Below are 144,179 nucleotides of genomic sequence, written 5' to 3' on the forward strand. Positions count from 1 at the left end.
TTAAGAGTGTGGCCGTGTGGGGAATACACGCACAAACACAAACACACACACACACACACACACACATACATGTTCTACTCTGTGATGCATGGAGGATGATCTGAGTTGTCCTTGTGGTTTGCGTGCACTTTTAGACGTTCGCTCGCTCGTGTTCATTCTGCTTGTCCGTCCGTGTGTATGTGTGTGTGTGTGTTTGTGTATTTCGTTGTGTGTGTGTGTGAGGGCGAGTGTGCATGTGCCTGTCCCTGGCATGTGTGTGTGTGTGTGTGGATCTGCACATACAGTAGTGTGCAGCAGCTGCTCTGTGGTTATCTGTGGAGAAACACAGTTTAAATGTCGCTCGGGGCACTTGGCCGAAATGGTTCAAAATGGCGCAACAATGGGAGGTACTGTGGCCGTAAACTGTGCTGCTCCCAGCCGTGATATTTTTACATGTGCGAATGTCCCGGAGTAGTTCGGGGTACATGTGTGACTGACTACTTTTTCTTTTCCTACTGTGGATATTCGTGCTTGTGAGAGAGAACGAGCGTGTTAGTGTGCGCATGCAAGTTCGCCTGCTTATTCGTGTTTGTGAATGTGTGTGTGTGTGTGTGTGTGTGCCTGTGTGAGCCGTGGACAAAAGGGTTGAACCGACAGCGCTGGGGCCGGCCGACCTTCCTAGACATCTCCCTTCTCTTTCTAAGCGCTTAGCATTGCGTCTCGTGCTGGAGTGGCAAAGCGATGTGAATAGGACTTCTCAGGGCCGATGGACTTGACAAAGGACTTGGTTGTGGAGGTAAAAGTAGCCTCCGATCCGCGCTGTTCTCCCTTTCTCTCTGCGGATTCGAATTTGCCGAAAGTGGCGCACGATGCGTCATGCCACGTAACTCTTACTACAGGTCCTCCACACGGTCCTGTGCGCCGTATTCCTGGCGTTATTGACATGTACGTTGTTTTTTTTTGCCCTTTTTGTGTGCGTTTCCAGATAGTGAAGGTGTGGAGCGAGGATGGGGCCGGTAAAGTGGTGGAGATCCCCGCTGACATGACGGCCAGAGACGTCTGCCAGCTCCTGGTCTACAAGAGCCACTGTCTGGACGACAACTGCTGGACGCTGGTGGAGCACCACCCCATCCTCGGCCTCGGTATGGACGCCTGTCTCTAATGTATATGTGTGTGTGTGTGTGTGTGTTTTGCAGAGGTGCACCTATACTATCTATATGTCCATATGTGTTTAAGCAGAGGTGTAGCGGTAAATAAAAAGATGGGTCAACTGCGGTGTGACCTCCAGTCGGTGATCATCATAAGGGAAACGCGCCAATATAATTTAAAAAAATCAATTATATTTTCAGAAAAGAGCATACATTTATGCTTTTCCCCCCTTAAAAGACCCTATTTTCATGTAGCATACATCCGTTTTATGCGACTTACTGTGACATATGCTATGAAATGACATCATGAAGATTTATATCAGCCCTAAAAAGGTGTGAAAACTCAATTCCGCAAATCAGACGGGAGGTAGAATGAGTTAAAGCGGGTTTACCCTCCACTACAGCCCTGTACATCATTTTTGCAGGAGTGTATGGGTCTTACGCTTTGTGTGTGTGTGTCTATGCCCTTTTGTGTCTCCCTGCATGGGTGGGGGCACTTTCCTGTGTGTCCCCGCAGTGTGTATGTTCACTTGAGCATGGCCCGAGCGCTTGTATGCCTTCTGTATGACTTGGGGAGGGGGGTGTGGTCGGTCGTCGGCTTAAGCATTTTCCATGTTCCACTCACATGCCTCTCCCTCCTCATAACGCGCTCGGAGGGAAAGAAGAAAAAAAAAAAGAAAAAAAAAAAAAAAGGGGAGACTCGTGCTTTCGCCGCTTCACTTCTGCTCCGTCCCCTTTGAAGCGTTCTTTTTTTGGTATTTCTTTATTTATTTTTGTGCGTCAGTCTTTGTCCTCGGCGAGGCTTTCCTACTCGGGGAGTCGTATTTTTAGAGTCAAAGGATCGCTTTGTGCTTTGCTGCTTGATCGGCGTTTCTGGAAAAAAGTGCACTGGAGAGATGGAATGTGAGGTGAGGAGAGGGAGGGAGGGGAGGGGAGGGGGAGGGGGAGGGGGGAGAGAGAGAGAGAGAGAAAGGAGATGAAGGGAGAGAGGGAGAGATGAAGAGAGAGAGAGAGAGAGAGAGAGGGGGGAAGGGCGGAGAGGCCTGGACTTAGCGTCATACCAGAACGGCAAGGAACCAATCAGCGGTCTCCGTCGGACGAGCCCCTAGCCTTCCAGCCAATCGATCTTTCCTTAACCCTCCACAGGAAATTCCCCTGCTAGCAGCCAGGGAACACGCACACACACACACACACGCACACACACACACACACACACACACAGCTCAACCATGTCCACCCCTTAAACTGCAGCCAGTATGCTTTTTTAGCATGAACTGTGACTACAGTTTCAGTGAAATGTATGTATGAGAGCGAGTGTGTATGTGTGTATGTGTGTGTGTGTGTCCTTAATAAAACCGTGACTGTGCAAGTTAATCTGGAAGGGGGAATTACTGCTAAATCCTAGTTGCTATCATTTCACATGTGTGTGTGTTCACGCAGAACTAGAACATCCTGTCACTATCAATTTCTAATCGGCAGCACTCTGAGATCGTGTGCCCTCAACTTCAAGAAAGGAGAGAGCGCACAGACACACACACACACACACACACACACACACACTCACACTCTCACACTTAGACACACACACACACACACAGAAAGTAATTGGGCCTGTGCGGCGCATACTGAGAAGGTTAGGTCTGAGTGAGCTCTTAATGTGTGGTTGTGTGTCTCTGTGGATTGTACTTTGCTTATGGCTTCGCTGCTCTCAGCAATCAGCCTAAATACATGACATCATCTTCCTGCAAGCACCCCCCCCCCCCCTTTTCCATCTCATCCCACTTTTCTTCTCCTCTCCACCTTCACCTCCCTCCCTCCCTCCCTCCCTCTCTCCCTCATTTCACAGCCCCTCCTCTTTTAACCTCTTTCTCCCTTGCCTGTCTCTTAGTCACAAAGTGCTTTTTTTTTTTTTTTTTTTTGCTGCGTCACTGTTTACCTACAGCGCTGCCGTCGGTGACGTAATGGTAAATTAAAAAGGTGGGCAAACTGTGACCTCCAGTCTGTGATCGTCATAAGGATATAGAAGGATACAGTTATATCTTATGAATTCACATCATTAAGATTCATGTCCCACTAAAAAACAAGGTGGAAAACTCACTATTCACTAGTAAAAAGGTGTGTAAACTGACTTGTATTAATCTGTGTTTACCCTGTGCTCCATCCTGACTACAGTCCGCTGGTAATAGAGCTGTGAAGGCTGATGATGTGTCTGTCCTGTGTGTGTGTGTGTGTGTGTGTGTGTGTTCAGAGAGGTGTCTGGAGGACCACGAGCTGGTGGTTCAGGTTCAAGCCTCCATGAGCGGCGACAGTAAATTCCTCTTCAGGAAGAACTATGCCAAATATGAATTCTTCAGGAACCCCCTGGTGAGTCTCCCGCACTCCCGAAATGACCTCCTCTGACTGGCTCAGCTTAGTACGCAGCCTCACACGCACACACACACACACACACACACACACAAACACACACAACTAGGGTCGAACCGATACGAGTGTTTGAAGGCTGATATTTTTGGATTGAAGCTACCGGTAGCTGAAATTTTGTGCTGATAAAGTATATGTATTCAGTGTTTTATACAGAATTTAATTCTTGTCAAGGTGGAAAAGCCTCTGAAACAGCTTTCAGACCATCATGGGACACTAAAACTCTCCATTGATAGCCAGGATAATTATAGATAATATTCTTGTGCATTCTTGTGTGTGATCTGATCAAAATGTCACATTAGAATCAATTCAGGTTAAGGTCTACCCATAGACAGTCAGTGTAGTATTAATTAGTATTATCAATTCTACAATGAATATGTAATCAGACAAACTGCATCAGGTGGTAACACTGACAGGGCCATATCTGATTTAAAAAATAAATAAATAAATTTAAAAAAAAATAAAAAATGCGCTTTTGTTGCTGTTTTTTGGTGATGCAGGAATCAAAGCTCATTCTAAGTCACTATGAACAAGAGCATCGGCTAAAATGTAAAATGCAAAGCTTTTCATTTGAAGGATTGCGTAATTCTGGACCCACAGTCCAGCACGTGACGGCGTCGGACTCGGTTTGCGTGGCGCCTTCTGCCGTCGCGAGCGCGCCCGCTACGCTCCGGCCGTGCCATGACGTGATTTGCCGAGGTGATTTAGGTGTGCGGCGGAGCCAGCGGGTGACCTCAGCTCTGTGGTAATGAGCACAGTAAAACACCGGAGCGCTGGCCACGGCCTGTCAATCACACTAAGAGTAGCGCTGCCGGCTAAAGGGGATTACATCAGCGGGTGAGATCATACTGCATCTACTCCCAGGCTGGAGTGCCCTCGCTCGCTCGCTCGCTCTCTCTCTCTCTCTCTCTCTACCTCTCTCTCTCTCTCTCTCTCTCTCTCGCTCCCACCACTCCCACAGCTTTGTCTCTTGAGTCCTTAGCTCATCTGACACACACACACATACACACACACACACACACACAGAGAGAGGCATATTCGGCATACAGAAACACGACCCCACTCTGAGCTGGTATATACAGTAAGTGGTTTCTAGTCTCTCTCTCTCTCTCTCTCTCTCTCTCTCTCTCTCTCTCTCTCTCTCTCCTCTCTCTCTCTCTCTCTCTCTCTCTCTCTCTCTCTCTCTCTCTCTCTCTCTCTCTCTCTCTCTCTCTCTCTCTCTCTCTCTCTCTCTCTCTCTCTCTCTCTTCGTCCATTGGTCTCTGTGTGTTTTCCACCCAGAACTTCTTTCCAGAGCAGATGGTGGCTGGTGTCAGGAGTCTGATGGCTCAATCCCTCAGTCACAGCTCTTGCAGGTGAGGCGATGACTCAGTGAACGCACACACACGTCTGTATTACTATACGTGTGAGGACTTTTCCATTGACTGTATTCATCCCCTAACCTTAAACCCTTACCAGTAGATGCCTAAACTTAACCCTAACCCTAAACTAGCCCCTTGTAGAAGAGTGGAACCAGCAAAATGTCCTCACTTTGGGGGATTTTCCTCTTTGTTTCTATCCTTGTGAGGACATTTCGTAGTCTAAGAACATGCATGCACACACACATACACACACACAGTCCCTGCGACCCATTAACTGCATTCACCCATTGTAGTTACTACCAGATTTTCAGGAATTCCACTTATTATTCCACTGATAACAATGGATATATTTGGGTTTTGAATGGATTTCACGAGGCTTAGGAGCATGTTGTTTTCAGGATGCGAGGAAAAGAAAACCCCACCAAGGTTTGAGTTGCATTTCATGTGTCTTTTTGCAGAACTTCCTGAACTCCAGCAGCTGTCCAGAGATCCAGGGCTTCCTGTACGTGAAGGAGCCTGGACGCAAGTCCTGGAAGAAGCTCTACATGTTCCTGAGGCGCTCCGGCCTTTACTACTCCACTAAAGGAACGTCCAAGGTACTGAAAGTGTGTTCTATAGATTCAGGGTCTGAACATGACACTAGGATATAGAGTGGTCTGACTGGCAGGGAGGTGTCCGAGCTGATATTAAATTGTCTGTTGCATATAATTATATAACCCTTATCTGCTATATGCTTGTTTCTATCAAGCAAGTGAGGACGTCTGGTCACATAAACCACTGTGTAGTCCTTCCTTTTCTTCATATTGCCGCTGACATCTCCCCCACCCCCACCCCACCCCACCCGCGTCTCCCCCTGACTGGCCAGGAGCCCAGACATCTGCAGCTGCTGGCCGATCTGGAGGACAGTAACGTCTTCACCATCATCACCGGCAAGAAACTCCACAACGCCCCGACAGACTACCAGTTCTGCATCAAGGTAGCACACACACTCAGGAATACACTGCAGCAAAATGTCCAGCGGGGCAAGTCATTTAATCTGGAATTGAGTTGTAAAAATCTTGTTTTTCTTAGAAAGATGAAAAAATCTGCCAATATGGGTGGGATATGTTTGTTGTTTCCATTGCAGATCAAAGGTCATTTTGTTGATGCTACAGGAGTGTTCTGCCTTATTCTGCCTTGTTTCAAGATACTGACACTTGTCAGATTGTGTTTTATTTTAAGGAAAACAACATTTTAAGACCGAACTGAACTGTACTAGTTAAGTATATGATGCATTATATATGCATCTTATATTTTGGTCGTAATCATGCACAGGGTCTTATTCTTTCATAAAGAAAATCATGTAACGATCTTTGTAACAGGGTTCAATCGATGGGGTTTTCAAGACCGATACCAATGTTTTTGGATTGAAGCTGCTGCTAGCCGATTTAATATATTTTAAGTTTGGACACTAAAACTCAAATCAGACTGTGTCATATCCAGCATGAAGGAGGTGGATGACACTGATTGGCCGATGTCTGATCTTTAAGAAACCCTAACCCTACTTTGTCATAGATGTACCTGTTTCTCTTGTATGTACACACACCCAGTCTGTATGTGTGTGTGTGTGTGTGTGTGTGTGTGTGTGTGTCAGAGGGCACAGGGGTTAAAACCACCCAGTGGGGGTCTGAACAGACACTCGGCACTGTGTGTCCCGCTCCAGGAGTTATCCGTGGAGGGTCACCTGCTGATCTGGGATAAGCCCAGCAGGATAAGCTGGGATGGGACAGGGAATCTGGCCCGCTAAAACAACCCCCCCCCCCTACACACACACATTAGACGACTAGCATGTCAGATGCTGTCAGCAGGGGTGACGGTGCAGGATTGGGTGAGGGATTTCATGAGATGGGCGGGTGCCTGAATTGTCGCCATGGTGACATGAATTAATTTATCCATAGGGGTTCAATTCAAGGAGCAGTGTGCCTAATGTCCTTGTTACTGGTGGAAGGAAAGGGGGAAAGTCCATGCTGTGAAGCTGGAATAGTCCTCACTAGGGTTAGACTGATATATATTGGGCCGATATTGGTCTTTTAGTAAAAATCAGATATCAGACAGTCAGTTTTTGTCAACCTCCATATGATGTATATGATGCAGTTTGATTGATTATACATTTACTGTAGAATTGATCAATACTACACTGGTTGTCAATGGGAAGCCCTTCACCTAAAGTAGTATTAACATCCTGGGTTTCAGTGGAGAGTTTTAGTGTCCCATAATGTTCTCAATGGTTTCAGAGGCTTTTCCACGCTGAGAGAAATATAATTCTAGGGGAAAAACTGAATACTTGGATTTACAAATATTGAATATCGGCACAAAATATCAATCCAAAAATATCAGTACTGGCCTTCAAAATCCCTTATTGGTTGAACCCTAGTCAAATTTACAGGGTGATAGTAATAATGTGCGTAATAATCTCATCGATTTAATATCCCATCAGTATAATTAAGTCTGTTGTTTGATTGGCAGCCCAGTAAAGTGAGGAGTGACTGTAAGGAGCTGAAGATGCTGTGTGCCGAGGATGAGCAGAGTCGGACCTGCTGGATGACCGCCTTCAGACTGCTAAAGGTACTGCCCTCTCCTTTTCTATGGCCTTACTATAGCTGCAGCCAAAGCCACGAGTTGTATAACAGCATAGTAACAATTAGAAAGCACATGAAAAGATGTGTTGACGCCGTTTCTTCTCTCTTGTCTTCGCAGTACGGGATATTACTGTATCAGAACTACAACGTTCCCCAGCAGAGGAAGTCCAACCTCTCGCATTTCTCGGCGCCTGTGGTGAGGATCTTTCTGTTGACCTGCTCTCTGAGATCACCCACTTACAACCCCGCTTAAATGCCTCCGTTCAGGCGGGGCCAATCCAGCTTGATCCATTAATTAGCTGATGGCGAACTGGAAACCAGTTCACCTCGCGGCCCCTTGTCCCCCGCTCCGGCTGAGCGGCGATACTTGAGAGGGATCACGCAGGCGGCAGGGGCGCTTAGATGGCTTTTGCATTTTGCATAAGAAGGATTTGTTAAATGTCGCTGAAATTAATTTCCGTTCAAACGATCGTTGCTGGGTTTGACCTGCGTTAATGGGGTCAAAACAATGCTGCTGTAGTGATGATAGGCTTATGGTCCAGATTCAGGTCAGGGAGCATAGCCTGCTCAATAAAACAATCAACACTCTATAACCAAAAGTACATCCTACACATAACATCTTATCCCAGGACAAAAAGAACATTTACATAATGTTCACATGCACACACATGCTGTATAAAAGGCTGGATCCATCTGCATACAGTAGACAGAAATATGTGCATATACAGTGCAGCATGCCGTGTTACACTGAGACTGATTACTTCACATCATAAGGCGGTGGTAAGAGTGTTATAAGCTGCTTTGGAAAGATTTTAAATTAAAATGAATTGCTTATGGATCTGTAGAATCTGTACAATGTTTGTATTGGGTCTTAACAAAGTAACAAAGTAAATTAGGTTTAAGGGCTCATGTGGTCATGCAAGGGTATCTATTAGATTTAGCTGTGAAGGGGCCGTACTGTAAAAACACTGTGGGATACACACGCAAATGTTTGAGCTGAGCATGTCGAAAGTAATTAATCTATTATATTGCTATGAATGAAAGGTATACAGATTATGACAGCGATTCCTCAAAACCTCACACGATTGTTTACAGGTTTGCCACAGGCGGCCTTGAAAATCCTTGAATGGATGGCTTTGAAAGTACTTGATTTTTTTATTAAAATATAGCATCCAAATTCATCAATATGCCTCAGCTGTCTGGGCCCCAAAATATGCCAATTTTGAGTCCTTGAATTTCACTAAAGGAGACCCTGAAAGTCATTGAAAAGTCATTGAATTTGCTGTCCAAGTGAGTGTGGGAACCTAGTGTTTAGTATAGTCTAATTTGTTTTTGCACTGAAATATGTACTGTAACAACAATTCTAAAAAGCTATGACAAATTGAGTGAAATGAGCCAAGGAACCCAGAGAGGCTTGTGCTTTTCTCCCAAAGGGTATTTGTGGTTTGACTGAAGTCATTTAACTACAGTAATGCCTGGTACTATATAATAGTAATGAATGAATAGCTTACAAATTATGACTGTGATTCCTCAAAACCTTGCACAATTGTTTAGTTTAATTTCACACATAAATACATCATCACAATTCAAGAAAAGGGCATAACCAATTGGTTGAAATGAACATTTGAGCCCCAGTATGCCTGAAGTATTTAAAGTGCTATATTTTCCAGGACTAGTAATTAATTAATAGCATACAAATAATGATAGTGACTCCTCAAAAGCAAGCACAGGTGTTTAGTTTAATTTATTTTCAGCTAGAAATAGGCCTATGTAATTATATATATATAAAAAACGGGCATAGCCAAGCGGTTGAAAAGGACAGAAGAGCCCAGAAAGCCAGAAGGGGCTTGTGCTTTTCTTCAGAGGGGCATTTGTGGATTGACTGAAGTGGGTCTCTCTGCAGACAGGATTTGTCACGCCCCAGTGAGTGTGTCTGGCTTGTTTGACCTCTGACCTTGTCTACCCCCTCCCCCCCACTCCCACTCCCACCCCCCCCTCCACCTACCCTTTCCCACCACCCCACCCTCCCCTGTTCCCTCCACAGCGGAGTGTATCTGAGAACTCCCTGGTGGCCATGGACTTCTCCGGACGGACCGGCCGCGTCATCGACAACCCCGTCGAGGCCCAGAGCGCCGCCCTGGAGGAGGGGCAGACCTGGAGGGTGAGGAGGAGGAGGAGGAGGAGGAGGGGGACGGGGAGGGGGGTGAAGGCATGAGGACGGGGGAGGATGAGGGAAGTATCTACTGCTGTGATCACAGCTCTTAAAAGGCAATGGCAGGACACAGCTGCTTAGGGAATGATATGGTCATTTCAAATAAAAACAAATAAAATGAAGGATTTTCATCGCAGAAGTCATTTTGTCGAAGGTCTTTTACTGAAAACTTTGACCGAAAGTGATCACAGCTCTTAAAAGGCAGGACACAGCTGCTTACTAAATTTGTTTTGTGTGGTTGACATTTGCAATGTTTGGTTTTGCTGTACATTAACTCATATGTATCACTTCCAAATTGTCGCTTTTAACCCTCAGGGTGTTTTCGACGGGTATTACCGCATGACGTGAATGCGGTACTTTGTCAAAGGGAAGGATAAGGCTCGAGGTTGGGAAGTTGAGTCGAGGGATTTGGTTTGGTATCTTATTATCTCATGTCTAATGTTGCTCCTGTGCCTTTTTGTCCCATGCAGAAACGGAGCCAGCGTATGAATGTCCTGGGCAGTCCCAGCCCCCTGCACCCTCCCTCTCTGAGCACAGGTAACCTCCCCTAGACCAGTGAGAAATGCAACACTGATCACCTTGTACAGGCTTTGGCTGTGGCCCAGCAACAGCATAAAGACTGCGTAAATCGTGTGTGTATGTGTTAGATTAGAGCTTTTTGAACTTACTGTAGATCTCCTTGTCCGAGGCTGTGATTTTTAAACACCGATTTAAAGCGGTTTTGAACATTTGAACACTGAGAAAATGTTCAGAGAATGGGGCCTTGTCTCATAGTTGTCTGTCTTTCAGTGATCCACAGGACTCAGCTGTGGTTTCACGGCCGCATCATGAGAGAGGAAGCCCACAAAATGATCATACAACAAGGCCAAGTAGACGGGTAAGAGCTCATTAAACAGTACTATGGGAGAGACTGTTTATCTTGTGTCTTTTAGATTTGATTAGATGAAACTTTAATGATCCTTGTAGGGAGACTGGTTCATTCCAGCAGCAAATAATGGGATACAGCAAAGGGGAAAAAAGGGTTTAAATAAGAATAGAGGAAATTACAAGACATATTAATGGGAACTATAAGAACTATGAGAAAAACAGTAGAACATACTGAGGCACAAAAATTGAAAAAATAGGGATATTTCCTACTTTTCATGAAAAGGTTGAATGATTTCTGTCTCATGTTGTGTGCGGCAGGTTGTTCTTGTTGCGGGACAGTCAGAGTAACCCCAAGGCATTCGTCCTCACCATGTGCCACCACCAGAAGATCAAGCACTTCCAGATCCTACCGGTCAGTCAGTTTACACTGCAGAAAATGTCCATCTGAACAAGTGATTTAGTGGATTGGTCATAGTCTTATTTTTATTAAAACTAGCTAAATCCCTTCAATAGGGTGTGAGAGAGTTCCACTTGTTTCCAGTGCAGTTTCAAAAAGTGTCATGGGCTCATACATGCATGTACACGCTCACTGTCATGTGATGGTTAACTGTCCTCTCTCGTCCCTCTGGCCCCGCTGTGAAGTGTGAGGAAGAGGGCCAGGTGTTCTTCAGCCTCGACGACGGCGCCACCAAGTTCACCGACCTGATCCACCTGGTGGAGTTCTACCAGCTCAACAGAGGAGTGCTGCCCTGCAAGCTCAAACACCCCTGCACCGCCGTGGCCTTGTGACCCCCCCCAACCACCAGAGATATCACCCCCCCCCCCCATACCCCCATCACCGCCTCGCCCCCACATCTATCTGCCCCTTCCCTCAGCACCGCGACGGGGTTGAGGAGAGGCAGAGGTTAAGTCAAGTTTTGTGGATGTGAAGAACTCAGCGGGTAGTGGAGGTTGCGCTTTCTCTCTCCGCCCTCCCTGCCGCTTTTCGGATGTTCCAATGGGCCCCCCGCTCAGATGGTCCCCAAAGCGCCACGACTTCCGGACCCAGCAGCAGTCGCCCCCGACGCCCCGCGTTGTTTTCGCGGGACCTCGGCCGTTTCGTCGTTTGAGTGCTGCGGGTCTCTCGGACGGATCCCTCCCTCCATAGTCCTTCCCCACCCGCTATCCTCCCGGCCTGATAAGCTGTGGCGCCCTCCCCCGACCCCCCCCCCTCCCCCACCCCGGGAGGTGGGCGGGAGGCGCGCCACCCCTCTTGACTTCCTCATCGATCATCAGGGATGGACGGGAACCTCTCCGGGTCTCATCTGGTTCTAACGGATCCGGGAGAGTTTTTCCTCAACCTGTGCAGTCCAGTCTGGATAAGCTGACCACCTGTTCTCCCCCGAGCGGACTTGACGGACTTGACGTGGCCTCCGGTGATCTCCGCCGCGTCCCCCCCCCCCCCCCCCCCCACCTCCCAAATCCCCCTCCTCCTCCACTCAAGCTCAGAGACATTTCGTAGAGAAAAGAGAAGAAAAAAGCTAAAGGCAAAATGAAGCAGAACAATCGTGAGGGGTTTTGCTGAAAGGGCAGAGGAATGTTTATCAGGAGGGCCGTAACAGGCCTCTCCTGTAGAGTTGATTACTTGATGTCATTTTAATGCTGTTTTTATTACTGTCGATTCAATGCAGAACTAGTTTTGCACTCCCGGGGGCGGACGGACGACAGCTGTCCCCTCTAGTCGAATGAAGCTTTTCCCGCTCGTCGTCCTCCTCCTCCTCCTCCTTCCTCTCCCTCCTCCATTCCTTCCTCCCTCATCTCCTTCGGAAAAGCGCGGCGTGCAAATTTTTTCCAGCCCTCGATTGGACGACGGCGGCGGCGGCGCGGGAGCGAGGGAGTCACGGGGACGATCCGCGCAGTGCCTTTTTTTCGGGGAAAGGTTTCCGGGGGGAACATCTCGGACCTCCGCGCGGGCCCGTTAGCGGCACGACCCGTGCTTCGGAAGCCGGCCGCAGCGTCCCAAGAGGAAGAGGAAGGGGAGGAAGACTGTTATATAGACTCCTGAAAAGTGTAACCTCCCCACCCCCTACACCCCCACCTCACGCTTCCACCGTTTCAGTCACTTTTGGAATCTTGAGTCTAAAGGGTTAAATCGATTGGTTTCGCAGTCAGTTTGTCGATGAATGTCATTTTTCTATTCCTAAAGTCTCTTCTGAGCTCACTGCTTGCACATTGTCATTGACCCTGACTGATGATCTGAGATTCAGGAGCGTGTGCTGTTGTCATGTTAGGATTCATTCCCACGGTGGAGACACTGACCACTGTCCCCTCTCTCCAGAAAAGACAAATCAACAAAAGCACTCCCAGTACTTGTTGTTTCTTTAATTTATGTTGAATCGAACAAATGACTTGAAATGTGGACTTAGTTGTCTGTGCGTCCGCACACAGTCAAATGAGCTTCACTCGCCTTAAGTGAAAATTGTGAGCCTTGTGTATGAAATTGAAGCTATATTGCAATGCACATACAGTAAGACATTTCAGATTTTACGAGGGTGGAGTAAATATCAAGAGTCCCTTTATATTTTGTCTTGATGCCTCTGAAAGGAAAAATCCATCCTAAAACACTTGGACACTGTTAAAAAAAACAGGTGTTGGTGATGTACCTTGCATTTCTGGGCCCATTTTGTTGTTTTGTGGTGTATTTTTCTTTTTTGCATGGACAATTTCCAGCTGTTTAAAACATTAACAGTAATCGTCCGGTTTTGGTGTCAGTCCCTCAGAATCAAAGAGCGAGGGCTTCTTTCTAGACTCAAACACTAAACATTTTAAACATTTTGCACCGACGTTCAACAATCATACAGGCAGAAATCCATCATAGAAGAGGAAGAGATACTAATTTCTGCACCAACAGTAGCGTCAATAGACCAGAATGCAGTGCAGCTACAAGCATGTTGTGTTTTGAGTGCAGCCGATATCGTAGACACGCCCCAGTGTCCACTAACTAGTTGACGAGCTAGCTATATTTTTATGCCCATACGCCCACCTTTTGATTGAAATCAACAAGTTCACACCCCTTGTATGGGGTTGTCCAAAGGCATTCTGGGAAATGTAGGAGATCACTAACTGAAGTAGAGGCAGGTTGAGGGAAAGCGGGTTCACCAAAAAAATCAACACTTCATCACAAAATGACTCCTGGAACACGCTGAACATCACAGATTGATGGTATCTAACAGTGAAAGAGTATCCGAGGGTGGATTTTTCCTCTAAATCTGGCAGGTTAATGTCATATCGTATCATATCAGCGGCCATACTTTTGTCCCTTGCGGCCCCGTCTTCATCCAAAACAAAGTAGCGACCATATCTAGAAAAGACATCACAACAGGAAAGGGGGCTGGGGACGGCCCTCTTGTCTTCTCCGGTCTTGTCTTACCCCGTCCTATTGTCGTGTGACCAGCAAATTGGGAGCTGCAGGGCCACGCAGGCATGTGACATAATACCTGCTAAGGCCTGCAATCGATTTAGCCTCCTCCCACTCCAACCCCCTCCCACCATCCGTCCCGTGCCAGATTTACAGTAAATAGGGTTAGTGCGAGGCCATCGGGCTCCCTGCCAGGCTAACTCTCTCTCTCTCTCTCTCTCTCTCTCTCTCTCTCTCTCTCTCTCTCTCTCTCTCTCTCTCGCTCTCTCTCTCTCTCTCTCTCTCTAAGTACTGTCATTGTCACACATGCCACTGCCACCACCGGTCAACCAATCACTGACTTCACTGACTCACCAGCTCTGCGCTCCACCAATCAGGCCTTAGTCAGCCAGGGCAGACTCTCCAGGGATTGGATAATGCTTGAACCCCCCGCCCCCTTTCCCACCTGTGTCCAGCCTGTAAGCTATGACCCTGGGGTGAATGTGTGTGTGTGTGTGTGTGGATTGCCAGACTGTTATATTCACTATTCAGGATCGCTAACTCTGCTGGTTATCATACTTGCCTTTTTAGATACAAGTTGAGTTTTTTTTGGTTGGGTGCGCTCACTAAAGTCAAGCGATGCCGTCGATTGGTCAGAGCAGAGAGGCGGGCAGGGTATCCCAGCATGCCCGGTGCTCTCCTCGCTCCACACACAGTAGAGGTTCTTCCTGTCCTGTCAGAGAGGGACGCGACAGAACAAACGAACAAACGAGAAAACCACGTCCACATGGGTCATTTTCTCCCTCTCCTCCTCCCTCCATCTTAATCACTGTGCTATAATGCAATCCTATACACAAGTCCAAGTATATGAATATACCAGTATACAGTATCATTTGTTTTCCAAGTATGTGAAGCTATGGAGACGTAGATCTAACACTGTACCTAGGTCACAGATCACTATGTATGGGGCGTTATGCTTTTGCTCATAACTCCGTGTAAAATGAAGAATGATTTATTTTGTCCTTTTTTTCCATTATTTGATTGTGTGTATATTGACATTATTGTATATTGTCTTTGGTTTGCCACAAAATGACCTTTTATATAAAAAAAAGAATATACCACAGTATATACAGTATTAAATTAAGCTGATTTTTTTGTTTTTTTTTGTTTTTTAAAGATCAAACTGGATATTTGGCACGCGTCAAATTTCTGAACATCAGTTGTGTGTATAAGCTGACAGGCTGACGGAGTCTTTCGATTCTGCCAGCATCCAATTCTGTCTATTTACATGATGTCATTCATTTTAATGCCGCATCTATTGAATATCCCCATCTCTCTGTCTGCCACATGGGATTCAAGTTAGTCAAGTCTCAAGAAACACACTCGAGTGATCTGCAGTTCCCAGTGTGTTGGGGTTGGATATTAACCCTACACACACACACACACACACACACACACACACACACACACACACACACACACATCCATGGTTTTCATACATCATCACTTTACCCTTGGGGATATTCTAGCAGCTTCAACACTTTGTACACCTTTCATCACAAGTAGTGCAATTATATGCTGTAGGCTCAAGAGGGTTGTGCATTTCATTATCAATCTCCATTTATTCTGATTTCAAGGTGCGTAACAAAGCGTTTTTTTTTTTAACTCTTTCTTATTTGTCTTTCTTAAGCAAGCCTATTCTTGCAGCAGGTGCCTCTTGTTTCTGAACAGTAGCAAAGCCTGTAGTCGCCATCCGTCCACTACACTAATTTACAGTTAGCTGGGACTGTGAACCATAACCCTACTGGAACTAATTCCTAATTTCAGGTATAAATTGCATAGATGTCCCATCGCCATTGGTGACTCGCAGTGTAGACGTGAAATGTTGACTCAATTTTAGTCTGTTTTTTTTTTTGGATTCAAGTCTTTATAAGCTGTATTTGGAAGTAAAATGAACATTTCAGGGAAAGAAAAAGAGCAAATGAACCGTAATCATTTTTAAGATAACCCCACTGTGCTTTGCTTCATTCTGTAAACGTCTGTACGGCTCCTGGATCCACATTGTATCCTGTTCAGGTATTTTTGTACAAATAAGGGACTGATATATTCTCTGTTTATTGGAAATTAGAATAAAAAGACAACATTGCTATAAACCAAACGGCTGTGATCCATGTTGTTCTCCGTCCAGTTCCTGAATGGTTTTGCAGCAGTGAGCTACTCATCTGTCAACTATGTGGGGTTGAGTCACCCGGCTGTAATTTTCACCCCCAAACACACACACACACACACACACACACACACACACACTATCCCATATCCATTCCTCAGGGCCAGAAATGTGCTCAGAAAGTGTAAATCACCTTCCACTGGCACATCCATGTCTGAATTTCAAATTGGTAGCTGCAGTATTATTACTGTGATTATTTATTATAAATTTCCCATTGAAGTTGGAATTTGAGAAGCTGCATTTGGAGTCTCCCACCATCTAGTGGTGATATTAAGAATGGCAGATCAAATGGAAGAAATGGCTGCAAAAAAGTCTAAATGCATTATGCACAAATATACTAACATTAACTCATATAAAAATGGCATGCAAGCAATTTCTTGAGTATTGGTTTCATAACCTATTGATATACAACACATATTTACAACACGAAGAAGCATCTTCCAGTCTTTGAGTTGAGATATAATGACATAAGACAGAAAAATTGATACTTACATGATAACTACCAGTAGCCTATGTTACCATGGCAGTTAATAGTTAGTATTTTACTTATTGTGCCTACATATTACATAATAAGCAGATTGTTCATAGCCTGATGCAGGTCGGAAAAGTCACTCTCACAAACAGATTGGCAGCTCCAAATTTCTGCCTGTAGTTTCTCCTCAGAACAATAATTTTCAAATGCATTACTTTTGCATTACATTTATTAATAACACAACAAAATGATGTCATACAGTGTGCGTCACTGTGCAGTAGGTGCCGGGACAAACAGCCAAACGGACATCAGTATGGACAATGGCAAATGAGGCAGAGAGAAACACGATGCTGAGGAGAGACGGGAACGTCTGCAGGCACCAGACCAGCACACACGTCCGCCGCCAGGTAGAAACACGGCGTGGGTCTGAAAGAGAGGAGAGACAAGCAGTCAGACACACACACTCAGAGAGACATACTGAGCCACGAACACACACACAGACAGCAGGGAGACAGGGGGCGAGAGCAGAGAGGCAGCACTACACTGGTTTCTCTGTTAACGCTGTCTAAGCCGAAAAATACAGCAAAATACAGCGTACCTTATTATAGGAGCAGCTTTCCCGGCAGATCGGTCTTCTCTGCAACTCGATGAATCACAGTGGCTGTTTCCTTTCAGAGTCCATCAGCATCAAAGCCTCCATCCCAGTGGTCCTGTGACAGCTTGCTCCTGAGTATGTTTCTCATCTCAACTTCAGCGTTGAAAATGGACGCTCACAGGCCACTTGGGTGACGGACGGCCCGAGTGAAAAAATGTGTCTGCCAGGCCAAGAACGCGGTATGCATCTGTGAGCAGGTTGAGCCTCCTGAGATGAGAACCTGGTAGCAGCACAGTGGACAATCTCTGCGGGGAGAGCAGCTTCTATTCGCTGTTTCAATCTCCTCCTCTTCAGCTCCAGGGCCTTCGTCCACTGTTCTGTTCTTTTGCTCATCCAGTCGTGGCATTTTTCACTCCGCTCCTATTTTTCAGCTCATATTGTAACGTTTTCAACTGTTGCACCGTCGTCAAACTTGAGTGCACAGTTGCTGAGCCAACTTTCTGTTGGTGCCATCCTTGCACCAGAAAGTTTTCTTCACCGCTGGCCTGGGGTTAGTTGCCTTGTGTTGAGGGTGGCCCTTGAAAAACAACTTTAAGTTGTCTGGCGTGGGACGAGTGAAGCAAGTAATATATCAACAGGGGGGCTCTCCTGTTGCTGACACACCCGGGCTCTGTCCTTGGCTGACCCTGGACAAGAGATTAAGAATTGCGAGGGTCAAACACAATAAACAAACTTAGTCTCTAAAGCTGGCATTGTTGTAAAATGAAGTATGAAACAGTTTAGATCTTTGCGAGTCTCCTTGTAATTACAGTGTCTCCAGCTAGAATGCTGAATCAAATCGATGCTGAATCGATGCTGAATGATTAGCCAGCTGCACTGTGTGGGGCACACTCACCTAGGCACTCTCTCTCTCTCTCTCTCTGTCGCTCTCACAGATAGAGCGGTCCATGGGGAATTCTCCTGGTAGTCCTGATGGCCAGTCCATCCACCAGTCCATCCACCCCTCCATGGATGTCTTCTTCCAGTATATACATCATCTGGAAGCTAAATTCTTGTTACACACACACACACACACACACACACACACACACACACACACACACAGCGTGTGCCCCTCATCCCCCTCCCTCCTCCCCAGAAGGCAACACCCAACAACTCAACAATAACGTACCGGTGGCCACACCTGTGAGTGTGTGTTGGGAATCGACCACCGGTGACAAGCTGACAAGCACCAAAAACACTTGCCAGCCATTGCTGTTTGCTGGTTTATACTTATCTGATGGGAGAGGAGTGAAAGAAGAGCGGGAAGAGATCATCTACACTGCAAAAGAACAAAAATAATTAACTGTACATGTAAATGGATAATTATTTAGCATATTCAAATATTCTACATTTTCTACATTATCGATCGTAATTATCGAATTACGGAGGCAATATCAACTGAATGTGCACATACCTCCAATGATGTCTGTTTGGGTGGACAGGAGGAAAGTGTTTATATTTCCTTGCTGTCAGTCATTGGGTGGATGCAGCAGGCAAAGCAGCGCCTGATGGCCTTCAGTGCTCTGCGGAAAGCACCTTTTATGCCCTTCTTCTTCTTCTTCTTCTTTTCCTTTTCCTCCGCAGGCGCCGCCACCTCATTTCCTGATAAAAGAAAAAAACTACACATATGAATATGTTCTACATGTGATTTTGTAAATATGCACTTTCACAGTAAAAATCCTGTCACTTGATGTCGGTCTTAAACTGTTGGTATAAATCTATCAAACATGGAGAGTCCTCACCACTGTCGGCTGGAGGATCCGCAGGCTTCTCCACCGGCAGGTCAGTGGCGTCCAGAGCTCCGTGCCTGGCTGATGACATCACCACTGTATTGTCCTTGGCCGCGGGAGATGATGTCACGGCCGCTCCCTCTCTGTCGCTGGCCGCCGGCGGGGCCGCGCTGTCTCTGACTCTCTGCTCCTGGCACAGAAAGCCGTGCAGCTGCTCGGTCACAGCTGCGGCCATGTCCTTCCTCATGCTCAGGATTTCCTGGATGTTGCTTCTTCGAGGGTCCAGGCTCAGGACTCTTGACAGTGACAGCATGTTGGCCAATGATATGCACCTCTCCACCTCAGTGCCCGGTGCGGTAAAACCCCCGCATTGTGCTGTCTTGGCCAATTCCAAGAAGGTGCTGTCCACCATCTGTATTGCCAAAGCGGAGGGCGAGCTGGTCTTCAAATCGGCCTGGTTGGTCACACGCACCTTCAATAAAAACGACAACAAAACAAGCAAGACACAGCAAGAGGAGTGATGAGATTTTGACAGACAGACCTTCTGAATATACAGCGAAAACTGTTGACTCTAGCCCTGCTTCTTCCACCTACCACGCTCTCATCTGCGCCGAAGAAGTTGGACCTCGCTTTGTTGATGAGGCCCAACACAGGCTGGACACAGGAAGGCACCAAGGCGGTGGAGAAGTGCCGAGACGGCCTCTTCTCTTGTGGACCCTGCATCCCGACGCCGTCTTGTGCCGGCTCGGGCGTATCCGGGCCCACCGAGGGCTGCTCCTTGTCGCCGCTCGGCCCCGTCGCACTCAGGACGCCGTTCTCCAGGCAGGAGACGGACGATGAAGAGGAGACCATCCAGCCAGAGGGGCTCCTCTTTGTCATGTGGTCGAATATGACATTTATTATCTGGTAGCCGTAAGGCTCCAGTTCCGGCTGCTGCTGGGCGGAGCCGGGCTCCTCGACCGTTTCAGATACCTGCACGTCTCTATGCAGGAAGGAGTCTGGGTCGCTGACGGCATCCACCACTGAATCGGGTGAGGGACAGGAGGGAGATGGTTGTGCTTCTTCGGTCCCGTCAGGAGTCTCATGCAGAGACTTCCCGCGGGCCGCGGCATCCTTTAGGACCATCTTGTGGAGCTCTGGGATGAATCTACACAGGAGACAGCAGAACAGAAAGTGGCTCATTTGTTCCAGTTTCAGAAAGGAGACGGTCTTCGGCTCTCTCCTCCCCCTCCGCCCCCACAGAGCCCCCATGTCACAGCCTACTCACATTTCAGGGAACCCGTCTCTGGTGAAATACTCGTGGTTCATCATCCCAGAGCAGCTCGACCTGTTCGCTGGATCCATCTGGAGACTTGACTGAAAAACAACACGACTCTTTTAACTCTTCACCTTATTTAAAATAAGAAAAATACAACTCACCGAGACAGATGCATTACGCAGCACCAGAAAGTGTTAGTTAGTCTGCAACCCTACCACAAGATTCTGTAATGAAATACCTTTAACAATAACCAAGTGCTGTTCTCTGCATGGTAGAAAAGCCAATGAAAACAGCATGTAGACCATGTTCTACTGAAACTCAAATTAAATCTAATGATAAATGTAATAGTTATAGGACCGCACTGTGTGATCAGTGGCTGTCCAGGCCCAGTTGCGCAGAAGAGAGCACACTTACTTCCAGCAGGTCAGCCAACAGGGGGTCGTACAGGCCGTACTTCCTCCTGAGGTCTTTGGGGAGCTCCACCTCAGGCAGGCTGAACGACGAATACTTGGCGTTATCCAAATACAGCCGCATTTGGTGTGGGGTCAGCGGACCTGGCCATGACAAGAAAGAAAAACCCAGCGATGATCACATAAACTGAACACTTCTCTGACACATAATGTCATATCGAAAGTGAGCTACGACCCTTCGCTCCGGGATAGTGGACTGTTTATTCGAAGAACAGAAAGTCAGAGAAAACACTTTTCCTCATCATTATATGTTGTTTTATTTTTTCACAATAACAAAATCCTAGCAGGCATGTTGGCCTATTGATAGCAGTGTGACGATGCTAGTGAACAGACCTCTGTACCGGGGGGATAATAAAGTTATCTACCGCTGTTATTTTACCAAGGTGGGTGATCTTTATTATCCAAGTCCATTTCCCACCACTGACGAACACACTCACCTACCCGTGCATCTGCGCGTTTCCACGCACACACTCCTGAGGCGGAGGGCTACTTACCCACTTTGGTGACGATCTGGTGCAGCTGGGTGATCTCAGAGTCTCCACGCAGGAGCATGCTGCATCTGGTCATGATCATGATGGTGCAGCCGATGGCCCACACATCCACAGGTCTGTAGGAGAGGGGAGAGAGCAGACAGAGAAACACCATAAAAACCCTCTAACAATAAAAAAAAGGCAAATTTCTCAGCAGTTTTTGATTTGATACCCACTTGCTGTACATTCTGTCTCCCACCAGCAGCTCCGGGGCTTTGTACCACAGAGTGGCCACATGGCCGGTGAGGGGCACTCCGGCCTTCGGGAGCGTGCGGGCGAAGCCGAAGTCGCACAGCTTGACCACACCGGAGCCGGTGACCAGTATGTTGTCCGGCTTGATGTCTCTGTGAACGATCTGGAGGTGGAGAAGACGGTTTGAGAGAGAGGAGACCGACAAAAACAACGACCTTTAAGCTGTGTCCGGTTCTTTCCGGTCATATTTACATTGTTGCCGTGCAGGAAGTCGACGCCTCGCAGGATCTGGAAGACGTGCCTCCGGAGCCGCGTGGCCTCCAGGCCGTGACGCTCCCTCCGCAACTCCGCCAGAAGGGAGTGGTCGACGAATTCGAACACCGCGTGCAGGTAGCCGCCCTGCCTGAAGAAGTCCTGCAGCCGCACCACGTTCTCATGGTGGAAGTACTGTTCAGCAGGAAGACACTCGAGTTGAACCACCAACACAGGGTTTGGATACATTTGGATAAATTTAGCTGTATGGTTCAAAAGGTGATGCCACCCTGCACTCTTTCCTAATCCTCCTCAAAACTGTCAGTGACGATACAACAATACGGGACTCTATGTGTACTCTACACTTACAAACAACAACATGATACAACATGAAAGCAGATGAATCAAAACCAGGGTGACATGAGAATAAAGCAGAACAACAAATCAAATACACAAACCTATCTGTAAAAATGTGTTTTATCAGTATTAGAAACAGGCCTGTGACCTTTTTGGGGGCCCTGAGCCATAGCTTAAGAAATCCTTACCACCAGCAGTTTGAGTTCCCTGTTGACAGTCCTCCTCACTATGTAGTCCGACTTGTCTAAATAGTGCTTGATGGCCACAAGGTGTCCGGACTGCCTGTGCCGACACTTGTACACCTGGCCGTAGCTGCCTTGTCCGAGCAGAGATAGCTTCAAATAGTCATCCATTTTTTGGGTTTGGGTCTGGAAAACACACACACACACACACACACACACACACACACACACACACACACACACACACACACACACACACACACACACACACACAAAGGCATAAACAGCTTGCAAGACATAGCAAGTACTAGAGAAATCACTATATTTGAGAAAATGCAGTCAAATCATTAGCTAGGGACGTTTTATTGACTCATAGCAGGCTATTTACTGCTGAGACTCCAATACAACAAGACTACATTGAAGACTAATGTCTTCTACAGGTGAATATTATATTACTATTCATCAAATAACTTATTTCAGATTGAGTTGGGTCGAGGAGGGGATTACTGACCACACTGCATCCTTCTGTCCAGATATCCGTGCAGTAGTTTAACACGTTGGTATCACAATATAATGTACAGTAAGTAAAACGGGTCAGTTTTGACCTGCTGGCAGGTTTATTCTTGAAAGTAAATCCTATCACACTTACCTGTGAACGTGTAGAAAGTGAATTAAACGCATGAAACTTCACCTCAAGTCCAAACTCGGCGTTTGCGTCACAAATGCGCTTTGCGTCACAAGTCAGCGGCGGCTTCTGTCACCATGGCAACGGAGCCGCCATTAATCCAATGGGTTAAAATCTTGGTTAAAATCACATTATTATCACAGATTTATAAGAATGGATTATACCACTTCAATAAACAACTTCCCTACCTGAAATGTGACACATTTAATAACTTTTCTCACAGTCGTAGGCCTATATGCATTTAACCAACCAAAGATCAATGTATCGATCAATCCAACAATATTGATTAGGATTATACCTAGGCTATGTGGTTGCTGCAGAGTTAATGAATAAGTCAAATGATGACAAACAAACTGGTGGCACTATAGTTATTAATTGGAGGGTACTAACACATTAATCAGCATGTGACTTGACCAAAGCTGAAGCCATCTCAATTAGTAATGTGTTAACACAGCAGAAATGGTGTATCTGAGGTGTGGACTCATGTAATAGGCCTATGTAAGTACAGTATACATAAACCAATCCCTTCCCTCACTAGTAGTGAAGAACCACTTGAGGGCAGTACAGACCATAATACTGAATGGGCTACTAGACTACTCATATACTGTAAATGCATTTGTGTACACTCTTTTATTCATTTTCTCACTTAAACAAAATGACAGCATGCCAGTTTTAATAATAAATTGGTATTATTATAAAATCAGTCAAAAGTGACTGGAACAAAAAGACTTCATTCTTATAGGCTACTATAATTAAAAGACATCTGAGCATTTACTCTCTTTTTGTTCCTAAAATTTGCATAATTTTTTGAAAACATGCATTCATGAATGGAAAAAGAAGGAACATGACTAGTAGGAGTGCTAGTTGTCACTTTTCCTTCCCTGTACAAACCTCCTCAGCAGTATAGTCTCTGTCTCTGCTGCCTCGCCGCTGTGCTGGGCTGTCAGGGAGGAGGCAGGGATGAAGAACCATGAAGGACCAGGTCAGCTGCTCCACCACTGCAAACTAATTTCCTTGACACTAGTGAGGCAATTTGCTCTATTACTCAAGATACTGACACTTGTTTCTACAGGGTTGTAGTCAAACCCACGTTAGACGAGTCCAAGTCAATTCCAAGACCAGGTTCAAAGAGGGTCGAGACCAAGTCAAGACCGAGGCCAGGGCAAATTGAGTCCTATTCAGAACCAAAATAGGCAATAAACACTGTACATATCTTTCTAAATGTGAAATAATGCTTAAGAATTTAGAAATTAGGATTTTGACTAATCAGTGCATGAGGACAATGTCATACAGAGGTTTCTAGAGGTGAAATCTCTTAAAATGTTTGTAGTGCTGGGGAGAAAATAAATCAAACATCAATAAAATTACCCAGTATTTTTAGATAGGCAGGTAAAAGTCGACATCCAATAATGGCTGAATCCAAGACAAGTCCAAGATCTCAAGTTCTACAGCCCTGTTTCTATTTTCTAGAAATCCTGTAGCAAGTGAAACTGTGTCGCAAACAAGTGAAATGAACTCATCCCACTGGCAGAATTTTTCACTTGTTTAAAGAAAAATGAGATTTTAAGACTGAAAATGAGATTAAACGACTTGTTAAAATGGATATTTTTCTAGTGCAAAGTTAGTTATGGAGATGGAAAATGAAGAAAGTGCAACCAAACTGCAATAAAGTTACGAAATATATCAAAATGTCCTCATCATTCATAAGACTAGTTGAAGGGAGAAAAGGCTGTCGCTGTACTTCCACCAGCATATCGAAGAAATCTATGACACAAATCTAAAGTTAAATATTTTGAACAAGTTAATGCTTTCTATTTTAGCTCTCATGAAAGCCAGTGTGTCCAAATTTCCTCCTGTTCAAATGATAAAACAGAAAATGAGTGATGAGTGACATGAATACGAATAAGTCAAGCGGGGTACATGTGTTCAGTATGTTTAATTCTCAAATAATGGCAAAATGAAAATATTTACAGGAGGAAAAAAAAATGTATGGTCTGTACAAAAGAATATACATGCAAAGATAAAAAATAAAATAAAAATAAAACAAATAGTAAGCATGTAATTTATGAAACAAATTAAACTGGAAACACAAGACAAAAAAAAAGAAAAAAGGAAGAAATCAAAACTGAGGTATCCAGTCCAGGTTTCCTTGTTTTTAATGGCCTTTGCACACCTTAAAAATAAATAAAAAAGGTCATAGAAGCAGGACTGGGATCTCTCTCTCTTCCTGGTGTCATTAGTTGAGCCATGATGCATCCTAACCAGATAATGACACATTTAATCAAGTTTGGCAGCAGTCTGGCCCTGCATGTGTTTGAGTTTTCATTTCCAGCAAGCATATTCACCAAGCTAAGACACCAGAATCACTAGTTATGGTGAGTCCTCTGATTGAGTTTGTGGCATCAAGAGGACAAAATGAGAACATTATGTTTCCTCATAAGTGTCTCCTGTACGGAACAGGGTTTTATAAAACAAATGTTGGCAAAAAGTATCTGTACACAAAGTTTGAACGGCATTTATCTAATGATGTATAAAAAAAATCTGCCATTTAACTCTTCAAATTAGACTGCATTGCTCAATTCTATATGAATGAAATCAGCAACGCCCCTCAGTAATCCCCTGCACTGCAATGAAGGGCATGAAGGACAAAATAAACTTATCATGTTCTTCCAACATAGTGTTTGTAGCTAGTGTAAACAATTATTTCAGACGGTTATAGCATACCTAACTTAAGTGAAACATAATCACAATAAAACATTTTTATTAAGTACTGTAAAGCTAGAGCAACTTTGGTGTACCAATAACTATATAGGCATACAGTACAGTACAAAAAGTGTTAAATTATTTTTGATCAAACCATAACGCAGGATGTAGATTGCGACCCCTAAAATTGGCAAAAATTGGAATTCATAATACTCAAAGATCAAATAAACACAACTACCAGCAGTGCTTGCAGTACCAAGTACATGCTTTTCTCTAGATTTATTACAGATACAACAGATGTCTTCATAAATAGTTGCATAAAATGTTAAAGCCGCAACATTGCACATGATAAGAATCAGAAACATAACATACAATGAGTGCATTTACAGTAATTTGTCTTCCTCCCCCTCCGCATTCACTCCCATCTGATTGGCAATCCCCGCTGCCACTTGGGCGCCGACACCCAATGACAATCTACGGTCTGCGGGAGTCATTTGTCCCGCCTCCCGAAAGCAGGCATCCGTTGTGAATGTGAGGGAAAGAAGGCAGTTGAAGTATATATACAAAGTAAGGCTTAAACATCTTATATCTGCGCAACACAATTTTGTTCTAGGAAAAGCAAACAATGAATCGTTTTGTCTATTGTTTCTTCTCAGAGATTGGACAGTGCAGCATTGTTACTTGCGACATGGTCATCATGGTATCTTAGATTAGGTACATACTGTAAGCGCAGCAATCAAAAAGCTCTGATCGGATGTATAAATGTCTCAGTAAAGTCGAGAAGCTCCGTCACTGGAAAAGTCTCTCCAGGATTGGGTGTCTACAGAGTCCAAAGTAGCACAGCAACTTTCAACTGATGAGCATTTACTACTATATTTGTTTTTTTTTCAAACACGTTCTTGAAAATTTATAGACAGTACTTTCCTTTCTATACATTGTTTCTTTAAGAAAGGGGTGCTTCTCAAAAGTCTCTGACTTGCAGTTAGTGTAAAAGAGCAGAAACACAATGTCTCTGTCCCTCTCTAGCAACAAGAGGGAAGGGCAGCGCTGCTCTCAGCTGTCACGAGCTCGTTGGCATCACTTTCTCCTGAAAGCTCTGCGACTGTGCAGTCAAGGCTCGATCTCCTGGCTCTTTTGATCGGCTTTAACTCTCGCAAAGGAAAATAAATTACTTCATGTTTTTTTTTTTTTTTTTCATTTTTGTTTACTTAACTACAAAATCGGTTTGAGTTGAAACCAGCAAGCAGCAGTAGACAAGGACATCCATCTTTTTGATTGGCGAGAACTCTGTTCTCTAGGGTTCTGATTGGCTTGAGACCTCCATAGGCCTCAATTTAATTGGTGAAAGGACTACTGGACTTTTATAAATCAACATTCTGTGAAAGAGGATGAGATCAGCATTCGTTATTTTCCCTCCTTTCTTCATCTAGACTATCAAGATGCCCAATTCCAGGGGAACCTGCTGCCCCTACAGCCTTAGCACGTATGGATAACAAGCAATACAGTATTTCCAACTTGCAAGCCTATCGTTTTCCCGACTAATCAGTCTGGTCAGATCCACGAAAAAGCACGAGGCAGTAGGGGCCGAGGGTCGGCTTGGAGTTGTGAATCTCCCCTTGGGGCTCAAACCCGGGGCTGGAGGCGACTTTGGATGAAGCTCCTGACTCCTCCGATGGGCCGGGCGTCAGTCTGGTGTTTCCTCCTGTCTATGAAGGAGATCAGGCGGGAGGTGTCCAGGCAGCCCTCCGCTCTGGCCCGGCCGTCGGCCAGGCCGGCCCGCAGCCAGGGCTCCTGGAGGCAGATGCCGGCCGGGGGCCTCCTGCCGGGGTCGGTCCTCAGCAGCAGGCACACGAAGTCCCTGGCCGCCTGGCCGACGCCCTGGAAGTAATCCCTGGGGAAGCTGAAGTCCAGCCGGCAGATGTTCAGGCAGGTCTCCTCGGCGCTCTCGTCCAGGAAGGGGGAGGCGCCGCTCAGCAGCACGTAGGTCACCACGCCCAGGCTCCACAGGTCAGAGGTCGGAGACACCGGCTCTCCCAGGACCAGCTCGGGGGAGGCGAACTCGGGGCTGCCCAGGAGAGGGTGAACGTAGTGGGCGCTGTTCAGCTGGACGGCATCGCCGAAGTCTGTTAGTTTGACCGACGGCTGGCCGCTGGAGCTGTGAGCCACCAGCAGGTTCTCAGGCTGGAGAAGAGGGACGGAGCAGAAGACACACTATCACTATGAATTCTTGATTATTTATTGAATTCATTCCATCATTAAGGTTTCCAGTGTTGTACCATTTCATTTGTTGGTGTAGATGAAATATTACACAAAGCCAATTTGACCGTGGCCATTCAGGGGAGGGAGAAAATATAACTAGATTCAGGCCAGTTTAGGTTAGGCACACACTACATGACTTTTAGGTCAATAAAAGGCACAATTTGGCATAATTACTGATTATAAAGATCAGGCCAAGTCTGCAGTAGTTTGGGACTGCAATGGACAGTCCTTACAGATGATCTTGTAGTGTGTGAGGGTTATGAACTTTAGCTTCAGATGAGTCACGAGTCGCAATTACTTCGAACATGATTTTTACATCTCAAATCTGGACAAGTCTTGATGTCTTCCTGTAATGCGAGCTGCTCACTGACTCAAATTAGCAATGATCCTGACTGGCAATAGCCACTGAAAGATGAGTGTGAGAGAAGGAAAAACATACAGAAAGTGTGGATTGGGAGCGTGAACTGAGAACTCTGGTAGTGTGATCCCTCTGTTTAACTTGTCAAGTGTGTGCACCTCTACAAAATTCAGCGAATGCCATTGGTTAAGTGTGTGATATGTAATGTTTTCATAGTTTATTCGCTCGTGTAGTGTGTCCCCAGCCTTATACGGAATATCATGCGCCGAGTCATTTAGTATTGGGTGAAAGTACATACTTTTACGTCCAAATGTACTATCCTGCAGTTGTGTAGGTAGTGTAAAGCTTCTAGGATATCCCGTAGGTAGCAGGCCACTTTCTCCTCCGTCAGATTCCCCCAGCTCACGATGTAGTCCAGCAGACGGCCTTGATCGACCCTGAAACACACGCAGTGAAACATCAGATGGAAAAATTGAGCTGAAGGTTTATCGAGCTCATGAGCTGTGTGCAGAGTTTCACTCCAAAATATGTCCACCCTTTGAAAAAAGGCCTTAATACTGACTGCGGTCTGAGAGTTAGTCATTACTGATTCTTTTTTAAGTTAATAGCTTCTTTTTATATACTGAAGTAGGGCTGGGAGATTTAACAAACACACATTAACAGTTCAAATTTTAACACAGTTTACCTTCACAAGGATCGTGGACTTTGTGATATATACTTATATATTTGTGAAGTTCTTTTATTTATGTTTAATAAACTCAAATTTTAAAACATTTTCTTGTTAGCATATACTAAAGGCTGCAGATGGAGTACTGTGCCAGCTGGGTTGTATTTTTCAGTAACTTGAATCTTAACCTTAGAAGAACAAAATGAAAAATACTGTGATGCATTGTAAAAATAACATATTTTGTCAATATCGGCCATCCCTATAATAAAAAATGTTTTAGAATGAAACCCTTCATGTGAGCGTGTGTGTTTTTCGGTGTGTACTCACATCTCCAGGACCAGGGCGTAGCTGCTGGGGGTTTCATAGGTGTCTATCAGACCGACTAGGTGGGGGTGCTGGAGCCTCTGGAGCAGATTCAGTTCCTCAGTCACCTGGTCTCTCTTCATCAGCTTCTTGTTGACCAGTTTGACTGCCACCGTGCGCTTGGTGCCCCGGTGGTCGCAACGCTTGACCACAGAGAAACGACCCCTGGAGAGAAGGGCGAGGGAGCGGCCATTTGTTTTTTCCTTGGTACCATTGTTGTGGTTGTCATTATCATTATCATCGTCATCATACCCTTAGTTGTCATTAATATCATTGTAATAACCGTTACAATCACCCCCCAATTTTGGGAATTCATGGAATCTTGGCAGAGTGGAAAAGCGTCTCAAACAACATTTAGACCCCCAGACACTAAAACCCACCATTGAAACCCAATAATAATAATAATTGTGCAATGTGATCGAAATGTCACATTACAATCAATTCAGGTTAAGGGCTTCCCATAGACAACCAGTATAGTATTGATCAATTATACAATAAATACGTAATCATACAAACTGCATCATATCAGAGAACGACGACACTGACTGTCCGATATCCGATTTTTAACGAAAGGTCAATATCTGTCCAATATATTGCAAACCTATATATTAATCTAACCGCCCTTTAGTGTACAGTATGGAGATACAGTATTGTCAGTGTATTGTAAGAGTGCTTTACCTGCCCAGTTCCACCACCTCAGCGTAGTGAGACTCAAAGTTGTCCTTCCAGCTCACTCTGACCCCGTCACTGGACACAGCTGAGATGAGACAAACAACACAGGAGATGGATTTAACATCACGTTTAGCGCTGTATAAGTTAAAATGTGTATTGTATGGTACAATCTATATCGTACATTGTGTTCTGGGCGTATCTGAATGTGAAGGCTGGATGTGTGTGTCAGACGACTAAGTGCATCATCTGTCTTTCATCGGTAAGGGAAGTGTGTGTGCGTCCTCACCCAGCACTCTGAGGCTAGCCGATGATGTCACGCTGCCCAGGTCGTTGGTGGCGACGCAAGTGTAAACGCCGTCGTCCTCAGAGTCTACGCCGATTATCCGCAGGGTCGCTTCACCCGTATCACTGCAACAAATACATACATGTACATTCACATCTGCGTTTAACATTCAAAAGGCCAGCTTCATCAAAGTCTAAGAGTTTTATATCCTATACAGGACAGAGGATATAGAATGCAGGATTGTAGGATGCAAAATGCAGAATGTTAGATGAAGGATTGAGGACATAGGATATAGGACCTAGGATGTAGGACGCAGGACACAATATATGAGACAAGAATTTAGGACATAGCAGGCAGGAGGTAGGAGATAGGATATAGCATGTATGATGAAGGACGTTGGACACATTACAGGATAAGTGATGTAGGATATACCTGTAGGCGATGCTGAAGTGCCCGTTGTTAGTGAGGCTGCTCTGGTCGGGTCCCTTCCAGGTGACGGCGGCCCGGGGTCGACCGCACACCTTGCACCTAAGGGTGACGCTCTCTCCGTTGTCACACGTCACATCGCTCAGGGGCACAAGGAACTCTGGGGGGACTGGAGGGTGAGGAAGGTCAAAGGTCAAATGCTATGGGACACTACGCCAGCTGTGTTAAGGGCAGTGGAATAGTGCTTTAATCAACACATATATGACACTGCTTTTGTCAAATAGTCTCACAGCGAACTAAGCAGGGGCTGTAAAACGGATTCTAGGTCATTTAATAGGTACAATATTAAAAAAATCACTTACCATCATAGATGTAGTTCGGATTTAGAAGCTGGGAAGAAAGAGTAAAAAATGTCAGAGGGAAAAATGAACAGAAGTGCAGAATCATGTCTGCTTCCTGAGGTGTAGGCATGAACTGACCTTTACAGAAACCTTGTTGGCCAGGCCATCTCTGGACTTCCTGTAACCGTTTTCCAGCTTGGTCTCCTTCTTTGCCTCCTTCTCCTTCTTCTCAGACTTCTTCCGGATGCGCAGGGACGTATGCCAGGATGAAGACTTCCTACTGGGACAAAAGAGGGTCCAAGTCAAATGAAAATGTTTAACGGCACAAGTTGGTTGCAGGTGTTTCTTATGGGGATCATCCGGAGCTTTATTCCCTCATCTCAAGGACAGTGCACATTATTTATTGTGAGTGTCCCACAAAAATCCAGTGTTTCTCATGTATCGATTATATTGTGGCAGCCCACACAAGATTTGAAGCTGATGGACAGAGGAATAGAGAACATTTTACAAATTAGGAATAAACAGCATGGGTTTTATAGGCCTCTCGATGTATACTGAGTATGAAGTATACTGAGATGTATTACTGAGTATGCAGTAATATGTATTATTATTATCCTGAGTTTTAGTGTCCCATGATGGTCTAAATGCTGTTTCAGAGGCTTTTCTACACTGACAAGAATACAAATCTGGGGGAAACACTGAAAACTTCTCTACTTCTCCTTCATAACTCTGTATTTTCCGTAAACTATTCCCACAAACGAAACCATATGCCGTGGCAAAAACTATTTTGCCTCCTCACTATCCCCAACCCCCTGCACCTGGAAGCCAATGCAATCAATGCAAGACGATATCAGACGTCTTACAGGCAACTATGGGACAGGATAGGTTCTCCCCCAAAACATAAAAAACTCCTCTGCATGAAACACTAATGATAACTTGTATTCCCTTACTTGATGGTTCCCTCGGGGCAGTCGGGGACGATGGCCGAGGTGTGTCCCAGCACGTATCCGGGGATCCAGCCCTCGGCGGCGGGGCCCTGCTCTGTGGCCGCCCTGAACACCAGGAACATGTTTTGCTGGTTGCTGGCCAGGATCTGGACCACCTCGCCCTGAATGACGCTGATCTCATCCTCCTTCACGGCCACGTAGTCCTGGGTCACCAACATGGTGGACACGCTACTGCTGCTGCTACTTTCACTCTGCGCCGCGGGGAAGAGGGAGGGCCATGGAGAAGACTTTTATTAAACACAAAGTGACCATAACCTTTTTATTCTGGCCAGAAATTCGCTTTTAATAGAAGTTGACTAATTTCATTCAAACTGATTTTAAAGCTCTCGGTATGATCATAGATAATGATAATGTTAGACAATTTCAAATCTAAAAATGCCTAACTTATATTAACATCGAGTCAGTGTTGCGCAAAATACAACTATATGATGGCATCCCAAGAAAAATATACAACCTACTACTATTGGTGTGGGGAAGTGAGGAAAGTGAGAAGCAGGAAAGTGAGAAAGACAGAGGACAAACATTGGAAATAGATGTGATTTTTTTCTGTCCGCTGGGTACAATCTTCAGAAAGGGTTAGAGTGAAGCGCAAGAGAGACAAAACAGCGATTCATTATGTTCTTCTTAGAAAAAACACTAACAAAGAAATTGGATGGAGAGAAGCAGGAGGAAGGTGAAGATTTCCAATTCGCTCGTCTTTGTTCGGGTCGCTCCAGGAAAAGAGTTAGAAAAGGTTGAATGAGAGGAAATCTCAGTCCAGGCCGCTTGCAGGCAAGCCACAAACGTTGGGAGGTTAGTTTGCAGGACAGCGACATTTCAGCAACACGCCCATGAAGACAGCAGGACGGCCAAGAGGAAGCCAGGGGTTAGTAACAAGCTTTGTTAGAGCTGAGAAATCTAGAGACAGCCTCGATAGGGATCATTGAAGAGTTGAACAAGCTCCGCTAGAGAAGTGTAGAACCGTGTTAGAAACAGTGGAAATTGTTGCTAGAGACTAAAGTGTCTTCAGAGATTGTCTAAAGCTAGAGAGGGTGATGCTGAAGAGTGGTGAAAGTTGTGTAGTAGAGGACGGATTAGTAGCACTGGCTGCAGCAGGACAGGAGACAGCAGGCAGACAGGACAGACCGGACCTCCCAGGTTAGTTTGGGCACCATTAGGCCGTAGCCCGGGCCGGGGCAGCGGGTCGGAGTCTTACCCCGTTACTCTGGGTGGACTGGATGGACTGCTCGCTGGCCGACGAGCACGTACTCATGCGGTCGGCCTCCTTGCTGTGCGTGGAGTGTCTGTGGGTTTGGCTTTGACTCCCGGATCCAGAGCCGGTCTGGGTCTGGTTTTGGTTCTGACGGACCGGAGTCTCGCCCGCCTCCCCCGGGAAAGTAAATGAGCCAGGCCGGCTGGCCGGAGAGCCCGGCATGGAGCTCCAGAATCCGGACCCGGACTTCTGGCCGGGGCTGGGGGGGGGAGGGGGCAGGACGTCCTTGCCGAAGGCGGGAGTGGCCAGGGGTGGGGCCATGGGGGAGACGGCGCCTGGCCGAGGTTTGGATGAGGGGGTGGTGGGAAGTGGCCCCACTGTGGCGCGGGGAATGGGGGCTACGGCGCTGGCAGGGGTGGGGGTCTGCGCTTGGTCGTCTGGGGCCTGGATGGGGCGCTTTCCCTGGGGGCTACCCCCTGGAGGGAGCAGGGGAGGAGGGGCGGGACGGGGGGACGAACCTGGATCACAAGCGAGCAAAACTCACACCTCAGTCACATCTTTCTTTATGCCGTACAAAACGCACATTTCACACATTAGGAACATAACAGAGGATCCATACCTGACATCTTGTTGGGGCCGTCGGAGTCGGCCCCGGGGTGGTGGCGTAGGGGCTGGGGCAGACGGGACGGCTGGGGGATCCTGGAGGGCCGACGAGAGCCGCCCTGGGGCCCTGCGGGGATGGAGCTACCCTGGGAAACTCCACCTCCGGGGGGCGCGCTGGGCCCACTGCTGACCCCAGCTGGAGCTCCCACGCTGGGCACGCACGGCCCGCCGCTCGCCCCCACGTGGTTCCTCTGGTACTCGATCGGGGAGGTCAGAGCTGGGATGGGGAGGGAGAGGGAAGATAGTGGTTACGTAATGAACTGTTCCTTCCTAAAAAGTTGTCCTCTGTGTGTGTTTGTGTGTGTCAGCCTACCGTTGAGGAAGTTGCGCTGGCTCTCCAGGATCTGGCTGATCTGCAGGGTCCAGACCTGCCGCACCCCTGGGTGGTTGGAGTGGAGCACGAAGGACTCTATGCTGCTGTTGGTCGACCGGGACATGAGCATGAATTTACAGGGGTCGCCTTCCACGTTCTCCTCCAGACCTAAACAGCTTACCTACAGAGACCAAAAGGTAGGCAAACCAGTATTGTTAGATTTTCAAAATCATGCAAGGAAATAGCAGTTAGAATTATATTTACTTTCTGATCTTCAACTGGCCTCTTTACCCCCAAAATCCACTGGCCTTTCTAGTGTTAATGTGTCTTCAATTAGCATGTAGGAGAGTGAGCAGTCCATCCTTCCCTTAGTATTTTATTAGCTATGTGGATAGTTATAGTGAAGACAGACAAGAACAAGGGCAGAAGGAGCTGGAACTCATGTATCCGTTACCTTGATGCTGTTCTTATAGAGGAAGCCAGGCATGGAGAAGCCTCTCTTCTTGTCCAGGGGCTCGCTGAAGATGACCAGCTGCTCAAAGAGGAAGACTCTCCTCTCCTTCATGCGGCCCAGGAGGCTCCCCTCCGGGTCGGCCACCAGGAAAGTGTCCTGGAGCAAGAGGCGGCCCTGGGCCACGATCTTCCCCTGGGGAGGGAGGGGAGGACGGAGGGGGGAACGGAAGGAGACGGCATGGAATCGAGAAGACACGTTAATACGTCATCATGCTTTGTAGAATGCTATCAGTCCTGTCATTCACAATGTAATGTGATTTCTTACATCAAATCCCTGAAGCCGGCCGACATTCATCATATCGTTGCACCTTTTTGGCACGATGCACATCACCTCCACCGCTTTCTGGAACGGTCACAAACCAACAAAAAGTTGATGGGATTGCTGAACATGTTTGACTTGACGGTAAGTGTTTAAGAAGAGGCCCATCCCGTAGCTTACCTCCAACTCCACAGACTCCAGCCCGGCCTTTTTAGACAATTTCAGGAAATCCTAAAACAGTGTAAGATAGTATAAACATCATGGGTCCTGATGTAACACATTATAATGGCATCACTTTATGCAAAACTTCTAATCAGCGTCTGTGGGTTGAACAAGACACTTGACACTATTGGGAAACACTAGAATGTCTTTGGTTGGAAAGAATCAGTTCCAAGTTTGAAACTAGCAGAAGATAGAAAAAGATGTAGGTCTGTATTTGACTTTTTAAGTGAAACAAGTCTATTAGAGAGTGTAGATTGTAAGTGGAGGAGAAAAGCATGATTTTATAGACAGTAGATGGCGGTAACGCAACATAATATGGATGCCAGATGTCGTTGACTCAAAAGAGGAAGGGGAAAAACACAGCAGCTTATGCTCTGCTGCCCCCTGCTGTACTGCAGCGGACCAACCTTGAGCAGCAGCTGGTACTTCATGATCCTCTGGACCGGCTTGATGAGCAGGTCTGTGATCTGCAGCCTGTGGGCCAGACGCTGCTTCAGGTCCTGCACGGGGTCAGAGGTCAGAGGTCGGAGGTCAGTGAGGAGGTTACGAGCTAGAGGAAGACTCTCAGGAGCTGCTGTGTGTCTAATAAGGTTGGGTTTCTAAATAAGGGGCCCGTACCGCAAAGTAGGTGTCAATGTACTCCGAGACGATGTGCTCCGACTTCGGCTTGTTTTGACAGTACACTACGTACATGTTTAGCCTCCGCTCCTGAGTACAAAACACACACACACACACACAGTGTTACACCTGGTGTTAATATGTATCTACAGTGTACAAACAAACACACATGGAAGTCCACTGAGGACTAACCTGTTTGACAAAGAGCGCTGCCAGTCTGTCGGGGTCCTCCAAACACTTCTCCAACTCACCCAGGAAGAAACTGAGCGGGACGGAGACATGAGAAGAAAGGAAAAGTGAGTTGCCAGTGAATCAGTACTGAGAAAACACTGTTCTCCTCTGTATGCGTGTGTGTGTGTGTGGCCGCCTACTCTTTGTGCCAGTCGTAGATTTGGTGGATGTTGCCGAAGACGATCTTGTCCTTCCCCTTCATGTCATCAGGGACGCCCTCCTCCTTCATCCGGCTCATGTAGCCCTGAAGCGGGAGACACACAAGAACAGTGGGTCACACAATCTGCATACAAATTTCCATAGCTTAAATAACTGGGTGTCTGCAATCAGGTTAAATCTAATACTTTCTGAGATATTTTCTAATGGAAGTCAGAATTAATATATAGGACCAATTTCACCCTTGAAATGAATGTGAAACTGAAAAAGCTGTAAGTCCTATTAAAAGACTGGTCTGCTTTTGTTTTTTACTAGGAAAAGTGTAACACTAAGAAACTGCAACACTTTTGAGATCTCCAAGACTGAATTTAAGATTTAAAAGCTGTATTTAACAATGTTGAAGGAATTTTACAGTCTTGAATTAAAAAAAAAATCTAATTTAAGATGAGTTTTTTCAGGACTTTTGTGGACTTTAGTATTACACTGATGTTCAACAGACTGACTGACTGACTGGGATGCACACACACACACACACAACCGATGCAAATAACGCATCATCTCACCTCCACCACCAGGCCGAGGTCTCGGACGTAATCTCTCTCCGTCTCCACCAACTCCAGCAGGATGTAACTGCGGCAAGAGAAGAAAACAGCAAGCAGTCGGGTCAAAGCCCCCCAAAAAACATCAGAGTGTATGTGTGTGAGCGAGGAGGAGGAGGAGGAGAGGAGTGGAGAGGGGCCTACTGTCTTTTCTTGAGGATGCTGGTCTTGCGCTCGTCCATCTCGTCGATGGGGGAGGAGGAGGAGAGGAGGGAGTTGTCGGAGGGGTTGAAGGAGGGAGAGCTGCTGTCTCCCTGCTCCACCGACAGAGAGCTGGGTCTGTCCTCCAGAGCCTGCGCCGGGAGAAGGGAGACAGTATGTAAGTGCGTGCGTGTGAGTGGAGAAAGTAAAGAAGGAAAAGAGAGCAAGCAAGCAAGCAAGAAAGAAAGACAGAAAGACAGAAAGAAAGAAAGACAGAAAGAAAGAAAGAAAGAAAGAAAGAAAATCACCAGTTTTTCTTTGTTTCAGGAGAAGAGAGACGTGATCCAAACTGAATGATTTTCTTCCCCGTGGGCCATTGTGCGTCTTCAAATTTACCTTCTACATTTACATTTAAGGCATTAAATTGATGCTATTATCCACATAGTTGTGGCAAATTCAATCAAATTGAATGCAACATTCTAAGATTTTTGTTAATACCAGTGAGAGTGAAATCTAAGACCAATTTCGCCACTGAAACGTATGTGAAAATGAAGATAACTATCCTCATCAGAATATACAGTAAGAAAGCACATTTTTTTCGTTTTCCGGACCTAAAGACACGCTGTCTCTGGAGTGACGTGCAATGAGTTGACTGTCTGTCTCAGGTGGGACATCGAGATCAATCTTGAGATTAGCGTTTGCTTGCTTCCTTGTGTATGTCCCTACCATCTTGCTTTTGACCAGCTCCTCGATGGCGCTCACCAACTCGGCGGCACTGGGTGTCTCGGAGCTGGACGGACGCACCGACAGACGAGACGAGGTCTGGGCAGAGACGGAGAGACGGAAGCAGGGAGAGAGGGATGAGCATGGGAAGAGTGCACTGCACTCCGCACAGTCCAACGACTACTGCCACTAACTCTGTTCTGTAGCTGGTACGAATACAACTCTGTGTTTTCCAACAGAGATGTCAAGTTGCTCAGGAGGTGCGATTACTCCTCATTATTACTGTAAAAGTCAGAGACATAAGACTATAGCTCTTAATTCATACAGCTCTATTTCATCAATCAGTCACTTAAAGCAGGTCATTAGCTATACTGTCATTACAGTTGGACTTGGTACTTAAAACAGCCTCTTCCTCATCCCTAACATCTACAATAAATAGTCAAATTATCTCTTTTATTTGAAAACTTCAAGGCTCAATAAACCCATGAATTATGTGAATCTACGAGTTCTTCCTTAAGTCGTGTTAAGCTGTTTCTTTTGCCATACATTTATGGACTAATGGATATTATTTAAATTTTAATATGTCATTCCATGGTAGGTTTCTGTTGAGCTTCATTTCAAGTTTACGTTTCTATTTAGATGTTGCCAGTTTTTGTTATAGGTGAATGTTTTTATTTTAGTTATTTGAGTGAGCAAATGACTTTTGGTGTGAAAAATGTGTCAAAAGTGAAACGTTTTAAAAGCACAATGGTATTAATAAGGAAGATGTCAAGTCTTAAGATTGGGCACATTTCAAAACAATGATGTTTTAACCCGAAGAAAGATGTTTTAGCCAAATGAAACCCCGATGCCGGGGGGGATAAGTCTTCAAAGAGAGTGAGGAGGAATAGAAGTTTATGAAATTTAGAAAAAAACGTAGATGGAAAGGTAAAAACATGAGGCTGAAAGTGGGGTGAACGAAATGAAAGATATGAAAAAAAAGTCAAATGTTGAGTGAAAGAGGCGATGAGGTGTGTGTGTGTGTGGCGGGGGGGGGGTAAGGCCAAAAAATAAGTTGTGACATTTTTAATGAAACCTTTTTGTTTTTTTAGGTGACGATGAGTAGCCTTGGAAAGAAAGAAAAAAAGGGATGCCAACAGAGAGAATGAAAGAGGTATAGATATATAGGACTCTCACCCTTGCTGTGCTGTGCTTCAAGACTTTTCCCCAATTTGGTTTTCTGGGCGAGGCTTGTGTGCCCGTCTGGCCTCGCCAGCGTTTAAAGATGCCAATTACTCGCATGGGTAATGAGGTTAACGCACAGAGGGTAAAAGGGGAGTGAAGACGAGCGGGGGGAGGGGGGTGGTGGTGGCGGTGGTGAGGGGGGACGGAGGGATGAAGAGGAGGGTGGGGAGGGGGGGGGGGGGGGGTCAGGGTTCGCTTGCAGTGCGGATCGCCGTCCCGGTGCCAGGGAGGGGGGGGGGACATGTTCTCCTAGTGTTTATACGGATGCCCGCTGTTTCTGAGCGACCGTATTGAACGACATTGACGCCCCGTCAAGCCGCTGAGCTCCTCCCAAACCTTTAGAGGACGAGCGGGTAGAAAAAAAAAAAAGTGTTGTGCTTTTCTACCCGGCTCAAGACTCCAACAAATTCAAAATTCGCTTCAAAAAGTCTCATAAATTGGTGTGAACGAGGCAAAACAGACTCCAGATCAGTATCTAGGGACTAAGGATCCTGGAATATGAGTTAACAGTTAAGCACATGCTCTCCTTCCTTAAGTTTTCCCCATGATCCGCCATGCGACTAGCCGTTACAGCTGCGTGTCGAAGGAACTGGGCAGAAAACACCAAAGTCAAAAGTAGTGAAAAGTACGAAAAGATAGAAGGAGGAAATTCTACACAGTAAGAAAGTTTCAAAATTGAGCGAAATACGAAAATTAGGTAGAGATCATTCTAAAACATAGAGAAAGGTAAACTTCAGAAAGAGAACTAGGTTGAGTCTAAAAAAAAAAAAAGCAGAGGGAAAATTCTACCTCCATTTCCCTTCAATCAACTGTCGTGGAAACCAAAGGCAAAAAAAAAAAAGGCTTTTGAAATCAGCAACTAAAGCTGAAGAGTGCCAAGAGGGGGGAAAAAAAGAGAAGAATTGAAGTATTGGCTGAGGGGAAAAGACAGAGGGGAAGAGCGGGGAATTCAGATGGAGAGGTATGGAAACTGAGACAAAGCAAAGACAGGACATAAATCAAGGTAATGCTACAGTGTGGCGAACAGCAAACGATACAACCAGGAAACAAAACAAAAGAGAAACAGAAATTAGTGTCAGAGGAGTCTCCGCTTTAGACGAGAAGGTGACTTGGATTACCTGAAGCTTTGCATTGCCTACTGCTTTAGAAGAGAGGGAAGAATACGATGCAAAAGACCAAGGGAAGATAAAAATGTTATGCAGAACGGAAACGCAGGAGTCACTCAAAAACAGTGTCAGGCAATGTCCTTTTTTTGAGGGGGGAAAAGTGAGAGAGTAAGACTGAGATGAGCGGAAAATGTAATCTGTAGGAAGATAGGAACCAAAAATCATAACAGCAATGACAAGGAGGAGAGAAACTGCATAAGGAGTGACTCGGTTTATCCTAAAGAGGATCATAGGTCGTGTTTAAAACCTGAGAATTATGATTGGAGGGACTTACTTAGAAATGCCTACACTGGTTACTCTCAAATAGTCAAAAATATTTCATATGCATGGTATAATGTGTATTGAGCGTTTCACTTATTTCATTCTTCACAGAAATATTAAATTGTGCATCGTCAGGTCTCATTGCTGTTACAGGCTATGATCGTGTGATTTGGATTTTACCATCACTGATTTGACCAGAACATCTATTCATCATACACAAAGGATAAAAAGCAGTCACCCCTGTTTAGTTTTTGCTCATTTTCTTGTACAAATTGTGCACTATTCAGTCATTTTTTCTGCCCTAAGGACTGTAATCTAATGGCATCCATGCAAGCAGAAAACCCTGTACACCCTAAAATCCAATTAAGATGTATTTAAAAGGGAGCTGGGGTAACACTTCCTCACAAGAAAGGTAAAAATGGAGCTATTATGTAAAGAAAATGTATTCAAAATGTCTTACTTTTGTGGAGAAGAATGAAAAATACATGTTATGAAATGTTTTTGCCAGTGAAACAATATAGCCCAAAAGGGGTACTATTGCAAAGTTGATTTTCTATTATTGTTCTTGAATTCCCACTCCCCTTTGAGATAAAAAAAAAAAAAAAAAAGTGTACTTTTTGTAGCACCAGAAAATGAGTTAAAAGTCAAGGAGGGTGAATACTTTTTATAACCACTCTATTTGTACTGCATCATACTGTAGTTGTCTAACGTTCCTTACCCGGTCTCAAATCACGATTTCTCTTGTTTCCACTGTCACCTCTTGACTCTGGTCTTCCCCCGTTCATCATCCCCCACTTCTCTCTACCTCCCCCCTCCTGCCATCCACCTGCTCTCCCCCCACTCCTCCGCCCCCCCCCTCCCCCTCACCTTGTCATCCTGGGAGTCGGGCTGGAGCAGGCTGTGCTGCTGGATGGCCATGGGCGGAGGCAGGGGGACGGAGTCGGCTCCCTCCTCGCCCTCCTCCTCCCCGCAGCTCTGCATGCCGGACGAGCTGGACTTGGACAGGGTGCCGCTGGACAGGCCCTCGTTACGAACCCTCTGCAACACACACACAGGCAGAGATGCAGAGGTCAGATGTTGGTTACAAGCGGCGAGACACGTAAAGAATACAATTCAGTGTGTGTGAGTGGGTGAATGAGAGACGGCTCCTACACATTTTCCATTTTTAAATTCCTTCTCTTTTCTAGACCTTAATTTCTTGACTGCATTTGAAGATTATAGTCAGTATGCGATATGATTTCTGCTGATAGTGGCTGGGCAATCGGACTGTCAACTAGGCAACATCACTCTACAGCTGGACATTATTCTACACTACTAATATCACATATGACTGTCAACTGGGCAACATCACTCTACACTACAGCTAAAATACAAGGGTTGAAGTAACAAATTACAATTACTCTCTGTACTGTGATTGAGTAGCGCTTCTGTGCTCTTGTACTTTTTAGGTTTTTTTAAGTCAACAATTTTAGTTTTACTTAAGTACAGTATGCTTTGACTGAAGTATGGTACTTCACTACATTTTAAATCGCAACCGTTAGAGGGCACAAACTTTCTAGACTCTCTAAAAGCATTGCGCCAGAATCTGGTCAATCATTAATTAACTTTTTGCACTGCATGGGAAAGATCACATGCAACAATGCTTTCTTTTGTAAAAAAGTTACCTTTTACTTACACTCAAGTGTATTTTCACACTAGTCATTTTATGTATACTTAACATACTTGACATTTATACTAAAATGTCAGGAAACTAACAGCACCTCCACTTGGGTAGGATACTTCGGTGCTCTTTCCACCATTGCTAGAACAAATCTATAGTTGAAGATTCACTACAACAAATATTACAATATGTGAAATGACCGTGGGTCTGCAACTACAAACAAAATGTGTAGTCAGTTGAGCATTGGGGCAAAACAGCCACACTTTTACATTCTTTTCTAAACTTTTGTGTAACGTCCAAAATGTTCAAACCCGGGAAACAATCAGATTAATTCCATAGATTTCTACACTTTACAGAGCTGCATAGGAACTCCTGAATAAGAAGTGGAAGGCACTGAGTGTGTGTGAGGTGTGTCTCCGCCCACCTCCTCCACGGTCTCGTCCTGAGGCGTGGCGGCGCTGTCGTCCGAGTCTTTCTGGGAGCCCATCGTCACCTCCCCGCTCTTCCTCACCTCGCGGCTCTTCTTGTGCTTGTGGGCCAGCTTCTTCACGTGGCCGTCCGCCTTGCCGCTGCTGAGCCGGCGCACCGGGCTGGTGAGCCACTTCCGCAGGGTGTTACCTGGGAAACGCAAACCAAACGCACCTCAGTTGAGAACTGAAAATCACACAGTAGAGCACAGTCATGAGGAGGGAGGTAGTGGAGGAGAAACCCGCCTAAACCTACCTTTTATTGGCAAAATAGCGTCTACATACCTTATTAAGCTGACATGCATCTTTATGGTATGAATTTCAGGCCTTATTTTGAAGGCTGATACCGATATTTTCAGATTGAAGCTGCTGATGGCTGATATTTTGTGGCAATATTCAATATCTGTAAATTTGACTATTCTCATGCCAAAAAAAACAGTATTCAGTGGTTCCTCCACAATTTTATTCTTGACAGGGTGGAAAAGCCTCTGAAACACCACCCAGGATAGTAATAATAATATGTTAATATGTTACCTTGGAATTAATTCAGATTATACAATAAATATGTAGTCAAGATGAATTATATCCATCATATCAAAGGTAGATGCTTTTCTGAAACTTGAATTAATTTTTGTTTATATATGGTGGTTTGTTAACGATGATCAGTGACTGGAGGTTGTAGTTTACCCACTTTTTTTATTTTCCACTACATCATTTAAAGCTGAAAGCTAAAAGAGCAATAGCCCACAGCATTTCAAAGCTTAGTGAACTGAGAGGATCCGGTATAGGTCAGTATACCTGGTCGTTTTGGCCCTGGCGAGGTGTGGGAGCCCATGCCGTGACCTGGCTGCAGAGTGGCAGACGAGCCGGGCATGATGGAGTCGTTACTGCACACTGACAGCGTGTCTGAGAAGAGACAGAGCGATGCTACGGTTCAAAAGCTTGCTTGACAACGCAGACGTTCACAAAGAGAGATGTGCGCACAATAGTATAATACAATGCGGTAACATTGGTGCTCATGGTGTAGGAAAACTTACAATATTTTTATTATGACATGTTATAAACTTCAAAAAACCTTAAACACAGAACACATACACCCTCGTCCCTCACATACACAGCCCACTGTCACTGTACCTCCTCCACCTACCTTTGTGGTTGAAGATGCCCTCCATCTCCATGGAGGACCTGGAGTGGGCGATGCAGAGCATGGAGCAGGGCACCAGGCCCTCGTGTGCGGGGGAGCGGTCCGTGGTCCTGACCAGGCACCAGTCCGGCTTGTCGTGGCAGCGCTCCAGGACCTCCACCGTCTGGCCGCGCCGCACCGTCAGCTCGTTGCTGTTGCCCGCCATGAAGTCGTGGATCACCACCGTCAGCTCGCAGCCACCAGAGAGCTGGGGGAGGGAGGGGAAGGAGGCAATCAGTCAGAATGTGAGAATCACTAAGACCCGTGTTCTCCACCGGACATTAACATGAATGCTGGGTGACGACTACAGACAACGACTACAGACATGAAAATAAATTTTCCAACTTGGAAGTGTATGTAAACCAAACAGGAAGCTTGGACAGTAACATAGAAACATGTCAGGTGTCAAAACCATATCTAGACACAATCCAGATACAAGCCAGGTTGATGCCAGATGTAAAAGGGGCCTAAGCTTTTAGTCCATGGACAGAGACACGCTTACATATGACTCAGCCAATTCCACTCCAGTATGCAAATATAGAGTGTGCATAAGGTGTGACTCCAGTTCTGGTGAAGTGTGTGTGTGTGTGTGTGTGTGTGTTGTGTGTGTTCTCACCTTGTCGCTGTCCAGTGTGTTCTGCGAGGTGCGTGAGGCCAGAGAGATGGTGTCTGGCTGGCTGCTGCCTTCACCCTGGCTGTCCAGGTCCTCTCCGTCCCTACAGGACACACACACACGGTCAGTGAGTGTGAGTGTGTGTGTGTGTGTGTGCATGCCATTTTGTCAAACCCATACATGAGAGTCGTTTTCCATCACTGAGTGTGTGTGTAAGTGAGTGCGTATGTGCAAGAATGTTAGATTATATGAAACTGATCCATGTAGGGCAATTTTGTGGTTGCAGCAACAAGTAATAAGATACAGTGAAGAAAAAACAGAATATAAATATAAATAGAGCAAGTTAATTAAACATAACTCAACCAACAATTCAACCCGAGCACACCTTTAATACTAACTAAACCCCAAATCTTTGGTGCCAGGTGATGTCACAGCCTGCTGTACTCTACAGAAGCTGACAGCACCAAAGATCAGCCAATAGCAGATGGCAATTTCAGTAGCATGCTTTAACCATTAGATGTCAGGCTTTACACAGATTTGGGTTTGCGGTTCAGTTACTCTTTAAGTAAAAATGTAAGTATGAAAATATGAGAGTACAAAAAGATTTGTGAGTTTACAGCACATATAGAGGATGTGCAGTTGTGCATTTAAAAAAAAAATTGCCTCCTCAGATATATCCTAATCAAATATATTTACAGCTACACATAATATACATGTGCAGAATGTGTTTACCTTCGTCCCTTGTGGTGCTTGGCTGTGGTGGCCTTGGGGATGTGGATGGGCTCCTTCAGCGCCCCCCGCAGGTGAATGGTGCGCTCCTGGATCACCTCCCTGATGTGCTTGATCCAGTCCTGCTTGTTCTCGATGCTCGACGCCTGCCGTTGGTCAGCGATGAGTGGGGGGAGGGCCGAGAGGTCAAAGGTTAGGGTCGGCCGGAAATTAACTTCCTTTTGAACTCTTATTTTATTCTCTGAGTGTTTCTCGCAAGTCTGAAGCAACCTCTTCTCTTTGTCCCTTATCTCGACTGCGCTGTGGATGTCAAACAACCGGTGAAAGCGGATCAAACGTACCGCTTTCACCTATCCAGAGGCTTTTAAATCTATTGTTCACGAAGGATAAGAGGCGCTGAGAGAAGGGGATTGGTTCAGACTGGCGAGAAGTGGCTGAGGGCCATGTGGAGGGTTAGTTGGTACTCACCATAGCTCCATGTTTGCATCCCTGACTTAGCTTTGGTTAAAATATAGAATAGAGAATTTCACTGGTTTGGTTTTAGAAGATGTACAGGACATTTGTTTACGGTGACAAAATGGTTGGACATGGTAGAGACGTCACGTACAAAACACTGATAGTTTGCCTTAATAGTGTCGGCCAATCAAATGTGCAGTGCATTGTAATGGATGGCCTCTGTGTGTGTGTGTATAAGTGAACAAATGCAGTTAGTAATGAGACACGATCCATTTGCAATGCACACACCACATGACTGCTTCTCAGCGGTTAGTTTGGTAGTCAACATGGATTATAGAGTTGTAACGGTCGGAATTCAGTGTGTTAGGAGTTTGGCAACATGCTTTTCCAACGGCTGACACAAACTTTAATGCATCTGCTGCAGTATTCAGCTGGGAAACACAGGAAAAAGTTTGGAGATGGGAGAGGTTGACACATAATGCTTTTAAAAATGTAGTTTCCTATAGCTTTCAGATCATTAAGAAGCAGATTTTTCCATAGTTTGGCTACCCAGTCCCTTTGAAGAAGCGGTGTGCAGCAGGGAAGAGGGAGCGTGGGCGTTCAGGAGTTGAATCAGCAGCGTTGGTGGAAGCATGTTAGCCCACAGAGAGAATCAGAGATACAAACATCCACAGAAAAAAAAGACAGCCCCAGATATATAGCTTGTGTTTGGTAACACACGGGGACAAAGCTAGGCAGAAACTAACCAGAGGACAGAGGCTGGCAGAGAAAGACAAGACAGAGGACGGAGAGAGAAGAAAGAGGGGAAAGAGAGAGAGAGACAGGAGGAGCTTGTGGCTACAGAAAGCTTCTGGACCGACTGGAAGCCGCTCATGCAAATCAAACAGGGAGTGGAGAAGGCAGAGGAAAGAGGAGCGTCTGAGAAGAAGGGCTGCCGATATTGGCTTTTTATTAAAAATCAATATTGGCCAGTTAGTGTCATCTACTTCCAATGTGATCAAAATAAGTTTGTTTTATTATATTTTCATTGTATAATTGATCAATACTGGTTGTCTATGTGAAGCCCTTAACCTGAACTTTAATGTAACATGATTGATTGGATTCCACATATGTATGAATATGTTATTATTGTTATTATCCTGGGGTTCAATGGTCTAATGGTCTAAATGTAATTTCAGAGGCTTTTCCACCCTGACAACAATAAGATTGCGGGGGGAAAACTCAATACTTGTATTTTTTTGTTAGGAAAATGGTCAGATTATAATATATTAAATTGTACAAAACATCAGCTAATCAAAAAAAATTCTGTATCGGCCTTCAAAAAACCCATATCGGTCGAACCCTAAAGGAGAGCAGGAAAGAAGAAGAAGAGAGGAAGAGAGAGTTTTACCTTGAGCACGATCTTGTTGTCGGAGGTTGGGGTGCGTCCCACCCAAAGAGCAAACTTACAGGGGTCTCCCTCAACGTGCTCCGTCACCCCCAGCTCTGATGTCTGGGCAGGGAGAGGGGGGGAAGACGAGAAGGTCATGCGTGATGTCATCAAAAAGGGACAGTGTAGGAGGTGAGCCATGTACTCAGCATAAGTGTTGTCAGGTATTTTGTAAAATGTAGTAATTGTAACCACTGGAGTAAAACAGATCTATATTTGGAGTTATGTGTTGAGAAAGATCAAAAAACGCTCATTTTCTCATCTACTAGTCAAACCTTTCAAGAAATTCAATGAATATATCAAACATTCAGATTCAAATAAATTCCAGATTGGCTCAGATTGGCTGTTGGCGTTCTGTTCAGTCAAGGAAACACTCGCTGGTGGGCAGAGGAGCATCTTATCATCTACTTACAAAGAGTTTGCTCTTGTAGATGTATTTGCTCCTGCCGTTGGAGTCCTTCACCTCCTTGCTGAAGACCAGCGACATCTCGAAGAGGAACAGGTGGCGCTCTCGGCCCTTACGGATCAGAGTCTTTGGGTCCCAGACCTGGAAGGAGTCCTGGAGGATCAGCTCCCCCTGCGACTCGATGTTTTCATCAAAACCTGGAGAAAGGAGGGGAAATTCGCCATTATTCACTGAGTCGAGCTTAAATGTGTGCTGTTTTGTTGTCGAATTGGACTTTAGTACAAGATCACGACTACCTGAGGAGCTTTAATTTGACAAATAAAACACAAGCTTGCCATGACATGAAAGGATTAGTGTGTGTGTGTGTGTGTGTGTGTGTGTCTCACCTTCCAGCATAGAGAGGTGCATGGCATCGTTGGCTCTCTTGGGAACGCTGAGCATCACCTCCAGGCCGTCCTTGATCTCGCCTTTACCCTCTTCGCAGCACGTCAACAGCTCCTGCACACACACACACACACACACACACACACACACACACACACACACAGAAACCATGACAACAGGAACCATGGAGACGGCAACCATAGCAACTGGATGGTACTGCGGTATCCTGGCGCGGCGGGTTACCTTTAGCAGGAGCTGATACTTGGTGATTCTCTGCACGGGCTTGATCAGGTACGAGGAGATGGAGTTGGCCAGTCGGTGCCTCTGCTGGATCTCCTGTAACACACACACACACACACACACAGAGAGAGACACAGTGCTGTGATTGGAGGAGAGTGATTTGGACCTATTTCATTAGCGACCAATGGGAGAAGGCGATGCTCACGTCAAAGTAGGGTCCGGCATGCTCCAGGATGAGCTGGGTGGAGTCGGGTTTGTTCTTACAGTAGTTCACATACATCTGGAACTTATCGGCCTACAGGAGAGAGAAACGGGTTACAATCTCACTATCACTGCTGCTGTTGAGGGAAAATGCTTAAGATAATTTTCTTTTACTACCTGAATATGAACTGTATATAAACCTATATATCTGTTATAACCTGTATATAATCTGTAAAAGCAATTTTATGAGTTTTGTCCACAAATCACATTCAAACCCCAAAGTGTAATTTAAAAAAGTCGTGAGCTTCAATCTATTTTCTTCATTCCTAAAAAATTAAGATCGGGATTCTTGTATCTAATATCCATGTTATTTCAGCTACAGTAAAACACTTATTTTCTTAATTCCTGAAAAGTTTACCATTTTGGAGATGGGCTTTTATTGGATGGCAGCTTTATGCAAACACAGCAAACAGACAGTACATACCCATGTGACGAAGCAATGGCCAACATCCTCTGGCAGCTGCTCATATTTCTCCAGCTCTTTGAGGAAGATGCTGAGAGAAACAGAGAGAGAGAGAGAGAGAGAGAGAGAGAGAGAGAGAGAGAGAGAGAGAGAGAGAGAGAGCGAGCGAGCGAGAGAGTGAGAGATAGAGAGAGAGAGAGAGAGGTATGAGAAACAGCGAGAAGATAAGCAGATAGATATCTTGTTTTGGAAAAACAAAACATTATCATCATTCAATATCTCTAAATTACACAGGAAATGCAGAGTATGTGAAACTGCTGAACCTGCTATTCTTTAAAAGGTACCGCAATTTGCTTTAATGTTGTACTATCAATCATCTTGTAAGAGTAGCTGTCATCTGATTTTCTATCTCATTTTGGTGCACGACTCCTCACGCTTTCCCCCCCAATGCTGAACACAGTGGTTTCAGTACAACAGCGTTCTCTTGGCTTACTTATGGTGGAACTCATAGAGGTCCTGCATGTTTCCAAAGATGATGTGCTCCTTGTTGATGATCCCTGGAGGAATCTCCTCCACTCCACTGGTCATCTCCCACAGGTACGTCTGCATGGAGGAACATTAAGAGAGCTCACCCACCAAAAATCTCCAACAGGGTTCTACTGCTGCAGATTATTCTTCACAAAAACTGAAAAATGTGTAGTGATACTGCAAGGCTGAACAAGAGTTTTTTTCTGCGTATTTTTTTTGTACAATTCCGATTCTTTTTAAGATTTAGAAATTATCAAATTACTTTTCCATATTTTTCCAGACTTGTATAGTAAACCCTGTATAGATTCCTACTTTTTTTTTTATACATAGGACATTTGTGTGTGAAAAACCTGTATGACATAAAATAAAAATGATTAAAAAAAACAATTTGATGATATTCATGGCTGCTTGTATACTGGCAGCCAAGATTCTGCAAAAAAAAAAAAAATGAGAAAATGAAATGATACTAGGTTTGTTCTCTTGTCCATTCCTGGTATATTCTTATGATTTTTGGATATGAGCCTTGTTATGGTATGAACCACACTAACAGCTTTTAGCTCTGTTGTGCAGCTGAACTTACATCCATGCACTCCCGCAGGTCTCGCACGTAGGCTTTTTCTGTCTGAATCAGCTCTGCCATGATGAACCTAGGCGCACACACACACACACACACACACACGCACACAATTAGCTATTGTCATACCGTCCTCATTCATCAATCCCCTTGTTCTCCCGTTGCACGGTCCGATAAATCTCCGTGCCAATAGCTCCCTTTCAGCCTGTCTGCTCCATCCATTTACGCTAATGAATAATGAAAGAGTTACGGGCCATAAAACTCGGTCGTAAACCGGCCGTGAGTTACTGAGATCATGCTCGTGATTTGTGTCGCACATATAAAGCGATGCAGTCTCGTGTTCCTGTGTGCCACATGTAGATTCATTTGTGAATGGTGTGCGTCTGCAGCCTTTGTGCCGGCGCAGCACTAGCGGAGGCTGATGTGTGGAGGTGGGCAAATGGAAGGGGACGCTTAAATTATGCACATCCATTTTGTATCTACATTTTAGAACGACTTACAGTGAGCAAGTGTTTTGGTCAAGGACAGTTTGACAAGAGACATGGCTGCTGATAAGACACACACTGGCTGGTCCCGTGACCTTGCGGTTACGGGACAGTCTCTCTAAGCACTAATGGGCCAGATCCAGCTCCCAAGTACTCATATCGGCAAATGAAGCTGTCCTAATATCACTACTTTAATGACATGTGCTTTGGTGCAAAGCTGTCAGAGCTACAGAGTGACGTTCTCTTCTCCAGATCTGACAGGAAGACACGAGAAAACGCGGTGACGTACTCCTTCCTGCGCGCCGACTTGCGCTTCTCCTCGTTGAGCTCGTGGGCGGCGTCCCTCAGCTTGACCTCCGACCCCGGGGCCGTGGCCGGGATGATGTCCAGCTGCAGATCTTTACTCTGGGGAGAGAGAGAGAGAGAGAGAGAGAGAGAGAGAGAGAGAGAGAGAGAAAGCCAAAGTGAGAATGCGAATGAGCCAAATTTCTACAGCTGTAACCTCCGATTTGGCCCAAAGACGATGTTGAGCCTTCACAAACACGCTCCCCCAGCCACACTCACACACACACACACACACTCACACACACACACACACACTCACACACACACACACACACTCACAGCCTTGTTGGAGTCGGAGGAGATGCCCAGGGCTTTCTCCAGGCTGCAGCGGTACTTGTCCATGCGCAGGGAGAAGTCTCGGTAGCGCTTGTCCACGGCCGTCACCCACTTCTTGATCTCCACGGCGTGACTGTGGCCTTTATCACAGAAGCCATCGGCCAGCTGGATCAGCAGCTTCACGCGCTCCTTGGTTTGCTGAGGGAGGGAGAGAGAGGGAGAGAGAGAGAGCGAGAGAGAGACAGAAAGAGAGAAGGAAACAGAGGAAGATTTTAGTTTTACATGTGATGGCAATCTGAATTCAAACTGCCTGGTCAGGCTGTGTATGGACAGTGTGTGACAAATTCTGTATATCTTGCACATACACACACACATACAGTACACATACACACATATACACATGTATAGACACTCACACATACACATACACACAGAAACATGCATATACAATCACATACATATGCATGCACACACAAACATATACACGTTTTTGCGCTCGCGTGTTCGTTTGTTTGTGTTATGCATGTGAATGTGTGTGTGCGTGTGTGTGTGTGTGTGTGTGCGTGTGTGTGTGTGGCCAACCTTGGCTGTGATGTGGAAGTCCTCGTGCTCCTTCAGCAGCTCCTGGGTGTGGTGGATGCTGGAGCCGGTGGAGGTGTGCGTGGACAGGTAGAACTCCCCCGTGTCGTGGATCCACTCCAGAGCCTGAACACACACACACAGACACAATGCGGGATACACACATCGTTGCATTATATGAGAATAGAGAGTGTGCGGGTGAAAAAGAGAGAAAGGGTGATGCTATATTGTTTTGAATTGAATTGAGTGAGTAAGAGTGTGTGTGTGTGTGTGTGTGTGTGTGTGTACCTGTTTGGCGCTGCGTTCAAACACCACATACTGCTGACACTGGTCCAGGCGCCGCTTCCTCATGGTCCAGAAGTGCAGAACACGGTTCTCCCTCTGCAGCAGCTCATTGAGGATGTCTGGACACAACACAGCAAAACACTCAACACTCCTCGACCACTTCACACCAGTAATTTCACTTCTACATAAGTAACATTTCAGCTATGTAACAGTACTTCTGCTCGAGTCGGGTATTAGATAGAGGTTTCTGTATCTTTGTTCTCTCTGATACTCACTCTTGACCTGCTGCTCCGGTGCTTTGACGTGGCTCAGCATCCCGGGCATGTTGACGCTGTTCCTGTGCATGTACTTGAGGAAGACGTCTGCGTTACGTCTGGCCAGGGTACACGCCTGACGGAAACACACACACACACACACACACACACACACACACACTCATGGTTAGAACTGAGAACAGAGATGCAGCTTGAGAGTGTGTTTGGGGCGGCCCTGTTTTTTTTTTTATACGTGTGTTACCTTGAGGAAGGCCTCTTTCTGCTCCAGGTGCTTGCTGATCATGGGGGTGACGTGGTCCGACTCGCAGTTGGGTCCCAGTTTGTCGGCTCCTCCGCACCAGTCCTCCTCCCGCTTATACTCCTGCTCCAGGCTCTCCAACACACTGCAGACCTGGGAGGGAAGACACACTCTGTTATCTGGAGAAAACACTGAATCCTTGTTTTTTGTGGCATTTTTGGTGCATGGAAACTGAAAAATATTGGATACTATAACAAAATATTAGATATACACTACCAGTCAAAAGTTTTTTTTTACTATTTTTTTTTATATTTTCCACATTTTAGAATAATAGCAAATACATCAGAACTATGAAATCACAAATGGAATCATGCAGTGACCAAAAAAGTGTTAAACAAATCAAAACTATCTTATATTTCAGATTCTTTAAAGTAGCCGCCCTTTGCCTTGATGGAAAGGCAAAGGCTTTGGAAAGAAATTCATACACAGGCACCAACTTCACTATTTATATTTGTCTAAGAAACAAATTTCAAGCATTTAAGCATAAGCCTTTAGATCAAAATGGCTTTAAGAGAATGACAAAAACAGTACATTCAATCAGGTGTGTCCAAACATTTGACTGGTAGTGTATATCTGCAGCTTCAACCCCAAAATATCAGCATCTGCATCAGCCTTCAGAATATATAGGCCAAACCCAATTTTTAATCACTTCATAAGCACTATACACCCTACTTAAATACATTTATACTATACAGTACAAACCAAGATAAACTGATTGTATTAACAAAGGGATTCTCAGCAGCGCCCCCCACCTGCTCGGAGGTCTTGTAGAAGGCCACCGAGGCGTTGACCAGCTTGAGGCGGTCCTCCATCTTCAGCATGAGCTGCTGCCAGTGGGAGGCGACGCTCTCGGCGCAGTCCCTGATCAGGTCCATGTCGTAGTGGTTGGCCTGGAGCAGAGCCTCCGCCTTCTGCTGGACCTGCAGGGCGCTCTGGTGGGTTTTCTACAGAGGGGGAAGAGGGGTTAGGATGTGAACTGTCTATGAACTGGAGAATGTGCTTATGAACTGTTATGCGGACTGTCTATGAACTAGAAAGCTGTTGTTTTTTTTCAACATTGTGTGATTATTTTTTCCAGAGTTTACAAAAAGTTCAGCACTCACTTTGTTAAGAGCTGTAAAATTACAATAATATGATCAAAACTGCATTTGTGGTATTCAAGTGGATAAAGGCACTTGAACTTGGATTTTAAGTTGATGTGTTTTATGGAACTGGAAGCTCCGTTGTGTTTTCCCTGCGCCTTGTGGTGTTTGATTACATATTTATTGCATCTTGTCTTGTTTTTAATTCTACCGCAGGGAAGCCAAAGGCAAATTCCCACGTGTGCGCAATAAAGTTTCTATTCTCTTTTATTTTGCTGCTGCTGAGTGAAAACCTCAGAAATGCATCTTTTTTTCCCCTGTTTTCCTCCTCAGAGCCAAAGTTTACAGGGTCCTTCATGCACTGAGTGAGTTTTATGACCCCTGAAACCCATTGCAAACAGATTTCCAAATGTCCAAAAACACACAATTGGAAAGTAAGAGTTCCTTTCTCAACCCTCCAAAAGTTGAGGTATTTAGGGATACAAAGTTTGGTCTGCCAGCACCTCTTTGGTATGAGAAAACATGATGGAGGCAAATACAGCCGAGGGACTGAACAGACGCGGCCTCACCTCGATGGCGTGTTGGAACTGCTCATGCTCTCTCTGGAGCTGCTCGGCCTCCTGCAGGGAGCTGGCTGTGATCAGACCGGCATTCAGCATCGACTCCCCATTACGGATCCAGCCCAGGACCTGGACAGACAGAGGAACGCCATGAACCCGGGCTCAGGTTACATCAGAGCAACTTGGATCAAATAAGTTTAAAGATTAAATAAGTAATGAATCATACAAAATAATTTATTGATCCCTATTATGTAATATATCACCATATCATTACATGGTGAAAAAAATAAGATACTACTTTTTAAGGCCTTCAATTTAGTAACTCATTTGAAAAAATTTTCAGCCTTCATAAGACCCACAGATGCCTTGGCATGGCTGCTTAACTTTGGCCTAAAGATGGCGCCAACCAACACTGCTTGAGGTGTGGATGTGTGCGATTGGATGTGTGTGTGTGTGTGTGTGTGTGTGTGTGTCCTACCTGTTTGACTTCGGCCTGCAGGTGCCTCAGCTGGACGCACTGCTCCAGGTGCCTGCGGTGCTGCTCGGCCGCCAGGTCCAGCTCCTGCTGCTTCTCGTGGAGGAACTCCAGCAGGTCCTGGACCCGCGTGGCCATGTCGACGTCCCGGTCGCACAGCAGCTCCACGCCTGCGGGGGAAGGCAGGAAGGGGGGGGGGTAAGAGAGTCACGTCAGCTCTGGATGCGTGGGTCTGTGCCAGGATTACAATCAGCCGCAGCTCTACCTCACTTCCATGGAAGTCGAATCAATCAATGTGGTATTGGTGACAGCGATCATGTGTACAGACTCTGCTTTCTCTGGAACAACCTGCCTGACAAGATCAGGCTAGCCAATGCACTTCAAACACTTTTAAAACCACTGCATTTAAGACATTTTAGTACTTTTAAACACCTAATATTTAGATAGTTTATTTAAGACACTCTTTTTAAGGACCTGCAGGATAGATGCATGTTGAGGGGAAATCCACGACTGCTACCAGTGTATCCCTGCATCTGTGTGTGCATGTGTGCGTGTGTGTGTGTGCGCGCACTCACCGGAGGCCTGCACCTCGTTGACGTACTGCAGCAGCTCCTGCCCCTGGTGGATGACGTCGAAGGTGAGGTTGTTCATGGTGAGCGCCTTGTCCGCGTGGTGCTGCAGCCGCTGCTCGGCCAGCGTCAGGTCCTCCGTGTCGAACTCGTTCATCTGCCCCGTCAGCTCCTCGTTCCACGACTCCAGGTCCGAGATGATCTGAGGGGCCGACGGCAAAGTAGACAAAGTTGAGAGGGTATTTTATGTGATGCAATGCCAAGTATCGCTGACAGAAAAAGTTATTAAGGTGCTTCTCGGGTTCGAGGGGAATTTACGGTGTGATCGTCACGCACTTTGCGGATGCGGCACTTCAGCGCAATGTCGTACGAGGTTAATGCAGTTGGTGACATCTCCGGGTGGTGACATCTCCGGGTGATGGAATTTCATATCATGGCATCAGAGCTGTCAGTAGCTCTCATCCAAGTATTTGTTATATAAATTGCGATGCATCAAATCAGAAAGGCTGAATGGAAATGGCAAATTTGGTTTCCTCAATATTCCTAAAAAAAAGTTTTAACACGCGCTTGAGATGGATACATGATAAATAGTGATGGAAATACATCTGTGGAATAAATAACAATGTAGTTATCTGTCTTTATCTCTCTCTATCTCTCTATTGTCTTCAGTCAGCATGAAATATGGCCAACGTTAGCTGACGTTGGCCATATAACAACTTGCCCAAATCTAATCAGTTCTTCAAAGACATTTAATTCCATTTTCTTGTGGATGTGATTTTTCAGACATTCAGAAAGTCGTTTTATTTGCTTCCACCCAGTTGATTGAAAAGCAACTAATTCCTATTTTATTTCTTGCAACATTTCAAAACTTTGCTTAAAATCCGCTTCTTGGGTGGCTGCTCAAATGCACACACACACACACACACACACACACACACTCGTCCCTCCCCCCAGGTGAACTCACGTCGATGGCGTCCCTCTCGAAGATGCGGAGCTGCAGGAAGAGCTCCAGTTTGATCTTCCTCTCCTGGAAGAGCTCCTCCATCTGGGCCTGGGCCTCGTCCAGCTGCTGCAGGACGCTCTCGATGTGGTTGATGGAGCTGTTGTGGGGCGTCTTGTTGCTGGAGATGGCCGAGTCCCTGGCAGAGAAACACGCAATTAAGCAATAAGCCACGAGAGGCTGCGCTCCGCAGCGGTGTTAGAGCAGCTAAGAGGTGCTGTCTGGCACCGAGCCACGCAGAGATGTTCGGAAAATCAAAGCACGGCCTCCAATGGCTTACTAAACTGCAGTAACAAACCATTGTATTAAAAAAGAGCGCACTAATGTTCATTTACTTTACACTGTGGAACGACCTGCCCCAGGATTTCAGGCTGGATAAATCAGTATCACCTTCTAAATCTCTCCTTAAGACTCAATTTTATAGACCGGCTTTTATGTAGTGAATGATCTTAATTTGTTTTTTATTCTTTTTTTTTTTTAATTTCTTCTTTTTTTTGCTTTCACTTTTGGTCCCTTGTATTATCAATTATCAATTTTTATTCCATATGTTGTGCTATTTATTCTGTTATCATGTAAAGCACTTTGTAAACACTGTTTAGATAAGTTCTAGATACATACAGTTTATCATTATATTATCACATTATTATTATTATTATTATAATTAAATATTTATCTTCCATCAGGTACTCCAGTTCAACTTGACTATAGCTAAATGGTGTGGCCGCAAAATGACGCATAATTGGTGGTATGAGTGGTGATTTTCTGTTGCAGTGCGTTATTATGAACAGTCAAAGGTGTGTTTTTTTTTTTCAAAGTGACTCAGCCAATCAGAAATGAGGACTGCAACTATCCTTATGCACTTCGGTTCAACCAGTGTGGGATTTTGAAGGTCGATGCTTGGATTGAAACTGCCTGTGCTGATATTAAGTCATACAGATTCAGACTGGGTTTGCTGGATTAATCGGTGTGACAGGCGCACGCATGCAGACACACAGACACACCGCAGAGTTTATGAGGGGTGAAATGTGAGTAAGCAAAGGCGCTGGAGGCTACATGGATTCTGATTGACTCTGGTTCGATTAATCGGCTGCCTCCCGGGGAGGACTGCCGCACAATTAGACGCGATCTTATGAGAGCAGCCTTACGTAAGAATACACTGTGGAGCCAATACACCAGGGAGAGGGAGAGAGAGAGAGAGAGAGAGAGAGAGAGAGAGATGGATGGATGGAGAGGGAGAATATGAGGGCTGGAACATCCTCGGTATAAAAATAGAGCTGGTGAATGAGGGTCAGAGCGGTCAACTGCATCCACCTCTCCAACACCTCCTCCCTCCATCTCTCTTTTTTCTCTCTCTCCCTCTCCCTCTCTCTCTCACACTTCTTCCACTTAGTTTTCTCTCTTCCTCTGCAGGTCCTCCTACTCGGCCCGGCTGCCCACTCTCTCCCTGCAACCCTCTCTGGATGTGAGCCTTTTCTCTCTCTCTCTCCATTCCTAATTACTGTCCCCCTTCCGCAAAATTTTTGGGAGATCTCCTGTGGATCGGTCTCCATCTGCCGTCTCCCTCTGTTCGCCACATCTCAAACACTGCGGATTGAACTGTGGCTAAACTATGGGGGAATGATGCATCTCACCACAGCGTTCCAGCATTTTCAAACTGAACACCGATTGGCCCAAGGAAGAGGTCAAATTTTTAAATTTAAATAACTGAATTTGGTGCACACATCCAGCTATCTTTGCTCTATAAATTTGCCTCCACGACCATTTGAGTTTCTTGAAAAACAGGTTTTCCCCCTAAGGCTTTTTCATGTACTGACTTGCCAAAGGGAGATTACTTTTTTTTTTTTTTTACAACCAAACAATATAAGGATTCATTGATGTAAAATTCCATCACCTAAAAATGTTATTCCTTCTTCATTTGATAATGTTGTTTTTCAGTTCAGAAAGGTTTTAAAGGGGTAAACAGTCTGGTTTCCACTACAGTTGGGCTACTGTAGAGAAAAACAGCTGAAAACCATCTGCTAATGCAATGAATGTGTGAAACAAGTTGTAAAATACATTCTCGTATTTTCCTGTAAAGCGACCCACTTGTAAACTTCCATAATATTCCCTGACTTCCACAGAGATTTCATCAAATTCCCTGTCTGGAATACACCTATCTTCCATGATATTCCAGAAATTCCATGACCAGCGGGAACCCTGAATACGGGACGCCACAAGTGCCAAAAAGAAAAGACGAGCAGACAATGCAAGCGGACCAACAAAATGTATTTGCATTTTTACATAACATACTGGAAATTCTGAGCTTTTTCACATTTGTATAACTTGTTACTGATTAGATTTCATTTTAACATTGCAGTTGAATTTTAGGTCCGTTTCAGTGCACTTTCAGACTGGGTTTGCTAGTTTTAGTTGGGTTTCTATTTTTCCAGAAATGTTGCGTTTTAGTTTTTATTTCATTAAGTTCCAGTTTGTTTTAGTATATTGATACTGTCATGGAGAAGGAGAATGTGGCGCGAGTCGCTATTCATAAGCCCAGTGTTAAAGCAGGAAAGCACAAATACAAGGTAGTTGGAGAATTACCGTAGGGTTTCATAGTATGTATCTTAACATATTTAACAATGTAATGTAATGTATTTAATGTTAGTAGATGTGGCTTTTACTTATTTCTAGATAGCTATCTCCTGTACTCCACTCTTTATTTGGCTTTGACCAAAAAACATAGATTAGGTTTAGATAGTCATTCTAGTTTTATTTGAAGTTTAGTTTCAATTTGTTTCATACACCCATGGTATTTTATTTCAGTTTACTAAAATGATTTTTATCACGCTTAGTTCTGCTCTCAGTTTTAGTCAACTACACTAACCTTGATGTGTGTGTGTGTGTGTGTGTGTGTGTGTGTGATACCTGAGCTGCTGGATGAGGTCCTCTCCCTCCTTGATGACGTTGACGGTGACCTGCAGCGTGGTCTGCTGCTGCTGGCCGAAGCGTTTGATCAGGTCCTGCACCGCCTCCACCGACTCGGCGTACACGTCGTCCAGCAGCTCCTTCTGCAGCTCCTCCAGCCATGTCCACAGCTGGGGGTGGGGGGGGGGGAGAGGGGGGTCAGGTAAAAAACTCACACACATATTGGCACAAATATATTTTAGCAAGGATATTTTACCCAACTCAGTTTTCTGGTAATTGCCATATACTTGTGAGGACTTATAAACCCCACGAACACAGTTAAACATGGTAACACACACATACATTCCTAAATACTTGTTGCTGAATGTTTTTAATGGCACACACACACATGCATACATGCTTGCGTATAGTACTGAAATGATTAGTCGATGAATTGATCAGTCGATCACAAGAAAATTAATTGATTATAATTTTGATAATCGATTATTTGTGTCGGGCAGTAAAAATATCAAACATTTGCTGGTTACTGCTAAGGTTTGCTTGCTTTACTCCATTACATATCATTATAAAATAAATAATACTTCAGGCTTTTTTTGGCTGCTGGTCAGATTGAGTAAGCAATTTTAAGACATCACTGTGGTAGCTTGTGATGAGAATTTGTCATTATTTTGGACATTTTATAGACTACATGATTAATCGATTAATCAAAGAAATAATTGATAATAATTGTCTGACCTTAATCCTTATCCTAATTCTAAACCTAATCCTATATCTAACCTTAACTCTACACCCAAAACCTAACCCTAAACTAGAAGTGAGCATCGGAAAAATGTAATAATTTTGGAGGATTTTCCACATCTTTGTTCTGGCATTTGGACATTTTGTCCTCATAACAACGTTCCACTTCATCTGTTACTTCTGTTGCTTTTGTTCAGAGAGCTTTGTGAAGGTTTCCACACATGCACAAACACACACACACACACACACACACACACACCTCACCATGACATCCCCCACTCCCAGCCTACCTCTTTGACGTGCGTGTGGAAGGCGACAGACATGTCCAGCAGGACTTTGCGCTGCTCCACGCGGCGAACAAAGTCTTGGATCCGGTCTTCTAGCTGGTGGGCGGCCTGGTAGATCTCCTCCGGGTCGCACTCCCCGGTCTGGGCCAGCTGCTCCGCCGCCTCCAGCAGCTTGTCCGCATTGGTGTACGTGTTCTACGCCGAGGCCGGGGATGGAGAGGGAGATGGGTTAACCCCGGGAAAAACACAACAACCGCGTGACGCGAGCGAAATACATTTCGAACACGAGCGGAGAGAGAGAGAGAAGAGAGAGAAGAGGCAGAGGGAGAATAAAAACAGGATGCGCAGAGGACTGATACACTGATAGAGCCGGTGATACAGCTGCAGTGAGATAAAAAGAGAGAGGAAGTAGAGACAGACAGAGAGTGCGTGAAGGTGAGATAAAGAGGAAGAGAAAGATGCTATAGAGAGTAGCGTTAGACCAAGGTGGCTTTTTGAAGAATGTACTGATAGTTTTGGACTGAAGCTGCTGATAGCTTATTTTTGTGGTGATATCTAGTACAAATTTGACCATTTTCATGCAAAAAATACTAGGATTCAGTGTGGAACAATGTCTGAAACAGCATTTAGACCATCATGGGGCACTAAAACATATTGAAACCCAGGTTCATGAAATATTTTACATGGGTTGGCAGCTCCTTAAGGCAGGGCGACTGATCTCTCTTATATGATAAGGGAAACTTTGAGATATATTAGGCCTTTAAATGAAAAAAACACACTGAACAATTTGATGAATAAATAAAATGTGCAGTGAAAACTAAATTTCACCGCAGGTTTTTAATGTAGCTGCGGTCAGGGAGGATTCTCCATCATATTGGCTTTGGACAGCACAGCACTGATATGAGATATTCCATAAAAGGCCAATATCAGCAAATGGATATATCAGTCTAACCCTAACAGAGAGTGAGAATTAGAGAAACGGCGACAAGGTACCTGGGCCACTTCCTCAAAGTCTTCGTGGCGTTTCTGCAGAGCCCGGGCCCGGTGGAGGGACTTCCCCACGCCGGTGTGCTTGCTGAGGAACGCCTCGCCGTGGTTTTCGATCCAGTCCAGCACCTGCGAGTGCAGAACGAACCCATGAATTGAGACAGGCGCTAGGGCATTGGGCCACCACAAGGGGGCGCTCCAAGGCGGTAGATGAGCCACTACTGTTGGTGATGCTCAGAGGAGAGGAGGGAGAGATGAGATGATCAGTATTATACTGAGCATCGCAGCGAGCCTTTGTTTTCACACTCCTCTTCCCGCTGTCCGTCCTTCACAGTGTTGATGGACGAACAGCATCTGCATGGACACGCGACCCAATTCGGTTGCCACGGCGACGGTCGCCATGACGACACGCACGGGAAACCCCATGCTTCTCGGCCAGCATGTAACCTTATTATCATATTGGACCGTTTTGACTTTGGCATACTCATTATCCTTGTTTTTCAAGCAAAATCATCTATTCTGAAAATTCCATTTGCAATTTACATAACATTCTCATGCAGAGCGACTTCTGAGAAGTGAGCAGGCAGGGAGGTGTTTGAACAGACGTGTATACATATGCGTGTGTGTGTGTGTGTGTACCTGTTGGACGTCCTGCTGGAAGACGCAGAGCTGCAGGCGCTGGTGCAGCCGGACCTTGCGGTGCTGCCAGATGTTCTCCAGCTGCCTCTGGTGGTGCAGCACCTCGTGGATGATGTCCAGGACGTGGTGCACCGCCTTGGAGTAGTTCGCCGACGCCGTCAACGAGTCGGCGCTGCCCGGGGTCAGGGGTCGCTGCAGCTTGTCCAGCAGGGCTTTGCCGTCCTGGCTCACCTGAGGAGCAGTTGGAAAATGGGTTATTGTGATATTCTGCACTCACAAACATAACACGGGCGCATAGGGGTGGGCGGTTCTAACCGTATGAAAGGTACAGCGGTATAAATTTGCTCGACATTTCACTTGACCTGCGAATGTAAACGCTGTCTAAATAGTCCTAGTCGCAAGATTTGGCGTCATCAGCCTGTGTCAGCCAATCATGTGGCCAGCTGCCTGGGATGACACACGCTTTAGTTGTTTTATTTAGAAATATAGAAGAAGAAATGAACGAAAGCACCACAAATGATGACGAGGAATTAGTGAAAAACACAAGTTATCTATTGCACTATGCAGTAGAAGTTATGCTAATTCCCTCAATACTGTAAGTGAAAAGCAGTCACTTATTTTGAATTGAATACTCTGCAGTATAGTGTTGCACTGTGGAGAAGAAAAAAGTTTTTATTTTGACTTTTTGCAGCAAGATATTATTATATATAAGAAAGTATGAGAGGTGCATTTTTCAGATTGAGAACTTTAAACTTTATTTTTCACGTTAGAGAGAAAATTGAATTTGCATGATTCTATTTATTGCATTTTTGCACAGTAAATGTTATTAAAATACCTTAGTACTATGTGAAATATGTTCTAATAGTACAGTAAACCTAACAGCGGCCCTTGCAGTTGCCACAACCAGTTTTTAGACCTATTTTAAGAAAAGCAAATATATGAATACCACCCATCCCTTTGCATACACATACAGTACATATGATGCATTTACTGTTTTGCACAACATGTATGCAGATTAGCTGTGCTGTTACCTCAGAGTAGGCAGCGGTGATGTGTTCGTACAGGCCTTGGTGGTGGTGGATGGCGTCTTCCAAGTCTTGAAGCTCCGAGGGCAAATCCACCTCGCCGCACGCCTTACACCACGAGTCCACGTTACTCATGTACTGCAGGGGGAAAACACACACACAAACACACACACAAAAGACTTGTCACTCAAACGTAATGCATTTCACAAGAGACACGGGTCGACACAAGGCTGGTACACATGTCCTTATGCTCATCCCATGAGTCACACATGAGTCAGACGCACCATAAATCGCCCGGGGAGCAGTTTGGGAGTCTTTACCATTACTGGTTTCAAACATGCAGAATTCCCTCCCCTGTACGGTTATGAGCCGCCTCTCATCCCAGACATTTGAGGCAGAATTATCCCTGTGTGACTGTTCATTACCATGCCTGTGGTGACTTCCTAGAACTCTCTCTCTACCCCCCTATGGGATGGAGGAAAACAAAGAATAATCAGTGAGGCTGGCTCAAAGAACTATCAGAAATTTGCAAGACAGCACATCTCCGCCCCCCCTTTATTGCCTTCTGAACTTTCCCTCCCATGACAACTGCAGTAAGATATAGATGAATAGGACGACGAGTGGAAATGAGCTTCGGTACGCGTGTGGAGGAGGAGAGGTTGGGGTGAAATCCCTGGAAAAAAAAAAAAAAAAAAAGCCTGTTTCTATTTCAACTCTCAAACATGAAAGGCCGGTCTGATGATGGCAATATTCCGGGTCGGAAAAGTCATACCGCCCATGTTCCCTAGTTGGGATTCTGCTTGTGTGCCTTTTACAACCGTAAATCATTCCATAGTGGCCCAGCTAATGAGCACAGACAGGAATAACTGCAGATAACAAATGCTTTACTAACATTCTGCATATGCTTATGTAAATATATGGTAATGGCCATGCATAGGTTGGACTTTATAGATTTAATGGTGCCAAATGGGTATTTTCAACCCAGGAAGTGTGTGTATACATGCATCCCTGGGGAGGGCTGCAGTCAAGACCACCTCAGTTGAGTCTTGCTAAGTCCAACCAAACTCGGCTTGACATCAAAATCAATGTTAGAGCAAATCAAGCCTTCTTCAAAAGCACTTACGAAAATTGTACACAGTTTTTCAATACATAGAGGAAGAAGAATGGAGAGCATGCCTGGCGATTTTTTGCGATAATTTCTGTTGTTTTCAAGGTAAACAAGACTGATACAAGATGAATTGTCAATGTTCTGGATAAGACCAAGACTACATACAGTTCCCAAACAAGGCTCCATTACTACAGTGGGCATGGTTCCTATGCATTTTCAATTATAAAACTTTTTCAAAGACCTGATTCTTGACTGGATTTGATCTTTCGGTTGGTTTTTAATGCAAGAAATGCTGAACAATAGTACATCAAATAGGCCATATCACTCTACAGCTGATAACTATTCTACACTACAACTATCACAGCATGTGAAGGGACAGTGGGTCTGCAACTACATGTGACATCAGGTGCATCTTTATACTTTCTCCAGACATGTGTAGGTAGGAACCTTGACACACGCGTAAATCCGGAGGCTGACCCTCTGTGTACGTGTGTCCGTGGGACAGCCTACCTGGTCGCACTTCTGGTGGAAGCTGGCCGACATCTCCAGCAGCGTGCTGCGCTCGTCCAGCGCCGCCGCGAAGGCCTTCCACTCCTGCTCCAGCTGGCCCGAGATCTGCTTGATCTGCTGGGAGGCGTAGTGGCCCGACTCCAGCAGCCGGTTCCCCACCGACATGATCCGGTTGATGTTCACGTACACGTTCTGCGCCGCAGAGGAGAGAGGGAGGGATTGTTAGACGGAGGAAGGGAACAGGGGGTTAGGGTGGAGAGGAGCGAGTTTGATAAAGAAAGATGAGGCAGACAAGGCGATGAGGTTGGGGAAAGAGGAAATAGAGCGATACAAGTAAAAAGAGGAGGGGAGAGTGGAGGGACTGCGGTGCAGAGCGGACTGTCAGCATCGCTTCTCATCCGGGGAGAACAGCTCTCGCAGCAAGATTGATTCCTCGTCCCAACAGTTTCATAATGGTTACGTAAGGCTGACTACGGATAAAGAATACGATTATCTAATACCTGGCTGTGCTGCTCCAAACACACATATCGTAAGTGCAATCACACGCACACACATAGGCGCGTGAAACCTCAAACAAACACACACACACACACACACACAGATAGAGGTTGATGCTAAGTGCACCAACTACATGATTATACAGCGCGGGGCGAGGATTTGATGGCTCAAGTGGGCGGAAACACATTACCTCCTGCTGCGCATTTGTGTGTGTGTGTGTGTGTGTGTGTGTGTGTGTGTGTGTGTGTGTGTGTGTGTGTGCCTTACCATGCAGTTCATAGCGAAGTGGTTGTGCTGGGTTTGCAGCTCTATGGCGTGGGGGTGGTTGTTGCCGATCTCTGTGTAGCCTGCCAGGAACAAACCCTTGTTGTGCATGATCCAGTCAAACATCTGAGGTAAGGGGAGAGAGAGAACGCGCACGCACACACACACACACACACACACACACACAAACACACACAGATAAATGTTAAGCCGGCCGAACAAAAACATATACACACAGGCACGGGCGAAACACCATCAGTCACAGGTCAGCGCAAAAACACATACAAACAAACGACCAGCACTTAGCCGTGTGGGCAAACCTGAGTGTGTTTGTGTACTGCTGCAGTGTGTGTGTGTGTGTGTGTAGATAGTTATCATCTTTCCAGGCCAGAATAGAGATAGATGGACTGCCTCTATTAAGAGAATCCTCACAGGCTCTCCAAGAGAACAACTCGTGGCCTGTGGTGTCCTAGCAACAAGCTCCTACTACTGCAGTCTATCCAAGACTGCAGCTCTCGCTCTGTTACTGCAACCTGCTATTTTATTCTACTCGCTCCAATGTGGATGTCTGAATCTTTCCTGTTTGTCTCTCTGTCTCTTTCCATTTAGTGTTCCGGGTGACATCGCCTAGGCTATGCCGCAGCCAGTCTCTGTGGCCACGCAGCCATACGAGCCACCTTCCGAGCCGCCTAGACTCGGGTTTATTTGTGACATAAGAGTTCACCCGTCTTTTCAGGGCTGTCAGGCATCTCTAATACATGAATTCAAAGCGTACACGACAATTCACGCGCACCGCCGCCGAAACCCCCCCCGCCCACCTTCTCGGCGTCCTGCTCGAAGAGGCGGAGCTGGAAGCACTGGTCCAGCTGCAGCTTGCGGACGTGCCAGGCCTGGTGGAGGTGCTGGCGGGTGGAGTGCAGCTTGTCCAGCAGCTGGGTGACCCGCGGCACCAGGCCCTGGGTGTCGGCGTTGCACACCCCGCCGCCGCCGCCGCCTCCGCCGACCACGCCCCCGCTGCCGCCGTTACGGTTGGGGAAGGACTCGCTGCTCTGGATGCGCTGGAGCAACCTAGAGGCGGTGACGGGCAAGGTAAGGTGCCTTGTGTATGAAATATACTTTATGAATAAAGCTTGACTTGACTAGCACGGATAGATAGAACATTGAGAGGTTTGGAATAATCAGAAAACATGATAGTCAGGATAGAAAAACAGTAGAATAAGATCTAAAGAGAGGGACAGAGAGGATTTTTAGAGAGAAAATCCATCCATTCATAACATCATCCATCTAATAAATGCCCCTGCTCAGCTGGTGTGTTTGTGTACCTCTGTCCCTCGGTGTCCAGCTCCTCTATAGGGGCTTTGATGACTTTCTTCTTCATGGTGGCGTGCTCCTCTATCATCCTCCTGGCTCCCTCCAGGTCCTGGGGGAAGTCTTTCCTCGCCACCGTTTCCTGCATCTCCTCCAGGCGAGACAGCATCTGGCTGGCGTGGCCCGAGAACTCCTCGAACGCCACGCGCACCTGGACACACGTGACACGCATTCGGGTTATGGCTGCTGTAGAGCGCATGAAACCCCATGGGGGATTTGATTTACAGATCAGGCGGACAGGCTTGAGTGACGGACGGGACGGGGCTGATCTCACCTCTATCCACTCTTCGTGGTTGTAGTCCAGACTGCCCTCGAAGTCCGCCGTCAGCTGGGAGGGGTCCACCACCTTGGACAGGCCCTCTAATGACACCATGGTGGTCTACGGGAGAAAAGATGATGATGAGAGAGAGAGAGAGAGAGAGAGAGAGAGAGAGAGAGAGAGAGAGAGAGAGAGTAAGGAGGTTTTCAATCAATCTCAGTCAGTTGAGAGAGAAATGCTTCTAATGCTTCTCCCCTTCCACCTTTTTCTCTTCGCTGCCTTCAAGTGCTGTCGGAAATATTGCAATGTCGAGCGCACACGAACGACACCGAATAAGTGTTAAATACGGCTAGGAAAGTCTGAATTTTCTATACTCGAGTTGCTGAGATGTGATGTTTAGTGGGCGAGTCTTGGGGGGGGGAAATTGCCAGAGAGCATGGAGGCCGTGCGGTTAATTAATTAAAACGTCCATTACATGCCTCGTGCGCACTTTCTCCTCTTCTGCTGCTGCAGCACAAAGCCGCACCTTGTCGCTTGATTCCTACAATAAAACAACGACCACTTCAAACTATTCTCGGTCTATTTTAGGACGCATTTTGCCATCGTTTCCGATGAAAAAAGCACTTGGATCCGCGACGAGTCACCTTTCCGACTTCCAAACTCGAAAGTAGGAGCTTAAGAGGGGACCTTGAAGGCGGCGCTTCCCCTTGACCGCCTCTGTCCGTGCCACACTTGGGAGTTAAGTGGAATTCGAATCCTCTCCCGCACGACAATTACGCTGCACAATATCAATTTTAGAGACACAAGAGGGAAACGTCTCCCCGTTTCGGTTTCGGTGCCTCGGTGCCTCTGCCAAGCCACCTCCACACAACACCCCCACACACATGGCCAGAGACGGAGGGAGATGGAGAACGATGGCTAGATAGCGAGGGCTTTGTGTAGGCTAAACAATGCAGAGGGAGAACGCTGTCCTTGGGTAAGAAAGACTGCAGCCTCCGCCAGGGAAGAACAGCGATACCGCTACTCTCGCCATTGTTGTCCCAGTTAATTGATTTGTACTCAGCTGAATGGAGGGAAGAGAGAAACTGTCAGGGCTGTTAGCTAGGAGGGCTCGAAAAGAGATAATGTAAATGGAAAAAAAAGAGATGTTTTCACTCCCCAAACACTCACTAACCTCACTCACTCACACACACACGCTTCTTTAACAAACGAAGTCAAGGCTGGAGTCGGCTTCCTGCTCTTCAGTTCGCTGCATCTTTTCTTTCCGTCTCGTCTCGGAACGTTCCGGTTAAACAGGAGGGGAGGGGGGGGGGGGGGAGCGCCGTCGGTTTAAACAAAACAAGTCCCGCCGCGGCTTTTACGTTTCGCCGAGCGAGGAGAAAACCCCATGACACACACACACTGAAAAACCTACGTGCTGCGAGTTGATCGGTGGGTGTGAACGCTGGAACTAGTGGGGCGTTTTATTTAGGCATGGAAAATTTTGTCAGCGTCGGTTACACACACACACACACACACACATACACACACACACACACACACAGACAGATGTAATCCCTGCAACAGCAGTCCTGGCCACAGTCCCATATCTGATTCAGTTAAACAAGACTAGATGACAAGTCTGCCATTGGTACACTACACACACACATACAGTATAGAGACAGGCAGTCATGCAGGCACATGACACACACACACACCCAGTGGTATGGCAGGGCAGGTGGTGGTTAATTGTAGCCTGCCCTGTGGCAGCTGGCCTCTCTTCCTATCAACCAATCAATATGGTGCCATCAGACTACAGTGGGCCTGTGAGTGTGTGTGAGTGTGTGTGTGTGTGTGTGTGCCTGGGTGTGTGTGCATGCGACCAATCAAAGCCGAATCATTTCCACACCAGTGCATTCTTTTGTGTGTGTGTGTCTGTCCGAGCTACAGTAAGAGACTAAAAATAAAAACTTTTTCCACTCGCAGTATCACAGTAACACACTGTACATTGCACATGGATTCCAACACATACAGTAAAAAGACTCCACCCATATCAGTGTGAAATGGGTTTTTACCAACCCATGTTTCAACACAATGTATGAGAAGTTTAATATTGTTATAATTAAGAAAAGTTCTCTAATGATATAGCAAAAAAAAGGGCAAGAAATGACTATGTAGCTCTCATTAGAAGACATTAATAGAACAGGCTTGAAATCAAATTAGGGCATTGTTACCTGTGCAAACTTCAAAAGCATTCAAATTTAAAAAAATTAATTAACCCAGTAATCCAGTGCAATTCTCTCAATGTTGTATCAGCGTTTGTAACAGCACAGCGATGCAAATTCAGGCATCAATTTAAAAGTTTGGAATGGTCCAAGAGACAACAGCATATAAATATATTCTCATGAATATATGATGAAATTCACTGTGAAAAAGTGTCCCCCGTGCTTGACTGACACCTAGCTGTGGCGTGCTTCGTGCTTTCATGCGAATTTGTCCGAGGTGATGATTCTCCCGTCTTGAAAGATCTCATCTGGGAGACAGCGGGCTGGTAATGCATGCGTCCGAAGCGGCGGGGGGTGGGGGGGGGGAGGGAAATAACGAAATCTGCTGACGGCGAGCGGCTCGGGGGCCCCGCGGCGGTCATTATCACGACTCGGCTGACAGCGGAGCGAGAGAAAACACGGGGCTCCTTACGTCTCGCTTTGCCGACTCGTTACTTCGGAGAGCCGAATAACTAAAGTTGAGGCAAACTGGTGCCGGTCGGAGTCAAGGCGCTTCACTTCTCTGCACCTGGACGCTTTGAAAATGCATCAGTGTGGTGAAAATACATTTTCCGCATTTAAATCTGTTCCTTACTGAGCAGCACGTAATGCAAAATGAAAATGTAACTTTGCACCTTAGCTGCGACACATCTCCCATAACTCATAGCTTTGCTGACGTACTTCTAGGCTTAGTTTACACGGAGTGCTGCCATGTATGGTGATATATACAGCTAAATATTTTGATGAACACATACTCCAACACTATAAATCCCATTCTTGTATAAGCAGTGCTTCTATGCATCTATGCGATAGGTTGTAAACAATGTTTGCTAACATTTACATGTACTTTCCATAGCAGAGATGAAGGCAGCCAGAAAGCTGAAATCACATTCAAATAATCTGATGAGAAAATTCGGTTTGCAGCGCCCAAACGCTCGCTTTTTTGTCGTCCGTTTGGAAAGAGAGAGAGAGAGAGAGAGAGACAGAGAGAGAGGGGAGACTCACCTCGAACTCGAACTTGGAGCTGCCGAAGTTGGTCCTCTGCTTCTGCCAGAAGTTGTCGGGCTTGATGATGAGGGCGACGTGGATGCAGGAGGGGAACGACTCCTGCAGGATCTTCAGCAGCGGCTTGATGCTGTCCCACTTGGAGCCGCGCATGTCCACGATGACCGTGAAGCCATGTTTACACACCTCCTCGCTGGGATGGAGGGAGGGAGGGAGGGAGGGAGGGAGGGAGGGAGTGGGAGGAATAATAAGAGAGCGAGAGCGGGAGGGGCGGTGAGAGATTGGAGAGAGTATAATCCAGAGAGAGAGGAGAGAGAGAGAGAAAACGGAGAGAGGACAGAGGTGGGAAAAAAAGATGAGAGAGGGGGATGGAGAGGAGAGGAGAGGAGAGGAGAGAATCAAAACAAACCATGAGATGACGCATTTTCTATACTGTGAGGAACCTACGCAGCAAAAGCACATCCCACACACTGCCCACACACACCCCCCCCACACACACACACACACCAGGGCTGCACAACTAGGGTTAAAATGACAATCCTGATTATCCTGCTAGTCTCTGCAATCACGACTCTCGATGCTGCGATGAGGCGCAGATATATTTCCCTGCAGGTTTGCCATCTTCTATCAACTTTCATGTTGTATCACAAATCACATAACCCACCTTCACCTCCCTCCTTCCCTTCCTTCTGCAGAAAACCGCCAAAACTAGTTCTATTTTAATATCTGTTCGTTATTCCACACACTTCCATCGCTTCTTTCTCTCTAAACTACTACCATCCTTTCCCACGAATGTCTCCCTCCACCGCTCCCTACCTTCCGCGGACCGCCAAAAAATCATTTCAACATCACTCTATTCCTTATTCTCTATCCTTTCCAAAACCTCTCCCTCCATCCCTCCATCTCTGTCTCCATAGCAGTCTGTCAGTAGATAGGCAGTGTGCAGCAGTGTGCAGATGTTGCGCTTCCCGAAATAGAACAACACCTCTGGTCACCACCAACAACACAGCGAGAGAGAGAGAGAGAGAGAGAGATTGCGAAGATATGCAAAATAATACAGGAGAGAGAGAAATGAAAAAAAAATCTTAAAAAAAGAAGAAATGAAAGCGCATTTGAAGCCAGTCGGAGACGGTGCAGCGATGCGAGGGAACGACGGAGGCGACAAGTGGAAAAAGATGATAAATCGACTCTTAACGGAGATGAGAGGTAGAAGCAGGGAGAGCGGGGATGGAGGAGAGGAGCGGCGGGTTGGAGAGAGGGATGAATAAAACGCCCAGAGAGAGAGAGAGAGAGAGGGATATTTTACCTGGGAGGTGAGGAGCTACTCGTCCACAACTACTACTGCTGCTGCTGCTGCTGCTGCACTGCCTCGGCGACTGCGACACTTTGTTTTGCTTTCACACACACACACACACACACACACACACACACACTCGCTCTCTCACTCGCTCGCTCGCACACACCTCCTCACACATGCGCTCTCTCTCTCTGTCAGTTCTAATCCCCCCCCTCCTCTCTCTCTCTCTGGTTCTCTCGCTTTCTCTCCGTTGATCCCTCCCTCCCTCATTTGTTTTCTGTTACAGATCCCCCTCTCTCTGCTTAGGCTCTCTCTCTCTCTGTCTCTATCTCTCGCTTTCTCTCTCAGTGTCTCTCTCTCTCTCTGTATCTCTCCGTCTCTCCGTCTCTCTCTCTCTCTCTGTTGTGATGGAGTGTAAAGGAAGAGTTTTTTTGGCAGCAGAGAAGCTGCGGCAGGCTTACTGGCCCTGAATTATTTCTCTCTCCCTTCCTCTCCTCCACTCAATTCCTCCCTCGCTCTACCATCACATGCTCTTCTCTTTTCATCTTTCCTCTCTCTAGCCTTATCCTCTCTCTCTCTCTCTCTCTCTCCCTTTCCCTGCTTCTCATCCTCTCTCTCACATACCTCTCTCTATCTACTCAGCCGTTTCTCTCACTCAGACACTCTCTCTCCCTTTCCCTCCTTCTCTTCCTCTCTCTCTCTCTCACATGCCCCACTCTCTCTCTCTACTCAGCCGTTTCTCTCACTCAGACACTCTCTCTCTCTCTCTCTCTCTCTCACGTGTTTGCTTACAGATCCTCATCCACTTGCTTGGGGTGTTTGCTGTTATATCGAATCATTGCCAATCCTCCTTAGCAAAATAGCTACACACACACACACACACACACACGCACGCAACAGGACCAATATAGTGAATGTGTAACCTGGGGATGCCGGCGAGGTAGGCGATGAGTCTCCTCAGGTCGTCCTGTCGTATTCTGTCGTGGTTGCTGCGTGATGGAAACGTTAACACCGGACCGCCGCGCTTGTCTCTGCCGCCTGAGGGGACACACACACACACACACACACACACAGGAAGTAAGATCGGAGAAAGAACATGACAAACACTAGGGGTGCAAAAGGCATTCCCCCTTTGACACTTAAACAATTGCACAGATTTGGACAGTGGTGTTTCCCATATAATGTTAATATTTCGGCGGCCCACCAAGTATGAAGTTAATTGTTGGTTTGGATTCATTTTGGGTGCTGTGATGCACAAAGCTGCCACAGAAAGCTGTATTGTCTCATCTATGTGCTATACCATTTTACAATGCATGCAATCTTTGCCTAACAAACTGCAATTGTATTAAAGCTGGACTGAGTTAGCAGCTCCCTTAGAAATCCAATTTTGATGCACTGTTCCATATATTAGTCAATTCAATTATGTTTATTGACATAAATGTCCAGTACATACAAGCTAAATTTAGGACTAGATGTTATATTGTGTCCTCCTTAACTAGATCTCATCTGATTTCATATGAGTGTGGTATGTATATATAACTATTTCTGCCTGTAAGAGCCTTATAGCCTGGATCCAAACTCATGCAGATCGTTTTGTCGTTTTCACTTTGCTTGTAAACAATGTGAGTATTTGCAGTTTACCGATTCATGGGACTGACAGGAGTCTTAGCTGCATCTTTTCCTGTGCTCTAAATTCCTAGTACTACCATAATTATAATATTTAGCTCCTAGTTCCCGACCAGTCGCTGCGGCGATTGCGTCAGTCACGTGGGACCGTGTAAACACAGGCTGACTGCGTCCCGGCCCGCAAATGAGCGAGTTCAGCCGGGTTGCGGCGCGCCTGTAGGCTCGACCCGGCTGCTCCGAGGAGAAAATCAAACGCTCATGTGGCGACCGGGCGAACGCGGCCGATTTATTACGGGGCCGGATCCAGGCTAATAGGCTTAGCTCATTTACCCTCCTTTTCCCTCATCACCCCCTCCTCTACCTCCCTCCCTCCATCATTTCAAAGCCAATTACTTCGGCAAGCGACTACTATGGGATGTGGTTGCTGACAGTAAGTCATCTCCATGGCAACGCTGCCCTCTCTCTCTCTCTCTCTCAATTTCTCTCTGTGTGTTTGTCTGAGTCATCGTCCTCATCATTGTATTTCTGCCTGTGACCTTGGCTGTGAGCACAAGGAGAGCAAAGAGGAGCGAGAACAGGATGTGCACGCACACACACACACGCACACGCACGCAAACACATACACTCAAAACAGACACACACACATCCACAAACACACATTTCACTGTTATTCCTTTTGCTATTGCTGAGATCTGTGTGAAGGTTTTTTAATGGCACATGCATGCAAGCAGATGTAAATACACACACACACACACACACACACACACACACACACACTTCTATGCAGGAGCTGAATAATGTTATTGTGCGTTGTACAAATAATCCTGCTGGATGTTCTTGGCAGTCCCTATCTCCGACTCGGCCTCCTGTGAGTTTTCCCTGGCATAGCTCTAGTTTGTGTGTGTGTGTGTGTGTGTGTGTGTGACTGTGAGAGTGTGTGTGTGAGAAATGGTTCAGCCTCCCTACAAGGGGGCAAAGACACATGGAGCTGTAGCTGTCTTTGTGTTCTATAGTGCTGTTGACACTGGCGGAACAATGGATATCTGTGTGTGTGTGAACGGGTGTGTGTAGTGTGTAGTGTGTGTGTGTGTGAGACAAGGGGTCAAGAGTTAAGTGCCTGGGCCTCAGTCTGACCCCTTGAGTTTTTACAAGCAGAGAGCACGACTTATTACGTTCATTGTGCGTGTGTGTGTGTGTGTGTATATCTACATGTGTGGGTGTGTGTGTGAGAGAGAGGGAGAGAGAGAGAGAGAGAGAGAGAGAGCTAGTGAAAGACGCAAGCTGTGAGAGAATGTGTTTGCAGCTTAATACCTGGGAGCTGTGAGTGTGTATGAGTGTGTGTGTGTGTGTGTGTGTGTGTGAAGTGCTAAGCAGCATATACCTCATGTTTCATTAGCCTTATTTGCCAAGATCAGACAGCCGTGAGTCTGGCATCTGCTTGTGAGACTTGACACACACACACACACACACACACACACACACACACACACACACACACACACACACACACACACACACACACACACACACACACACACACACACACACACACACAGAGAGAAACTCACCTGACAAGAAGGCAACTTTTTCTTTGAGGATGGGAAGCACCTCCATTGCTCGCATCTCCTCATTTCTCCTGAAGCCTGGATAGCGGGAGGAGAGGGGGGGGGGGGGGGAAGAGAAGAAAAGAACAGAGTGAGGGCTTGACGGAGGAATAAAAACCTTTTATCTCACTAGATACACTCCCGTCTCCTTCTCTTCCCCTTCGCTTTTCTTTGAGGGCGGATTATTTGGGACGGGACAGATTTTGTCCGCATGTAATCTGGAGATCTGCCTGAGATTTAGTCCCATTTCAGACGGCTTGCATCATGAGGGGAAACAGACGCAAAGACACACACACACACACACTGAGAGGAAGCAGGGAGTCTGTGGTCAGAGAAACAGTAGTGCTCAGACAAAGCGAGGCCAAACTCAGGGGAAGTTCGGGGGGGAGACAAAGAGCTGTTGTAAGTCTTTACGGAGGTTAAACAGGGTAAAGCAACAGGAGACTCCATACGCCATAATCAGCTTCCTTTAGGGGGTTAAGGCATAATACTGCATAATACTACATTTATTAACAGGGTTCCCGCATAGTGAAAGTGGCCGGTGGATTTTGAGGCGTAGCTAGTTTCCTGACCCGGTGGTGAAACAGACAAATATAACGAAATGAGAAAAGGACTGAAATATCTCAGCTTTCCAATATGTACCTCCACTTTCTGTATAAGCGGGTTTTAAATCACACTATTAGAGAAGGCCAGCAAGCTGTCAGTGGAAGAAGGTAAACATAATTATAGCTACTTTACCCCCTGCGGCTGACAGCGTGTTCTCAGAGCGATAATCGGTGACATTTTTCATATAAATGTCCGCCTGTGTTGATACTTGCTATTGTCCGTTCATGTATCAACAGAGAAGAAAAAGAAAGAAAATATCAACAGAAAATCCAAGGGAAAAAGATGTCACGGTGTTCGATTGCGAAGCGTTCTGCAGTGCGAAAACCCCGCGGCGATGATCTGACCGATAAACCGTCACCCTATAAACGTCAAGCTGGATCCCATGGGTGTGATGGTGCCAAAGACCCCCCCCGCCCCCCTGCTGTGCTGCTAATATTCTGTCAGAGGAGCAATGAATGGCAGTCTGGAGATCTTAGACGAGTGAAACCTCCTTCAAATAACCCCCATATCTACGCACAGCTCCCTGATGTGATCACTCTTACACACACACTCGACCTCAACACACACACACACACACACACACACACACACACACACACACACACACACACACACACACACACACACACACACACACACAGACGGGCCCAGATTTTGTCCTTTAGACAGGACAGAGGCCTAGTTTGTGTGAATGATGGTTCAGACCAATCATGCCATTGCACTCTCTCTCTCTCTCTCTGTCCAATCCGACTGTCTCTCTGCCTCTTTCCAGCACTTTTACTTCTTCAATGTATCTCAAGCCCTCTCTCTCTCTCTCTCTCTCTCTAGGCCTATGTCATCTCCTCCCGAAAGTCTATTTGTCTCTCCTCCTCTCTCAGTCACGTCCTCCATCTGTCTTTCAGCCTCTCTCCCGTCATCTTTCACTTCAGTCTCTCTATCTCTATCTTTCAGGGAAGGAAATGGCCACGAGCTACCAAACAATTACTGGTCAATTTTGTCGGTCTATTCTACCAGCCATCGTTTAGAGCTCCTTTTCCATTCTAAAAAATGATGAAGACCAATTTCGCCACTGAAATGAACATGAAAAGGAAAACTTTGGATTCCATCAGCCACTGTGGCCAGTGGACATATAAAAGCAGGATTCCTAGGCTTTCTTTCTTTTTTATCTTTTCCAGATTTGCTGCAACCAAAGACGTTTTAAGACTCCTTTAATGCCAGTTAGAATGAAATATTGGGCCTATCTCGCCGCTGAAATGAACGTGAAAATTAACAAAATATATATTTATACATAAAAAATATATATATTTTTAAGTTTATTCCACAAAAAAAAGTGTAAACCCTATGGGAATATATAGCTCTGCATGACTGTGCATCAAGGAAACAACACTATTTTGGAGACTAAGGCATAAAAGGTTGTATCTCTCTCTCTCTGTCTCTCTCTCTCTCTCTCTGTTTGGACTCCTACTTCTCTCTAGAGGACCATCAGTATCTTCTCTCTATCTCTCTCTCTGTCTCTCTCACACACACACACACACACACACAATAATCAATCTGTGTGCATTGACCTATTCAGGACAACATCCCTATTAGAGAGACAGAGAGAGAGAAAGAGAGAGAGGAAAAGAGATGATGTAATCCGATTCTTTGCCTCTCTCTCTTTCCACAGGGCAAGTCTACAGCGCCTTATAGTGGGGTGTATTGGTGAAACACATGATGACACACACACACACACACACACACACGCAAACCATTACCATGTATTACATAATGAGTAAAAGGTAACAGGGAGGTGTAACAAAGCTAATCCCTCTGTAGGCCTTTTTCCTTTGTTATGATGCAAATCCAGAACTGGGACACACACACACATACACACACACACACACACACACACACACACACACACCCCTCTCGGGCACTGGTAGCGTATTGTACTCCAGTCTCTGCTCTCAGCATGCCGTCGTATTTATGGCTGTATGCTAACGAGATGCTAATTCCTTCCACACCGGAGGAGATGGATGGGAATCAGGACTCTCTATTTTACTCCTCTTTCCTTCTCTCCTTCCTCCTCTCATTCGTCTCCTGCCTTCCCTCAGGGTGCCACCCAAACAAATTAGCATGATCAACTACATTTCCCACCGCGCCCAACCTCGACAGAGTGAGCTTGTAGTTCTTTACAGCTGATGTCTGAGAGGAGGAGAGGAGACACAGCGAGCCCTCACTCTGCCTCTATTTCTGGGAACCACAAACGGAACGGAGTCTGCTTTCAATGTGTAGAGGTCTCCATCTAAAAACAGCACAGAAATGAACAAGCCCTTGTTGCCCAAGAGCAATGGACCTCCAATATGGCCGCCAGAGGGTGGATTACATCACCTGAAAGCCCATTATAGACATTAATGGAAAAGGTTGCGAGATATGACTTTCTGTTGGAGAAACATTCCGTTTCATAACAGCTACAATTCATTTGTACCAACTTACACACAACGTGAAAGTACTGTTCACATCCAAAGCTAAACTTGACATGTTTGTGACGAAGAAAACAATTTGGTTTCAGGTCTGTGCCAGATCAGTCACTATGGTAACAGAGTTATGAGAGGTGCAGGGGTGAGGGGAGATTATGGTGATGCCTTTTTAATCATTATTAATTTATAGTATCATATCTAGCGATGTTTCTTTAACTATTATTAATTTACAGTATCAAGTGTAGTGATGCTTATTTAATAAGTATGACATCTAGTGATGATTATGTCGTCTCTGTGTGAGGCTGAATTGCTGGAGACCAGCGCATGGTGAGGGTCAGAACAGCAGGAGGGTCAGCTTTTTTCTTTTTTACTATTGAGTGATTCATCGTGTAAAGCATAGACAATCTTTGATGTCGTACACACACTTGCTGTCTGATTGGCTGGCTGCCATTAAGCTGTAGGATAATCAAAGGTCAATGAAAAACGTAATGTTGACAAGCTGACAGGCAGCAAGTGCGTGTGTGTGTGTGTGTGTGTGTGTGTGTGTGCCTGTGTGTTGAGAGCACACAGTGAGAGCCTTGTAGTGCAGTGTGAATTCACTACTGTACAGTGATTTAACGGTCACTGGATTAGGATCGGCCCAAGACACACATCGTCCTCTGTGCAACCCCCCACCACCATCACACACACACACACACACACACACACACACACACTCACTCACTCACTCACTCAAATTCTGTGAGAGAGAGAGAGAGAGAGAGAGAGAGAGAGAGAGAGAGAGAGAGAGAGAGAGAGAGAGAGAGAGAGAGAGAGAGAGAGAGAGAGAGAGAGACAGAGACACAGCCAGATGGGATTGACGCTTAATAAAGTGTGAAATGGTTTTAGGTCTGTATTCTACAGTAATTAACTGCTTTCTTTCCTGCTCAGCTCCAAATGGACCCTGGGATTAACACTGATGACACCCACTGACCACACCTCTCTCTCTCTCTCTCTGTCTCTCTCTCTCTGTGTGTGTGTGTGTGTCAGTGTTGCTTTCACTCTCAGCTCAGTTCAATACAATTCAAAGAGCCATCAGCGGTGTGCTGGTTGTGGCTATTGAGGCGAGGCAGGCGGCCACAGGGCAGAGGAGTCGTAGCAACAGCAGTTCCAACAGTAAGAGAACAGCAAAGCTAAACATGTGGCAGACAAGAGCTGCTTTATTAAAACTTGCAGATTGCCTCGTTCGCCTTGTGTTGCTCCAGCGCCACCTCAGCCTCAGGACAGCTCATCAAGATGAGTGACAAGTGTTAGGGAGCAAACTCGGCCAAATGAGCGGGAGGAGGCTGGACTAAAAATACACGTCCTGCCTCAAGGCAAAAGTTGTCATATTGTTGCTTTACAATACAGGTTTTTCCCCCAAAACGTACTAAATCATTGGCCTATTAAATTTTCACTCTATTTTTTTTTGATTTGGCAATCTCTCTCTCTGTCTTACTCTCTCTCTCTCTCTGTGTTTATGTGTAGGTAATGCTCTCCTATGAAACTCTAGAAATATCTGGATGTGATGTCACGTCGCCTATGTTTGGCCACTTATCCAAGGGAATAAGAAAAATACACCAAATAACAAAATGGATCCAGGAATACAAGGTCCATCACCAGTAGCTGTTTTTTAATGTGTTAGAGTGTTTTAGGGTGGATTTTCTCTCTAACCAAACACAGGTAAAAACACACACCTCTCCCCTGTGCTCTGCAGTGCTCTGGGACTGTAGAAAGTGGCACAGCAGCTAAATATAGAGTGGCCAGGTCTCTCTCTCTCTCTCTCTCACACACACACACACATTTCTGGAGGGATTTCTGGATGGAGCAACAGCAAGGATGGACAATAAAGAGTGAATGGGGAAAAGAGAGAGAGAAACTGTCGATGAGATGATGTCGTAGGGCTGGTGCGATATGGTTGAAATCAATATCACGATAATCATAAGGATTTTTCTCGATATCAATATACATCACGATATGGTTCATGTGTGCAAAATCACGTTACATAATCAAATTAATGTTCATCTCATAGAACCAAATGGTGATGTTAGTGTGATGTCAAACAAAACAGAAATATTCAAATAATATTCTTACCATACCTCATTTTATGAAAGTTTTTAAGTAAAATTTGCTTGTCATCATCAATTTAGACAGCAGAAATGTGTGTCACGATATTAAAATATCTTCATATCATCATGATATGATTCCACTGAAAGATGATAAACGATAATATTGAATTATCGCCCAGCCCTATGATGTCATCTTGCCATAACCAGAGAGAGAGAGAGAGAGAGAGAGAGAGAGAGAGAGAGAGAGAGAGAAAGGTAGACAGACGGAGGCAAGGAAGGGATGAGAGAGAGAGATGATGATGAGATAGACAGACCATTCCTCTGCCCATCCCTCTCTGTCAAACACACACTCTCCCTCTCATCCCCTCTCACTCTTGTTCTCCCTTTCATTCCCTCCTTCACTCCTTATATTTCCTTGGTCTTTCCCTCCCCCTCTCTCTCTATGTCTCTCTTTTCCTTGTTGATGAAGGCAAATTCAATCCACTTCTCATCAGGGTGGAAGAGGGGGAAGAGGGTGACTTCACCGTAGATCAGGCATCGCAGCCTGCCAATCACAGCGCCGTACCTGTCAGCTGGATGAGGGCGGAGCCTGTCTGGGCGTACCGCCACTCGTGATTGGTCGCCAGGGCTGTCGACCGAGAAAAGCATACAAAAACCATAAATTTGGGGGAATTTGTCGTCCGTTGTCACCATCAGCTAAAAAGAGACCGATGGGACGATGTGGCGAAGGGATCCCAATCCTCGATGGGGAGAGCCGCAGCAGCCGAGGGTAATCCCGGGATTCCCGAAGGAGGTATTCCAACCGCCCGCCGGGTGACCGAAAATTCCCATTTTGATATTTTCCACGCCTCCGCACGGGAAAAGCTGGAGCGAACATTTCCAGGACAGACGGGGCCGTCGGTATGAAGAGACTGCTGTTGTATTGGTGTGTATTATCAGTGCTTAGGATGCTAGGCTCTCACTGTGCACCTCCTGTGGCTTTAGGTGAGCTGCTAATCTGTCTGTCATTTAGGAGGGGGGGGGGGGGGTGAGGACTGTCACTGAGAAGGCTGAGCTGCTGTGGGGTAATCCTGAATGTGTGGGAGGGGTAATAATTAGAATAATGCCTGCACTGCACTTATGCGGCCTGAGAAAGTGCTTAGAGGGAGAAGGGAGAAGTGAGATAGAGGAGGAAAAACCCTCACAGTTGAAGACAGGACTGAGAGGCGTGTGTGTGACCCGGAGGTTGCCAGTTCGAAAATCCCCGGACCGGCTGGGGGAAATCTGGGTGGGGAGAGAAAATGAAGAACACTCTTCCCGTCCCTCAACAAATGCTGTCACACCAATAGAGCAGCTCAGTGACCTACAGTAGAAGACTGTGTGGTTGTCCCAGGAACCTTCCATGGCGAGACGTCCAGGACATAAGCAGTTCCGGGGATGGTTTCCCTGTTTCTGTTTCCATTGGACTTTAAGAAGCCGAAGAATCCGCGAAGGTCCGGAAGTGACGCAGAACAAATGCACTAACGTTCAAAATGGAAGTTGATGCCGACTAGCACAGGTGGTTGATCTGCTTGTCTTGTGGCGACATGTGTTTGGCCAGGCAGAGCTCTAAAGCATTGCTAGATCCACCCAAAAGTTCCTGGTACCTGTGAAGGAACCTCCTCCTGAGGTGGAACGAAATTTAGTCCCAAGAACTATATCCTGAACATTTTTGCTGGAAATGCAAACAATTATTGCACGCACGGTATAATAAAGTGTCTAACTGCATCAACGTGAAGTACTATATTTATCCTAGGATACATAAATCTATCCATGCCTTGTGCACATATACACACGCGATAACTCCATTTGTGCTAAGGACTTAATATGATCTGCAAGTGTATGTATGTCCTCTATTACTGTCAGGCTCAAGCAAATCCCACCTGCAGTTGTGTCCTGCCCTGGCAATTTAAGAGCGGTGATCACCAAATGACTTCTGTGATGAAATTTTGTCATTTTGTTCATTTTATTTATAATTACTATGTCATTCTCTATACTTCACACTACAGGTATTTCTTTATTGGTGACGTCTGAATGCAAGAAGTCAGAGAAATTGGGGTCCATCGCCAAACCATGAGTTCCCAAGTAGTATTTATTGCCTTAATGCTAAGGTGAACTGTACTTTCTATTAGGAAGCTCATATCTACCGTCCATCCCATATGACACGAATGCAACATTAACCAGGCTGACTCTTTTACACTGACTGTCAACCCGGGAATTTTCTGGGTCACTAGTCCGGTGTGAATAGGTATTAGTAAGATACAGTAACCACTGATATGACTAAACCCCTCACTGAGAGAGGGAGCGAGGGATGAGACAGAGCTGCCAGAAATGTCCCGACGTATTTGGCTGTACGGAAATGACCGTACCACAGTGACAATGCCAGGTCAGGAGTCTGTTAATGGGGTGTGTGTGTGTGTGTGTGTGTGTGTGGGAATGCGTCAACGCTCGGCACACACCTCAGAGGCTTGAGACTTGTAGGGGCTTCCGGGAGGTCAAGTGGGCATTAGACTGGCTAAGAGTACAAAGCAATTTACTCAACAAACACCCTTGCGGGACCGCCACAGAGGGAGTGTGACAAATACCCCGGGGAGGGGTGGGGGTGGGGGTGGAGGTGAGAGAGAGAGAGAGAGAGAGAGAGAGAGAGAGAGAGAGAGAGAGAGAGAGAGAGAGAGAGAGAGAGAGAGAGAGAGAAAGAGAGAGAATGCAACAGTTGCCTGGACCAAGACAGATGGGAAGAGTGGTATGGACAGCAGAGGGAGGGGAAAAGTTGTCTACATACCACAAAACACACACACACACACACACACACACACACACACACACACACTCTTCCCTATCTGATTTAAGGCCAGTTAGGCCTACATACGGCTGTAATCTCATAATGGTCCTTACCAGCAGCTGACTTGGACACACTGGTTCCAAACCAGCTGTTATGGGTCAAGAGAAACCAAAACCGTGTGTGTGTGTGTGTGTGTATGTGCGAGCATGTTAACACTCGTGTGCGCTTCTGCATAGTTGTGGACTTCCCACATTCGCAGCGTGTCTGGAATTCCTCACTGAGGGATGTGTGGGAATGGCAGGAATTCCCTGAGGCTGAGGGAGTGGACAGGAATAGAGCGTCCATGACTCGGACCCCTGACCCGGATCCTGATCCCTGACACTGCTCAAAGCTACAGGGTGTCTAAAAAAACTGGAACGGGATTAGACCGACATATCAGTTTGCTGCCACCTCCGATATGATGGACTGTTGTTTGTTTGATCACATATTTATTGCAGAACTGATCAAAACTCCACTGATTGTTTATGGGACGCCCTTAACCTGAATTGATTCTAATGTGACATTTTGATATATTTTTTTTTAATCATTATCCTGGGTTTCAATGGAGAGTTTTAGTGTCCCATGGTCTAAATACTGTTTCAGAGACTTTTCCACAACATTCTGAAACATTATATACTGAATGGTCAAATATAAAGATAGTATCCTCAGCTCCCAGATCCCCCGACTCCAAATCCTCTCCATTTTGCTTTCAACCTGAAGGGGAAAAGTTTATCCTGTGAAACTCCAAAACCGGCCCCGTCTGCGGCAGCGAATTACTGACGATCTGGATCGGCTTTGTCAGATACAAAGAAACATGGTCCTCTGTTTGCAAACGTGTCTGGGAGCTGGCGGTGGTCGTGTTGAACACATTCTGGGAAAGGAGGGAGTGATTTTTCCAATGATTCCAGACTTTTCCGACACCCTGCGCCATGCCAAAAACACGAACTGCTGCTTTTTGTGGTTCCGCAAACACAATGTGAGATGTAGGCTACGATCACACTGAAACAAAAATGCCTGAGAATGACCAGACTATGTGTGTGTGTGTGTGTGTGTGTGTGTGTGATAGATGCAGGTGTCACTTTTCCTGTGTCAGACAGAGAGGCTGTCGCAGTGAGGATGCTGGGAGAACATCACTACATCGTTCATCACTTTTATTCTCTCCATTTGTCTCCATCTTTCTCTCTTCCCGATCGGCTCGTCTGCCTCGCACTTTTGTTCCTCTCCTTTCCCATCCGTCTCTTCTCTCTTCTACTAAATCTCTATTTCTAATTTCTCCCCCGCCCCCGACCCTCTATCTTTTCCTCTTCCTCTCTCTCTCTATTCTAATTGTCTTTCTCTCTTCTTTTTTTCTGCATTCACAGCCTGCAGCGCTGTTTTATCCTCCTCCTCCCGTCTGTGTTGCCATTAGCCTACTTTACTTTTGATTGGCAGCTCTCGTCCCGCCTCTCGGTCGCGCTGGAGCAGCTGCGATTGGCCGCCGCACCTGGACGGAGTCGCCCGATTGGACGCCGAGAGAAACAAGAGGGAGCGATCTTATTGGCTGTTGTGATCAGACACAGCTGTGGCACTCTAACAATGCACTCACTGTGGGTACAGCTGGCACCGGCTACGCCCCTGCACACACACACACGCACGCACGCACACACACACACACACACACACAACAAGTGGGCAACTAGCTAACAATAAAATACAAGTAATTACAGCCTACTGTTTCATGTAGGGTTCGACGAATATGGGTTTTTGAAGGCCAATAGTGATACTTGTATTTTAAAAATAAAAAATTACAAGTACTACTATTACAAGTGTTTCCGACAGAATTTTATTCTTGTCAGGGTGGAAAAGCCTCTGAAACAGCATGTAGACCATCATGGGACACTGAAACTCTCCACTGATACCCATACTAATAGATTGGAGGTGGACGACATTGACTCGAAGATATCCGATTCTTAATAAAAGTCCGATATTGGCCTGATATATCGGTCTAACCCTGGTTTCACGGTGCATTGAAAATCAGGCACAATCGATGAAAACGGGGTATCATTATCTAAAAAACGCCGAGCCGACAGCATAAGCGATCGAACAGTGCAGCCTGGGTGTTTGTTTCCAGCACCAGTCAGACTCTCCATCTCCTTCACCATTTTCCTCTTTTTGTCCCCCAGTCTGAATTTTGGCTCGAGAGGGAGAGTGAGAGAGAGAGAGGGAGGGAGAGAGAGAGAGAGAGAGAGAGAGAGAGAGAGAGAGAGAGAGAGAGAGAGAGCACCATCTTTCCTTCACCTCCGCCTCTTTCTGTTCTCTCCATCCGTCCAGACCTCTAATAGCAGGGTAGGCTAACCGAGCGAGAAACAGGCCAGGGTTACCCCAGCGACCCAAACACAGCAGGGGAGGGGAGAGACGGGGAGGGGAGGAGGAGGAAGGGGGAAAAGACTAGAAACAGAGAGAGAGAGAAAGAGAGAGAAGAGGGAGAAAAGATGGCTTGTCGCCGGCGCCAAGAGTTCATTTGCCCTGGTCTGTCGGTGCCACCTGATCTCATTCTAACGAACCGTGGAGAGACAGAGAGAGCGCTGTCACCAGTGCGAAGTTTCATACCTAAAAACCGAATAGCGCTACGATACCACGGCAAACGAGGAGAACCAGCAAGCGATGTCGCAGTCTCTGTCGGCTCTGAAAGAGAAACGGCTCCACGTATTTTTGCTCCCGCCGCCAGTCTAGGTGGACCGGGACCCGGTTCAAGATGCGCTGCACTGTTTGACACCGTTTGCCGTGTTGTCGGCCGCTCGAGTCCGACGGCCGCGCTCCACTGTCAGCGGCCGACTGTGGCTCTGCCTGTCGCGAGCCTTTTTCCTCTTCTTTTCACTACTGTAAATCCGCACGCCTACGCCCTCTGAAGGTGGCGTCGAAGTGGAATTCGATCGGCCGGTTTATTAAAAATGGAGTATTGAATTCAATCTGTGTATCTGTGACAGGGAGAGACAGAGAGAGACAGAGGCAGGGCAGAAAAAGAAGGAGAAAGAGACATACTGATGGAAGTGGATAACCCCCCCCCCCCCCTTCCCCCCTCCTCTCTTTACTAAAAGCACTTCTCAGCACATCTGTCGCGGTCCAAAGGCATTAACATTATTACATAACACCACTACCCCTCCCTCGCTCCCCCCCCCCCCCCTCCACTCCTCTCTCCAAACCGCCCACCGCCCAGTCAGACCAGTGGCAGACGAGGCCAGGCCAACAGATGGACTAGACTAATCCCCCCCCCGCCCCACCCAGAAACCCTCTAAACCAGGAAGTAATAGCTGGCAAACTACCGGGAAGCTTAAGAAAAACACTTCCCTGACGACGCTATGCAGACTAGTGAAAGCGTAACCATGACGCCGCGGATCGCCCAGATATAAACTGCATTCATGTTGTTGTCCGTCTCAGCTCCTACGGTCGTTGGAGCTTTCTCCATCCTCGGGGCCCCTGGGCTCTGGAACAACCTGCCAACTCACTGTCCTCCTTTGGAACTAGGGTCCGGCCCGATATGGGCTTCTCAAGGCTGATACCAACGCTGTTAGTTTTGGATTGAAGCTGCCCAACAGATTATATATATATAGATATTTTGCACCGATATTCATTACCTTTAAACTTCATAATTTTCATGCCAAAAAAAAGGATTCAGTATTCAGTGTTTGCCCCAGAATTATATTCATGTCAGGGTGGAAAATCCTCTGAAACAGCATTTAGACCATGGGACACTAAAACTCTCCACTGAAACGCAGGATAATAATAATGCATTTGAACAAAATATCACATTAGAATGAATTCAGGTTAAGGGCTTCTCATAAACAACCAGTATAGTATTGATCAATTATACAATAAACTTGTAATCAAACTGAATATCCATCATATCAGAGGTGGACAACATTGATATCAACCTAATCGTATCAGCAAACTGACATTTCGCACCAACTCTAGTTATAGCAGCCCTAGTGTTAGGAAACACTAGGGCTTATTCTGATAATAATATAATACTTTCTGTGCTGTATGATCAGAGCTGTGGCAGGTAGGGAAGGGAGATGGGAGTAGAAGATGAATTCAAAAGCAAGAAAGATCATTCCGGCATAAAGGAAAGACAAATTGGGGGGGATAAATCATAAGAGGGAGGACAGCAGAAGCGGTAGGGGAACACCGAAAAGAAAGGGTAGAGGAGACGGAGAGGGAAGAGGAACGAGGGCTGCTGGCATCGCTCATCTCAGACCCTCGATCGCGGCGAGCCTGCCGTCGCTAGGGAGACGGACGCCTAGACGCGGGGAGCCAATCGCAGCGTGGGAGACGCGGGATGTGAGGGAGAGGATGGCGGAGAGGGGGAGGAGGAAAAGAGGAGGAAAGGGGAGGCGGGGAGACGTGACAGCTTGTGACAGATTATGGCTGATGATGACCTGTCGATGTCACTGGGAACACTGAAATATGAATCCTCCGTGTGTGTGTGTGTGTGTGTGTGGGTGTGGGTGTGGGTGTGCACCATTCCAGCATATTGTGCATAATAAACATTTCACATCACAGCAGATAAAAGACACACCCCTCTACCACCACACACACACACACACACACACACACAGACATAAGGAGGATGGGAAGACGGCTGTGGAATTGTGAATCGCTGTGTGTTGCGTGTTTGTATGCGTGTGTGTGCATGTGTGTGTGCGTGCGTGTGTTTGTGTTACCTGCTATCTGACTCGATACATCTCCTTTTGGCTCTTTAGGGAGGGAACCGTCTGTACAGAGAGAAAAGAGAGGTGAAGAAAAAAATATTACCGACACAGAAATAGAGCAAATTCTATCAGTCTGATTCAAATTCACCATCGACAGCAAAGGGAACAATGGAGAGGACGATGAATGATTGTTAAAGCTGCTACATACAGCATTTTAACATCAATACATCATTACCACATTGATTTTGAGACAATTAGTATAATGAGTTTAAACAAATGAGACCATCGCCGAGAAGATTGACAGCCTCTACCAGCCTCTACGCTGAGTTTTACACTGTGTGCCACCAGGTCGGATTTGGAAGGAAATCTGCTGGATTGCTTTACGGCACAGAACTGGAAGAGGCTGCTGTTCCTCCAGCGCAAACAGAGCTAGAGCTTTCAGAGTTTGATTTTTCCCATTAGTGAAAGGCTGAAGCACAAATCACATCCAACCAGGGCCTGGAAACTGATTTTCAATTGGTCACCGTGCACTGATTGGATGAAGCACCAGCATGCAATGTAGAACCACAGATTTTATTTTTTGTACTTAAATGTAGTTTGCTGTTTATATTAGGCAGAATGAAAAAAAAAGCGGTATTATGGAGTAATAAAGATTTCAAATTAGTTTTCTGTTCCGTTTTTGTTCATGGTAAATCATCGTTTGTTTCCCGTTTTCGTTTCTCGAACCAGTTCCAAGCCCTGCTTCCAACATCCTCTTGAGTAAAGCCAAAGAGAAAACTTTAATTTTGAAAAACACTAGCACTAACGATACTAACAATACTCATGGCATGAGATAGAGGCTACCAATCATCTTGACCATGGTCTCATTCATTTACGGTAATTAAACCCAGGTATCACAATTCATTTGATGATATATTGACGTTCACAAATGCTACACCTAAGCTTAACCTCAACAAATCCAGTCTCTTGAATCTTTTTAGCCTACACGGTCATAAACAGCATGTTCTGGACCAGCGCATGCACCAGTCATCCTATCATCACCCCAGAACCCATGACTGAGGAGCACTGCTTTCCCAGCCGATACTACAATAACCCCATTGATCCAGCCTATAGCTTGTCTGTGTCAGAGGCTGCTGCTGTGACGGAGGGGGAAGAGTCGGTCAGCGTCATGTGTTGTCAACATGTAAACAGGCTGGACGGCTGACTGGCTGCCTGACTCACTGGCACACACACCAAGCCCCCAGGAACAGCTCTGGGCTGTGCGGCGATTTTGGCGTAGTGGCCAAGCCCGGTATTGCAAGTCACGTGACGCCATGGGGCCCAAAAAGACTTTTTCCCATAGAGATACATGGGGAAAGAAACACCTGTAAAACTCCGGGAAAATTTTTCTAGGTGTAGTACATAGTCCAAATGGAGTCTTTGAATTATCAATTTTGAAATCATTGGGTCCATTTTTCCTTGGAAGCCACCAAGAGCTGTATAAAGCTGTATTTTATGGAGCTCCGTGAACGCGCCTCTAGGCCACGGGAACGCTCCGTGCGCATTCACCGCTTCTACTTCCACTGTTGACAAGCTATACAGCTAGCTGATTGTTAGCGGAGGCTTTTAGCTGTATGTGATCAAAATAGATCACATTAAACTCAACCTACACGTCCGCCAACACTTAGGTTTAACAGGCAAGACTTCAGAACAATAACGGATGGTTTCTAATTTGTTTTTGTTTCTCTCTTGATTAAATAGGTCGCTTGCAAGCTAGCTAACGTTATAACATTGCTGTAGTTAACCAGCTACATGTAGCATATGCAGTTATATGCACCTACTTACTATTGTATATTTATTTACATCTCAAAATTCTCCGTTCACAGACTATGCCTATGTACTTTTCTTTATCCTATTAAAGTTATGAATATATTTGGGCTTTGATGGTTGTTCTCATTTCTATTACTGTCTGTAAATTTATATTTAGATGTCCAATTTGAGTTAACCTGCTTGAGTTACTGATAATGTCTATTATGTAAATGGAATTGAGTCTTCTTCCAACCAGGTGTGTTTCTGGGCACTGCATAGGAAGATCAAGCTTATAGAAATTTTGCTATGACAGTCTAGATAGTGTAACACTTGCAAACTCAATTAAACCTTGGTGTGACACAACAAACCTAGAATATTCCCAATGATAATAATTTAACTGATTTTTTTTTCACTAGCAAACCTTACATCTAAGTTGCATAATGCAAACCTATCTTCATACACTGTTCATATAGGACTGTGTTTGATAAGAGTACCAATATTTATGTCATGACTAAATGTTGTGAGGTGACCCACCTTTGATCCAGTGTAGTTCAGTCCCATGGATTAAATCAATACATGCAGCAGAATAATAATGGCTACAAGTAATACTATCTATACACTGAGGCAACAGCAAGTTGGTTAACTTGGACTATGTGGTCTAGATGTGTGGCTTTAGTCAATATTGTCAGAAATTACTCACACTGTTGTAAGTGTAATAACGTAATTGTAATAACCAAGGTAAGATGGAGATGGAACAGTAATTTGAGGGCAATGGACTACAGAGTGATGACATCTAAGACTTATTTAAGAGATGATCCAAGACAAACTGTTATATGTAAAGTAAAGATTTATTTCAAAACACGTTCCATTCTACATGTTAAATACATGTAGACATCATAAATAAGTTAATTTCTTTGGGAGCATTTTCCAGAGAAGTGTCAGTGGTTCTTGAAGAGCAGGAGTTTCTGTAACAGAAGAAACTGCAGTAAGTATCTGCGGCTCAGTGTCTGACAGAAAACAGTTAGCATACATCATCATGATGATTAACGTTACAGCACAGGGTGAAAAGTACTTAATTTGTGAAGCACTGGCTCCAGTAGAGGTGAAAAAGCTACCAAGTCATTACTATCTATGACCGATGTGAACCATCTCACATCGATAATGCTCTAAATTAAGTTCAAAATAAATCTCCTCACCTGGTTAAGCGAGTAAACCCTTGACATGGACCTGGCTAGCGATGTGTAGCATGAACTTGACTCCCTGTGAGAAACACAAGACAACGTTCAGCACAAGTGGAGCAACAGGAGTGGAGCATACATCACAAATGCAAAGTTTAGTCTATGATCTAACCAACATTTCTATGTTTAACTGAGTTTAATTTGTTTAACTTGCCTGACGTTAACCCATGGTTATGTTAGCTGACTCCGTCTCGTTATGCTAACCGTTATTACCATCGTTAGCTTAGCTCAACTTTATCCAGACTGAATCACTTCACATCGGATGTAAGATTTATACAAATAAAGCAAATGTTCTGTGATTGAATAAATGATAGAGTCATACCTGGACGACGGTTTCCCCGAAGAGCCGAGTCTGCAGCAGCAACAGTCAATCAGAAGCTAGAACCTAGAACCTAGAAAGCTGCACATGAACGCGCCGTTGTCACGGACGCTACGAGAACGCCGCTTGACTCGTTCATGTGGGATAGGCGGGGCCAAGAAAAACACTACTGCGCAGGTGCTGTCGGCCACGGAAGTAGGAGTCGTAGAAACTTTTTCGGCGTATGCGCTGGGTGAGCAACTTTCATTGGAATGAATGGGCCGCCATCTTTGAATGCCTCATCCATAGTTTAATACATCCATGACACACACTCACTTCTGCTCTGATTAAGACTTCCTCTTCCTGTTATGACCTCACTGACTGCTGCATGATGGGAAAGAGGAACCGGTAGTGATTCCACTGAATATAGGGTTGGAACCTCACGATACAACTCAGTTTTAATCTTGATACTTCACACAGGATCGATACTTTATACATTTTATAGGACTGGAAATTGCAGTAAATTAATACAAACTATACAATGAATCTTTTTAGTATTGTGCTATGGGACTATACACATTACTGATATGGTTTGGGGAACAAACTGAATGTCCTTTCCTTTATTTCAGGCTAATTGAATGTAAACAATGTTGTGTGACTTGTGTGCACATCTCTTTGTGCTCTACTGAGCTGAACTTGGGGTCAAATTTTAACATACACACCAGTAAACATGCTCAGTTCTGTCAGATTTAACATCCAACTGGTGTCTTACTTACTTATTTATGTTTGTAAATTTGAAATGCACCCAAACATCTGTGTTGTGATTTGCTGGTGCTTGCGTAATGGTGTGCACCATTACTATTGAACAAGTGCAGTATGGCAGTCGTACTTATGGAAGTCACAGTGAAATGAATGCTAGAGTGATACCTAAAGCAGCAGAATCTTTATAAAAGCAAGTAGTTGTAAGATAACTGGGTTATCAGTTATCAGTTGATTCTGAACCAGAAAATAACTCAATCGCAATTGGTGTACACATTATTTTCACCCAGCCCTACGGGAACACCGCCCTTGCTCACATGCATACACTCGCTAACACACACATCTGCCCTGCTGAAGTGTCACTGAGCAACACACTGAGCTCCTTCCAGTTCCAGGGTTGCTGTTCTGCAGCTGACCCTGACCTCTGACCTCCCTGTGGAGGAGGGGAGTGAGAGAAAAGATAATTTCCTACAGGGATCAACAACATATCACATTATTACCCTGCTGTTTTTACCAGCTAACTAGGTCTTTAAAATAGAATAAGACTCCATATGATCATTGGTTGCCTGCCAAAGTGGCACCTAAGTAAGACTTACTAGATACAGACAAGGTATAGCATTTGGTTGGTGGTGATTTCCCAAAGTGAACATACTGCAGCACAGTACGCATAAAACTACACATGAGCAAACATGCTGACAACAACAACCACCTTTGACTAATGCCACAGGGCCTCATGTACATATGGGAGAGGTTCTCATACACACACACACACAGAGAAACTGCAGGAAAGCAGGAATGAGCAGTAAAGAGGAGCACAGAGATCCCATCGCCTTAAAAGAATTTTCTCTACCAGGACCAAAGTCCCGTACCTGGGTGAGCTTAACAGAGAATGAGATAAAAGAGAAAGAGGGAAAAAAAAGGAAGGCCGGAGAAAGACCAAACACCAACATACTTCGCATATTTGCAGTGCCAAATATGTCCACTTCAGCCACAGTGTGCAACACTGTAATACTGTACTGCAGTAGCCGCTGCCCACATCTTATCACAATCTAAACAATAGGACTTGTGGCCAAGCCAGAAGTCAAACACACACAGACAAACATGAGATTAAAAAAACAGCACATGTGTGCAGGCAGGCAGAGACGCAGACACACACAAACACAAACACACACACAGACACACACACAACCACAGTCAACTTTGTTACAGACCATAGTAGGATAAGCCCACTGCTAGTACGTCAGCCAAGCTGTTTGGATAAAGTTAAACAGATCACGCACACATCTAACGGCCGTTGAGGAAATGACAAAGCAAAAATGCAACCGACCTGATCCCATAAAACTTCCGAACTCTCCACTGCACCCCCCCTCTCCTAAACACACAAGCACACAAACACACACACTTAGATACAGTGAACTCACCGGGACCTCGGCTCTGTTAAACACTGGCTATACTGTATCCTGACTCTGGCTCTTTTTCCGCAGACAGCTCTCTCTTGTCCTGATACACTCTCTTTCTGACTGCCTCTCTGGGCCCACATCAACACGAGACCACCCTTTCCACGGGCCCCTGCCTTCCCCTTCTCGGCAGGCACACTCATCGTTTGACTCATACGCAACAAGGAAAGACCCCCTTTCATTTAAACATGCCTATTGTCTGGCTCACGGACTAAAATGCGAGTCGTGAGGCAGTAAAACAATGAACGATACCCAGTTGTCAATGCTCTCTTGGAGAGTGTGGAGGCATACAGTGGGTAGCAAACATTTACATGTCAAGGCTTGCACAGATAGATACACATTAGGCCACGGACACCCATTTGATAGGATTTTACCTCAGGAACCCCCACCTGAGAAGATGTGTCCATACATCTATATGTCTATACTGTAGGTGGGGAGATAGCAATGGAGAGAGTGAAACCTCTGATTAAAATAAACATTCCTGACATTTTCTCATGATGCCAACTTCAAATCAAGGAATGCTGAAATTTAAGTGATAATCCACGAGATTTGTTATTATTTTGGCAACATCTTTGGTACTCAGCGCTCATTGCTGTGGTGTTTCTGCACCGCACTTCCCAAAGATCACTTGTCAATCAAACTAAAAAGATTTTTCCTTGGACTTTCTGTTGATGCAGTTTGAGTTTCTCTTTTCTTTTTTTCTGTTCAGCCATGGTGGCTATCACTGCTCATGCTGACTACCCAGTTCTTCTTCTAGTTATTCCAAACAACCTGCTGTTGCTGCTGGAAATGTGCCTCGCCACTGCTGGGGGTTTGAGGAGAGTCGCGCAAATTTTGCCATGACCTGCCGGACACTTTGAAACGTTACTTTCAAAACTGCCTTTGTGGGTGATTAGTTGTTGGATATATCAGTGTTTTGCGTGTCCATGGAGGAAGGCATCATGTTTTGCAACCAGGAAGAGAGCAGGTCCACGGTGGGACTGGAGATGTAAAGGAAAGTCCGGACTCAACAGTGCCATCTCAAGTTTGTGGTGCTACTGGCGTCCCAGGTGTAAATCAGTCCCTGATTAGATGGCTAGAATGACATCCAGCAGCGCTCTGGGTTCCGGAGGACGAGGACCGAAGACCGCTGCTTTAAACTACTCCTCATTTTGCCAGGGGAACCCCCGGGACCCCCTCAAGGACTCCGGTGGTCCCTTGCCACTGCTTTGGGGCACAAACAAAGTGGCCACTGACTGTTTACAGTGGATCGATCTCTCCGGGTTACTGGCCCTTAGCGAGAGAGAGAAAAGGGGGTGAAAAGTAGTCGGAGAAAGAGACGGCGAGAGAAAGCGAGAGCGATGGGGAGGGCAACAGTGAGATAGCAGTTTTGAATGCACTGGAGACCCAAAGGAAAAAAAAGGAGTACAATGGTCTTTCAGGACTTGTCCTAGTTTAGTTCCCTCTCGCTCTCTCAGTCTCTTAGTCTCTCTCCTCTCAAAATAGGAGCAGAGACCATTCTGGCAAATCTTTCATGCCGATCCTAATCAATTGCAAGCCAATTCAGCTCCTCTTTTGACCACTTTCATTACCCAGTAGAAAGTGTTCACACAGCCTGCCAGTCCATCTACACTTCAGTTCTCTTCATTATCTTCCCAAGCTCTCTCTCTCTCTCTCTCTCTCTCTGCTCTCTCTCTCTGTCTTTGGTTTTTCCTTGCACTTTCTCACCTTTCTCTCCCACCTGCGCTGAATGGACTTCCTTCTCTTCCTTCTTACGGGACAATAAAATCATTCAGTCCCTCCAAGGCTTATTGTTTATGTTCGGTTAACAAGAATGCGTGAAGAAAATGGTTATCAGCACACGTGAATTCACGCCCCCCTGGCAAACTCCCCCCCCCCCCCCCCCCCCCCCCCCCCCCCCCCCCCCCCCCCACCCCCCTCCTCCAACCTACCTCCTGTCTTCTCCTTCTTCTCCATCTTCTCTCCATTTTTCTCGTTGCCCCCTCGACTCTTTTCCCTCTCTCGTTCCAGCTTGTTTTAAGAGATGGCGGCGGGGCTGCAAATTTTCCCCGAGCTCACACCAATTAGCTATCACGCCGGAGAAATTACCGAACGAGAGCGCGGCAGACGAGAGGGAAAGTGGGACAACCTCCTTTTTATAAACACACGGAGAGGCGAGAGGTTTGCGTGTGTGTGTGTGTGTGTGCACGTGTGTGTGTGTGTGTGTTTCAGTAGTTGAGAGGGGGATTCAAACAAAACAGAAACTCCTTCATTTATATCACAAACGTCTTAATAGTTCAATTCCCTGGCTGACAAATATGCTCAAAGCAGCTCAACAGTTAGGAGTTTGTCTCAGATAATACTGGGAATACAGAGTAAAACTGGCTCAAATGGGCTAATACCATATATTTTACATTATTAGGCTTTACAATAGCTGTTAAACCAACGGGGCAAAACAGCACTAGCCAGGGGTAATTCATTATTCATGTCACTCAACGGCCCTTTTTCCACTTGGCATTAACATGTGTCTCGAATCTGGGTTGTGTCTAGATATGATTTAGCTGGATGACATTTGTGTCTGACATTAAAATGTGTCACCAGTATACACAATGAATTTGGATTTCTCTTTCCCTCGCCAAAACACAGATTGCTGTGCATGTCACTTCCTCTCATAGTATCTACATCCTTTGAAACTGACTGTAAATGCCTTGTCCCGCTTGTCCCCGATTCACGTGTCCTGATGATCCACATTTGACAATTATGTTACAATCTGAGCAGCCTCCTGCCTGTTTATTTCTGTCTCTCTGGTGTCTATATGTGGATTAGAGATACACTGCATTTACACTCTGTTGTTAATGTGTCCTAATCGGATCTTCAGTGCATCTCGGGTGCGGATACACCTGGATTACAATCAGATACTTTGTTGCCTGGGCTGTAGTGATAAATGAGGAAATGGGCCTTTTGGTCATGTTTTATAAACACTTTAGTTACTGTGGAGAAGTGGCAAATGATTTCAAAACTCTTTCCACTGGTGTTGGCAACACAGACTGTAATATAAACGCAATCTATCCTTGAACCTGGTGGCCAGTATCAGGATCATAAAAGCTGACTCTCACTCTTAGCTCTTATCAGCTGGCCTCTGGTCGTATCTGGTCTATATCTGGGTGGTAACCTGTGTGTGTGTGTGTGTGTGTGTGTGTGTGTGTGTGTGTGCGTGCATGGCAAAAACACACTGATAGCACAGGCTTTTTGCAGGCTGGCCTGGTTTACATGGGCCTTTTAGTCAGGACATAACATAGCTCGGATGGACAGACATGGTAGCTGTTGTTACCATGGTAACAGACTCCTGGCTCAGCCTTGCTTGGTGGATATACTGTAAAAGCAGGACGAGACATCCACCTTTAGCACAAAAAGCTGTCTTTATTCTATTTAATTCTTATGTGGTGGCAAAATGTGTCCCTTCTGTTTCCGGTTACACTACAGCCTTTAGACTTCAAATTAGGCCTAGTCTTGTCCTAGTCTGCTAGTGTGTGTGTGTGTATGGCCACATGCATTGACCTACCACAAACCCACCTACCGAACTTCCTACCTACCTTACCATTTACTCCCCTAATTTATTTGTGTTCCCTCCATCTCTCGCGTACGTATGCAAACACACACAGTAATCCCAGAGAATAAACACCAGATTAGATTAGGTCAGTGTGTGTAATCCAATGAACTCTCACCTCTAGCATGCCTAATGCTGTTAGAGCCAGCACCATCACACACACACATGCAGGGACAGGGACTTGTTGTACTGCTGCTACATCGTTCTGCTCTCAAACACACTATAACGCTGTAAGTAACCAGTAAGTCAACTTCTTGTAAAACAGTTCTTGGCCTGTCTGTTTTCCCACACTCTCTCAGTGGAACAGCAATGTGCTCAATACAACATACTGACTTTCTGGTATCAAAATATTCTGTATATATTATTGTGTATACATGGCTATATATTCTTGCGCTCTCTCTCTCTTATGCAGCTCTTATACTATCAACATGTCCGTGTATGGCAATCTTACCAAATCTAGTGGACTTCAATGCAGCATAACTACGCATAGAGGGTCAACTTTCCACCTTTTTCATCAACCTTTTCAAAGTGCTGCCTAAATCCTGTTCCACCTCATTGGTAAGCTGCTACTGGCCGCTCTTCACATTGCCATGTACGGCACATCCACAGACAAACAAAACTTGTTTACAAGCAACTGACTGATTATTGGGGAAGTGAACGCTGTTCCCCCCCCCGAAATGCAATCTGCTTTTTTTTGTCCTGGTTCAGGGTTGTATTACTGCTGGTACTCTCAAAGTTCACGCTGACATCATGCACGCCTCGGGCGACAAACAACATGGTGCTGCCATTCATTTCGCTTCGCGGCTTTTGATGCAGTCGATCACTCCGTCCTGACTGAAAATTACTCGGCCCAAACATCTGTGGGCCTTGTTTCCGACTATGTATTCAGCAGAGCCCGATCTGTGAGGTCATGGCATTTTTTCCCCCCTCTTTGCCTCTGCCTGGTACCATGGTAGTGCCCAAATCTTCAATTTGCATCAATAATTTCTCCATTTGCGTCAATAACAGTGCATGTGCTAGTGGAAGCTCCCTTCATTTACATTGTACAAGATAGATTTGTAATCAGTTGATTCCTTCCCGTTCATACTGCTGCCGTTAACATTGTTTTTTGTGACGTCCGCTATCAGTTCTCCACATTTAACCTCTATCTGAGCCTCTATCTGATCGCTTCCAAAAACAAGGTTAGCGTGGTTCAGTCCGGAAGACATCTGCCATCCCCCGACTGCTATTATGACGAGTTTACCTCTTTAGTCACCTCATGAAACTAGTTGGACAGCACACTCCCAGTCATCCAACAGAGCAAAGCTAAGCATGCAAATCTAGATCGTTTGTACTGGAACCATCACTGCCAAAGTAAACCTAGATGACCATGCTGGTGATATGATGCACAGTTCAACAGCACAGAGCGCCTTGAGCAACTTGATGTTGCATCAGATCTTGGCATCAGGTTTACCACCATTTTTTTTTTACATGTATTTGTCCAGGGAAAGTTAACTAAGCATGTACGCTCTTTTTTGGCAACACTCTGCTTCACATTCACAGAAATTCAAACATCAAATAGTAGTGCAAGACAGTTTTCTGGAAACAATTCTCAAAACAATCAAGGAATTGAGTCTTTTGGGGTTGACGGAACCCCAAAATGGTCTATCTTTATACACCCAACAAAATATCCTCTGGTTCATATTTACTAATGCCCAGCCTGTGACACCCTGTTGAAAGCACCCATAGCCTTGGCAATATCACCTTAGCCTACTCTTGATTCTAGGTGTCCCTGTCAAACTGCATTGTGCTTTCAAGGACTTCATCCTGCATGTTATTTCAGCAGTTGCTTTCATGGGTAATAACATCACTAACAAGCCTAACAAACCACCGTATCTCCCAGTACAGCTTACACATTTCTGTGCTGTGATTGATCTGGCTGCTGTTTGCTGTTCACTGGAACTTTCTAACTAGACTGTTTCCTATAAAAATGTTACGAGTTCAAAGTTTCTTTAATGTAGCCAGCAACAAGAGGTCAAGAGATGTCATGTAATTACAGGTACTGTTTGTATAGCGTGTATCTTTGAAAAATCCCAGTCCCTCTTGGACATTTTTCTTGTATTCTGACTCGAACACACATTTTGCATCAAGCACATGATGGGTTAAGTTTGTTAATCCTGGTCTGCGGTGCCATTCGACCCATTGAACAGAGGAGAAGGGCAACTCCCTCTGTTTGAATACAAATTATTTACCAACCATTTGGTCGCACTGCTCAGGCCTTCAACAGAAGATGATTCAGACAAGAGAAAATCCCCCAGTCCTCCCTGCAGAACTGACCTTACAGCAGACTGAGAGGGCTCCGGCTTGTTTGGCTAGCCGTAACCTGCCTTTAATATTTAATGCACCCGCACCTGTTATTAGGGATGGGAATGATTACATGTTTGCACGGCTACTCATGGGGAAATCAGGAGTCAACAATTTAAATAATTTAGTTAGACAAAATTTACCAACCTACTCTGATATTTTTAGCATTTTACCCCAATTTTCTCATTTCTCTTGCCTTTCTCTGGTTCAGTACAAGGCTAAGTGGCAATTTTATACATACTGCAGATCTGTTAGTGCATGACAGACACAGGATGCTAATCATGGACATGATGGAAATGCAGTTAGGTTACAACTGAGTCCACAGATAGCTGTCAGTTATGTATTATTTGGAATATTGCTATTTCTAAAACCACTCATGTACACAGCTTCATTTATTTGTGATAAAATTAGCTGAAATTCCCAGCCTTGCTTGTTTACAATTGTTTGGTTTACAACTGTTTCTGCAGGTCTCGTTACCATGTGTTCTGCGTTGTATTTGCGTTTAATTTGAACGGATGAATGTCCTTGTGACCAAAACATCACATTTTTAAGGCCACAATAAAGGGAACAGTTTTAATGGAGGGAGTGTTGTTTATCCCCATGTTTTAGTTTAATTTGCAGCCCCTACTAAAAGGCCTTGTACCAGGCCATCCATTTGCTCTTGATTGAACCTGTCTGACTAAATAAAAGGCTACAAACTCTCAACCACCATATTTCCCTTTAGCCGATCTCCATTCTATTATGATTCTCCCTCTCTTTGCACAACAATAGTTACTTAGTATTACAGGTGTGTGTGTAGTACCTGACAATGTGTACCAGTGTGTGTGTGTCTGTGTGTGTGTACCTGGCTGCTCACTGTAGGGGAGCCACACTGAATGTAGGTCACCGCGACCTTAATAGTACAAAGACAGGGAGAAGACGAGATGGGAAGGGGAAGAGAGACAGGGTCAGTGAGAATGGCAAATCAGAGGAAGTGCCTCTGTGTGTGTGTGTGTATGTCAGAGAGTGAGAAAAGTGAGAAAGAGAGAGAGAGAGAGGGAGAGAGAGAGAACAGTGGCTGCCTATCACGAAGCCCCTTGCGCTGCGAACCACATGATGTCTGAGTGTCGGAAACATTTACCCCGATTACTGAGCATCTTACAGTTTCTCTTTCCCCTGCACTGCTTTCTGTGCTCTGAAGCCTCTTTTACGGCTGAATTCCGCTCATTTTTGCTTTAAATCTGGGGGTGAACGTGACACATTTGGAGGGAAAAACCTGCCTTTCCATCTCATATTCAGCCCCAGAATGTACTGAAGATCGGTAAAAGGTAAGTGGGCAGTTTCCCGTGTTTCCAGAAGTTTCGAACACCCAGTCAAGCGAAGATAAGTCTTGCCTTACGTACCGAGCGAGGAGCGAACTGCAGTGACGGCCAACCTTCCCTTCATTCATTCATCTGTATTGATCGCTGATCCTCTGCTTGCCTGCATCCCTTAAACATAGATGACTAAAGGAAGTCTGCTTTGGACGGCATTAGGCTTTAGCCTCTGCTCTGCCTCTGACTTGGCAGCTTCAGGCCTGGAGGAAACCTTTACTGAGGGACCTCAATCAGTCTCCATCTCCTGGATCAATATCCATTAGTCTCAGTGTGTGTGTGTGTGTGCGTGTGTGTGTGTGTGTGTGTGTGTGTGTGTGTGTGTGTGCAGACCTCAGCGTGGGTGAATGGGCCTGAGTCATAAGTGCAAGCTCTGGATCAGATTTCTCTCTCTCTCTTGTCTGTCTCACTCGCTCTCTCGCACAAACACACATTTACTGCATACACACACACACACACACACACACACACACACACACACACACACACACACACACACACACACACACACCGAAGCCCATTCAAACACATACCGACCAACCTTGCGAACGGCATGTTGCGGCCTCTAAACTTTCATTCATTAAGACCTGTGAGTGCAAACTGCAGTTTTGCTCAGCGTGAGTAATACCGCACTCTACCACCATGTAATAACTGTATGAAAACAATACACAATCTGCCTGTTAGTCATCGGTGTAGCCGAGGATGTGTTTGTAGTGGAATAACTCGATGATTGACAACATGCCACAACAGAACTCCCTGTTCCTGAGCTCCGAGGCCTAGGTATTAATTCCAGTCTGGAAGACAGGGGGAAGAGAGAGAGAGAGAGGGGGGGGGAGGAGCTCGGTTTTTTTTTATTAGTTGTCATTTTGCATCATGACAGAGAAGCCCGAGACGAGGCAACGAGAACGAGGGAGGCAAGAAAACAAGAAACAGACATAGGCGGATGAGCATTCAGGCGGCGGGGCGGGCAGACGCACAGGCAGTAAGGAAGAAGGCAGAGAGGGAGTGCATGGGAAAGACAAAGGGACCCGACGCCAAGACATGGAAAAAGAGATGGAGATGGAGATGGAGGGAGGGGAAGGGGGGGGGGGGGGTAGAAAAGCGTAGCCTGTGGCGAGACACTCAAACCTGTGCATGTCAGAACAAGATTCCCAGATCGACGAGGAGGAAGTTCGGGAGCAAGACAAAAGAGGAGGGGAGTGCTGAAGTGACACTCAAGCCTTCCAACCAGCTCTGCGTACAAAGCCAGCGGTGGCCGATCCATACTCAGGCCTAGGAGTGGTTTCACTACTGGTTTCACCACTGGGCTGACTGGTTCAAAACAAGCCCTCTGCCAAGGATGCTCCAATTAGAAGTGTTTTTGAGCCAATAACCATAACTCATTTTTAACATTATAAAATCACTCAGTAATGGTATTCTCTCTGGGGGAAAAAAAAGTCTAAAAACCTTTACAGCAAGGCATTTTCTGTGCATTAGTAAATAGCCTGCTACTTCTCTGCTCTGCATTTCATTTTCTTTCCTGTTGTGTTTTACCTGTTTGAAAAGTACATACATTATTAATGATACAGTATGTTTCTCATGTTTTGTCTGTCCAAAAATGTTTTTCTTGCTTTTGTTTACCTGCCGTGGGCAAGTTATTTTGCCATTCGAAAAAACAAAACAGAAAAACAAACATAAACTGATTTGACTAATTATCATACATTATAGAATATTATAGCTTATTATAGCTTAGAAAACAGATTTTGATGCTACACACTGTTTGTGACGCAAAGATAATGGACAATGCTTGCATTTTGGAGCAGACAAATCACTGTTAGGCAGACCTAATCTCATGTTGACAGTAAATATCTGTCCATCCATACTAATCATTATGCCCACTCATCTCTCTCTCACTCTCACACTCACACGTAGGTGGCCTTGTCAATCACAGTCCTGTTGCTCGCAGTGACATCAGCACACCACCGCTGGTTGCCAGGCGCTCTCAGGGGGGCACAACAATATTGAAGCGGCATCCCATAATAACCACAGCTCAACAGAACCACCTGAGAAAAACCGGACTTTACATCAAGTCCTCTGTGCTTTTTCTCTTCCAAACAGAGTTCACCTGAAAGTGGCCATTTCTGTGATATTAATTTAGTGGCGGTGCAATGACTGCTAGAAAAATGTAAAGACAATGAAACCTCTATTATCTGTCCCAAACAAAGGTAATTACAGTTAAAGAGCAATTTATAAACCACAGCAGCTGTTATAACTGCAGCAGATACCAGTAATAAGAAAAGGTTTGTTTCCCAAAAAAGAAATTATTCAACAGACAAACAACAGATTTGATCAACAGTTTGAAGCAGAATGGCTGCGGTATCAACAAAACTAACAAGTGTGGTTGCAGCTAAGCTACAGCATGCCTGGATGCCTCTTGTCTCTCTCAGAGGAGGCCATCAGAGATCAGCTCAATGCGGATACTGAACTTCCCTCTGTGGCTTATTATCTAGCTAGAGACACAAAACCACAGGAGCCAGAGGCTGGATGTCAATACTCAGCCTTCTTCTCCTTGTTTACACCCCTCTCCTTCAAAATCTCAGTTCTACCACAGTAGTCCTACACACGACATTGCACTCGTGGAACAGCCAGTGATTTGGCTTGTGAACAACACACATAGTGTCTTACTATTCTCACACTTTTAGTTTTGTCTCACATTCCATATAAATATTTCAATATCATACACACACACATCACCAAGAAAGAAAAACTCAAAACTACTATTATTCTACCTGGGTGTTTCTACAACTCTGTCAAGATATTCTAATGTAGATTTTTAGGTTAGCAATGTTCAATTTTAATGTGGGAGAAATTAGGGAGGGGGGTAAGTGATCGACCAACCTCATCAACACACAAAAACAGCAAACGGTTCAGGGAGAATCTTGTTTTCGGGTATACGCAGCCCGTCATTCTAACAAGCTACCAAAGCAAGCCGAGTTAGATGATGAAATTGGCAGACATGAGATCGGGCATTGGATCTAATACTTGCTTACAGTCAGTGAACAGAGCTAGAGGGTAATCTGGCATACCTAAGTGTAGCCCAGGGGCTCCCCAACTTTTTCATGTCAAGCACTCACAAATAGATAAGCATTCGAACATGGACCGCCATTTCACAAGGCTGTCCCAGGGAACCCCATTTAAGATGTTTGTAGTTAGTTAGCATTTTATACATAATTTTGTATCTGTTTATGATATACATACGGTGGGGACATTGAAACCAATAATTAAATCAGTCATCATTGTACATTCTCACTGTGCCACCTCTGCTGGGTAGAATAATAGTTTATTCCTCATATGCTGAAGACCCCCTGGAACCCCCTGAAGGGCCCCTGGAGGTCCCCGGACCCCAGTTTTGGGAGCCGCTGCTGTAGCCTATTAAATCAATGTAAGGCCCATGTTAGGGCTTCAAGTACCAGTCTTTGCTGACATATTGGCCTAGTTAGCTAATGTTAGCAATCTATGCGTGCAACTAAACAGCATCTAACCATGTCTAAAGCAGCAGTTTGGTTGTGTGAGTGAATAAATTAATGCAAACACCACATTCTGGGGTTTTGCCGCACACACCGAGCCGTGATATTAACAAAAAGCTACCTTTTTGGCCTGGATAGTTAATGTTACATCGCTAGCTTATCCTGCACAGAGCACACCGAGGGCTGTATGTGCCACGCCATGTATTGTTTACATAGCTCGTCGGGTTGTGTTCATTTTTGACAGGACACAAAACAACAATCACGGAGCTAGTAGGAGAGTGAATTTAATATAAACAGGCATTATTTATGTTTGTATTTTACCCGATAAGATGCTGTTTGGATAACACGCCAGCTTTGCCAACTCATTGGCAGGCTAGCAATAGCTAGCTAGCGTTCGTTAGCTTAAGCAGAGAGGATTCACTGATGACTGAGAATGACGTTAGCTTACGGGCTAAAGCTAGCATGGAACCTGGTGTGAAAACTAGTTAGTTAACAGACATAGGTCCATTATCGGACACGTCTGACGTGCTTCTTTCCTTATTCCGCACAATCTGGACAACAAACAGACTTCAAATAGCTCCATATTACCCATACGCTTTTTTGTAACTATACACACGCTTTTCTACTGCAAAGTCAATTTCATCCGCCCAGGCTTGTCCTGGACGGATAATCTGTGATTGCGGTTCCTTGTGTTTCCCAGACTATCAAACCTTGTATCAGTGGGCAATGCTACAGCTCATATCCCCATTTTGACAACATATAGCTACATTAGAAAGGGGAAGTAATACCAGGAAATGGTAAAAACAATAACAGGCATTATGTATTAGCTACCACCGGGCTTGGTCCGATAATGGACTCGGGAGTTTGAGTCCTGAGGTTTTATACACCGCATCAGTAATGGTCAATCACAAGAAAAAAATACGTAGGTTACATAAACGACTGGTTTAGAACTACTTTGGCGTTGTTTATCGGTCGTTTGTTGGAAGGTAAACTGGCTAAACCGGTGGTTTTACTGGAAAGTTAGTTATACGAAAAGGATGAAATCTCAGCAAATCTAGCAAAATAGTGTCCGATAATAGACCTCGGGACCTTAGCGCTCTAGCTAACGTTGCCTGGCTACACGTTCAGGGCAAGCTAATGGTTATAAATACATACAAGAAAGCTCTTTTCGGTTATTTCCATTCCTATGAGGGCCATTGTTATTTGTACTCATTCCGTTTGTGACAATAGTCGTAAAATACTTCAGCTAAAGCCTCCGCCATCCTCCACTGTCTGAGCCCCCCAAAAACAGACAACACAGACGGGAACAATGTCCCTCATGTAGCGCGACCAACGGGAGCGGCTCTCGATGGAGCTCAATCCCACCTCTCCCACTCATTTTCGGCTTACCAGTCTTGAAGAACGCCGCTATGTCGGCAGCGTCCTTCGCCGTCTCCTCCGCTCCTTCCCCGGAGCTCATGGCTGCCACAACCCGGATCTGGAGCTCGGTTATCTCCAAAGTAGATTCCCCAAAAAATCGACAAAAAGACGACACAAAATCACTTCAGTCCTGACAAAAGCGTCAGTAAAGACACACGGACGGTTACGGTGACTCCGAGACGCTAGCAGTGCCATCTGCAGACCTCCATCTTGGGGTAACGTAATTGGAAACGAAGAGCCGGGGGGCACCGGGTTCCTCCTCGGAGTGGAGCCGAGGGGAGAGTCGCTGTAGCTGGGAGGAGGGGGCGGGAGGGGCCGGGTCGCTGCTCGGTGAATCTCCGTAAGCCTTCGGAAACGAGCAGACGGTGGGTCATCAAGGAACGACGGTCACTCTGTTTGTGTGTGTGTGTGTGTGTGTGTGTGTGTGTCTGTCTGTGTGTCTGTGTGTGTCTGTGTGTGTCTGTGTGCGTGCGTGCATGCGTGCGTGCGTGGCACGGGCAACTTACAGTGTGAAACGCATGGATTTTAAAACTAATGAGTCATGAAGCAGCAAACTCCACATGGATAATGGATAATAAGGCATATGAAGGCTATCACTTGTAATATCCACTATAGAGGAAGTGAATGACAGCCTTATTTGTATAACCTTGCTCATGATCTGTCTAATATAATAGGCTAGGAGCACTATTGGGAAAATATGACCAAGTTATTGGGAATTCAACAGACTATGATTCATGCTTTGCTTCAGTGAGGTGAGCAGGCATCTGTCCCTTTACTCATCTTATAGGCCTACATAAGGAGTTGAGGAGACTGCGGTTTGGCAAAGTCACCTGAGGAAAATCTAAACAGAAAAGGTCAGCTATTTGATTGACAAAGATGGGTTCACAAACCATCATTGGTATTCTTTTCACTTGCCTCTGACATCTGAGCTGTATAACTGATGCCATCTGCAGGTTTAGACTGGAACTGATGTCTGGTCTGATCTGCCCGAGTCGTTTCCAGTGAGAATATGAAAAAATAAGCTATTTGAATTGATTAGTAAAACTGTTTGTGCATGGTTTAATTCCAGGGTTCCTGATCCCATCCCTTTGAAAGATCAGCTCTTTGGGCGGCATGGCTTAGTGGTTAGAGAGACCATCCATCACCCAGAAAAAACTGGTTTAAGCCCCTTATATCTGCAATCACCCACCCTACTGAAGTGCCCTTGAGCAACACACTGAATCCCTACCAGCTGCTGAGGACAAAAAGGGAATTTCCCAGCAGTGATCAATAAAGTATTACATTATTCATTATAGTGTTCTGCGTGTCTTATCTTTGTGAGTGTGTGTGTGGTATGGCTGATGCTATGTCGTGTTCAATTTCAGATGTTTACTTCACGTTGATTGGAACACTGAGCCCAAGTCAGATACGTGCTGTGTGATGTGAGGCTCTGAGCTGCGTCCTTTCTTGCCGCAAACAGCATCCGAGATTATCTGGATAATGCCGCTGCTGGTGGATTACATGACGATAATCCGAAGCTTGTGGTTGTGTGTTACTTAGTGACATCCAGGGCCTCTTCAGTTAATGTCAAGTGGATGTTGTGTGGGAGGGAACACAGGGTCCTTCTAGTAATGAGAGCAGGACTCATCACAACATGACGGTGTGCTCTGAGTGCACTGACTAAACACACACACACTAGACAAAATGCTCCCACTGGTTTCCAGTGAGTGAAAATGTTGATATTGATTAAGTCTTGGGGAAATGTATCAGCAGATAGTAGACAGATTTATCGATGAGATGACATTATAGTGTCCTTTTATAAATGGGACTCGACATGCTAATTGACCTTTTGCTGTAACACATTCATTAAAGTGGAGGGCAGCTGCAGAGCAGCCTCCTTCCTGCTATTTTTCATGTGATGCAGCTGCCAAATGGTCTGGTTCAGGATTCAGCACATTACAGACAGGCCAGATCTACAATCCTATCAATCCACTCAAACCTAACCCACTTGGATGTAGCAATATCAGTATAACAATTTTTTTGTTTGAATATCACGAAAACACTAATTGAATTAACTTTTAAAACAAATAACCCCAACCCAATAACACTGTTTATCACAACATTAAATTAATATTCGTAGTGGAGGCTCTTTGACTTTGACACAGACATTTCCTGATAAGAGATGCTATCCTGTTTATATGGAGCATGTCATCAAAACAACTATGACTGCAGGCATTGGATTAGATAAGATTACAAGAAACTTCAATGATCCCCATGGGAAAATGTGTGGTTGCAGCAGCAGAGATAGGATATACTGTAGATAAGATAAGAATAGAACAAATACAAAGCATTGGAGATAATGATCAAGAAATTACAACAGAAGATAACAAAGAATATTACAATACATAGCCAGCTAAAGATAAAGCATCATCGTTGACAGGTTTAGAAGCAGATGTGCAAATGTGCATTACTAGCTGCTCACATTGTCAGATATATAGATGGAAGGACATGTACAGAACTGTGTGCAAATGTACAAATATGCAGTGTAAGCTGTTCACGTTATCAAAAATTACAGATGGAGGTAACCAGGGATATATTTGCATAATAGAGTTTATTCACCTTATTAGGCTAACATAAATCTGTATGATGTTAATTCATAGTATGAATAATTGGAAGTAATATTAAGCTGACAAAAGTTATATGAGAATATGTTTTTTTCATGTTAAAAAACATAACGCTTTCTGAAAGTATAATTTATTTTTGTTCATATTGGTGGTTGTTAGGGCCTTATGATCAGTGACTAAAGGTCATAGTTTACAGAGGTTATTATTTACCACTACATCACTGGAGATAGCATATGTGAATAAATATTTCATATATGTCCCGGTTCATATGGAGAGACACGCACAGAAATATGTACAGGCCATGTGCATGGATGCAGATCAGCTTGTGCAAACAGGACAGTTGTACAGAGTAATAGAGAGCACAGTAACAGAGTAGCAGTCCAGAACAGTCCACATCAACAGTGCAGTGTGACAGAATAGACTCAGCAGTGTGATGTGCTACAACTGAAATTCATGGCAACTTCCCAAGTTCTCATGCAGGAGCTGTCTGAATCAAAAGAGGGCCCCAAGGCATTTACTGTTAGTGTGCAACATGCTTTGAAATAGTGCTGCAAAATGCAGTTTTCATTTTAAAATATTTTATGTCATTGCCTTTATTTACACTAAATCTATCTCATGCTGATTAGGACACATTTTACACATGCATTACTGGGATTGTCCAGCAGGTGGGAGGCTGATCCTAGTGATCGAATTGCTTTCCTCCATAGATGGATACTGAGGCTGGATAGTGGAGACATGTAATGGATCAGAGCTTTTGAATTGTCAGTCGTAGAAGACTTTGCTGGTCCAATCCATCACACAACCTCTTCTCTTCTCTTCTCTTCTCTTCTCTTCTCTTCTCTTCTCTTCTCTAACATGTATTAGTTTATAGGGACATTCTAATCTCACATCTTTGATAGTAGAACAAGAAAACCAAATCTATGATCTCAACCAATAATGTATGGCAAACTAACTTGGTGCACATGGTGACAGTACCTAGGACAATTTTCCAGACATATGGACATCCTTTATGGTTTGTAATGCAATGTAATATTATTATATAGGCTATAAGCATTCAGTCTCAAATTCATTATCACAAGAGCAGTTCCAGGTTTGGTCTCTTGATAACATTACATTCATTGTCTTTTGTTTCTTGTATTTCCTTCATTGTTCTGTTTTTGGAAGACATTTTTTCATTTTAAAACGTCTTCGCGGAACAGTCCAACTTTGGCAGGTGACCAGTAACAAGATCTATTGCCTGGAAAGAACAAGGATGCTTTTCCCTGCAGAAAAAAACACTGAATCTGCAATGCGCCTGGCTTCACACTGATGATGATTGCCTATGATTGCCTATGCCTATCGTGATTTCAAATGGGACTGAAACATATGCGCAGCAGAAGGTAACGTAACATTAAATTACATATTAATAACAAGCGATGCTGAAGCAGTGGAGGAAAGACAAGAGAGATGAGAGCAAGGCTCAATAACACTGGTGCCTCCCCTTAATAACTCTGGGCCTCTGATGGGAGAGAAATGGCTGACCCCTGCCTTCAGGTGGCTTCATGCCCACACTGACTCTGGCCAAATAGCAATATCTCACTCTTAAATGTCAGCGTAGTAATTACTGCTGTGCTCCAGATGACCAAGGCAACCCCTACAATGAAAGTAAGCAGGCAGTGATCATGCCCTCTCTCTCTCTCTCTCTCTCTCTCTCTCTCTTCCTTTTTATCCACACATCCCTACTGTCCCACACTTCATTGTTGTTGGGAACCTCTTGACCTGCACAGCATTGTCGTCAGTTGCATCAAAATCTGTGCTCTCTCTTTCTCAGTGAGATTCAGAGGTTTCTATACCGGTTCTCTCTCTGTGTGCGTGTGCATATGTGTGTGTGTGTGTGTGTGTGCGTGTGCGTGTGCGTGTGGGTGCGTGTTGTGGTCCCTGGGCCAACTCACAGCTCAGTGTGTGGTGTCTCTTATTGGCCACCCCCTGCTGCTCCACCGTAATTATGTGGAAGGAGAGAACAATAACAGCAGGTGGGTGACTGCCACACACACACACACACACACACACAAACAGAAAAACAAGGTATGTCATGATGTCCCACCTGCAGGCCACTAAAACAGGAAGGCTAAGAGGTTAACAGGATCGATGTGATGATGTGGACAATGTATGCTTTCTCTCAGGCCTCGATCAGTGCATTAGACACACACTTAATTAGACTGGAGCTGAGCTAGAATAAACCAAAACACCAGCTGTGTGTGTGTGTGTGTGTGTGTACACGTTATACAATGCAGCTCTTGGGGCAGGAATAGTGTACTGTATGCATTTATCACGCTACACTTGCTTCAGTCTATTGAATACAAGGTATACAATGCTGCTCTTGGGGCAGACACAATGTTCTGTAGGCATTTGACATTCTACCTTGGCAAGCTTTTGACTATTATATTTGCAACAGCTATTGAACTTTGAAGAACTAGGGTAACATGTTATATGGCTGAAGTACTCCTGCCCAAAGAGAAGCATTACTATACAGTATTCCTACTAATCGTAAGGTAGCATTACAGTACACTATGTCTGCCCCAAGAGCAGCATTATTCCATATACAATAAGATAATACTTAAGTAGCTTGACATATGCATACAGTACACTATTCCTGCCCCAAGAGCAGCATAACTGTATACAATTGGCTGTTACTAAAGGTACAATGCAATTTGAAATGATTGAAAACAATTTGAAATGATATTTAGCCTATTATGTATAACTTTATTTTTATTTGGAGTAGGCTTGTAGATGCATGCATTTAAAGTCAAACTTTTCAAGACAAATGTATGTAAAATAAGTCAAAATGTATGTGCAATTGGATGTCACATGCTTCTTAGGTAGGTGTGTGTGTGTGTGTGTGTGTGTGTGTGTGTGTGTGTGTATGCCTAAATGTTGTCTAACAGCCTTGAAGCATCAACTCGCCGCCAAGCATCCAGCCGGTCCAGCTGCACTGGGATGAAAGCGGCGAACAATTCAGAGAAATTACAGAAACTGTGTGGCTGAGTTCAGAAAGTAAATAAAAAATAATACATGTATATGAATAGAGTTAAACTGTAGTAGTCCATTTTGTCCAACAATGTCTGATAGAAAATAATTGCAATATTTGTGTGAAGAATTCCCTGTAAGTCTCCTTTTTCTCACTTTTATAAGAAATGCGTTTCTACCTTGAAATGGAGAGAATCACTGATGTGAGCTTTTCAAATGGAGTGGGATTCCTGCCTCCTCCCCGATTTCATTGGTCATCTCTCCGGCCCAATCATAATTCTTTTTCAGAACACTTTTGAGTAAGTAAAACTCCTATGATTTCTTCTGTTTTTTCTGTGCCACAAAACAGCTTTACAATGCTTTTACTTGAACGTTTTTGTTCAATTCCTACTCTTATTACGCCACTAAGAAAGGAGTTTTTTAATGAATGAATATATGAATGAAATGAATGAAACACAAGATTAAGGATACAAACGGTGCACTTGTCATATTTGAATTCGATTTTGGCAGCTTTCCCCATTGGACTCAATTTGCAGGATTAACTGGGAGTCCACAATCTGTATCTTTATACTGCTGAGGGACTGGGTGGTTATTTATATTTTATTTGAAGCCCTGGAAATTGGACTTTCTTGTCACCCATAATTGAGCCACATATCCCACACTATGCTTGAGGCATAGTCTGTCCAATGTAATGAATTGTTTCTACTGCCAGAGTTACACAGCAGTGGAAGACCTTGGAGGACCTTGAAGGGACCAGCTTTATTAGCTTACAGGAAGACACTGACACAGCCGTGCCAGAAAACAATCTTGCTACAGCATCAACAACATATTTAAAACAACAGTCCCTTTGGCAATAGATAAGACAATTACATCTATTACAGCATCCATTTTGTTGTTATTTCCCATGGTATGCCAAAGCACTCACCTACAATAAGTCGGTCCAAATTTGACCCACAATCAGGCAAAAATCCACAGAAATGTATTTGGAAACTTTCTTTTAAAAAAAGCTTTCAGGACCAATGCTCCCTCTAAGATGCTAGTTTGGTGACCTAATTTATCACATTTACCACATAATATCTTGTCGGTCACCAGTCATTGCTCCATGTCTGCAGAAAAGTTGTGGATATAAGCGGGTTTGGAAGTTTTGGTGGAAAATGATATTAAATAGAAACAGGATTTTGTTATACTGTATGATTTACTGGATTGACACCCATGTTATTTGTCCCTGTAGAAAAGCACTTGAGCCAAGTCACATGCAGCACTTTGACACTCTGAAGTACGAGCTTACAAAGAGTCTGTAAAGGCAGCATAAGTGTAATCAGTTGAAGTGGGCCGGTGTCCTAGCAACCGTAGACGCCAGAGGTGTGCTTCCTCTAGCCGAGGCTTCACATACGTGGATTTCTCAAGCTTTGCCGAGTGGTTTTCAGGTGGTAAGATGGATGTGTCACTGGAAGCACAAACAAAACCTCTTGCTGCCTTGTCAGTGTTCAGCTACATCCCGCCACGACGAGAGGAAGCAAAAGAAACGTCTTACTTTAACAACGACTCCAAGGTGAGCTGATGGTAGCTGCTAGTTACTGGCTTGGTTGCCAGCTAGGTTAGCACAGCGCTCTAGTTACGTTAACTGAAAGGGAAATACAGTAACCCTATAATACATTTTAGAAAGATACTGAAAAAATGTCACAGCAAAAATATGTATAACCCGGCTTCCCCACTGGTCATCACTGGAAATCTCTGGGCTATCTAGGAATTTGGAGAGGTGTATTTCAAACAGGGAATTTTACAAATGGGTCACTTCACAGGAATATACCAAATATGTTTTATGACTTGTTTCACACATTCATTGTTCTAGTTTTAGTTTGGTTTTCAGCTGTTTTTCTTTAAACTAGCCTAACTGTAGTGGAAACCAAACTGTTTACCACTTTAGAACTTTTCTGAGCTGAAAAACAACATTACAAGCCAGGAAGGAATAACATTTTTGGATTTTTTTTGCATGATGGAAGCTCTCCAACTTAACTAGATAACCAGCTAATAGTTATCAGAAGTCATGGCAAAGTCATGGAATTCTACATCTGGGCCATAGTGGGAGTCCTGTATAACTATACAAAACAAAGCATGTCTTCTTTACTAATGATGAAGTCCCCATCTGGGCCAATCTGTAACTAATATGTCACCTTGCTTTGAACTGTAATTGCAGTTCATTGCCAATCAGCGTAAGTTTGAATGCTGGAATGCAGCGGTGAGATGCATCATTTCCAAAAGTTTTGTCAAAATCCAATCAGTGGTGTCTGAGATATTGCATGTGACACATGGATGAGCGAACAGCAACAAGCCCAATGCAGCGCCCCCCCTTGGCCCAATGAGTGTAATTGTGTGTAAACGCAGTGGTGAGATGCATCATTCCCCCAAGTTTTGGCAAAATCCAACAAGTAAACAAACATTGTAGAGCCCCCCCCCCTCCCTTAGACCAATCAGTGCAGTTTTAAAAATGGCAGAATGGGGTAATGAGATGCATCATTCCCTCAAGTTTTGTGAAAATCTGATCAGCGGCGTCTGACATATTGTGTGTGACATACAGACAATTAAACAAACATTGTAGCGCCCCCCTTTGGCCAATTGGTGTGATTGACGGAGAAATTACATATCGTCACTGCTTAGACAATACAAGTTGAAACTCAAAATTGATGGACGAGTAAGCACTTAGGCCTAAGTATTTTTAAGATTAAGTGGATTAGTACCACTAGTGATCAACATTAGCGACTACTCATCAGTCACTATGCTGTTTGGTTTAGCTGTAGCCACTCTTGAGACTACTTTGTTATGATGTTTGTCTTCAGTCTTTGCACTGCCTCCCACATCTTGCCCAAAGTGGCAAGAAACGACCCCCTGCTGACAGGGGACGGGCCTCGAATGTATAACAACTGATGAGTCTCTCTCCATCCCTAGGCCCCAGAGGTCTTCATGTATGACCGTTTGTTCCACCGGGCTGACGGTTATGACAACAGACTGCACCGGGATGACAGAAAACACAGTAAAGGCAGAGGATTGGACATTTACACAGAGGTAATAACCACAGATACCAGCTATTTCAGTTCATACCATCTCACCTAAAATATTTTAGCCTGATGATGGTGGGTTCTGCATTTATCTGTGCATTGTGGAAATATTCATGAAAATATACACACATTTAATCACAAATGTTATATTTAAAGTCATTTTACATAGTTTCAAATGGTGGGTCATATATAGAAACTGCTCTGCATGTATTTGTGCAGTGTGTTTTTAACATGACATAGTTCAGTTGTGTGACATTTGTTTTTGCCTCCTTTTGAAACCGTTCCGTCTCCGTAGGATAATTATTCATGTCAAGAAAACTAGCTCACAGTGAGTTTCTGGGTCACTGAAAGCAGAGAGGGTGGTGAACAAGGCAGCCATGCACACTGCTGAGCTTGTAATTACAGTGAGTTGAGTGTTGCCTTTCAGGGTTGGTGATGGTTTTTAGCGTGAATTGGGACATTTTCACATTGGAATATGAATAAAGACCAAATTACATCATTATTTAAAGCTACAATCTGCAACTTTTTGCCTCCGTTGCATACACTTACACTGTTAGATATCAAATTTATGATGTTCAATGCATTCCAGGAGTTATTTTTCTTTTCGGGGTATCCACTGTCCCTCAACCTGCCTTGTCTACTTCTACTTCAGTGATTTCCTACATTCCCCAGAATTACTTTCTAGATCGCCAGTAGCTGTTTGGTTTAAGTGTTAAAATGCTTCAGGTTGGATTTTTTCTTTAAGGAAGCAAATTGTACCGTTAGTCCTGCTCTCCTCCCCCTCAGTCGGTCGAGTTTACGCCCCAGCACTTGTCACTCATCTCGATGAGCTGTCATCTAGCCCGAGGCGGAGGTAACTGGCATCCCCAAAGCCTCCACAGGCCATGAATAAGCCGACGGCAAACGCAGCCAATCTGAAATTTAAGAAAGCGATGCCAATATTCGCCGGTGTTTTTGAACAAGTCTTGTCTGTCACATGTTTAGCTTCACTGTGCTTCAGTTTCCTCCTGCTTTCCTCCATTGCCCACTAGCCTCACCTTGATAGCCACAACCAGCTCACCGCCGGCCACGCCCACATGACACACCTCCAAATGTCCCAGACATCATTGGAAAGCCAATTTCAAGCAAACGAGGGATTGAGGCATGAACACACAGTAACAGACAGACTGATAATATATATGTCCTATTTATTTAATTCAATTATGTTAATGTAAAAAAATGCATGTTGTAGCTTTAAGTTTCAAATTGTCACTTTCTGTGTGGAGAAGGTTTCCCACCAGTGTCCACACCTGACACCAGAATTTCTTTTGGGCAAACTGGCAAATCTACAGCGTGTCAGTTACGAGGGATGGGACGCTCTTCTCTGTTGCAGCCCCACTTACTGCAGCTTTAAATATTCATTTGCTCCATCGCTCTTTTTCTTTGTCCCGCTCGCTCCCAGGAGAAGTCCAGAGATGTCCCGGTCCGATCCTCTTCAGAGTACGGCCGACGCCCTCCTCCTGCCGCTTACCAGCCCGGCCGGCAGTATGTCCGCGTGGCTCGTATGAAAGCTGAATTTTTCAAGAAAAATGGGATCATCTGGAATGTGGCAGAGGGATATGGACCAGTGGTCCCGGTTTGAAACCCTGAAGTATCAAAGCATGAGCATTTGTCATCAATACATTGAAGAATATGTCAGTGTTGTAGTGTATTGATTACTTAAGAGATTGATTCATTAAGACAGCTAAAGATTATATAATAAAAGTAATAAGCAAGTAAAAAAAAGTGAAAAGTCTGCCAAAAGCCTCAAAAGAATGAATCAAAAAATATGGAGAAAGTGACATTTGGAAGATCTTCTGGGTGTCAAGGTACATTATAAACTTCATTTAAAGGTTTGGGTAGTTTGGACAGTCTTTATATCCAAAAACTGTCCTGATCACTACCAGTTGCTTTATTGCTTTATTTCAGAATCATCAGAATTGTTTATTTTATTAAAAATAACCAATCATTATGGGAAGAGGGAAAAAAGGCCCCCACAGGAGTAAAGAGGCTCTGCTAGCAAGGGAATGTACATGTAATAGTGATCTTATGCAAGTTAGTGTTTCAATACATGATATTTCATACTTATCTGCAGTGAACAACCAACCTGAAACCAAGTGATTAACCTAAACACTGATGCTGTATTACAATACCTCAGGGAGACCGCTGTCCTACAAGTACCGCTAACAGTGTCAAATTGACCTTTTATGCACAGATTATGAAAGTTCAAATCACAGAACCTAACAATAGAATTTAAAAGCAAATGTTTAGCTGCAAATATACCTTGAGTGTAGTGGCAACTCCCTACATTGGGTTGCTGCTCGGCACACTAATTAATCATCTACAGGCTTCACACAGTAATTAGCCAGACTTTTCCCCTGGATCTATGCACATCACTGCATTTTGAAAAGCGATCCCTACCTGTTTGAGTAGAGTACATTAAATATAATCAGCGCTCAACAAACAATGCAGCCTTCAAGTGGCTAGCCAGAAACAGGCAGCTTTATACTTTTCTCATTAGCTCATAGGTGATGGTGATTACCTAGTGGGCAGGTCCTGCCTGTCATAATATCTGGCATGAAAGCACTGCACTCCTTTCTGTAGCACACAGGCTATTGCAAAAAGACAAACAACAACGACAACAAAAACACTTGCACAAGTTTCCCCTGCACATTTAAATTAAACGGGAAGATTAATTTGACTCACATTGCAGTATTCACAATTTTATGTTTGTGTGTTTTTGGATGAAAAAAATCGAATACATACTAATACAAAGTTTTAGTATTAGTTCACTACTTGTGTGAACTAATATCTATGTACCAACTTATATTAAAGCCTTACATTTATCAAAAATCTGACACTCCACAGTAGATTTTAAAGGATAACTTTGGCGATTTTAGACCTATATTGGTCTTTTACATACCTGTAATACTTGGACCTGCAGACAACATTGGCTCCCGAGTCAGCTGGTACTAGCTATACATGAAATAATACAACAGCTAACATCACCTTTGTGAATTTTTATCATTTTTGTATCAATTGTTGCTAATGAAATGCTAATCTTTTGGGAAAGAGGGCTACAACAGTCAGCTAGCTACCTGGCAGTTTGACGTTATAAGTTAAATATGAACAATAACAACTAAAATAACTTAATATTGAATGTATGTTGAATGTATATTTGAATGTGTAACACATTCAGATCGAGCTGTGGCAACAACAAAAGTGTAAGCTAGTTGAGAGGTAACGTTAGAGGAAGTCGCACATCATTAGTCGCTTTCTCCAATGATTAGCATTTCATTAGCAGAAATTGAAGCGTAGCGACAGGTGTAGTACAGAGCGTGGAAAGAAGGCTCTTCTTTCTGTATCTGCCTTGTATGAACTATGGGCATTGGTTATTATCATAATTGGTGTTGGCAAGCCAGTGGGCATATGACTAACACAGGAAAATGGCTAAGAGATGGCTTCTAACACAGTGGAGAAACAGATGGCTGAAATCCACTTTTCAATGCATCGTATTATCCATGCTAAATATAGTGTATATATATTTAAAGATATATGATAGAGTTATTGTGAAAATATACAGGCAAGAGAGTATTATTGGTAGTGCATTCTTACCTGTTGGATAATAAAAACAACTGGCCAGTGAAAATCTGTATTATGTTTAATCATTCAAGCTAATGCTGTTATGGCCTTCATGATGGAATAAGTCTGTCCTACAACTTGTATTTAGAGCAGCAAAAGAAAGACACAAATAGAGAGGACATTAACTTATATACAAATGTTTAATGAATAACAAAATGATGGCAGTGAAAATGTACACACATTGCTGTTGGTTTGGTTCCAGATGGATTTAAAAAATAAAAAATAAAACAACCTCCAGTTTGCTCTTGAATCTTCTGCCCGAGTCCGCCTACTCTTCAGTGGGACAGACACACAGCTCTGAAGCTATAATTACAATTCACAGATTTTGGCAAACCACCCATCACACTGGCGATTCGTTTGGCGTCAAATGCTCTATATGACAATAAGCTATTGTAACGTCTGTTTGGAATAAAGTAGAACAGAGCGGCTCGCAGTGCCAACCAGGCACCCGTAAAAAAAACACGCAGCTCAGCAGGCAGCTCAGTTTGCTGAAGTGTAAGGCTCTGAAGCACTGCAACACTGGCATGGTTAATTAGCTCCACACCACTACTACTGTACAGGCGGGTGACTGCGGTCCTTGAGAGCTGCACTGTCCTCTGGTTTCAACGAACCTCTCTTTAGTCAGGCACTCCTTTAGACAGCGAAGAGACTCCATTGAGTGAAGTCCTTGACACACTCGAGACGTGGAAACCGTCTGTAGTGCAGCGTTGAAGGACTGTGGCGGTCCACCTCGGCCCTGCTTTACGTTGTGTCGCTAAGGAAGGATGTGGTTCTCAGCAGTTGCCTATCCACTGTACCGCTGGCTGCTGGTGATGGTGTTGTAGTCGCAGAGCATGGCAAATCATTTCTACAGCCACTTTTGAGTGGTGCGATTGTATTTTCAAGTCTGTTTAGTGTGTTTGCGTGACACGCTCAAGGCATCACAGTCCCTTGCGATAGAGATCGGGTCATCTCTGTGTGAACAAAGTAGGTCTTCAGCTCGCCTTTGCCCTTCACGTTGATGATGCCTCGACATGAACACATGTACCCCAGCGTTGACAGGATGTGACTCGTCTCCTCCGTTACCTGCATGGAGAATTGTAAGTTAGATAATGGAGTCTTGTCGGAAATAAAAATCACACCAGGGAGATTAAAGCATGATCAGACCAAGCTGCTCAATAGGACACTGCAAGATATGCAGCCCCACCTGTATTTTGCCCAGTACCCCGGTGGTCTCCATCCTGCTGGCTACGTTCACGCTGTTCCCCCAGATGTCATACTGAGGTTTCTGGGCCCCGATAACTCCCGCAATCACTGGCCCGTGGTTTATCCCTAGACAGGGAAATCACAAATCACATGGTAGATTCCCTAGGAAAATGGCAAACATCACAAGCTCTTGCTCTGAAATGCAGTCTTTGAGGAAAATAACCGAGTTCATGCACATATGCGTCACAATATGCATCATATGAACTGACGCTCTCACCAACTCTGAGTCTGAAGTCATTGAAGGAGTGTTTGTTGATGACGTCTAGCTTCCCGACCAGAGCGAAGGCAAACTCCACCATGGTGCCTATGTGCATGTACTGTCTGTCATGTTCCTGAGAGAAATGCAGAGGGTGAGAAAATTAGTTGGTAAGTTAAAGGTGTTATATGTAGCATTTTTAAACATCAGTATATCAAATTAACTGTAATACCAACACCATGGTTGAGATGATTGGTATAGCCTCTATCTCATGCCAGTGATATTATTAGTGCTTGTGTTTCTAAAAATGAAGACCACATTTCCCGTAAATCCTATTGATCCTCTGCCTGTTTTGTGCTGTAAAGCAATCCCACAGATTTCCCTCCAAAATCCAATCCAGTGTCACACAATGTAGAATAGAGGCTGGTAGAGCCTGCCAATCTTTTTTGCCATTGTTTCCTTTGTTTACCGTAATTATGTCTCAAAATGAATCTGGTAATGAGTTATTGATGTTAAAATGCTACATGTACAGGAGCTTCCCACACAAATATTACAGAGAACTCCAAATGTATTAGGGACAGCAATACATTCTTTGATGCCTTTTCATCTTGTTTTTGACTATAAATGAAAAATGACAACTTTATTGAATGTGATTTCAGTCTGCTAAAAATACTTTTGGCACCCTGAAATGAGGGCACATGAGCAAAAAGGGCTGTTGTTCTTTGTCTGGTCATCTATTATGGCTGAACATAAACTCAAATTAAAGCTGACAGTTGGAACTTTAACGTCATACTCATTGTGTCACTTCGTGTCCAATGTGGAGAAAACATCAAACAATGTGTGGTTGTATTTCTGGAGCTCACTGCATAACATGGATAAGGTCAAGAGATGTGTGTGTGTGTGTGTGTGTGTGTGTGTGTGTGTGTGTGTGTGTGTGTGTGTGTGTGTGTGTGTGTGTGTGTGTGTGTGTGTGTGTGTGTGTGTAATAGCGTGCCTGTGCACACTCTGGCCCGGGCGTTGCATTGAGTCCAGTTGCAGCCATGTAGGTGCTACCGATGGTCTTTATCTTCTCCACTCCACTGAACTTAGGCTTGGACAGCAGCTGGAGATACATAGGGAATACAGTACATAACATAACTACAATGACACAAGCAGAGGGAGGAACATAACACCAGCTATCAATTTACTGGTAAATTTGCCTGCTTCTCCTACCACTTTGGCACATAACTACCCTGTTTTCCATTTTATCTGGTGAATTAGTAAAAATGACTCTTGAAATTTGGAATCCGCCAGCCAACGTCCCTGTCAGAATGCAAAAAATATATTTTTCTAACATGGAAATGAGCCACATTTTCAATCAGTCAGGATATAAATATAAGGGCGGCTTACTTCATCAAAGTCTGCTATGATCTCGTTGAGGAGACGTAGACACTCCAGCCCTTCCTTATTGACATCAGACTCGGTGTAAAACTCTTTGAAGTCTGGGATGGAGGCGAACATCACACACACCGACTCGTACGACTGATGATATAGGTCCTGATAACAGAACAGACACAGCAAACAGAAGATGGATGCCTTGTACTGGTCGAGCACTGGGGAGGCAAAGTTATAGACAAATGGCCAGCGGTTACAAATGGTTCTGATCTATGAACAGAATGAGTCACGTTGAACAATGATACTGACTGTTCAAATAAATAAGAGGATGAAACTTTAATGATCTCTGTGGGGAAACTGGGTCATTGCAGCTGCAAAATAGTAACAGGATACATCACAAGGAAAATAGGCTAGGAATAAGAATAGAGCAAATGGGGGGTATTGAATATAACGCAGCCAACAATCTCAACACTAGAACATATTATGTAGAAATATATGAATGAAAATTAATTACAGCATGTATGCAGGGTGTGTAACATAACAGCAGTAGAGATGACAAAGAAAATTAATGAAAAGTATGTGCGATAGGAAAATATACAAAGAATATGAAAATATATGCAATGTCAAGATACATGCAATGTATAACAAATGAGAAAACATGAGAATATGATGAAAAAAGATGTGAATTTACAGCATATATATATAAAAAAAAATGTATATATATAGAAAATGTGCATTGTATTTGCATTAACATCTACAGAAAGTGTCTAGGTATGCAGAAGTGGATTGTAAAAAACTATACATTTTTTCAGTTTTCCATGTTTTTCCATATTCAATTTACAGATGCCAACAACACAAAGAAATATAACAAATATACATAAATGCAGCAAAATTCTCATCTCGTTTCTGGGCAATTCACCTCGTTCTTCCAGTTGCGTCCCAGGAAGTGTTCGGCGACGTGGGCGGGCAGGACGTTCTCCAGCAGAACGCGGTTGAGGTTCTCCATGGTCTCGATCTCCTCGCACTCCCTCTTGAACTTGTCCCTCCACAGGAAGTCTAACCTACAGTAATATTCATTCTGTTACAGGAGGACACAGAGTAAAAGAGACACCTGCGTCATTCACACCCTGCGTTCTGCTCCGGGGCCACAGGCCGCCGTAGAAACTTTCACCAAAAGCATGAGAAAGAACACATATCTGAAAAGTCATTATTTTCAACTCATAGGTAAATGATGATATTTGAGTTTTGTGCCACGAATTCAAGTGTAGATTGTAGGTCGATAGGAGAAGCCGCAAAAATGTTTGAATCAGCCTTCTATAGTCCTCCAGCTAAATTGGTATTCGTCCATGATATGAGACTGTTTCTTGAGATGGTATTCTGCTCCAATCATTGCCGCCAAATGGAAATTTTATAGGATTTCTGGGCAAACCTAACCAACTGAAACTAAAGGGCATGCTTGGTATTCATAGAAAATTAATGTCCCAATAAGACGACAATGAAACAGTGCGAGGAGCTCCGCTCTCATTGCTCAAGGAAATAGTAAGCAGACAGGCCTGTTTTGCATAAAAGATAGCCGCTGCTTTTTCATTGGTTATTCATGCTTGGAGGACTTCTAAACACATCTAAATATGTCAGCAAGTCCCGTCTATCGGGGTCAAAACGCCCCGGGAGTGTGTGTGTGCATCAGATGGGGTCCCCTGAATGCGCCATCATTACGCCTATATATATATGAAAGCTCCAGGCTACCTGTGGGCTGATACCTACAGTGGGTATATTAATGTGTGTGTGAGCAGATACATCACTGCACCTCCAGTCTCCTGTGAGATATATTTCATGATGTGTGTGGTTCGCAGTCTAGATGATGTATGGATGTGTGTTGCAGATCTCTCCCTTGAGAATAGGGCTGCCCCAATGTATGGAGCTCTCCAATGAGATGCTACGCTATAGACTTGATAGCCTGAGGTTGAATCAGGAACGGAGACGAGCTGCCAACCAGCCCTCCTAGGACGGCGGTCTATGCCATTTGTTTGTATGTGTGTGTGTGTGTGTGTGTCTTTGGAACCCCAGTACCTCCAGGACTGTAGTAACTAGGCCAGGAGAGGGGAAGCTCATTCCAGATGCTGTTTAGAAACAAGCTAACAAGGTTGTAAATGAGCCTCGCTCCATCACGCATCTGTTCATGAGGGATGAAATACAGCAGCCTGTGTTCTCCTAACCTGCTTTCTCCTCCCTCTGACTAAATGGCGGGGAACGGGCTCATTAGGACTTAGAATGGGATTTTGCAAGGCAAATTTGTTGATAGTGGGCTAAGAGCATGTGAAATGGAAGCTCTCAGGACTATAAAATACTGCTGCTTCTCTGCCAAAACACAAGGGCCACGAGTGTCACAGATTTTTATACTTTTCACCCTGCTTCCAGAATGAGTAATTTTGATAATAATTGATGAAGCACTTTATTCCTCTAATTTACAGAGGTCAAACCCATTGGAGTTCTTCCAAATAACATCCGGAAAGATGAACCCAATTACCCTCAAATGACCTTGATGAGAGCGCCGCCGTGAATAAGAGATGACAGTTAACGAAGAGTTTTACACAACAAAGTTGTGTTTCCAAAACAAATCCTCCCCTCCCTCCTGGTGACGGTGACCCAGAATGAGAACAACACGGGGAACTGTTTGGACCGACTCTTGTTCTCGGGGGAGCCCCGGTTTTGGGTACATCGTCTCAGAGGGGACACTTCCTGTCCAGCACATCTGCTTCTGGTCAGGGCTGATGGATGATAGCCCAGAAGAGATGGCACACACACACACACACACACACACACACACACACACACTCACAGCACTCACACACACTCTCTAGATATCTGTGTCAGCCGAGTTTAGCTCTCTGCATATGAAGTGAGGAGGCCGGATGCAGAGGAGGCGGGGGCACTGGGCTCGGTCCAGCTGCCCCAACACTGCAAAAAATGTCCATCTTAACGACTAATTTTGTCTCATATTGAGTCTTAAAATATTGATTTCCCTAAAACAAGCAAGCAAATCTTCCAAGGGGGTGAGATGTTCACTTGTCTTTAAGAAAAACAAGATTCTGACACTCAATACGACACTAAATCACAAGATAAGATGAATCTTTTTTGCAGTGAACTCAAGTGAAGTTAGTGGGATTATTAATGGGGTTATCATTACCCCAGCGACGTTTTATATTGGAAGAAACTGTCATGTGCTTTATAAACCATCAGTTTCATATGACCGTAGCTGTTGCCTAGCGATGTCATAGTTATGTCATGTGTGTGCAGTTATGCCAGTGAAGGAAAATGACTGACCTGCCTGGCTAATACCAGCAGAGTGACGAAGAAGATGAACAGAGATACAGATCCCATGGTCTTCAGATCCTTCAGGACCCCTGGTCTGTGGAGAGAGGGAGAGGGAGAGAGAGAGAGAGAGAGAGAGAGAGAATTGTATTAGCTGAGCAGAACCATAATTTTGTATGTATGTAATTATTTCCTAAGAGAACAAAGAATACTGTAATCCCTGAAAGGTTTTGTTTTTGTGTGGGAATGTATTTTGATTAATTTTGTTCTGTGTAAGTATATCTGCACATATTGCATGTATGCATCTATAAATTTGCTTTTACTTGTGTACATTTTATATTAACTCTCTTTCTGGAGGGTAAACCGAAAGTCAGCTTACCGCATAGAGATATAACTCTATGGTTTACCGACTGTTTTAGCTTGACATAAATCACTATGACATAAATTCATAGTACATAATAGATAGCAGTATCAAACTGATGTAACTGATGTAAGCATAGGGGTTTTCAAGGGAAAAAGGTGTAAATTAATGCATTTCTGCAAACATAACTGAGTCAGTTGTGTATATTACTGGTTGTTTGCCTTATGATGATCGACAGCTGGAATCATACTTTACACCCTTTGATTTACCACCACATCACTGCTCTTATTAACATCTCAAAGTGCTTTCTGAAGTATACTTGTCATAATAAAGTCATTGTGAGAGAGAGAGACAAAGAGAGAAATGCATATGAGAGTGAGAAATGAGAATACCGGTCTAACTCGGTATACTTATTGCCAGAAAACTTTTTTCCTAATGGGATTTTTTCAGCGGTGAGTCTCTAGCTGTCACTCAGATCTGAAAAAATGAATTCAGCTCCATCGACACAAACTGCTGCAACTCATCTTCTGCCACTCATCATCCTCTTCTCCAGGGGTTACCGTTGATTGGCAGCCATGTGGGAGTATTGCTTCCACAGCGATACTTTCCCCCTGAAGGCCGGCGCCTCGTCTCATTAGTCATTCCAACAGGCCCTCCTCGACTTCCCCTCCGCAGCTGCTGATACGCCAGGGCAGGGGGCAGAGTCCGAGGGGGAGAGGAGGATTTCAAACGGGACGCGCTTGCCCTTAAGCAGGCCTGATCATTTATTCATTGTCTTAACCCACTTATTTCTGTTTCGGGTCACGGGGGGGCTGGAGCCGATCCCAGCATGCATTGCACCCTGGACAGGTCTCCAGTCCATCACATGGCTAACACAGATTGGCAGACAATCACTCACACTCACATTCATACCTATGGGCCGTTTAGAGTCTCCAGTCCACCTGACCTGGATGTGTTTGGACTGTGGGAAGAAAGTGGAGCAGCCGGAGAAAACCCACGTGAAAACATACAGAGAACATGCAAACTCCACACAGAAAGGGTCGGGAATCAGCCCCAGCATATGCAACCCAGCGACACTTATATATTGCTTGTTCCACCCATGGTTTTTACACAGGATATTTCTGAATGATCACAACGCATTCCTGAAGTCTACTCAGACTTCAGGAATGCCTCGAAGGGTCGATCACAGAAAGCTCAGTTAAATGATCAGAGTAATGGAACGGCACTTAAGATGTCGGCGGGGGTTCCCCCGAGGGGAAGTGGCGAGGGGAAGTCGAGTACGGTCGGTTCAAATGACTGATGAAACGGGAAACACCCAGAAAAACATTTGATCTTTGTAGTCATTTAGCTGTCGCTCTTATCTTGAGCGACTTACAGTAAGTAAGCAGGAAGGGAGTTCAGTGAGAGAGAAAGAGTACGGTATCTTTGTACAGTGTGCATGTACCTATCCAGTGTCTGAGTGCGGTACAGCGCTTTGCTATATCCATCCAGCAGGGGGGCGTGTGTCTGGAGGATGATGATGTTGTATATCACCACGGCAACCAGCATCACCACCATCTTCAGCTCGTAGTTGATCCTCAGAAACACCGAACATGACACCAGGCCCAGGATACAGCAGTAGATGAAGTACTGGAGAGAGAGAGGGAGGGAGGGAGAGAGAGAGAGAGGGAGAGAGAGAGAGAGAGAGAGAGAGAGTAATGAACTGTAACCAGCAATGTTAAAACTTAGTGTCAGCATTGTGTCACCTCAGCAGAACCTAATCCTAATGTGGATGCATTAGGAAGTCATTGCATCTGCACATATATTTCCTTCCCTCAAAATATAAATATCATACACAACCTGTCCCCGGTGCAGGAAAAAAAAAATGTAACTATGGGTTTTTATTTGTTCAGTGTAATAGCTACCAGTAAATGCATTGGTCTAGGAGGGATCCAACATAGAGAGTTAGACATTGTGGTGTGGATGATATTACAGTGTGTGAGAAAGTAAAGGGGACTTCCCCAGACATTATGCAGAGTGAGGCCTCTACCATGCTTATTAAGAATGATGTGGAATATGAATGAAATCTTTCAGACTGGCCCTGTTGGACGTCCTGGCAGCTTCTAAGAATGAGATAAAACAAACAAAAGGATCTGATTCAACTGCATCCACTGTCTATATTTTTTGAATTGCCTTCCAATCATCTGACACGGGGGACAGGCTTGGATTCCTTTGGAACGTGTTTAGTTTTTTTTTCTTTGCATGGAGAGAAAACCTTTGCCAGTGAATGTAATAAACACTTAACGGATTTGGAATGGCTATGCAAGAATTTCCTGTGTGAAATTGAGAAAAATTGACATGTTGTCTCTGTAGTCTGTATGAGTAGTGCATCAGTAACAGTGAACAATGAGGGACATCACTGCAGTAAATCCCCACAGTGCTGCAATGTCACACTCATACATGAACAAAATGTGTCACAGTGTAAATTAAAGCAGCAAAAATTCCCTGAATGTTATTAAAGTAAACAATCACTTATCTGTACTTGTATGAGTATGAATTGTGAATTTTGCACTTTAAGATAAATGTGTGTGTGTGGGGTGTGTGTGTGTGTGTGTGTGGGGGGGGGGGGGGGGGGGGGGGGTAAATGCTAGTATATGCACTGCAACAGAAACTGACCAATTATAAATTCCATCAGCACAGGTCACATAATGACACAAAACTAAGTAAAATATCAACAGTGCATTAGAGTAAATAATGAATACAAGTTGATGAGGTAGTTACTTGTGGGAAGAGAGATTCATGCTAGCTATAGCTAAGTGCATAACCTGAACTGAACAAGTAGATTCTTTATATCAGTAATTTTACTTCCACTTAAGTAAACTTTCCACTTTTGTTGTTCGCTGCTGTACTTACAGGCAGGTAAAACTTGTTTTCACCTGCGGGGTGGGCGGGGCTCTGAGAGTCCAGCAGGCTGTCATTGGTTAGATTCACAGGTGGAATAGTTGTCAGGACTTCCTCTTCCAGGAAGAACTAGCCAGGGACAGAGACAGAGGGTTCAACCATCATGTCTTGATACACCATTGGCACCAAAACACCAAGTTGCTAAATCCACAGCAACTTAACCTGTAACCGGCTTCTCACCATGTTGAAGACGGCCATCACCAGTATGAGGGCGGTGGTTGTCATGGTGAGGACCAATCGCAGCCAGGGTTTGTTGGCGATGATGATGTGGGAGGAAGTGGGGAACCAGGGAAGAGAGCAGAGGGAGCCCTTCCCTCCCTGCTGAGGATGAGAGAAACACAGGGAACGATTAAAAGAGGTAGAAAGAAGAGAGAAAGAGAGAAATAATGTGTTTCCTTTAAAAATAGAAAAATGTTCAGGACTGGTCAGTTTGAAATACTCCAAGCATAAAGTCTGAACTTGGCAAGACTGGTTTCTGCTACTATGCACGATATACATGGGAGAGACTGCAAACCACTTAGAATTTCTTGTCTTTCTTTGATTTTAAAGCAACAATATCTCACATTTTCTATATTTCATAATGTATGTCCCTGTCTGCTGACAATTTGATTAAATAATGGATAAATGAAAATGAAAAAAGGATCAGTAAAAGATGTCACCCAGCAACAACCATACACAGCCGAACCATGCCAACTTGGTATAATTCTGTGGAAAATAGCCCTGCTTTTTTATTCAGGAGGGCTGTTCTTCAGCCTGCTCACACTACCAGACAGTTACAGTCCCCTGGTGTCTTTCTGGCCTCAGTTTGACTGAAATGAATACCAGGACATCGGCAAAGTGGAATATCACTCAATTTAAGAACTCACATTTGTTATTTTTATGGCCTTGGGTGGTTCGATCAGTCCTACTGAACTTCACCAGACCAAGACTAATCTGTCATGCCATGCAGATGTAAAACCTGGAGGGGCATTAACAATGAATAGGGGAGCTGACTTTGTAATTTCAACCAAGTTTAGTTCAAGTTTTTTCTTTTCCTATTTTTTGCATCTATCTTACCAAGGGCTTGTGTGGCAGTTTTGACTGAAAAACTCTTATCATCATAGTAATAATCCTGGCTACTGCCAAACTGTGCCAAATCATTTCAAGTGAGATGTATATTGGTGTGATGGTAAACATTTTTGTCACTCCATTCTGACCTATTGTGGGCGGTAATATTTTTGCTGCTGTGGTATTGCCTGTCATAACGTTAGTAGTAGGCAGCATTAATAGATACTAAACAGAAAAGACATTACTCCAGCTGCAGAGATCTGGGTGGCGTTGAACGGCTATAATCAACTTTTCACCCATTTTGCACTTGTCAGGCGGAACCGTTGTTCGTCAAACAGAAACACATCGTTAGGGAAACAAGCACGCGCGGAAATGTGATGCTGATGACCGTGAAAAGTTCAGCCGTGTCCAACTTTCCTCCGCTGACAAGCTTCCCTGGCCGCTCTGCTCTAGAGGAAATTAATGGACTTCCAGTGGCTTGTTGATGGTGTTACTCACAGTGTGAACGCATATTAAGTAGCACCTTTCAAAAGTGAAATTTAATGGTGTTTCCTCTACCAAGGAGGCTGCATATCTGGATTGTGTGAGACTATTCCATCTAGAGAAGAAAATACCTCCTGTCACAGTATGAGTGTCCTTGATGAACACACTGGAGTAGCACTTGTTGGGTGAAAAATGAACTTGTAAGTCTTGTTTATTGAACTGAATAAGGTTTTATGAGGACACAAAATGCTGATTTCCTTAGACTTGGAGAGAGGGAGGGAGTCGGGGGGTCTGAGTTGAGGAATTTATCATTGATTGTCCGTAAACAACTTATGAAAGGTGGCTGTGACGGCTTAGAATATAAAAAAAAAACACCCATCCCTCCACTTGTACTTGGCCTAAGAGACGACAGATGTGACTGGGTGGATGAACTATTGTACGAAGGAGAAGAAAAGATAAATCCCTGTATAAATGGTTTCAACGGATGGCGCTGCTCCAGTTTGTATGTGTGTTACACAGACTTGAGTGCTGCTGGAGATATTCGCCCCGTCCTTCAGAGAATGCACACTCCATTTCTCACATAGAGCGCTGTGTGTTTCTGCTGAGTATCTGAGTGAGGATTAATTGTGGCCCCGAATGGAGGAGAAAGCTTTTGAATTCTCCATGACAAATATGTGCCATGTGTACGTTCTGTGTACATAAGACACTTTTTTTCCCCCTTTGCTTGCTTTCTATTCACTTTTCTACAGTGATACAACTTTTGTGTGTGTGTGTGTGTGTGTGTGTGTGTGTGTGTGTGTGTGTGTGTGTGCGCGCGTGTGTGTAGTAAACTCACCAGAATGTGACCAGCGAAGCATATGAGCAGGATCAATGCCAACAGCAGGAATGCCATCCCAAAGGAGATCCCCAACACAGCAGTTCTGCAACACACACACACACACACACACACACACACACACATTACACTACAGCACTTCTCTCTCTGCAGTGCCATCCAGGGCAATAAATATAATGAAGGTCCTAATGTATTCTACTTCAGACCTGCAATCCATTTCTACTGACTAGGCACTTATCAGAAGTGGATTGTACAGTAGTGTATGTATTTCTTGATGAAGCTCATGTTTAAAGGGGAAAAAAGTTTTTCTAAGGGGGAACGCAGTATGGCAGATTTAAGGATCCGTGCCATAAAAGAGATGATGTCACGTCTAAACGGCGGTCGGGGGCTGGGGCGGGGGGGGGGGGGGGGAGAGAGTAGAGAGAGAGATGTAGAGGTGTATCAGAAAATCAATGGCCTCTCAGATGGTGGATTACGCCTTTGGCTCCCCGGGAGCAGTAAATTAGCATGACCATGAATTTCGCTGCTCGCCATTAAAGGAGACGCCACACTTTGATTCACTTGATCTGGAATCACTAGCAGACACGGCGCCCTTTCATCACTATCTGCTTTTTAGCATTCTGCCGCTGGCTCCCCTGCCGCTTTCATTTCAGCGCGGCCCCGCTGATGTGACAGCCAGTGTCAAATGGCTTTTTCAAATCAACTCGCTGCCATTTTCAAAGTTGGAGCTCGCCGATGCCCTTTTGCACATTCTAAGAAATCCCCAAAGAAGAGGAAACTAGAAGAAAGAGTAAAAAAAAAAAAATCATCAAGTATTGAGATGTACATCAGAAGGCGGCTGGAATGTTTTTTTCAGCAGGTGGAGTGTGCGCAGGCTAAATCCCACGAAGGGGTGCAGACTTACTTGGGCAAAACCAGGACCTGCACTATGAAAATACAGCAGAATATGAGGCAGGCGCAGGTTACGTAGTACTTGAAGGCAGGTAAAGTTGTGGATCTGTACTGTTGAGAGAAGAAAAGATAGAATAAGGTAAGATAAGATGAAACGTTAAAGAAATTGGGTCATTGCAGCAGTAAAGAATAGGACACAGCAAAGCAAAACAGAATATAGATAAGAGTATAGCGAATAGGTTTATATAAACATACAAAACCGGCAATTCCAATGTATGAATGAAAAGTACAGACTGCAGCATTGAAACATGAGGAAAAAGTTGTAGTATGGAATGTATAGCAGACTCCATATTTTCGTCTTTGTGCTACAAGGTTGCCCAGCCTCTGGAAACGACTTGTGTTCCTCTGAGGTCTATAGAATTCCATTTATTTATTTCCCTGGTGTATTAGCTGTGTGGAGCGGCTGCTTCGTATGCGCGGGCCTACCTCTTTCTCCAGCGCCTTGTTGTGAAAGAACAATGAGATCCTCTGGATGTCCTCAGACTTCAGCCACTGTCTGGAGACACAAGTGACGCAGAGCGATTCAGACACTACACAGGACCGGGCTCCGGGTATACAATATTAACACATTAACGGATTCTATATAGTACCAGAAAATGGTTCTTTAGGCTTGTGCCACAGCAGAAACCCTTTATGGAGCTGCAACAAACCCTTTAAGAATGTATGGAATGCTCCAAATCAGCAGTACCACAGGTGAATAAGAAAAAAAAAATCCTTTCATCCTATTAGAATGAAATGTTGAATATAGACACAAACATTCTAATAAGTAAAATAATGGGAGGAGGGGAACTTCTTGTAATGCAGAAAGTAAGAAAATTTTTTTCAAGCTTAACATCACAAAATGTATGAAAATCAGAGGTTCTGTGATTCATCAAGGTTCAACATAGAACCACTATGTTAACCCGAAAAGCCTTGAAGACCCTTTATCTAGGTGTAAATGCTTTCTACAATCTGAGGTGACTGAACATGCTCTCTGGCTGTCTAGGGATGCGACAAGGTGATGGGAACGTAGGAGCGGCAGACAGAGCACTGACTTCTGGGAGTTGATGCCGTCGATCGTGCGGATCATCCTCTCGTTGAGCTCCTCCTCAAACCTCCTCCTCTGAGATTTCGACCTGGGATCGAAGGGGGGAGAAACGCATCTGAACGTCAACGCAGAATCAAAAGTGATGAAACCTTGTAAAGACGAAGCAGTTACACGTGTCACGAATATACGTCACCTTTCTCGTCTCTGGAAGTGGTACTGCCCCATTGGAACATCCTGAAACATGGATCACATTATAAGTCAGACTGGCTACTGGCTGTATGTGTGTGTGTGTGTGTGTGTGTGTGTGTGTGTGTGTGTGAGTGCACTGCTCACGGTGGTGTTGATCTTGCCGTTGTCGGTGGTCATGCTGTCCCGGTGGTGCAGGTTGGCGAAGGGCTTGGCGGCGCCCCAGGACTCCAGGTAGCGGGTCATCCTGACGGAGGCCCTCATCTTCCCCCCGTCCAGAGAGGGACGAGAGCGGACGCCCAGGTGGGGGCTGTGCCTCTCCGTCTGGGACGACCAGGGAGGAGATAACATGGTGAAAGTGTGCTGAGCACTTGGGCAATGCACTGATGTGATGAGACTGTGATCAATTTTCAGAATTCTTTAAGCATTTTCTATCATATTTATCGTGGTTATTTCTTTTTAAAACATGCTTTGTCAATAACTGTCATGCCAACAATGCTGACAGAATAGAATTGAACTGAGGTGAAGCCAGCTGTACTGAATTCAATTGAACTGAGTGACAACATGTACTGTATGCACACTGCACAGTATTCAAATTTCCAAAAAGTCAACTTCAAAGAAATATTGACTGTTCATATTTAATAATACATTATCAATGGTTTGGCTGAGATCATGAAACAGAGTGTGATTATGTGATTATTACCATTCCAACCATCTTGACTAGGTATAAATTACTGAAAACATCACAAAATGTGCTAGTGTTTTCTTGAGCAGAAGTGTGCATCCATGTAGGATCAGATGAGGTTTTACCATGCAATATGTATTGGAGTGTTGTTTGCTAGATGTAACTGTAACCCTGGGATTATATAATCAGATTACAAAATAGCATAATCAGCCCAAAATGCCTTTTAAAAGTATGCTGTTATACATTACAGTTACTTCTTTAAGGATTACCATTACTTATGGGACTATTTCATGAATCTTTTGACGTTTATGAAAAAAGGAACATTGCAATAGTAGTTCATCCTTCGTAACAGATTGTTTTTGAAAGAGCAGAATGACTGCAAGCCGCACGCAGCCGACTGCCCACTCCCATCCATCATCTGCAGTGTAAACAGGACGGTCACGCATCTGCTGAGCTCACGCTCCGTGGGTGGAAAAAGGAGTGAAGTGCTCGGGCTAAAGGACCGATGGCCAATTGACATCTCTCCACATCTCCGACCCGATTGTCATTGTCTAGAGCTACTTAACGCCACTTCAAATACTTTGTTTAGTCAAAAAATGGTGCAGCTCTTGTTTTATTTTGCCACGTATGCGGAGTTTCTCCCTGACAAACAGCACACCGCCTTACTGCTGACAGCAACACTGCCCTACATAAAGCCAGAAAGCAGCGAAGCGGAGAAAAAAAAAAACGACTTCAAAGTTTATCTCCTGTCCCAACAAATTTTTGCAGAGACGTGCCGAATATCATGTAACGGCATTTATGGGTAGAATTTAGGTTATGTGAAATCGAAACCCTAGTCGTGACCTAAAACACACAGAAGCAGTTACTGCTGCTGCTTTTGTAGAGAACAATACTTGACAAGTTGTGTGAAGTAGAATATTCAAAATGTAGCCTAAATATTGACCTAGAAAAAATGCCTCAAAATTATAATATGTTCAGTTGTGGTAAAGTGATGACAGTACTTTCAGTTTTTATAGAGATGGAATCAGTAATCAGCTCCAGATAACATTTTTAAGCACTAGAAAGTTTTAGTGGTCAACTGACTTTCAAAATGTTCCATTGTCTTTTCCTGGAACCCACTTCAAGCACAAACCACTGTTTGTAGATTTTCAAAATAATGCAAGGAATTATGATGATGATTATTATTATTATTAATGCTCTTTATTTATGTATAAAGCATTTTTCAAAAGAGTTACAAAGCACTTTACAAAGGATAAAAAATACATAAAATCGGTAGAACCAATAAAACGATAAATATAGAAACACTCATAAAAAGGGACGGAAACCAATAACAAAAGGTCATTGCATAAAAGCAAGTCTATAAAACTGACTTTTAAGAAGCGATTTAAAAGACGATACTCCTTTAGCCAGCATGAGAAATACTAGGCTAGTTGTAATTATATTTACCCACATTGACTGACAACTTGTTGGCCTAGAGCCCACAATCCACTGGCCTAAGGTTTGGATGTGTGAACCTTGTTCAGGATGATATCTGACCTTGGGGTTGATGACCAGGTAGGTGACCACTCCATGCTCCTTCAGATAGGAGTCTCTGCTCTGTCCGTCCCCAGGCTCCACCTTGTAGGAGCCCTTCAGATGCTCCAGCGTCACCGAAGAGATGTGGACCCTCCTGAGATGATAGGAGAGGATGGATGACAAGAGATGAGGAGTTTGCTCCATCTCCCTCTGCCTTCAATAACTCTATCACACGTATTATCTGCTCTCCAATTAACCTCCCTCCTTTTGTTGCTTGAGGTTTGTTTTATTTGCTTTCAGCTGAGTTCTGATTGTGCTTGCTCTTGCCACAAGTCATCGATATGTTATGTTTTTCCCCCAGCTGTAACCTGCCGCTCATTTTAGTTGTGTTTAATTTAGAACTTACTGGGGTTCAGCCAATATGGGGTTTGAAGAAATAGAAGTTTTTAGTGTTTCCCCCAGTACTATACTCTTGTCAGGGTGGAAAAGCCTCTGAAACTGAATTAAGACCCTCATGGGACACTAAAACTCTATTTAAAGCCAGCACAGGTAGGATTTATAAATTGACATTTTGCTTGCATTCAGCAAAAGTAATCCCCATGTCAGGTGGACATCAATGAGTAAGATAATATGTGTTTTTGTGCTCATTGGCCATTAGACCTTTTACCAGGCCGCTAAAAACAATGTGTTCATAACAGAACAAAGATAAGATCAAATTGTAATGATTCCCAGCTGATATAACTGATTTCTCCGACATGTTAAGTAGAAATGTTTGAGTGAAAAGTATGAAAAAAAAAAAATGAAAATGATTTTTTTTTAGGTCAGCAGAGCCCTGATTCACATTTATCACCCCTACATTCACCATGATGGTGTGCAGAATGACTGCAGTTCCAGCAGGTTGAGGTGCAGCTTATGAAAGTTTGAAAAACAAAACAATGTTGCATTCTGTAAGATTGTTTAGAACATCTACAGCTTTGCTATAGGTCTACAGAAGTCTTACCCCGGCACGCCCCCCGCCTCCATATGATTGGCCAGCGTGACGTCATGTGACCAGACGTCGTACTGCCACTTCTGGAGGCCAATCACGCCGCACAGGACGTTCCCAGAATGCACCCCGACGCGCATGTTGATGTCGACTCCGGTTGCATCGCGGACCTTCCTGTGGAAAGCACAAAAATACAGTATAGCACACTGGTTCACAGTCCTCAGGACCCAGAACCATGCTGGGTTTCATCCCAGCCATCCAATCAGGGACTGATTGACACCTGGGAGCCCAGGTGACTGCAATCAACTGTAATTAACCCCCTGGTAGGATAGAAAACCAGCAGTCAATGTCTTTAATTTTGACCATTTTCAGGCCAGAAAATTACAAGTATTCAGAATGTTATTCTTGCCAGGGTGGAGAAGCCTCTGAAACAGCATCATGGGACACTAAAACTCTCCACTGAAAGCCAGACTAATGAAATTATTTTAGTGTTAGCAGCATTTTAAGGCAGGATGACCCAGCACACCTATTCAATGGCAAGAAAATCTGGGATACATTTGGCCTTTAAATGAAGCATTTATTTACAAAAACAAACAATATTTCAATGATTTCACAAATAAATGAATAAATAAAATGTGCAATGTCTGCAGGTTTTACAGACCGTTTCTATATGAGATTTTATGGGAGAAACCTCCATCATATCGGAGGTGGATGACGTTTGACTGGCCGATATCTGACTGTGATAAAAGGTCAGTGTTGGTAAACCAATAAATAGAGAGTGTGTGTGTGTTCATGCATAAGTGAAAGAGAGGCAGAGAGTAAGAGGGGAGCGTTGACAGCGAAAAGATTTTTTTTCATTTGTTTGGGTTTATTATTTGTTCAGTCAGCTGGCTTATCATATCGCATTCACATTGTGTTTGCTCTGGAGTGCAAACAGAGCTGAAACCAAGTCTGGCATTCCTTCTGCTCAATCTGTCTGACGTGTGTGTGTGTGTGTGTGTGTGTGTGTGTGTGTGTGTGCGAGCTGGTATTTTACTTGATGGCCTCACACATATCCAAGCCCATCTTCACACAGTTCCTGGCGTGGTGAGGCAGAGACTCAGGCAGTCCCGACACACAGTAGTAACAATCTCCCAGGATCTTGATTCGCATGCACTCATTTTCCTTAGGGAGAGAGAGAGAGAGAGAGAGAGAGAGAGAGAGAGAGAGGTTGAGAGAGTGAGAGAGAGAGAGCGAGAGAGGTTGAGAGAGAGAGAGAGGTTGAAAGAGAGGTTGAGAGAGAAAGAGAGAGAGAGGAAGAGGAGGAGGAGTACATTTATCATCAATGTGACCAAACTTAGTACCTTGCCCATCCATAAAAATCATAATAATCTATAGTAATGATTAATTATTATTGATTAATTAACCTATTATTAGGTTTGAAGAAGTACTATACAATTATACATAATCATATCTGCATAACAGTTCAAATCATTCAAAAACCAGTAAGGACATACCAGACATTGTAATAACAATTGTGTGTGTTTGTGTATATGTATTTGTGTATATGCGTGTGTGTGTGTGTGTGTGTGTGTGTGTGTGTGTGTGTTGGGACATAGTGCTCTCTCTCTCTCTCTCGCTCTCGCTCTCACCCTGTCTCTCACCTCTGAACAACCCTCACAGACACACACACACACACACACACACACATCCATCAACTCCAATATCACACACCCACACACACATAACACGTGTGCTCTTGTTCCACATGTGGGATGTGTAACAGCTCATCGTTGGGCCGCGCTTTATATAACGGCGGCTTCATCAGGCGGGTGCACAGAGCTGCTGGACAGAGAGCTGAGAGAGCCTGACTCAACCATGAGAACAGAACAGGAGAGTACCCATGGGACCACGAGATCCACTCTGACCAGCCCACACTGTTACAACCTGCAGCTCTAGACACACACACACACACGCACGCACGCACACACACAGCGCTTTGGGAAGGTACGGAGGCCGAGGGTGGCCGGAGGAGAAAGAACACGCTTATTTCAAGGTCGCATTTTACCACCTCGAGGGTACAAGATGGTATCGCATGCGCACATCATAGACTTTGCTCCCTCATTATGATTAATTTGGACTCTCACTTTCATTATGGTGCACACAATTTCATCATTCATGTGAATTCATTAACACTGATAAATATATCCTCAGTTGAATCAGGCTTTTGATAGATAGATACTCACTAAGCAAGTTTTACTTATGGTAAAGAAGAGTTATCAAGGCATTGCTTGCTGACAATGCTTGTGATGCAAAGTGTTATTGTTGGTAAGAAACAGTTTTTGGGAGCTAATGGGCTCAATACCATCATCAATATGCACACATGCCTCCAGAATGAGAAAAGTAGGAGTTCCAAGGCACTCTTCAAGCACAAATGTAAAAAGCCTTTATTTCATGGCTGGTTCAAAACAACATATTAAAAACGAATTTCGCCCATGCTGCGCTCCTTCATCAGGGAGTAGCACACCAACTTATGTTTTTAATAATATGTTCTTTTGATCTAGCCATGAAATAAAGGCTTTTTAAATGTCTGCCTAAAGAGTGCCTTGGAACTCCTTGTTTCAAAGCGAAAACCCCAAACCAAAGAGCACCTTCAACAATGCCTTCACACCAAAGCCCAACAGGGCTTTCACTTTCCTCTCTTCTTTGAAAGACTTTATAAAGGATTTGTACCAATCGATACTAAAAGCTTTCCGACACCAAACCACAGAAAACAAGTTTGTGTGGGTGCACCGGCTATATGATGTGAACTTCTAACCTGTGCACATCTTGTATTTATTTGCATGCCTTTTATGCAACTCCAACGCATGTTTGTATATCATGCACATAGAATAGCATGTCATGCAAACTAGTTAATCCTTTGTTACCATTAAATATTTTTATCCCCCCTAGAGAACAGGCTGTACTGGGCTCTGTAGAAACGAGACAATGTGCTTATTTGGTAGCTATATACTTATAGACTGTGTGGTGGGGTGTTAATGGTGTTATTTCTGTTGTTGGAATACGCTGCCAGAGGATCTGAGGTGTGACTTAACACTCACCTCAAATCAGGCTCAAAACTTTTCTCTACAGCCTTGACTCGGTTTTATCCCTGTATGTGTGTGTATGTGTGTGTATTTGGGGTATGTGATATGTTTTTATGGTGGCTTTGCACTACTTTTGCATTTGTTTTGCTTTTATTGCTTCTAATCTATAGCACATTGAGTTTCCATATGTATGAACAATGCTATACAAATGAAGTTTGGCTTTTCTTGACTTCTGTGTTACCTTTGCGATCTGGTCAAACTTGCCGAAGAGTTCATTCAGCATATGCACGAGTTCACCTGGAGAGCAGTCACTGGCCAGCCTGGTGAAGCCCACTATGTCGGCATACAGAATACTACAGGGAAACGAGACAAATAACATGTATAGACAATATCAATAATCATATACCCTTTCATATTGGTATTTGTTGACAAATTAAGTTTGTCAGTATTATGCAAAATACTCAATTCAATTTTCAAGAATTGAGAAAAAATGACTTTCCCAATAACTGACATTACAATGCATTATTCATGGTGCCATAATCAAGGGACAATGCCAACTGTTAATCACAGAAAAGGCAGGAAAATTGGAGATATTAGCTGGGTACCAAAGATAATACACTTTAGGTTGAATACAATAACATTTTGTTGTTGTTGTTGGGCTTTTAGGTGATGTAACACAGCCTCTGGCAGCCATATTAGAGCTCCTCAGCTCTTGGGCAACCAGCAGAGAACAGCTCGTTGTATTTCTATACATACAACATGTCCGTCTGAACAGAATTGAGAAGATGTGGTCAATTTGTGTGCTGTTTTTGACTGGGTAGTGATATTTCACCACCACTACATACAGCAATTTTGTGTTTAGATAATGTCAGCTTGTTACCTTGCTAGCTATTATCTGGTCAGCTAGCTTACTGTCTTGTTGTAAACACATCTGATTTGCATCTCTAGCAAACATAGTTGAAGCTAGCAATAGTAGTGGCTATAGTCATTAACGTTCATCGGTTGCTTTGCTAAATTAGCCTGCTGGCTAGTTGGCTTGCTAACAAAGCCAAAAACCAACTGCTTGTTCAGGTTAACTGACTCTTTTCAAGCTACAATCTGTAGCAGTGTTTGCAACTCTTTACCCCGGAAAGTAACTATTGGCTGCTCAAAAAGTCTCTAAAAGTCGCTAGATGCTGTGTATGGGAAGCACTGATCATCAGACATCTTTGGGTTAGACAAGCAAGTCGTGCAAATCAGTATCAGCCATACCAATTTGTCACCAAATTTCTTGGGATTCAACTATTAACATTGTTCCCAATGGTCGGAAACAGTTGCTAGATTGATGCTAGTTGCTTCTGAGAAATAAAGTTGCCAGGGGCTGAAAAGGTGCTAAATCTGACAACAAGTTGGCAACAGCAATCCGTAGTGCTTTGAGTACCAGAGGGGTTAAGGGCTAAAGACAATACACTCTCCTGTGTCATAATAACCTAAATTTAGAAACAAATCTACCTCATCAGACTATTCACTTTTGACTTATGACAGTGCTGAAAGGATCTACACCCACACCACAACAAGCTTTTTCAAGTAGGCCTATCTTTTTCTAGCCCACCTGTTATATATTTAGACATTATTGCACACAGCCAATTCTCAACTGGACCTCCATGATGGTGCCAGACATGATTGCAAGGGGATTTGTGACGCAACTGCAAAGCCTCTGTAAGAGTCTGGGCATTTCCCAAAGAAAGGCAACAACATTATATCCTGAAAAACTCTGGCAAACACCAAAACACACTGAAACCACCGCAACACACCATTTCATCTGCTTCTCAACACCGTCCACCAATGATTAGAGCTAGGGACATAATAATGGATGCATTAGCTGGTGGTTGGCTCTCCAATAACTGCCTGGTGTCAGCGGAGCCCAGCTGAGTCTAATATGTAATAACCACACCGCCACCCATCCTTGGGTATCAATTCTGTGCCGTGGCAAGATTGTCCTCTCCACCGTGAGACAGGCTCTGCGAGAACATGTTATTATTAGAAGGATCGTGGCCAGACCAGCATGAAGACACACACACGCTTACATGCACATCGCACACACACACCTGAGCCCCACTTCACGCCAGGGACACAGTGATATTGTTTATCCTGTAAAGCTCCAGCCATGATGGAAAAGGGGTTTTTAGAGGACATCCCTTGGAGAGGCTCTCATTGTAAGCCCGGCTTTGTCTACTCTGCTCTCCCTCTACAAGCTCTCTCCTTCCTCCCACAGTATACAGAGGGATGTCATTGAGGATATAGGACGTAGGCTCCTCTTCATTTGGCAAAGTGACCTCAGAGTACACTAAAGGTGGATTAACTCCGAATTGAATTTTGTCCGCTGCAGATGAAAAGGGATAAGACGAAGACGAGATATAGAGAAGATAGGTATTGTAGGGCTTGTGGGAGATGAGAGTGGGAAAAGAAGGGAAGGGAAGGGAAGGGAAGGGGAGGAGATAAAGGGAAAAGGGATGAGAGAAGCCAAGAGGATAGGAGCGATCAAAATGTGAGAGTGGGTGGAGAGGAGAGGTGAGGAGAGGAGAGGAGAGGAGAAAAGACGACGAAGGATGAGCAATGATGGGGAGGAGGAGGATAGGATGATAGGAGCAATGAAGAGGAAATTATAACCTTTATTATAGGGAAGCACAGCTGGCTGCGGTGTCGTTTACCTGACGTTGGTGTGCCGCTGCACGTACAGGTTGTGGAAGTTGTTGGTGCTCTCGGCTCGGCCAAAGTTGGGTCCCTGCAGCCGCTGGATGATCTCGGCTTTCATCACCCGGGCTATATGGGCCGGCAGCAGGGATAACAGTAAGCGCTCCTAGAGATAGATAGAGGGGGAGACAGAGGGATCAAAGGCAGGCAAGGAAGGGAGAGTGATGGAGAAGCAAAGAGAAAGCAGTAGGGACAAGGCAGGAAATGGACACTGACTACGTTTACGTGCGGAGATTAGTAAGAATAGTCCGAGCTTAACCCTGTTACTCAAGTTTTGGATTTACAAATGTTAACATCATGACTGAGTTAGAATAACCTGGATAAGCTCATACTCTAATTAGGAGAAACATGGTTCACTCCCATATTAAATGGATTACTGTGGCATGGAAACATCTTACTCTTTCACTTATGTTTTTTGTCATCTGCGCAAACTCATGCAGCATTACTGGTAAATTTTGATGTCAACAAAATGAAGGCACTGAGCACTAGGCTACTTGCTATTATTATTTGGATCATCATTCTCCCCATATTAGAACTAATTTACTCTTGCACCGTCCTGTTTGTGGACAGGAATATTCAGTTAACTGGTTTATTCATGGAAATCAATCACAGGGTATCAAAGGTCCATATAAACAGCTTCGCCTAAATAAGACCTTAAGTTGCCAATAGCCAGGTTACCCTGTATTTAAATGTAACCATTGCCATGGCCAAAAGAGATTGCATCTCAATGAGACAACCTGGTAAAATAAAGGTTAAATAAAAAATAAAATAAAAAAAATCCAGTTGATAAAGGAGTCAGACTGGTTGATGCCAAAATTCACCACACAATTTTGATATATCACCTTTAAAATAGATTTTTAGAGCCCCTAAATGATGGCTGGTTACCCTACTTAAGTAGCTATTGGTGTTCATTTTCCATGACACAGAGGCAGAGAAGACTAGAGAAGGGAGATGGAGGCAGAGAGACAAATATAAACATATAATACAAATATATAATACATAAACAAACATACAATACAGCATGGCTGGCAGAGAAATGCAATGGAGCAGGTTTTGTAAATGGATACAGCTATGTTCCACTTTCAGCTCACCTCCCACCTGTGATCCTATGTTTGGCTTTTAGATGCAGTAAAGGAAAAATCCTCGCTCAGACACTCTTCCACTGTTGGATATCAATCTGTGATGTTCCAGGAGTTATGTTGTGATGAAGTGTTGCAATTCACTTTTTTGGTGTTCCCACTTTCCCTCAACCTGCCTCGTTTACTTCTACTTCAGTTAGTAATTTTCTACATTTCCCACAATGCCTTTTGAAAACCATCAGAGAAGGGGCATGTACTTCTTGCTTTCAATCAATTGTGGGCTTATGGGAATATAAATATAGCTAACTAGTCAACTAGCTAGTGAACACTGGGTCTATGATCGCAGCCATGACCCTTAAAACACAACATGCCTTGTAGCTGCACTGCATTCCGGTCTATTGGCGCTACTGTGGGTGGAGAAATTGGCATCTCTTCCTCTTCTACGATGGATTTCTCCCTGTATGATTGTTGAACGTCGGTGCAAAATGGAGAGTCTAGAAAGAAGCCCTTGCTCTTTGATTCTGAGGACTGACCTGATGATTACTGTTGATGTTTTAGGTCGCTGAAAACTTTTCTGCTATCGAACTCCATTATAGCCGCAGGAAATAACATGACGTCTGTGTTTCACCAATTATCCGTGGGAATAAGAAAAATACACCGCCAAATAACAAAATGGACCCAGGAATACAAGGTACATTGCCAATAGCTGTTTTTAGCAGTGCTAAAGTGCTTTAGGGTGAATTTTTCCTTTAATTTAGAACCATACACAGTGGGTGGGGGTTTGTTTGAGAAAAGGTGATTTTGGTGTGTGTGTGTGTGTGTGTGTGTGTGTGTGTGTGGGCATTTGCGTGGGTGTGTATGTGTGTTAGAGTGAGCGAATAGCTGCCTGAGGGGGGTGTGACTCATAAATGCGGCTCACAGCAGAGAGGGTCATTATATTGTTCACACACCATGGGCTCATTTCCTAAAACACAGCAGCAAATTAACTAGAGAGGGAGGGGAGGAGGAGGAGCTGGTTTTTGAAGGGGAGGTGTGTGTGTGTGTGTGTGTGTGTGGGGGGGGGGTTCTAAAAATAGACACCCCCACCATCCAGACTTACTCAGCACTGAGCCAATATTACCACTCTGCTGTGAACATGCAGAGGGGTTGTTAATAAACTGAAGAGATATGTGGCGTTATTAGGGTTGCAAAGGGGTGGAAAATTTCCGGTAAATTTCCGGAAAGTTTCTGGTAAATTTCCATGGGAAGTTAAGCTGGGGAATTTTGGAAATATTCCAAATTGGAAACTTTCCATGGGAATTATGGGAATTTATGGGAATTAATGGGAATTTATGGGAATGTATGGGAATTAACTGGGAATTGAGGGTAATTTAATGGAAAGGTATCATATCCAAGCATAAATATTTGTTTTGTTATAAGCAGACATCCATCCAAAATAACACAATTAAAACAGATTTATTTGTAAGTAGAACTTTATCAAGTGTTAAATATTTTATTGAACAATCAATTCTTTCATTGAAGAACAAAAACATGAATGTTGAGTTGCATGTAGGGGGCGTGGTCTCAATAGCCCTGCAGTAAGCAGTGTGCTATGTGTGCATGTGATTGAGGAATAGCATAGATATTCAACTGTACTTGCATGATATCTGGTTGTTTTAGTCAGGATTATGCTAAAATATATTTTCCCCAACTATATTTAAGTTCCCTATTAAGAGCATACCTTCAATTTAGTAAATTCCTGGTTTATTCCCGTTTATTCCCATAAATTCCCGTTAATTCCCATAAATTCCCGTTAATTCCCATGGAAAGTTTCCAACTTTGAAAATTCCCGGAATTTTGCAACCCTAGGCGTTATATCATGTTCTTTGAATGAATGAATTAGAGTAATTGGTATAAAGCTTTTGGATGTTTCGTTGTTTAGTTATGCATTGGCACATGCTTGCAAACAGACTCTCTCACACACACATACACACACACACACACACACACACAAACACACAAACAGATGCCAGAACAGATGCCAGCGTACAAATGCAACATGAAAATAGTTTTTACTGCACTTCAACCAAAGGTAAACATATTTTCCACAAGTCAAATAAATATCATCTGCAGAAAACAATTATATTCTAAACGTATGTAATTGCGCTGTGGTAATTGCCGGTAAGTAGAAAGAGAAACAATAAGTAGGATATTCAAATAGTTTGGTTAAGCTGTAGAATGTATACTTTTGTTTCTTGCCTTATTGTGTTTTTCTCACATATCAGATGGTTCTCCCCACCTGTAATGTGCTCCAAATAGCTTCATACATTGAAATACATCGAAATAACGTTTTAATATTTCTAGAAATATATGTATTTGAAAATGACATATTTCAGCAGTAATAAGGAAATACTTCCAAAATTAAAATTACGGTTAATAGCCATTGAGTGGATCCCGAGTTGCATAATTTTTGTGTCATTTCCCTGGTTGGGGAGAATGGGTAATGTCAGGCAAAGACGCTAATGTCAAGCGAATGTCACTGCATAATGCCTTTTTATAGATGACCGACTTCTACCACCGCCTCATCCCTGACAAAATTGAGAAGTTAAATAGCTGTGTGATGAAATAGAATAAATTAGAATTTGATTTGGGTTGATTCTAATCATTGATGATTAGCTCTGAGAGAGGAACAGAGAGTGTGTTATTTGATATTGTGTACACATAGTACACAGACAGTGATGAGTTAACAGCTGCTGTTATGGCTATAAGTTAGTTATTAGATATTGCTATTAGTTTAATATTGTATTGTAGTATTGTTTTGTACTGAACAATTGAATTCAAAACCATGGGGCACCGGGTTTAAAAGAATAGTTCACACCAAAAATAAAATTTGGTCATTATCTACTCGCCCTCATGTCAGTCGAAACACTGGTGAAGTTTGTATGTCCACATAACACAGAGCCAGTTTGCTATATCTAGGAGATAATGAGGTAAATGCTGGACTTTTGGATCCATATCTACTATATCTAGGAGATAATGAGGTAAATGCTGGACTTTTGGATCCGTATCTGCTATATCTAGGAGATAATGAGGTAAATGCTAGACTTTTGGATCCATATCGACTATATCTAGGAGATAATGAGGTAAATATTGGAATTTTGGACCGACAGTGT

The 144,179-nt window shown here is 44.5% G+C and overlaps 3 protein-coding genes and 1 pseudogene across 4 annotated transcripts in view; 2 read left to right on the forward strand and 2 right to left on the reverse strand.

Annotated features, from left to right (window-relative positions):
• The first annotated feature begins 722 nt into the window (after nt 1-722).
• On the forward strand, nt 723-11,395 carry LOC139642394 (growth factor receptor-bound protein 10-like; annotated as a pseudogene).
• Nucleotides 11,396-24,891: 13,496 nt separating this feature from the next.
• LOC139642397 (triple functional domain protein-like) lies at nt 24,892-104,914 on the reverse strand. The gene is made up of 62 exons (XM_071517212.1): nt 104,654-104,914; nt 86,950-87,000; nt 74,223-74,297; nt 71,952-72,066; nt 69,732-69,924; nt 66,499-66,603; nt 66,179-66,375; nt 65,675-65,924; nt 64,860-64,982; nt 64,095-64,286; nt 62,483-62,614; nt 61,452-61,682; nt 60,819-60,941; nt 59,829-60,020; nt 58,801-58,970; nt 55,861-56,035; nt 54,903-55,098; nt 54,331-54,497; nt 53,862-53,981; nt 52,963-53,154; nt 52,154-52,303; nt 51,913-52,027; nt 51,641-51,756; nt 51,356-51,478; nt 50,777-50,971; nt 50,442-50,557; nt 49,674-49,740; nt 49,059-49,168; nt 48,587-48,656; nt 48,107-48,196; nt 47,905-47,997; nt 47,664-47,775; nt 47,284-47,474; nt 46,833-46,934; nt 44,990-45,132; nt 44,261-44,360; nt 43,609-43,852; nt 43,260-43,367; nt 42,419-42,612; nt 41,202-41,372; nt 37,687-37,782; nt 36,964-37,112; nt 36,784-36,850; nt 36,205-36,308; nt 36,026-36,095; nt 35,834-35,923; nt 35,623-35,715; nt 35,174-35,224; nt 35,000-35,077; nt 34,676-34,867; nt 34,222-34,402; nt 33,865-34,125; nt 33,249-33,763; nt 31,997-32,244; nt 31,185-31,323; nt 31,068-31,095; nt 30,712-30,874; nt 30,283-30,404; nt 30,003-30,081; nt 29,289-29,489; nt 28,593-28,731; nt 24,892-27,858 (listed from the first exon to the last, which is right to left on the reverse strand). The coding sequence occupies exons 1-62, from the start codon at nt 104,721-104,723 to the stop codon at nt 27,301-27,303; spliced, it is 9,303 nt and encodes a 3,100-aa protein (XP_071373313.1). The 5' UTR covers nt 104,724-104,914; the 3' UTR covers nt 24,892-27,300.
• A 6,813-nt stretch (nt 104,915-111,727) lies between these two features.
• cfap90 (cilia and flagella associated protein 90) lies at nt 111,728-114,969 on the forward strand. Its single transcript, XM_071517208.1, has 3 exons — nt 111,728-111,844; nt 113,239-113,355; nt 114,790-114,969. The coding sequence occupies exons 1-3, from the start codon at nt 111,728-111,730 to the stop codon at nt 114,967-114,969; spliced, it is 414 nt and encodes a 137-aa protein (XP_071373309.1).
• Nucleotides 114,970-117,172: 2,203 nt separating this feature from the next.
• Nucleotides 117,173-144,179, reverse strand: part of LOC139642391 (adenylate cyclase type 2-like) — a 42,366-nt gene continuing 15,359 nt past the window's right edge. Inside the window, exons 5-25 of one of the 2 annotated variants that reach the window (XM_071517206.1) lie at nt 139,906-140,054; nt 137,457-137,568; nt 135,187-135,314; nt 134,166-134,324; nt 133,187-133,319; nt 131,113-131,289; nt 130,973-131,013; nt 130,787-130,867; nt 130,179-130,248; nt 129,706-129,803; nt 128,802-128,886; nt 126,617-126,757; nt 126,389-126,505; nt 124,941-125,125; nt 123,148-123,232; nt 120,743-120,901; nt 119,839-119,985; nt 119,444-119,551; nt 118,471-118,585; nt 118,195-118,319; nt 117,173-118,073 (exon numbers count right to left, since the gene is read on the reverse strand). In XM_071517206.1, coding sequence (XP_071373307.1) covers nt 117,921-118,073; nt 118,195-118,319; nt 118,471-118,585; nt 119,444-119,551; nt 119,839-119,985; nt 120,743-120,901; nt 123,148-123,232; nt 124,941-125,125; nt 126,389-126,505; nt 126,617-126,757; nt 128,802-128,886; nt 129,706-129,803; nt 130,179-130,248; nt 130,787-130,867; nt 130,973-131,013; nt 131,113-131,289; nt 133,187-133,319; nt 134,166-134,324; nt 135,187-135,314; nt 137,457-137,568; nt 139,906-140,054 — 2,568 coding nt within the window. In that variant the 3' untranslated portion in view covers nt 117,173-117,920. Of the gene's footprint in view, nt 118,074-118,194; nt 118,320-118,470; nt 118,586-119,443; nt 119,552-119,838; nt 119,986-120,742; nt 120,902-123,147; nt 123,233-124,940; nt 125,126-126,388; nt 126,506-126,616; nt 126,758-128,801; nt 128,887-129,705; nt 129,804-130,178; nt 130,249-130,786; nt 130,868-130,972; nt 131,014-131,112; nt 131,290-133,186; nt 133,320-134,165; nt 134,325-135,186; nt 135,315-137,456; nt 137,569-139,905; nt 140,055-144,179 lie in introns of those variants that run through there. The other variant, XR_011695044.1, reaches the window with a different exon arrangement.

This window comes from Centroberyx affinis, unplaced genomic scaffold (assembly GCF_046629955.1).
Source record: "Centroberyx affinis isolate AG114_WGS23_722 - 3 ecotype Tasmania unplaced genomic scaffold, CSIRO-AGI_Caff_v1 ptg000474l_1, whole genome shotgun sequence".
NCBI classification, from domain to species: Eukaryota; Metazoa; Chordata; class Actinopteri; order Beryciformes; family Berycidae; genus Centroberyx; species Centroberyx affinis.

What these genes read in the sequence shown, in the direction of transcription:
- LOC139642397 (XM_071517212.1), bottom strand. Translation starts at nt 104,723, where the DNA reads ATGAGCTCCGGGGAAGGAGCGGAGGAGACGGCGAAGGACGCTGCCGAC. An exon ending in CTCTATGAGTTCCACCATAA is followed by an intron (nt 48,657 to 49,058) that starts GTAAGCCAAGAG and finishes TGTTTCTCTCAG; the next exon opens with CATCTTCCTCAAAGAGCTGG. An exon ending in AGCTGGTCAAAAGCAAGATG is followed by an intron (nt 37,113 to 37,686) that starts GTAGGGACATAC and finishes CTCCCGGCGCAG; the next exon opens with GCTCTGGAGGACAGACCCAG.
- cfap90 (XM_071517208.1), top strand. Translation starts at nt 111,728, where the DNA reads ATGGATGTGTCACTGGAAGCACAAACAAAACCTCTTGCTGCCTTGTCA. An exon ending in ACTTTAACAACGACTCCAAG is followed by an intron (nt 111,845 to 113,238) that starts GTGAGCTGATGG and finishes CTCCATCCCTAG; the next exon opens with GCCCCAGAGGTCTTCATGTA. An exon ending in GATTGGACATTTACACAGAG is followed by an intron (nt 113,356 to 114,789) that starts GTAATAACCACA and finishes GCTCGCTCCCAG; the next exon opens with GAGAAGTCCAGAGATGTCCC.